At 37.1% G+C, this 109,804-nt stretch overlaps 1 protein-coding gene across 6 annotated transcripts; it reads right to left on the reverse strand.

Annotated features, from left to right (window-relative positions):
- Positions 1–893: 893 nt before the first annotated feature.
- LOC149807480 (prostaglandin E2 receptor EP3 subtype-like) lies at positions 894–74,204 on the reverse strand. Of its 6 annotated transcripts, none has more exons than XM_089967025.1 (4): positions 73,631–74,203; positions 10,407–10,488; positions 6,111–6,986; positions 894–3,023 (listed from the first exon to the last, which is right to left on the reverse strand). In XM_089967025.1, the coding sequence occupies exons 3-4, from the start codon at positions 6,984–6,986 to the stop codon at positions 2,592–2,594; spliced, it is 1,308 nt and encodes a 435-aa protein (XP_089823151.1). In that variant the 5' UTR covers positions 10,407–10,488; positions 73,631–74,203; the 3' UTR covers positions 894–2,591. The 6 variants fall into 6 exon arrangements, with proteins under 6 accessions (XP_089823151.1, XP_089823142.1, XP_089823161.1 ...); XM_089967016.1 differs by having other exon boundaries at positions 73,626–74,203; XM_089967035.1 differs by lacking the exon at positions 73,631–74,203 and adding an exon at positions 19,090–19,333.
- Positions 74,205–109,804: the final 35,600 nt, after the last annotated feature.

Consider the following 109,804-nt stretch of genomic DNA (forward strand, 5'->3'; position numbering starts at 1 on the left):
TTGATTTGTGTGATTACATTCGCAAATAAGTGCTAGCACATCAATAATTTTTTTTACATGAAAGAATAAGAAATAAGTGTATTGTTTTGAAGTCAAACACGTTATATCAATAGAGAATACACGAGTTTTCCTTTTCATTTTATATATATATATATATATATATATATATATATATATATATATATATATATATATCCCAACATTAAACATAGCATGGCATTTAAAGTGTTGTTATAAAGCAATTTGATATACCAGTACTATTGGTATATCAAATTGTGATCCGCCCATGGCGTAATAGTACGCATAAATAAACATTCTAGCGAACGTCTGCAGTTGATTCTAGACCAATGATGAATTTTCACACATTATTCATTAGTGACGTATAAAAATAGCGATAAAAAGTATTAATAATCATCGTTTTCTAAATGAATTTAATATGGTAAACATTTTCATCACAATCCTTTGATTTATGCTCCCCTTCTCCTCTCACGCATAACGGACAAACTACGCAGAAATGAGGAGTGAGAGAGAAAACGAATTCGGGTTGGATTTAAACCTTGAAATAGAAATTAGACCAAGTAACCTACAAGAATATGGTTCGTCGTAAAGATACTTGTGCACTTTCCTTGGTATTTATCTACAGTGTTACCAACGTCACAAAGTTGCAAACCACGTCGCCAGTATACAGTAAATTCATCGGTAACGCGATACACAGACTGTGATGTATTTAATGTTTTGTTTTTGTTGTTGTTTCTAAAACACATGTTCTAAAAATCGAATATTATTAATTAAATATGAAATTGTCCAATGAGAGAGAGAGAGAGAGAGAGAGAGAGAGTGAGTTTGGTTTATGGTCGGTGGTGCTGTTACTAAAGCAGACTAATAAGATAAGATACGATAAAAATTCTTTATTTCAGACTACAAAGTCCATACCTCTAAATTAAAATATAATTATAAAGTAAAAACATTGTAAACATAAAAGAACAGATATATCATGCATACAGACTAAATGACTTAGATCAATTGTAAATATATTAAAATATTTTAATTACCTCCTGTGGGTTCGTCATTTTGCTTAGCTTCTGTTCCACATTAATTTCCACGAGCCGGTTGGTGAATGGATTAGCGTTCATGTGAATGGCGTAGCTAATCAAGTGTTTGTAGAGCTCTTGTTGTTGTTGTTGTTGTGGGGTCTAACGCCATTTTTCAGCACACGATATGATATGCATGGCGGCTAGTATTAATGGTGGAGGAACACAGGAAAACCCCAGGAAGAACCACCTACCCACGAGAAGCTAATGGCGCTCTTTCTCACATACCCACGTTAGCCGAATCTAGACTCGAACCCACGCAGACAGAGGTGAGATGGCAGTGATCCGTAACGGAGAGCGCTTTAGACCACTCGGGGCCCCTTTTGTAGAGCTCTATTTTCATTGCTAAAAAAATCTTTCATGTTTAAATCATAAGTGTGTATTATATTGATTCATTCAATGTGAAGAAAAATAGATACTAAAAAAAGAAAACAATCATCTTATCAATATGCAAAGTTAATTGTAAATAGCCACAAAAGGCATAGAACTACATTTTGTGATTTGGTTCGGATTTGGAATTTTAACGTAGCTTTAACAATTTTTCAGTCATATCGCTACGATGTCCGCAGTGTGGCAGTTTATAGTGATGCTTAGCACTGGGGCATCATGCCGCATACGTGTAGCATGATGTCCCACCCAGTCACATTATCCTGACACCAGGCCGAACAGTCCTAACACTAACATCTTAATGCTGAGCACCAAGCGAGGCAGCTGTTAGTATAATTTTCGGTATAACTTGGCCGGGGATCGAACCCACGACCTCGCGCATCCGAGGCTGAAGCTCTAACCACTAGGCCACCGGAGCGGTCGAACTACATTTTGTAGCGGACACACTCGGGGATGTGAGGAGTTTATTCGCTAGGTCTATACACTGCTGCCTGTAGTAAATCTTATCTCCGCTCAAAGGGCAAGCCTCGTTTCCTTTTAAATGAAAAATGTATACATCTCGTGGTATAGTGGTATATCATCGATACAGCGTGTATATATATATATATATATATATATATATATATATATATATATATATATATATATATATATATATATATATATATGAACTTCGGCAAAAAGAAATACAATGTTTTTGTAAAGCACACACTCAATGAGCAGACGAAAACAGCCGTGAAATCTTCTCCATTCGATAATTAACTTGACTGTGGTATGTCTGATGCAGTAAACAGTCTACATATTGTTGTTTCCCAGGTAAATCTGGTCCGGAATGGAAAAAGAAATGGTTGGTTGGTTGGTTGGTGTACGAGTCCCATGCTCCATGAACACAGTATACAATATGTCACATACCGTTAATGAAAGGTCACTGAACGGGCTGAATATCACTCTTTGAGGCAGGCTGGAAGAAAGGTCTATCTATATTACGTATATATATATATATATATATATATATATATATATATATATATATATATATATATATATATATACTATGCGAATTAAAGACGTCAAAGACAAAGACACGCCTCTGTCTAAATTATAAGCCACCGTCTAAAATGCTCTCTCAGTCGCCTCATTATTTTCCTCCACAGCTGACATTTCAACGTAGTCTAACAGCGTTTCTTCTTGTAACGATGCAAGCGGCCGATTATTTTGATTTTCTACATGTGTATTCTTTTTTGAGAAACAGAAAAGACACATGCTATGAACCATTGACCTCTGTTCGTGGCGGCTGCTATGTCCATCGTATTTTATCGTGGCACATTTAGTGGTCGCGTTTCCTCTGTCAGGTTTAATTGAACATGGACATGTGTAAATAATGTTAGACTTTACAAAATGCAGGAACTTAAAGAATAATTCCTTACGAAAGAGGATGTATACCCAAGGGTCAAGAATCTGGTTGAAAGAGGCGAGTCGGATCATCATGAGATCTGTCTTAACATTCAACTGAGCAAAATACGCTTGGTTGATGATGATTCGGATCTGAAATTTGAAAAGAAAATGTTGGTATGCACTAATGCATCTTCTCACATGAAATGCAGCGGTTTATTGCTATAATGAATTCCCAAATATCACAGCCATTATGGCTCCTAAAAATCTGCATGTACCATGTATTGTTGTAACGAACACCGCGTTGTAGCGAATGATAAGTATGAACCTGGAATCATTTGCTAAAGTAAGGAGACTTTGCCTTTCTTGCAGGGTTCAATGTCACTTGAACTGCAGATACAATTCACAACGAGCGACGACCCTGATCTACCAGAAAGATATTAAGATTTTAATAATATAACGAGCACCACGTTGTAGCGAAAGATAAGTAGGGACCTAGAATAATATGATAAAGTAAGGAAGCTTTGCATTCGTCGTAGAGTTCAATGTCACTTGAACTGAAGATGAATTCAGAAATTGTGACGACCATGACCGACAAGAGGCAGATAAATATCTTCACTTTGTGTTTAATTATGCACACCTAGACTTTTTAACCTATAATTTTGTGGCAGGAACTTCAGACGCACAATCGAGAGGTCGTGGGTCAAGGCCACTCACTCTGTTGTTCTCTCAAACAAGGCGCTTTCTTTGTTTCAGTGGATCGAGTTGTAAATGTATGCCAGCAGATATTATGGGGTTAACCTTTAATGGACTGGCGTGCACGCTACGGGAAAGCAATGGACAATGGATCATTTCACGCAATGTATATAAGGACATTCTTCAATCAAACTAGCTACTGGTACGCAATGAGGCCTTGAATACTGGAAGTGAGAGTATTTGTTGAACTTACACGAGACACATAATCCTAGCTAGCTGTGTTTTTTTGCAAAGTCAAGCAGAGATTTGGGGTAGGGAAGTGGCTAGACAAGTTTCCCCAAAAAAGTATAGAAATGGTGGCTTATATAAATGATTTGCTTGGTTGGGATAGAAAGGTGCGACTTCAACTGCGTCGTATAGGCACGGACAATGATTACATAGTTGCTTATCATTTGTGCAGATAATGTTGTAAAAGACAATCGTATCGTACTTCAATGACCATCTTGCAATACGAGTGTAATAATGTGCATTACTCGTATCGCAGCAAAACGAGCCTTTACAAACATCTGCGCTCACAGTTGCATAATCTGTGGGAAAAAACATTTTGTTAAAACTCTGAAGTGGTTTTCTCGATTCATAGATTGTCTTAGTTGAATTACACGTGTTCTTAGACCTTGTCAAGCTACGATGCACTTTCCTTGTAAGATTACTTTCATAATGGCTGATGTTCGACTGGTTTTACCCGGATATTGACCACATTAATGACTGGTTTTACCTAGACATTGACCACATTAATGACTGGTTTTACCTAGACATTGACCACATGAATGACTGGTTTTACCTAGACATTTACCACATTAATGACTGGTTTTACCTGGACATTGATCACATTAATGACTGGTTTTACCTAGACACTGACCAGATTAATGACTGGTTTTACCTAGACATTGACCACATTAATGACTGGTTTTACCTGGACATTGACCACATTAATGACTGGTTTTATCTAGACACTGACCACATTAATGACTGGTTTTACCTGAACATTTACCACATTAATGACTGGTTTTACCTAGACATTGACCACATTAATGACTGGTTTTATCCAGACATTGATCACATTAATGACTGGTTTTACCTAGACATTTACCACATTAATGACTGGTTTTATCTAGACATTGATCACATTAATGACTGGTTTTACCTAGACATTTACCACATTAATGACTGGTTTTATCTAGACATTGATCACATTAATGACTGGTTTTACCTAGACATTGACCACATTAATGACTGGTTTTACCTGAACATTTACCACATTAATGACTGGTTTTACCTAGACATTGACCACATTAATGACTGGTTTTACCTGAACATTTACCACATTAATGACTGGTTTTACCTAGACATTGACCACATTAATGACTGGTTTTACCTGAACATTTACCACATTAATGACTGGTTTTACCTAGACATTGACCACATTAATAATCAACATGAAAGCATCAGAGTCAGTAAAATATTTTCAGGTTGCAAATGTACAATACGAAATGGTCAGAACTGTTAACTGATTGCTTTTGGGTCTTTTGGGGTTTATGTGTCTGTGCACAATGACAGAAATTAATAACGGATAACTTAAACATAGTTTTCATGGTCAAGTTTAGAGCTGATAACCTATTTGTGTTTTGACTTTATACTATAACAATACAGGGTCCCAAACTGCTTTATCCGATCAGCATTGAGGACAGAAAAATACAGATTACCAAACTGCCTGATCCGATCAGCTTTGAGATAAGAAAATACAGAGCACAAAACTACCTGATCCAGTCAGCTTTGAGATAAGAAAATACAGAGTACAAAACTACCTGATCCGATCAGCTTTGATATAAAAAAATATAGAGTACAAAACTACCTGATCCGATCAGCTTGATAAAAAATACAGAGTACAAAACAAACTGATCCGATCAGCTTTGAGATAAGAAAATACAGAGTATCGAACTGACTGATCAGATCAGATTTTGTGTGGATCAGAATACAAAGTACCTTACCTGATCCAATCGGCTTTAGAATTATTAAAACAGAAACTGAATAGTCTGATTCTAAGTAAAAACGCTCAGTCAAATACCAACAGTACAAAAGTCACAGAGACTTTCCGTTTTTTTTTTGTTGATATATCTTCATTTCATAGAACCAGTTATCGCATTGGAAAGCATTCTTTGTGGAGACATCATTTTTCATCGCATTACGGTTACTTCTAATATTAATACCGATATTAGTATGTTTGATCCCGCGAGCCGAAACGTATTATTCAGAAGAACATAACACATTATGCTCAAGAGATATACCATGCATTCTCTATTTTAAGCATCCTATTTGCAAATTAAAAGTATTCTGAAATCTCTCTAACTGATGTGGGAGTGGTAATATGGAATCAATCAAATTTGCCCCTTGAAACTTGAATTCAAATTTAAGCAAAGAGCAGTTTTGACTGCATTGATCTTGAACCAGAAAAGTAGCTGAGGAAAAATCAGATTGGAGTCTTACCATGAGAGGAGCCCAACACACTGAAAATACGAGGACGATTCCCAGGAGTAGAACCACCATGTGTAGCTCTGAGCTCTGGCTCTTCCTTGACAAGTTCATTGCACTAGCTGCACGCTGCATCTTCAATAACAGGTATATGACGTAGACATTGCAGAGTGCTGTGAAAGCGATGATGGAAAAGTTAAAGATGGCGTAGGTGTACACAAATATTTGATCATCGACATCTCGACTAACGAAGGAAATGAAACACCATGTATCTGGAAAGTGACGAATAACTTTACCGAAACCAAGCAAAGGGAGACACCCATTGAAAGCAGCCAGGAACCATATACATAAAATGATGTAAGGAGTTTTCCGGTATGATATATGCCGTTCGTAGAAAAATGGATAACGTATTGCCAGGAGTCTTTCAACAGCCATTATGCCTACTATGAGAACGGTGGCGTTTCCAGCAAACACCATCATGAAACAAAAATAAGAGCACAAGGCATCTCCACCTACCCACTGCCTCTTATTGGCGTAGACTATCAGTGTAACTGGCGATGTGGCACACGTTCCAAATAGATCTGTTACAGCTAGAGCGCCAACAAGAATGTAGAATACAGTATGACGATGTTCCTTTGAAGAACGAGCCAACACAAACAGAGCCAGGGTATTCCCAATGACACCACTTGCGAACATTAAGGCTGGTACGGTAAATGTAATCAGTGGATCCGGTACATGTTCTAGCTGCAGTTTTTGTTCTGTGTCGTTACCTTCGGTTTCGTTGGAAGGTTTGATGGTCGTTTGCAGGTATGAATAAACATCTGAGAACCTGTTTAATGGCGTACTGGGAATACCCGTATTCATTTGGTTTGACGTCACATCCTCTTCCATCTGAAAATAAATACAAGGTTGTTCCCTATAATATGAAGAAGAATTTTGTTCAGAAGAAATCCCTTTTCAAACTCTTTATGCATCTTATCATAAGGTAAACAATAAGCAAAGCTTTTTTAACTCCAGATCATACCAGTGTGCTTTTACATTGTTCAGTCCATATCTACTTATCCGGTCCGACATCTTCTCTGTATCATTCCGAACATCCGCATTTCTTCATGATGCTCTTAAGTTATAGTCTGGTACAGGTGTCCTGCATTACTCTTCTCTTCATTACAAGATCTTTGTAATGCAGCTAAGCAGGGAGGATACGGTTAAGATATCAGACCAGTCCAATAGATTCGATATTATGAAAGAGACTCGAAAGTAATCATAGTGATACTTCCAGAATTGTTACGTTTCTGGCGGACGAACTATGCCGCATAGATGTTGATTAATAAGTTATCTAAATATGATACGTGTTGAAAATAAAATTCGATGCGACGAAATTTAAATAATCTATTAAATTTCTACACTGTTAATTGTTAATCTTATTCATTAAACTATAATAAAATTATTTCGTCCAGCGACCTGAATAGTCAGGCCCTTTTATTTGTGGGGGTGGGGTGGGGTTAATACCGATATATGCAAGGAAACAGTATAATTTTAGCTTGATGTTGTTACTTGATGGATTACGAATACATGATAATGGCCCATTGTTTATAAATCTGAACCATAGGGATGATACTGGTAATGCTGTTTTTATTCATTATGTAGTTGTAATAGATTTATATTGATTATTATCCAGATAGCAAAAGAAAATTTGTCCGACCAGTTACGCGAGTTACAAGTGACACGCGATGATCTGTCGAGCAATATTTTTGAAAGGAAATGGACAGACATCTTTCAATTGTTATTTTATAGAAGACGGATTATTAGAACATTGATCCATAACAAAGATGATGTCAAGATTAAGCAGTTAATTTTTTTGTATGTTCCATAGGATTGGCTGAAGAGAATATTTTCTGTCAAATATGAATTATCAATTTCCGCGTGACATCAAATACGATTTTCTTTGGTTTAGTTTACAGGAAACGCATTACTCGAGAGTAAAATTATTTCACGTTAAATAAGTTCCCTAGCAACTATTATTAACAAAACAAAAAAAATGTAATAAAACATGTCATATCATTTTGAAAAAAAAAAGAGGCATCTATCCAGCTGATGGTTTGAAAAGGAAAAGAACAGTATGATACAGTTGTACTACCTGATAAGACTTGAATTTGTTGAGCTATAGTAACCTGCATTTTGGTGTTTCACTTCCGGCAAATGTGCAGGAGCCAAGTACCAAACTGGCTTGTTGTTAACTTTAGAAAAATTTGCAGATAATTTTTATGTTTCTCTTGTCTCCTAGAGTAGGCCATCCAGTTTCCAAATAAAGTGCACCGCTTCTAGCATACTAGAATTGCTTCTAGCTGTACTTTTTCAAGCTTTTCAGAATCGGATTCAGTACAGGAATACAATGTTCCGGAACCGGGCGAATGTACGTTTATTCGGGTCATATTTTAATAATATTTAGCTCAACTTTTTCAGTCATCCAATAGACTTAGATGAAGAATGAATTCGATATGGCTACTCCAAGAGACATTTAATGATAAAAATAATTCCCACATGTCGATCTGATGCAACAAATATACATGTCCATATAATGCAACAAATATATCGATATGATGCAACAAAAACAAATCTTTTCATCCGAAAAGTCAAGGCCTAATCTATATTCCAGTTCCTTGTTGGTGAAGAGGACTAATTCCGTTTTGGATGGATTAAAATTAACAAGGCAGGATTTTTCCCAATCTGATAATTTTTGAAGATTTGACATTTTTTGGATGAAAAGTAGACAAGACATTGTAATGAGGAATCATTTGCAAATAATCAGATATCTGAAACTATCAACTATATCATTTATTGTATGCAAGAATAAGTAAAAAGACCTAACTCTTATACTGAATTCTCCAAGGTTTGAGAAGTCATTTCCAACCACAATTTTCTGAGTCCTGTTTGCTAAGGAATTATCTATTCATGCTAAAAGATTTCCACTAATTCCATAACTTTTCAATTTAATTATTCATCCCATCTGCCACACTCACTCAAAGGCATTAGATCTATCACATAATATAAGACACTAAAGATTTCTTCGGTCAACTGCATCAAATCGATGACGTTCTAAGTATTCAATATGTCGACTTAAATTATGTTCACATGCGATAACTTGAAGGTAAAGCTTGTGTGTGAAAGGTTAAAATTGAGAAACGTAGTTGCGACATGCTTATTACCTACGGAGGCAGCGATGATTGTTCATAGATCGATGTGGAAAAAAGTCGATCGCCCAAATTTTGCTGGCACTTACACTTCAGTTCCAAATCAAACACTGAAGCCAAGAAAATTAAGGACAGCATAATCTTGTTTGGAATTAGCGTCACTTTCAGTATGGATGCAGGGCTTATTTCAGTATGAGCGTGATTGTATAAGACCTTTACATCGAGTGTTAAGTCTATAAATATGAATTTCGTGATTGCGCAGTTGCTGCAATGTCTTCGTTTCATAATGGAATGGTGAACAGGGAAAATAGCTGCCACTATGTTACCTTCTCATTAGATGAGTTTTAAATCAATGGAAGGAAAAAGAAAGAGACAAGTGTAGATCCAAATCACCTATTGCAACTAAAATGACGACACTGTTAAATTATGCAAATATGAGTAATAAGGTAACTGAATCAGGAACACTAAAATTCACGAATTTCAGAACTAGGGCGGATCAGTCCAATAACACAATTTACACGAATAACAGTAGTGTCTTAAACACGCACATGTTTTATGAAGTGAAGACAAAAACAAGATCTAATAGCTCCAGTGTCGTCTGGACGGCAAAGTCCACTACCACGGTCCGAGCTGTTGACATAATTTAGCTGTTACTAACAAAAGATGATTTTGCTAACTTGACCTTTACGCCAGCACCTTGCACAATAACATATTATTTACATGATTATCTATATTGGGCACTAGCATGTAAACAATTATTATCTACATACTTCAATTTAACGAATATATAATTAAATGCCGTGAACATGCCTATCATTCAAAGGGAGGAAAGCAGAACTACAATAGTACCCATGTTCTAGATAATGTGAAGGATCTTTTTCGATTCTATCAAATTATTTTCCAGCAAATCAGCTTTTTCTGTAGTAAATATTTAAAACTTAAAAAAAGCCCAACACAATTTATAAGCCAGATTCACACCTTAAGTTATAATCCGTTATTTTTTAATTAGAGATTACGTTGGTATTCTTGAGCAGTCTTTGGAAACCTCGAGTTCAGAATCTTTGAAATGGCTGCTGAAGTGCCACAACGTCTTGAGGAGTCACGATGTCTCGTTACTTACGTTTAGGATTCCGTTCAGAATGAAACAGGTTATCTTGCTCAGTCCGGTACAAGTCGGCCCTCTGCCACGGCACCAAATGACCCTAGACAGAAGTGTACGAATATTAAATAACGACGTCGTAAACTGTTCTCATTTAATTTGTGTTTTTCATGGCTGTAGAATATTTTACACTGTATAAGCACACTGGCAACAGTGAAGTATAAGGTACAATTTTAATGTTTAAAATTAAATTTCATCAAAGCGCAATAAAAGCTGCACTTTTCTGGCCAGAAAGTTACCAGTGATGCAAAGGTAACGATTTATTTTGTTTACAATGTTGTCCTCTTTAGAAACTATTTTCAAAGAGAACAAATCACATAAATTCATAACTCTTGCATCATTTTGTTGGGTAAATATTGTTATATACCTACAAAAGGAAAATAATTCAATCAACCGTTTATCTAATTTCATTCTTTAAACGAGTAGGAGGATATTTCAGATGAAAAAGGAAAGAAAGTAAATGAGAAGTTTACTTCGATTACAGTATTGATGACAGTAATGTCCTCCCCCACCCCGTGTTTCAAAATAGCCTCCCCGACCCCGTTTTTCAAAAATAGATGTTATGATACCCTGAATAAAGACACCATTTGTGAAAAAGAAATTATAGATATTATTAAAACCATTTCTGCCAATAAAGGCACAGTGCCAAATGGTGTAAGTTACAGAATGCTTTAAGGTGTCAGTATAAACTATAGGAATATAACTAACGTTTCTTTGTCATCCACCGTTCACGAAAAACAAATTTACAGATTAAGCTTGCAAGTACTCTCCCCATTCCAAGAAAAATGATTTACACGAGGTTTCCAATTATAAAACAATCGCTCTACATAGATTATTCATTCTCCTTATTGCGCTAACACATAATAAGTCATGAATAATGATTAAGTATGTGGATTCTCATCATCATGTTCGATTATTACTTTCATCGAATAACAAATGTCAAATATATAGCATTTTATAAATAGTATCATCTCGAATTGCCAATCTTCGAACACTAAAATACAAACCGAGCAGCTAATTCTATCATATATATATATATATATATATATATATATATATATATATATATATATATATATATATATATATATATATATGGGCAAACAAAGCTTTATTAAATTATCTTCAAGACTGTTCCGGTGGCCTAAGTGGTTAGAGCGTCGTCCACCTCGGATGCGAGAGGTCGCGGGTTCGAACTCCGGCCGAGTCATACCAAAGATTTATAAAAAAGTACTAATAACTGCCTCGCTATGAGCTAAATATTAGTGTTAAGACTGGTGGGCATGGTGTCGGGATAATGTCACTGGGTGGGACATCATGCTACATGTCTGCGGCATGATGCCCCAGTGCTAGAGATCACTATAAACTGTCACACTGCAGCCATCGTAGCGATATGACTGGAACATTGTTACAGCTATGCTAAATATCCTAATCACACACACACACACACACACACACACACACACACACACACTTGTTTCAAACTTTATCTTCAGTGGTTTACAAGTTTTACTCTAACAAAAATACAAGTCACAAATTATATTTTCCCCAGCAGTGACCTTGCCCTTCATGTGGAAGTCCTGACTATAGAATGCAACACACCGTAAAGTTATGATAAGGCAAAGTTCATTAAACCTGTCTTCACTGGTTTGACAATCCACAAGTCCCAGAATTACATTTAATGTTGCAGTGCCACTGACCTTGACGCAGGTAAGCCTGGACCTAAATATGGTACCTGGCATACTGTCTAGTCATGATATATACTTGGGCAACGTTTCATGAACATATCTCCAACCGTTACAAAGTTCTGGGCGTAACAAGCAAATGCGAACAAATTGACGGACTGACAAATGGACATACAGTGCTATAACATAAAACGCCTGACTTAAGACGGACATATAAAATGCAACAAGGTTTGTATGCTTTAACATGACACCAGAGTTACATGTACATCATGGTCAGTAGAAGAAAGAGTTCACATCGTTTCATCGATGTAAATAATGCTTTATTTAGTTCAAGACACTTTGCATGTGACCTTGACATTGAGGCTAGTGTAAACAATTCGTTAATACTACTTCTAACGACTTAGAGCTGCATCACGATTTCGAGATCACCGTGGTATCATTCCTTTCGAAACAATTTATTGGAGAGTGAATATATTTTCATAAATAGATAACAGTTCTTTAATGTGGATTGTTGAAGTTTTGAGATGAACCAGACATTACTCTGTAAGGAGCTGTTCCAGGTAAAACTTTTGTACTTTCTTACAGTTTCAATTTTAAATGGATTGTCTTTCGCAAGTGTTTTGTCTAGCTTCCAGTGCTACAGTGTATCCTATACGAGTCCTACTCGACTCTTATACGAGTGATCGCAGCATGGTATACACAACATTTGAAAGATATTCCATTGTGCAGCCTAGTTCTAAAGGATTATATTTAAATATTTCAAAGGCATAATGACAAAGTAGTGATCTACAAAAATGAGGATGATAGACATAAACATCGCCATAGAAAAAAGAAATCTATGTTCTTGACAACACATTTGGAGTTAATGCGTATTATGTGTTAAGTAATACAATATTCACTCTGAATCAAGTGTTTAAACACTCTGAATGGATTTTACATATTTCATATCAGTACGTGTAAAATTGCTCTCTCTTGACTCATATACATTATGAGCGTGTGTTGGGCTTTGAGCAACTTTCAAGAAGGTTTCCACTCACGTGTTGAAATCGAAAACGAAGCTCTTCGAAAACTTTTAAATTTTTCATCGTTGATAGTCGTGTTGAGAACTTTTATGCGTTATTAAAATTTTGGAGAACAAAATTAATTTTTGATTTATGGCGAGAGGGATATGTGCAAAGTGCTTTTTGTTATCATCTATTAGGCACGCATACAGAATCGAAACAGGAAAATATTATTTCCGGCACAGTTGATTCTCAGGACTCAGTAAACTATTTTTACTTGCTGATGTGGGCCCTAATATAGGTTTTACGTGTCGTCATGTTTCCTTGAGGCAAATGTTAGAATTGTTTACCGGTTTATCATGGAGCACGCAATCTATGTGTCACATGATAATATAATATCCTATTTGTACTGCACGTGTGATTAGTTTTTGTTTGGATTTTTTAAATACATTTTCCACAATTAACTGAATATACTTGAACACACACAGAGACGCACGCATCCACACACATAAAGACATCTGGAAAAAAATTACCACAAAAATTTCTTTTTAAAAGTTCTTTCCTTTTCGCATCGTATTATTTGACTGCGGGATCTCGTGCATATAAAAATGCAACGATCAATCTAATAAGGTTTTCGAATCTAAAAATAGTTAATGAGTCAATGCTTTTTTCTGAAAGTTTGAATATTACATAATACAGAGTGTTTCGTTGCTTTTATTGAGGCCCCGTTAACTCATTAACCCCAGGGAGCCGTGTTTAAGTGGCAGGAGGTAGTAGCCTACTGCCGAGTTCTGTAGCGTCAAGGTGATGTATAATACACTAAAGTGGGGGTATTATATAAAGGTAGACAGATGTAGCTCTACAATGATACCAAATAATCTGGATGTTCTAGTTGCGTTACAAAATACAGAATGAAAAACCTAATTTTTTGGACCCGTTCGTTTTTTCACCCTAAATTCGCCCGTGGTGGGAATCCGACTTTGTGTCCGGATTTTAGACTTTTTGGCCTCAAATCTAAGACAGACTGGTCTGAACTGCACACAGACAGGTGAATCTTAGCAAAAAGTAGGATAAGGTTGGCATTTGGAATAAAGAGTGGTCTCGATACGATAATGATGTGTCTGTTAAGCAAAAAGAAAAGAAAAGACAACAACAAAAAAAGAACTACAACTTTTACCCTTCCGCTCATGCGCTAGCGAAATAATCGATGAAAAACGATGTTTCTAACACAACTAGGCATTAGGCTAATGGGAAACCTCTAGGAAGTCGATGTATTAGGATGTGTTCGGAAATAGCCCCCAAAATGTGTTTCCTACATGCATTTCAGGCAAAAACGATGATTAATACAACTCTAACATTTTAATCAGATTACTGATTTCGCTCGATGCCCATTACACATAATGCCTGGTGACGATGCCCGTTTCATTCCCATATATATATATATATATATATATATATATATATATATATATATATATATATATATATATATATATATATATAAAGAGTCCAAGGAAATTCAGATTCGACACGAAGCAAAGGAGATGTAATAGCTCTGATCCTGAATTTTGTTTCAATATTCATCCACCATGCATCTACTGCATGCGAATTACATTAAAGATCAAGAAAGTAAAACTGTTTATACTCATATATTTATAAACTGTATAGCCAACAAGAGATGAATTTAACATTTGTGGGTACTAAGAAATTTAATTTATCTATTGATTTTATCACACGATGGTACCAAGTTTATTAATGTTACGAAAATGGTTGTTTGAAGATATTACTATACTGTAAGGAGTGCATATTGATTTTATGATATATATTTTATATTACTCCTTCCCCCTGTTTCTGAACAACTCGTTTAAAGAATGAAATCAGACGAAATGTTGATTGAATTTTCATTTTGCAGGTACAGAACAATATTTATTCAACAAATTATGCCAAATTTATGAATTTGTATGATTTATTGTCGTTGAAAATTGTTTCTAAACAAAAATAAAACATCGTTACCCTTGCATACGACCAGATAAATGCAACTTTTATTGAGATTTGATGAAAGTTTATACCTTAAAAATTTACATTATTCTTCACTGTTGCCAGCGTGTTTCTGCAATGTAAAATAGTCGATAGCCATTAAAAACACGGGTTAAATGAGAACAGTTTACTACGATCTTATCTAATATCAGTACACTTCTGTCTGGCACCATCTGGTCACGTGGCAGAGGGACGACCTGCACCAGACTGAGCATGATAACCAATAAAACTGCACCTTTGTGAACGGAATCCGAAACGCAAGTAACGAGACATCGCGTCTCCTCATGACCTTACGGCACTTCCGTAGCTACTTCAAAGATTCTGATCTTGCCAATTCCCAAGACAACTCAAGATTACTGGGTCAAAAATGCGGATTCCAATGTAAGCAATGGATCTGGCTTACAATTTGTGTTAGGTTCATTTTTTGTTTGTTTTAAACGTTTGCGATAGAAAACGCTGATTTGTCAGATAATAATTTGGTAAAATCGAAACCGAACCTTCACCTTGTCTAGGGCATGGGTACTATTCTGGTTTTGCTTAATCCCTTTGAATGATAATCATGTTCACGGCAATTATTTTTACATCAATTAAACTGAAGTGTGTTGATAGTAATTGTTTACATGCTGTTTCCCAATATAGATAATCATGTAAATAATATGTTATTGTGCAAGGTGCTGGCGTAAAGGTCAAGCTAGCAAACGCATCTTTTGTTTGTAACAACTTAATTATGTCCACTGTCCGGATCTTAGTAGTGGATATTGAAGTTCTGATGACACTAAAGCTACTGGATCTTGATTTTGTCTTCACTACAGAAGGCCGGTTTAAAAAAAAAAAAAACTACTGCTATTGGTGTAAATTGTGTTAGTGGATTGATCTGCCTTATTTCGGAAATTCATGAACTTTAGTATTCCTGAATCCGCGACCTCATTGTACGAAAATATTCAAATCTGCATAATTTAATAGTGCCCATCATTTTAGATGCAATGCGTGATTTGGGTCGACACTGGTCTTTCTTTTTCCTTTCATTGATTTAAAGCTCATAGTATGCCAAGGTAATATAGTGGCAGCTTTATATCCTGGTCACAATTCCATTATGAAACAAAAACACTTTCAGCGACTGCGCAATCACGAAATTCATATTTATACACTTAACGGTCGATATAAAGGTCTTTATACAATCACGCCCATACTAAAAAAAGTCCTGCATCCACACTAAAAGTGATGCTAATTTGAAACAAAAATGTGCCGTAATTGATATTCTTTGTCTTCAATGTTTGATTTGGAACTGAAGTGTAAGTACCAGTCCGCAGATAGGGAGGCATCTTCGCTAGCCAAATGTGGGCTATCCACTTTCTTCCACATCGACCCTGGGGACGATCATCGCTGCCCCCGTAGATAATGAACATGTCGCTACTAGGTTTCTCCATTGTAACCCTTCACACATCGCATACGGACATAACTGAAGTGGGCGTATTGAATACTTATAATATCATCGATCCATGCTGCTGACTAAAGCAAACTCTGTGCGTTATATTCTGGGACAGATCTAAAGCCTTTGAGTGAGTGTGGCAGATGGGACGAATACTTAATGGAAATCTTTTGGAATGGATAGATAATTACTTAGCAAATAGGACCTTTGATACTGCTGGGCCTTTATTGGGTATGATATCACATTTTCATAAAATCGACGAATTGTTTGCAGACAGGTTTGTCTGTAACATATCAGTGCACATTTTGGTCATTTACCGGTATCCTTTTGGCGATATGTACTGAGCTTCTGGGATAAAATCATATGCTTAACTACCTGTAAAACAACCTTAAATAACACAATCCAATGTTCAGTGCGAACATAAATTGTATGGCTATATACGGCTGTTATCAAATTCCGGTAAGTGTCTAAACTGTACGCGGAATTGTTTCGGACAGGTTTGTATACAGCAAAATTGAACATTTTAATGGACATTATATCCACAAATCGTACATCAGTATCAACACAGGATTGGGGCAGGGCTGATTTATCGGACAACCAGCACTTGTATCAGGTAGAAAATATATCAGTCTTTCTCAGCATCTGGTGGCCATCAGACTTATGACGTAGTCAGTGTTCCATGCTTTTGTCACCATTTTTATTTAGCCGTTTCCAGAAGTAGTTTATCGAATGAGGACACCGTGTAAGGAAGGGGTGAATAGAAGGGATACATGTACGTCATATCCGGTTTTGGCACGCGGAAACTACCGATTTTTTATGGAGATTGCCGAATACATTTTTTTCATTTAAAAAAACGGAGTTTTAACACTAAACATTTTTATGGTGTGCATACATAACCAATGCGTTTTGTTTATAACTATAATAATATCACACGTTTGTACACGATAAGTGCCAAGTGACCTTTAACTACAGCGAATACCGCTGGATATTGGCTTATACAACAGCATTAAAGTAATGAGATTATTTATTAAGTATATAATACTAATATGTTTTATTCTCCATTCACGAATTGTAATTATTTAATGCCCTCCTCGTGTAAAGCCATGCTCTTTCTTTTAGAATAAGGACATATTAATTAATTGATTGATTGAAGGTGGGTTGGTGGTTCATCACATGATCCTACTGGGCTCGTTCTCAGCCAAAATATACTGGCCAACATGTGCTCGACTCGAGCTTGAAAAAGAAGAAATATCCTGAAGGAAATAATCATAATGAGTGACAAAGTCATACTTAGTGACAAAATTTCCTCAGATTACCCCCATGACCCGTTCGGACATAGGACCCTGTCTATCATACTATAACAGAGACAATATAAGTAACTTCCAAAAACTTCGTTCCACGCCTGACCCTCGATCTCCTTCAGCTATTTCCGTCTTTTTATTTCATATTACGCTCGTGTCGAGCACCTGTGGTACAGCCTATCGTGTCTTTAAAATGGCTTTAAACTTCCAAACGTTAACAAATCACGAAATACTTAAACTAAAATGATACAGAACCATTGCATACGTGCACATTATGTTGAAACGGCACTAATAACATATCTCATTAAAATAAAAAGTCAATGCTAGCAAGCAGAGATAGTTAGTCGGTAGAGGGCCGGACTGGTGATCTTGCATGTACCACCTCCAGCTAGGCTCATTGTATGATGGGAAAGGCACAGTACACACATCGTGTTTTATGGCTCGCCCAACTCAAGCGGGTGGACGAGAATGGAGGGGAAGGGGTTAAGTGCCCACTATGAGTAATAAAAGTCTATTCAATCTGGCGGATTTTCCACCCCTTCTGGTGGAAATCCACTCAATCTAGTGCAAGTCTGTCACGGATTTTATTGCAGCTGTAGCGGGTTTTATGGAACCCCTCCATCATTCTATCGTATTCTCACCGCGAGTCGACACACTAAACAGAGAGAAACCCCGACAACGTAAGCCCGACCATACAAAATGTCAGTTTCATATCTGTACCTACCTACCCTGTCCATTATGTAGCGAAATTTTCATGCTACAGTTTACGTACTTTTCTGCATCAAGCGGTAACTGCGATGTTCATTCTCAATAAATGATATTTCATAAATGTATTTTGTGTGCTGCTAAAAAAATTTGTCATAGTTTCCCTTTTATTTCCATAATATTTCCAATACCCACTTTTGAAGAATTTAATGAATGCAGCAATACATATAACATTCCATAAGAGATTACAAATGAACTAATTTACTATTTATATCGAGCATGTACGACCTAGAACACTGGAACATTATGACATACGTGTCATAATTCTTTTCAAAGTTAATTTTACAAGAAGAACATGGCATCGTACATTAAAATAAAAGATACACACGAGCTAAACCATGAAAAGGTTTTCTGCACTTTTAACCTTAAACTTTGAAAATAGCACTGACAATGAGAGAGTAAGGCATTTATTTTAAAGGCACATACCTGTACTCACAGTGTTGGCTGCTTCTTTCTATCAGCGGCCATTCATGCCATGAACGACGTGATTTCAGTGAATAATATCAAATTATTTTATCATCACTTTTTCCATGAAATCTACATGCATCACCCGGCACGATATTTTGGAGTGTATTACTCTGATATCAGCCGTTACTTCCGTTAATGTACATTCCTGCATCCAGTCAACACCAGCAGTCATGACAGTTCGCACATGTACAAGCAACTGATCAATGTCGCGCCTCGAAGTTTCAAGATGTACTTGAACCTATCAAAGAAAATATCACAAAACCACACACCTTAAAACTAAACAGATGTTAGCTGGTTAATAAAAAGTGAACCGAGAAACGCATATGATGTTAAGTTCTCATATTGTCGCGTAAAACTATTCTCTAGCGTTAAATGAAAAACTAAATATCTGAGCCTGATCTGGGTGAGGTGGGGGGTCCAGGGGTTTCCGGACACACAGACACAGAGCACGACCAACAAAAAAAAAACAAAAAAACGTACACGCACAAACGTAGTTTTAACTGTACAAACATAGACTTGCAACCTGAAATGTTACCATCGTTTTATTCTTGCGTACGTTTATTGGGTATTATGCACACTTTGAGCAAATAGACAGATAGACTTTTGCTTTGGTGCCATTTCGAGGAAAGTCAGGGTAATTTGAAATTTTTAACAACCCTCCCCCGATATTTGCCCTGATCCGGACTTGAATATAATTACTGTTTTATTTTTTCAAACTGGAGACTGACAGTTGAACGTAAAATAAAAAGGTCTAATGGCCTTGATTACAGCCGAAACATTGCAGCATACAATACCTTTAACAGTCGACTTGAAAATATGGTTGATTATTTGAGATCTTGATAATTTTTTTAATGCACCCAATTCATCTATACAGTATTGAAGTATGCTCTCAGTCAATGGCTGTTCATGCAATAAACTAAGTGATTTTTATGAAAAAATTAACTGTCTTCGTCACTGTTTCATTATTCATCACTTTTTTTTTTTTTGGGCACCAGACAGATGCCCCACCTACCTAGCCAAAGAATAAAAGTGTTTTTATGTTTCACTGAGTCCCCCAGATATGTTGCTTTGTTTTTTAAATTTAAACAGAATTTCGATCAAAAATTTTAAATGAATTTTTGACGGGGTATTTATTTCCTAGTGTATTCTATAGGATTGTTCTTCCGAGTCGGTTTCGATCACCTGACTCGGAGTCCCTCTCCTAGTATCTTTGTTACCTTGGCTAAAGGTTGCCTACGTCCCGTGTTTGCTATGTGTGAATGTGCTATATGTTTGTTCGTGCTATGGTTGTGTTCGTGCTGGGACAGCCGTCTATATCGAATTCTTCCCCAGTTGTCCTGTGATCCTTATAACATGGATCTTCTAAATTTTGTACATATTTATATTTCCAAGCTTTTAGAATAAGAATTTTGAATTTTGGGCGAAGTAACGGTGTAATAATATTTTTAGGGGTGGGGGGTGGGGGAAACTACTATTGTTTTAGTGTGTGCTATGTGTGTGTCGTTCTTCGCAAATCTATATTCTGCTGAGGTCAGCTGTGTTCGAGAGAGCTCCATATTTACTTTATTGTTTTTACTTCACTCTCTCGAACTTGGCTACCTTTATTTATTTATTATGTTTCCGAAAAGGGTTGCCAAAGATTTTATTTCCTATACAGTTGAGTGACAGTATAGGTGTTAGTATAGATTGGTTTCTATTGTGTTGTATGTCTACTTTTCCATGTCGCATGTCTGTTCCTTCCTTCCTAGCTCCATGTGAGTGTAGGTCTCTGTCCTATAATTCTCAAAGATAAAAGAAAGGTATTAGTATTCAATATACATTTGCTTAAGTAGAAATGGAGAGGTATACGTTCTACTATTATCTATCAAGAGTAGGCAGGAGTAATGTCCCATTGGGGTAACTACCGTTGGTAGTTATCATTACATATGCCTCTCACTCTAGTTTATTTTCCTATGACTATTATTTGGCCACAGGCCATCATTGTTGTAACGATATAGTCAGTAATTTTATACAGCGTATTTTTAGTAAAATTCCCATCAAGATATAAAATGCTTTGTTGTTTATATTTATCTGTTTTGTTTATTTCAGCTATTACCTTGTCCCTATTTATTTTTGTTTTTCACATTGTATTATCACATGGAATTTAGAAAACGGGCCTCTTTTACACAGTGGACATTTTGGCGGTACTCTGACCATGCGCCGTCTCACTGCAGCCTCTCCTGTCAACCATGCATTGTGCATGTATTTAAAGCAGAGGCTTTGAATTTTAAGGGAGCCTAGTTTCATCCAGTGCCCCCATGCTCTGTCCCAGTTAACGTATAAATTTTCTTTTTCTGCCGTGCTTTTAATATTTTTTGTTACGTCCTCCCTTATCCAGTTATATGTTAAAGTTTCCTCTTTATTCCATAGATCTTTTTTATCTCTATATTTTATTAGTAAATCTTTAATGTTTTTGAATTTTCTTGGAATTTCTAATTGTTTCATTAACTTATTATTTTTGTAAATATCGTCCCTATGTCTTATGGAGAATCCATAACGGTATATGTAAATACCTTCCCATGGCCTCTTTGGTTCTACTCTTAGCCTCTTAAATCTATTTAAAATATTGCCGGCTTTAAGTAGTATAGGGCTGGGGAGTCCTACCCCTCCCCTTTCTTTAGCTTTATATAGTGTTTCTTTATTAATATAATGAAGTTTAAAATCCCAAATGTAGTCTATTATATTATTATCTATTGTGCTTAATGCTTTGTTACTAATATCTATAGATTTTAAGATATAATTAATATGGGCGTACATGTATGTTTTCGCTACTTGTACTCTCTCCATTAGGCATCGTGGCGTTAGTGCCCAGATTTTCACATTCTGTTAGATTGCTTCTCTTATTTGTCTGCAGTTTTCCTTCTCTTCATTTTCTCCAAAACTGACTCCCAAAACCTTGACCCTTTTCTTGATTAAATGTGGGGGCAAACCTGGGTGGTTACCTTTCCAGTTTCCTATTTTGAGTATTTCCGTTTTGTCGTGATTAATCTGTGATCCTGATGCTTTGCTAAATCTGTCAAATTCTTGGATCAGGTGTTTAAAGGAGTTATGATCCTTTATAAAGTTTGTACAATCATCGGCGTGTTGTAACATTTTCACTTCTTCTTTTATATTCGGTATTTTAATACCTTCAGTATCTTTATTTAGTTTAATGCTCATGCTTAGTATTTCAATCGCTATTACATATAATAGCATAGATAGTGGGCAGCCTTGCCTCACCGATCTTTTAATATCAAATTTACCCGTCTTTGCTCCATTCACCTGCACACTTGAAGTTATTTTTTTGTACAGGATTTTGGTCCATATTTGAAATCTGTTTCCAAAGCCAAATTTGTCTAAGACTTTTTGTATATAGTTGTGTTCTAATCTATCAAAGGCTTTTTCTTGGTCAAAAAGTACCATGGCAGCTTTTTGTCCACTATCATTTATATGTTCAATAATTGTTTTTATACTTAATATATTATTTTGTATATCTCTGCCTTTGGGACCACATGTTTGATTTATATTTATTATTTTCCCCATTTCCTTTTTTATCCTATTCGCTAAAATTTTGCTTAGTATTTTATAGTCCGTATTTAGGAGGGAGATGGGCCTCCAATTTTTAAGATCTTCCCTATCCCCCTTTCCTTTATACAGTAGTGTTATTATCCCTTCCCTCATACTCTCTGTCATGACATCATTTCTAAGTAAAATATTATTATACAACCATTCTAAGATGAGCGACAACTCACCACAGAATTTCGCATAGAAGTCCGTGGTGAGTCCATCTCCACCTGGGGATTTTCCTTTGGTGAGGCTTCGAATACTTTCCACTATTTCTTTTTGCGAGATGAACTCATCACATAAGTCTTTATGTGCTGATGATATCCTCTCGCACTGAATATTTTTTAGATAGTCATCAATTTTGTAGTCTTCAATTTTTTGAGATGTATATATTTGGGTGTAGTATTCCTCAATGTATTTGAGTATTTTATTTTTATCAGTAGTTTTTTTCCCCATTAATTTTCAAGGTCTCCATAATTTTTTCTCTCCCCCTCCCACCTCCTAATCTCTTCTCGCTTATACAGTCCTTCCGCTTTTCTGTATATTTGTGTGAATTTTCCCGCTCTCATTTCTTTACCCCTGATGTTTTCTTCTATTATTTTGTTTAGTCTATCGTTTAGTTTTTTTCCCATATCTGCTGTGTTTTCCCTCTTTAACTGCCGTTCAAATTCCTCTTTCTCCATTTTAAGTTTTTTACTTCTGATATTTGAAGTTTCAATAGCTATACCTTTTATTTTTAATTTAAATTTATCCCATTCTCTAATAATATCCATGTTTCCTCTTTCAATAAACCTTCTTATTTCATTTTTAATTTCGTTTATAAAATTGGGATCCTCCAATAACTTATTGTTAAATTTCCAGCCCCCTTTTCCCCAGTTATTTTTAGCTTTAAAATTTACTGTCATGTATATAAGTTTGTGATCAGAGATCTTAAAATCAATAATTCCAGCCTCTTTGTGTGTTTCTTCGTTAAAGTTTGTACACAAGTTCTGACTTCTTTTATGAGTTTTAGTATCCGATCGGGTTCTTGCATGTTACGATTTAGTGGTGCAGCTGCCACCCTACTTGCGTACCTATCCCTGTTGGTTGTGCCTTGCGCTGTTTGTTCTACGCCTGGGCAATCACGTGGTTCGTGTCCCGTTTGAAAACGTCTGGGGCATCTCCTATCTTGCTCTGCTCCTCTATACCAACTTCTGAGTTTGAACCCCATGACATAGAAAAAAAGGGGTATTTTCTTTGCATCTTCTTTTTGCACATAAATAACTCTGTTTCCGGATTTGATCGGCGCAAAACCCCAAATTGTTGCCATCTTGTGGGTTACGACCTTCGCTCCAAATTTCTTTTCAACTTTTAGAACAAGTTGGTCTGTATCCACTTCGAATGGAAGTCCCACTATATGAATCTCTGTTAACTTTGGCTCGATATTCCTTGTAAAGGGTTTTGTCTCCTTTACCACTGCTCTCATCCCTTTTATTTAAAGATTTCCTAGCCAAAAATGCCGAGACAATTTATTCGTTTCACAAAATATACAAAGTTGAATTTAATGTACTTATAATATAAGATATATTCTGCTTTTAAACAAAAACAGGAAAAAGGAATCACACGTATTAACGAATCTCATTCTGTCAGTCATTTTTACATTGTTTGCTTAACATATTGCCAGACAATTAAATATACACCGCGCTATCCATTATGCAACTACTGCTAGGCTAGCTGTTTGTTTAGTACTTGCGACCCAAATATACATGATTGTTATTAATGTGGCATCTTATTTTTCACGGTTCTCTGCAGGTATCCCTTGTAAAACTGTGTTCGCTCCTTACTGAAGGCTAAAGAAGTTTTGGCTTCAAACGCTGTAAATCCTTACTATTTTCTGTTTATCTTTAATGTTTCCAAATAATTATAAGGTCGTCGCGAATGTTATTCCAGTAATGCTCATCCATCTGACTTTCCATCTAATGAATGCTCGAAGCGTTAAGTTTGTACATATTAATTGTGTCCAGATTTAACAATATATAATAAGAAAGTGAGAAAAGCGCACTGCTAGCAGGTTAATAACTCAGTTTACCATATGAATTCTTGCTAAAATAAAACAACATGAACAGCTGCACAGTATTTTACCTTTGTACTTATTTCGAAAAAAGAACGGAGTCAATTTTATTTCAATATTTTGTCAGTAGACGAATTTCACACTGACGATAAAAAGAACACGTTTTAAAAAATTAATTACTTTCTAATTATCAACCCCTTTTTCCAGGTTGACAAAAGGGTGACGTCGACCAAAAGTTAAGGTGCACAATATCTCTCTCTCTCTGGGTTAACAGATGCATTTATAGTTCGTAAAAGACGAATTTATCTGAATCTTCACCATCACTGTGTATTTTCACTATGCGCTACTGGGATGGGGATGTGATCGGATTTAGCTTTAACAAATTACACTTGATGCGATTTGTAGGAAAAATATATTATAATTTTATATTTAAATCGGGAGCATGACATCTTGTTACATTTAAATGTGTGGTCCCTAATCGGGAAAAATTTTACGCAGGCTCTGCGAAGCACGTGATGCCGTATTACATAACCAACAGCTTAATAAATATACTTAGGATTGCTGGTTTGGTCATCTGACGAGAGAAGTGATGAAAAAGTGTGATCACTAAATATTTTCGGTAAGGGATGGACTTGTGTGTATTATTTTTAGTGTATGCACATTTTATTTGTTTGGTACAGTACACTCTTTCAATCCAAATGACAATTTTTTTTCAAACAGTACCCGAATGTCATACGAATATTGTTTATCAGTTTAATTACAAATTTGTTATATTTTTATATTTTGCACCCAATTAGCCTTCTTCAGAAGTTACCGTGAATAAAGATAAAACATTTGTCGCCGAAGAACGTGGATCCAAGAGCGTATTTATACAGGGTTTAGTAATCAGGCAACCATTGCGAAATAATTAAATTACGCCCATAATCGTCCTAATGGCACTGAATGATTGGAAACCAAAACTAAGCTTCGAATCACATGAACTAACTTTGAATCAGTGAAACTAAAAGCAATAATAAAAGAAAGTAATAGGGTGGAATCAGTATGTGCTTATGTAAGAAAAAGACACTATCCCCCATGTTGCAGCACTTAACTGTTTGCATACATCCATCATATCATTATTGTTTTGCAATTCAGCAGAAATGCCTACTATTATGCAAAGTTAGTTGTGAAATGGCATTTGTGGTAGAAACGGTCGTATCTGATGTACAATTTAAAATAATCCCCACTTTTTTGTATGTCGGTTTCGTTTATCTAAGTGGAATTTCTTTTCCTCCTTTATACTTCTTGCTCGCCCCTCCACTCCGTTGTTGAACTTGTATAAAATTAGGCATAAGCTGAACACGATATATCCATCAATAATGCCCTGTAGATCGCCCAAAATGGCAAAGCCAATTGTTTACCAAGGCTGTAAAATGTATCTCTAATTGGACTGATTGTTGTTAAATTTTGGCTTCTTATTTTTCACGGCTTTAAACAAATATCACCTGGTAAACCTTTGTTAACTACATGATCTCCAAACTGGAGATGGAAGAGGTTTTGGCTTTAAAGTTTATAAATCATTTCCTGTTTATCTTGAAGACATTCATATGTATTCTAAGGCAATCGAGAATATCGTCACTGTGTTCACTTTGATTAGTGTAGTGGTGATGATTCATGGTGCGTGATGAACAGGAAAATGACAAAGAAACTGGAAATGATGATGATTATGAAACAGGACGTGAATACGAGAGTGAGACGGATGAAACGCAAACAAAAGAAATGGAAGACAATACGACAGAGAACAAGCCTGAACAAGCAAGCAAAGGAAATACAAATTCAACAGAAGAAACCCCACCCATCATTTTGACTGGGTGGGGGGGGGGGGGACTCTGAAACCAGTGTCCCCGTTGAATAAAAATCTAAAAAAATATTATGAATAAAAATCAAAATAAAATCAAGTGGCAACCATAAATGCGGCAACCTGGAGGCAACCAGAAATGGAAGGAACGAACTTCCAAGTATACTCAATAACTGTAAATGGAATAAATATAGAAAAACTTGCCAAATTCAATAAAGACCTAAATTATGATATTCTTTTTGTTTTTTACAAGAAACCCATATGATTTTAAAAATGACGTGATATCTTTTTGTGAAAGTCACTTAAATGGAATTCTGTTGAAAAATGAATTTGAGGGGAATGATGTGAAAGGGGGTGTGGCAACAATAATTAAAAATAAACCAGGAATCCAATGGGAGAGAATAGAAGAGGGTAAAGATTTTAAAGGGAGACTACTGCATGTCAAAATTGGGAAAATATATTTTATTAACCTCTATATGCCTTCCAACAAATATCCAAGACAGGAATTTATTAGAAATCTATCAAAATATCTAGAAAGATATACAATGGAAGACGTAATATTAGGAGGGGACTATAACTGGGTAGGGGATAATATAGATAGGAAGGGGGAACTAACAACCAATGATATAAGATTTAAGATAGAAATGGAAAACTTCATAAATAGGCATAATTTAAAGATGTATACCGACAGTTAAATATACTTAGGAAACAATATACATATGAATATAAAATAAACAAAGGGAGTAGAATAGATAAATTCTTGTGTACAAACTTTAACGAAGAAACACACAAAGAGGCTGGAATAATTGATTTTAAGATCTCTGATCACAAACTTATATACATGACAGTAAATTTTAAAGCTAAAAATAACTGGGGAAAATGGGGCTGGAAATTTAACAATAAGTTATTGGAGGATCCCAATTTTATAAACAAAATTAAAAAGGTTTATTGAAAGAGGAAACATGGATATTATTAGAGAATGGGATAAATTTAAATTAAAAATAAAAGGTATAGCTATTGAAAATTCAAATATCAGATGTAAAAAACTTAAAATGGAGAAAGAGGAAATTGAACGGCAGTTAAAGAGGGAAAACACAGCAGATATGGAAAAAACCTAAACGATAGACTAAACAAAATAATAGAAGAAAACATCAGGGGTAAAGAATTGAGAGCAGGAAAATTCACACATATATACAGAAAAGCGGAAGGGCTTGACAGTATAAGCGAGAAGAGATTAGGAGGTGGGAGGGGGAGAGAAAAAATTATGGAGACCTTGAAAATTAATGGGAAAAAACTACTGATAAAAATAAAATGCTCAAATACATTGAGGAATACTACACCCAAATATATACATCTCAAAAAATGGAAGACTACAAAATTGATGACTATCTAAAAAATATTCAGTGCGAGAGGATATCATCAGCACATAAAGACTTATGTGATGAGTTCATCTCGCAAAAAGAAATAGTGGAAAGTATTCGAAGCCTCACCAAAGGAAAATCCCCAGGTGGAGATGGACTCACCACGGACTTCAATGCGAAATTCTGTGGTGAGTTGTCGCTCATCTTAGAATGGTTGTATAATAATATTTTACTTAGAAATGATGTCATGACAGAGAGTATGAGGGAAGGGATAATAACACTACTGTATAAAGGGAAAGGGGATAGGGAAGATCTTAAAAATTGGAGGCCCATCTCCCTCCTAAATACGGACTATAAAATACTAAGCAAAATTTTAGCGAATAGGATAAAAAAGGAAATGGGGAAAATAATAAATATAAATCAAACATGTGGTCCCAAAGGCAGAGACATACAAAATAATATATTAAGTATAAAAACAATTATTGAACATATAAATGATAGTGGACAAAAAGCTGCTATGGTACTTTTTGACCAAGAAAAAGCCTTTGATAGATTAGAACACAACTATATACAAAAAGTCTTAGAAAAATTTGGCTTTGGGAACAGATTTCAAATATGGACCAAAATCCTGTACAAAAAAATAACTTCAAGAGTGCAGGTGAATGGAGCAAAGACGGGTAAATTTGATATTAAAAGATCGGTGAGGCAAGGCTGCCCACTATCTATGCTATTATATGTAATAGCGATTGAAATACTAAGCATGAGCATTAAACTAAATAAAGATATTGAAGGTATTAAAATACCGAATATAAAAGAAGAAGTGAAAATGTTACAACACGCCGATGATTGTACAAACTTTATAAAGGATCATAACTCCTTTAAACACCTGATCCAAGAATTTGACAAATTTAACAAAGCATCAGGATCACAGATTAATCACGACAAAACGGAAATACTCAAAATAGGAAACTGGAAAGGTAACCACCCAGGTTTGCCCCCACATTTAATCAAGAAAAGGATCAAAGTTTTGGGAGTCAATTTTAGAGAAAATGAAGAGAAGGAAAACTGCAGACAAATAAGAGAAGCAATCGAACAGAATGTGAAAATCTGGGCACTAACGCCACGATGCCTAATGGAGAGAGTACAAGTAGCGAAAACATACATGTACGCCCATATTAATTATATCTTAAGATCTATAGATATTAGTAACAAAGCATTAAGCACAATAGATAATAATAACATAGACTACATTTGGGATTTTAAACTTCATTATATTAATAAAGAAACACTATATAAAGCTAAAGAAAGGGGAGGGGTAGGACTCCCCAGCCCTATACTACTTAAAGCCGGCAATATTTTAAATAGATTTAAGAGGCTAAGAGTAGAACCAAAGAGTCCATGGGAAGGTATTTACATATACCGTTATGGATTCTCCATAAGAAATAGGGACGATATTTACAAAAATAATAAATTAATAAAACAATTAGAAATTCCAAGAAAATTCAAAAACATAAAAGAGTTTTAACAAAAAATATTAAAAGCACGGCAGAAAAAGAAAATTTATACGTTAGATGGGACAGAGCATGGGAGCACTGGATGAAACTAGGCTCCCTTAAAATTCGAAGCCTCTGCTTTAAATACATGCTCGATGCATGGTTAACAGGAGAGGCTGCAGTGAGACGGCGCATGGTCAGAGTACCGCCAAAATGTCCACTGTGTAAAAGAGGCCCGTTTTCTAAATTCCATGTGATAATACTATGTGAAAAAACAAAAATTAATAGGGAAAAGGTAAAAGCTGAAATAAACAAAACAGATAAATATAAACAACAAAGCCTTTTATATCTTGATGGGAATTTTACTAAAAATACGCTGTATAAAATTACTGACTATATCGTTACAACAATGATGGCCTGTGGCCAAATAATAGTCATAGGAAAATAAACTAGAGAGGCTTAGGTAATGATAACTACCAACGGTAGTTACCCCAATGGGACATTACTCCTGTTTACTCTTGACAAATAATAGTAGAACGTATACCTCTCCATTTCTACTTAAGCAAATGTATATTGAATGCTAATACCTTTCTTTTGTCTTTAAGAATTATAGGAACGAAACACGAACAGAGACCTACACTCACATGGAGCTAGGAAGGAAGGAACAGACATGCGACATAGTGCGGAAAAGTAGACATACAACACAATAGAAACCAATCTATATTAACACCTATACCGTCACTCAACTGTATAGGAAATACAATTTTTGGCAACCCTTTTCGGAAACATAATAAATAAATAAAGGTAGGCAAGTTCGAGAGAGTGAAGTAAAAAGATGAAGTAAATATGGAGCTCTCTCGAACACAGCTGACCTCAGCAAAATATAGATTTGCGAAGAACGACACACACATAGCACACATTAAAACAATAGTTGTTTATTTTCCCCAAAAATATTATTACACCGTTACTTCGCCCAAAATTCAAAATTCTTATTCTAAAAAATTGGAAATATAAATATGTACAAAATCTAGAAGATCCATGTTATAAGGATCGCAGGACAACTGGGGAAGAATTCGATATAGACGGCTGTCCCAACACGAGCACAACTATAGCACGAACAGACATATAGCACATTCACACATAGCAAACACGGGACGTAGGCGACCTTTAGCCAAGGTAACAAAGATACTAGGAGAGGGACTCCGAGTCAGGTGATCGAAACCGACTCGGAAGAACAATTCTATACAATACACTAGGAAATAAATACCCCGTCAAAAATTCATTTAAAATTTTTGATCGAAATTCTGTTTAAATTAAAAAACAAAGCAACATATCTGGGGGACTCAGTGAAACATAAAAACATTTTTATTCTTTGGCTAGGTGGGGGGGGGGGGGCATCTGTCTGGTGCCCCCCCCCCAAAAAAAAAGAAATCTTTAATCTCTCCCAACACACGTATGTGCTAGTCTTTGAATACTAAACGGCATTGTGTTGAAGTTGACGGACACAACGTGAGAAGAATTAAGGTCCACTGTGGGAACGTGGATTTTCCGGAAAACACAATGCTTGCTCCTGTTTCCTCTGCATGATGAAGTCCAAAAATGTCTCTCATGCCCCTCTAACCAACAAAGACAGATTTATTTGCATGAAAACAGAAAAATACAAATTACAAAAATGACCGTGCTTCCGCTCCGTTTAAAAGTGACAATTACTACTTTCAAAGTTCTCGCGTTGCTAAAAACAAATTACAGAAAACCCTCATGTGAGAGAGAGAGAGAGAGAGAGAGAGAGAGAGAATTGATTGATCATACATACATTAGCTTATACATGAATACATACCGTGCCGACAAGCCGAAGAGTCTTCAGTATTCTGAAAAATCTTTCATCTTATGTTAAGTTTTATCTGAAACAATGACGTCACCCCTATCTTATCTGTAATTTTTGATCTGCAGATTTCTAACTGAAATGAGCAATTGCTGCACCGATATATGTTTCTCGATGCTTGGCTGAAATCAGTTTACGTATGCAATGCACATCTGATACATGCCACCCATGCAAGCCACAGGCAGCAAAGGAGCGAAGATTTAAGTTTTCCCGCCCTTTTCCCACAGGAAAAACAGCTTACACGACAAAGGTAATTCTTGTCTCTCGTCTTTCGCAAACAAAGCGAAACAAAGTAATCAATTCAGTAACTGAATAATTATTAAACCGCTGTAGTTCAGAATTTGTTTATCTCAACAATTCTTTTCAGAGCTATTGCGCCTTTGTCTCGCCAAATCCATAATGGCAACAAATACACCAACACGTGTAAATGGGGAGAAATTTCTCCAAGAATATCTTAGAACAGAGGAGGAGGAAGTGGAACAGGGGAGAATTATTAAAGCTTTTAGGGACCCGTCGGTCCAAACAATTGATCTGTCTGATATCCGGGCCCAGGACAGGCCCAGTGATGTTGCCATTTTAGCTGCCTTGGCAGCTAGAGGAATTCATTCCAACAATTTAGACACCTTTCACGTTATTGGGAGAGGGGTAGTCCTCCTTTATCCCCAAGAAGAAGTTTTTGTTGCCTAAGGACAATATTATGTTGGGGGATAGGGTGGCCAGCGTGACCGCCCCCCCCCCTCCAATGACCAGACTGATAGAGAAAACATTTGCAGAGATTTATGTCTCGCGGTTCCCGAGGGAGATTCCTTTGGATGTTTTCCAGGAGAGTTTCCAAGCGAGAACCGGTGTTAAGACATTGGATATCCGAAGGGACACTTTCAAGACCTTCCCGGGTTGGTATAATGGAAAAATCATTGTTAAAGTTAACTTCAGATATGCCCCTAAAATACCAGAACATTTTAAACTTTATGGGATACCAGTGCAGACCTGATACTACAATTTTCAAATGACAAGGGCATGTGGCAATTGTGGAACCATCGGTCACAAAAATCGGGTCATCAAGCAGCCTAGAAAACAGCATCATTTACACTCAAGCCACCACTACAGAAACTACAGCCACACAACAAAACCACCATCACCATCAACAACAACACCACAAATCACGCCACCGCAAGAACAAACACCATCTGAAAATGAGATGGAAATAGAAGCAGCAACTGACTCATCTGAAATAACACCATCCAAACAAATATTTAAAAAAAAACAGAAGAAAAAGGGATCTAGTAAGAGACTGGAGACTCGACAAAAGAGGGCAAGGTGGTGAAAAAGAGATCTCCAGGAGTGGATACACCAAACACAAAAAAATCAAGGCAATGGTTAAGGAAATGACACAAAAACCTCAACTACTACTACACGCATTAAATGACGAAACAAACTAGACAACATGTACATCATCTACACCACAACCCAGTATATTATCTACACCACAGCCCAGCGATACAGATCACACCTACACAGGAAAACCAAACCGGAATACCAGACCTCACCATCTAGCCCACGCAAATCGATCACACCTAGTGCACAAAAAATAAACCCAATAACCAGAAGAAGAAGAAAAACAGACCTAACCAAAATGACCCCCCCCCCCCGAAAGAAAACAACAAAAGACGTGGCCCCAAGAAACGAAATCAATGAGGAAATTAACCTAAAAACGATGTAATCAATTAACTTTACTCTCAATAGTACAAACCTAAACAACAGAATTATAAAACCAGAAGACATAGTAAATAACACGAACAATGGAAAAGCCAGGAAGACTTAAAATATTTTATTCGGATATAAACGGTTTCAATTCCAAAAAAGCCAAATCCCCAATACAACTAGCCAAACCATATGACATTTTTTGTATCTAAGATCACGTCCGCGTGAGGAAAATTTTCAATCCTTCCCTTGGGAAAAGGGACAAAAATTGTGTGCATTCAACCCCCCACCCATGCTTTCTATCACGTCCGCGAGATGAACAATTTCAATCCTCCTCATGGGAAAAGCCAATATGTGAGCTATCATGAAAAGAACCCATAAGGCGGGAAACTATTAATTAACAATACATAGCCATCCTGGCCACCTCTATCTCAACAATATTACTGAACTACAGCAGATGATTTATTTAGATAAAATCAGAAACAGCAGCTAGTATGCAGAAGTCAGCACTCCGAAAACGAAGATGACGGGTGTCATGGGTTTTAATTAGATATTAAAAGGGTAATAAGACTTGAAAAATAATGTTTTGCCATTGCATGCTGACACCGGAAAAATTATCATGTAACAGCATGCGAATAGATGGGATATCTCCATTTTCAATTGGGGATGAACAAGATCCATTGAGGGAATTGACATGTAATATGCCTAATGAGGCGTATCTTGGATCGCAAACCGTCTACTTAAACGTGTCAGTATCTTTCACGTCTTTTTATGTTCATAAGATAATTATATAGTTTACTGAGTTCTTCATTTTATTTACAATCAAAAGATTTGAACGTTTTTGATTTTTTATATCTTTACATCCATCCACACACACACACACACACACACACACACACACACATACATGGTATACACGTACAAGTTTGCATATATGCTCACATCATACAGAGGGAGAGAGAGAGAGAGTGTAACATTATTCGCAGTGTTATCTTGAACAAAGATTAGTAACTCGCATAATTTCTGATCTATTTTAAATGATGGTATCTGTAATAGTTTTTAAATTCCTTGTTTCCTAACATATCACAACGAATAAACAATATATCCTAAACTGAAATAGATGGAAAGTATTGCCGCTGTTATTCTGCAATTCGATTACCAGTTGATGGCGCGGTCAAAGGATAAAATAAAAATAATATTGTGGGGATTCAGACGTGAAAAGGGTTGTCCGTTCAATGTAAATGCACGAAATACACAGTGAAACGCACTTATACTTGACAAACAATAACTCTAAGAAATAAAGCTTGTACAATCTATAATATACCTGAATTAAAACAAACTATTACATATGAGTTTGACCTCACCATGAAAATAAGGTCGTATAGTATATGATGACGACGTAATTATCGCCAACATTTACAAATGTGGACGAGTATATGTGGATGGCCTAAAGGGTCAGAATACGTAGCCCGAAGGACCGAAGCCGGGGGAGGGTTCTTGAGAGAGGGCTAGTGCCCCCTCCAACCAGTTAGGTGGTTCCGGGGGAGCGCTGTGAGCTTCCCCAGCAGGGCCCAGGGAGTAACCCTGGCTGCCAACGATTTTCTTGCAATTTAATGACATTTAATGGCTTTTCATGGCATCCAAATTCTATCATTCACACAAGAAAGACAATCAAGCACCATTCCATGCATGACTGTCATTTCCACATTTGGCCCAATAATTTCACTTCAAACATATTGCTGTTAAGCATGTACAGAAACTATAAATTTTAACTAAATGGATTTATTTATGGACTGTTTCTTTACAAAAATATAAATATGTCTTCACATCAACCTGTATTAATGAAATCGGCGTTATTTGAAATTCACGTGATCTGCAGGCTTTTACAAACATATAATCCACCCACACCCTTTCTCATAAATCTAGCTTCTAGTGATTGTCTGGCGGATTCGAAGATAGACGTCTATATTAGCTGGTTTGAGCCAGGCGATAGTATTCATCGATGCATGTATCACTCTCACTCGGTGTGATGCGAAAGAAGATTAGCGGGGTCTTGGGGGTGGGGGGCGATGGATAGAGTAGCTGTTCGTTCATGATGCACACGCTGGCAGCAGAAATGAGTTTGCAAATTCTTGTTATACGGGTGCGTTACGTAATTTGCTGAAAGGTAGGGATTCAAGAGTAACAATTTTACAAACACACAATTTTGTTCATTTTCGAAGAAAATATCATCTGCTTTAGCGCCCCAAGACCTCTGGCGCACTCGGCAACCGCCCAGTCCCCCCACCCCTGTTAGTACGCGACTGAATTCGTATGAACAGAGAATCCACAAAATGTAGAAAACCATGCATATAGCCGGGTTGTTCATCCGCCAAATTTGTACAAACCTTAGAAGTATCAGTACGATTACGTCCAAGTCTCTTTCAGCCAGTCAAACTCTACCCCCATCGAAAAGGGACGAGCATGGCCCGAATGCACACTGAGTTAGTGTCACTGTTAGATGATTTACAAAATCATCACTCAGAACCGACGACCGGTATAAGTATTTGACGATATCGGTCAAAAACGTTAAAAAATACGTAATTGTACATTGATGTGATATTTGTTAAGACATTTTTTATGACATTAGCTAACTTGTCAACCAATCATTGACTTTCCAAGCGTTTGGTTAGGCCTCGTTTTGAGTGTTACAACCCTTTGTATTGACCATTACAAGATGCTTCGTACGGCGAATTATTACAAAGTCATGCAAGATGACTGGCTGAACGAGATTACCTTACTATAGGGAGTTACTCGTACATAGTAGTATAAAATATGAAAATTCTGGAGAACTTGTTGTGACTATTGACTGATATTTTATTTTAAATATGGAATTATTTAAATTAAAAAATTATCGGGCAGTGCAGCTTCGCGGCTCGCAGCTCCGTTGCTACGCCCTACTCCATTTTTGTGCTGATGCTACAAAAGTTTTGTAATCCATGATGAAAGAAAATAAAATTGTAGTATTTGTAACACCAGGAGCACCAACGTAGTTTTATATTCTGCATTACATTGCGGAATAAATGGTATAAAAATGAAAATCTGTAAAGGATTCATTGAAATATTGTCTTTAAATACTACTAATCTGATGTAAAACGTTTATCTGTTTAATAGCGATTTTTATTGTTCAATGCATTGCTCTATAATCGTATTCGACTGCTCCGGTGGCCTAGCGGTTAGAGCATCCGCCTTGGATGCGGGGTGGTCGCAGGTTCGAACACCGGCCGAGTCGTACCAAAGACTTATACAAAATGGTACTAGCAGCTGTCTCGCTAGGCGCTCAGAATTAACAGGTTAGTGTTAGGACGGGTGTGCCTATTGTCCGGATAATATGACTGGGTGGGACATGATGCTACATGTCTGCGGCATGATGCTCCAGTGCTAGACATCCATATAAACTGCTACACTGCAGACATCGTAGCGATATGACTGAAAAATTGTTAAAGCTACGTTGAAAATCAAAATCACACACGCTTATAATCGCATTCGGGTTTTGCCTGTCTTTTGTTTGTTGGTTCTTTTAGATTTGCTATTGTACAAAATGGTTTCCTTGTCATTTAAACAATTTACTGTACAAAATGCAGAATACAAGATGCAAGATAAGATACTGGAAATTTTTATTTAACGTCGGTCGTATAAGCAAAATACATACAACATTAGCTCTGTACGAGCCATTTTACCGTCATAACAACATTTTATCGTTCAACAGACAGGTACAATGATAGTACACATTTACAGTGTAACAATATACATGCAGATATTACAGTGCCAGTGGTAATATCAGATTTAAAAGACAACAAAACATTAGATAAATGCAGCACAACAGCAGATCAAACGAAATACAATTCCAAGTGTTATGAATGGACCGAATTCTCCGAAATCTGATTGGACATCAACTCACGTGATACTGATCAAGTATTTGTTATATATCGGTAAAATCTGCGGACCACTTTTGGCTCCAATTTCCAGGTAATTTTATGTGACGTTTCATCTCTACCAACATCTTACATCATAATAAAAATGATAACAAGCCCCACATACCCACCTCCTTAATTTACGACCAATTTTGCAACACCTGATTAAAACTGGCTAATAGAAGTTGAAACAATGTAATTGAATAGTCATTCCTGCACTGCAACACTCACCCCTTTTTCCAAAGAAAGCATATGGCAGGCTTTACAAGTCCAATCTGATTAAAATCAGATCTACGCTGTCCTACGTAAAGATATGACGACGACCGCTTAAGGGTCATGTTCTGGTGACCTTTGAATTAGTAGAAACGTAGCTTTCAAAAATCTGAGAGTGAATCAGATTGTTCGGTACACAGTCCTGCTCTTCATCCACACTGCTGTCTCCAAACCCGAAGATATAAGACTTCATCTGATTGGTTGATAAAATTAGCGATTATGGTTATAACATAGGTTACCAGAGCATGACCCCTAAGCGGTCGCTGTCAGATCTTCATGTATAACAGCGATTTTAATCAGATTGTTAGCAGCAGGGAGGGCAGACAGACCAAGGGTACCGTCGAAAAATAAACCTTCCACAGAAAACTCTCTCGTAGAAAGGTTCTATTTACCGAATAAAGGCTTCATGGGGAAGTTTACTTGTTACTGAACCCTGTTCCATCAATAAAACCGTAGTCTGAAGATTTTAGCTGAAAAAAAAAACGTATTCTACGTGAATTTTAATTTTTTTTGTTTATTGCCATACGACCGACCATGGGTAGGGCCCTCCCTGCTGCTATTATCTAATTGCATAGAATTATATTAAAGTTTACATCAATAATGACATAATCATCGATGTTGGAGAATCATTGAGGACAAGAATATCAAGGGAGCGACAGGAAACTCTGAAGAAATATATACCAATAAAAGAAGCGGTTAAGCAGAAAATACGTGCCGTCGAAGATGCAAAACAAGGATTTAATGAGTCAACCGAATTATTATTTAAACCAATTACCGAGACCACCGAAAAGATTATTTTGGATGATACAAAAGATATTGAGGATAAGAAACATTGTATTCTTCCTATATTGAAAAAAATTGAAGAACAAACACGACCTCGGCCTGTACCTGTCGAAGCAGGACCCAGTGGAATTAGAAAAAAACCTGAACAGGAAATTCCAACCGCAGACAAAGAAGAGGATGTGTATGAGGAGGATGAAACAGAACAAACTTCTACTAGAGTTCCTTTTAATGAAAAGTTTACCGAAGAAAATATCAATAAAATAAGATCAATCAGAAATGACGATGATCTTGCTAGGTTTGCTGTGGAAAATCTTAAAAAACAAAAAACGATATTAAAACCCGATTATAAACCAGCAGCTCGTAAACTTTGGTTTAGATGGGTATTTAATGTGCATCACAATACCAATAAGGCCATGACAACCGATCCAAAGTTTGTTAATTACATGGATGCAGTAAACAAGTATACTGCAAGATTAAAACAATCTCAACCTGTGCAGCAGGTTCTACCTATGCAACAACCAGAACCCGCTGATGTATTCAAAGCGGATGTTTCTAAATTTCTCAAAAATCGTGATAGAATAATTGAGCTTGCTGCACATGATTATGATAAAAGAGATAAATATCTACTGCCAGAGTATATCAATATGGATCCAGAAGATTGGACTGCCGCATTATATTTCAAATATTATAATAAAGATTTTGATAATAATGATCCGGATTATCGACTTTTCATCAACGAGGTCAATAAGGAAAAATTAACGCCGGAGGGAGAAATATATGAAGAAGCTGAAAAATTTGTTGCCCCACCGGAAAAATCTAACTTAGCGGGGGGAAATATTAGTAGGATATTTAATAAAGACACCCTCAAAGAGCTTGAAGATGAAGAAAGAGCTACCGAAATAGCCGCATTTGAGTATAAAAATCGAGCAAAATATGTAATACCAAAATATTCTGAGATTACTGAGGATAATTGGATTCCTGCTATGTATTTTGCTCACAAGAAATCTAATATTGATCTAAATGATCCGGAGTATAAATCTTTCAGAGAATATGTGTATAAGATACGAACGCGAAAGCCTGTAACAGGTAGTGGATACAAAACTATTTGTCCCGATAGCGTTGTTAACGATGCATCTCGGTTAGAGGTTTTAATTGGAGGAATGAGAGCCGGAAATAATTCTCATGAAATAATCAATGAAGCAACCGATATCTGTAGAAGATTATTTCAGGGTGGTATCATCGACGCATCTATTTACCGCGATTTCATCGATGAGATCGTTGATTATTACAGCGATCAAACAAATCAAATAATAAATAAAAATGATTATCCATAAATATAATCAGCGACCAGTACAGATTCACGTGGTCAACTCGCGGTTACCCGTATACAAATACAATTACGGGTCAGGATTGGGTGATCTCTTCACCAGGATAGCTCCTAAGGTTGGATCTATTGCTAAACAATTATCAGCGAAAGCAATAGGCGTCATTCATGATAAGGTCTTTCGTGCTGTTGGTGATGCCGCTAGCAAAGGTTTTGATGCCATCAAGGAAAAATTATCAAATTTGGTGCGAAAAAAACCACCGGCAAAATTACCTATTACCGCTGAGATGCCCGCCGAGGTTAGTAAGGTAGTAAATGATGCAGCTAATAAAAAATTAGCAGAGTTAGCGCAACAAGAGGCTCTGATAGAATCATTAGAACAACCTCAAAATGTAATTAGCACCAGCGCATACGGAGGTAATATTCGTTTTAGACGATGAATATTTTTATTAATAAAATGTTTTCACCGACATCCAATGATGCTTTTAACATGGATGAGCCAGTGAGAAAAGATTTCTCTGTTCAGGATTATCAATTTTACTCATATGACGCGGTGACACCAAATATCAGCAGCAGAATAGAATTCCAAGTACAAGACACAACGCGGTATTTTCTTCCTTGCGAGGCTTATATTGAGGTTGTTGGTGAGATCGTCAAATTAGCTGATGGTACCGCGTATGCCGCGGGTAACAATATTGGATTTGTTAACAACGGTATCATGGCATTATTTAAGAGCGCCGCATATATGATCGATGGAAGGGAAATTGAATCAATCAATGATAACGTTGATGTGGCAACAACAATTATTGGCCTGGCAAGATATTCAGATGATTTTACCAGATCGGCTGGTCCTAGTATGATGTTTACTAAGGATAATTCAAATAGTGCTGAACCAAATATGTTTACTAAGATACAAATGAATCGTGATGCATCGACTGATGCTGTGGATGGAACAGTACCACGACCAGGTGCTGCTTTTACAAATCTTCATAATACCGTTAGCACTTACAACCTCGGATATGCTGCGCGTAAGGCTATGCTGACCAAGGATCGTCGAAGATTTTCATGCGCGATTCCATTATCTCACATTTTTGGTTTTTGCAGATACTTCAGAAAAGTTATTTTTGGAGCTAAACACACAATTGTCTTTTATCGAAAGGGTGACAGTAACGATGCTATCTGGAGGGCAGCCGGCGTTGACGACGGCAAGGTTGTACTAACCAAACTAACCTTGTGGATGCCATCGATGACACCATCAGCGAGCGAAGAAGGAAAATTACTATCATTTATGAATCAGGGTGGTAAGTCAGTAATGTCCTGGTTGACAACATTTACGGATAGCATTCAAAGTAACATCAACGGTAATTTTACCTGGCATATAGCATCACAACAAGGTGTTTCTGCACCAAAACACATCTTTGTGGCTCTTCAAGCGGCTAATCGATTGGGTAGTCAAAAACGAACTCACATGATTTTTGATCATTTTAATGCCAGCGAGATCTGACTGCGAATAAACGGACATCAAGAACCAATCGAGGAAATTTCATTAGATTACACAGGTAATTCTGTGGCGCTTGGTTATCATCGATTATGGAGCTTTATGGGGCGAGATCAAAATATAGATACCGGTCTGCAGATATCTCAATTGGATTTTAAATCATTTTACCCCATCTATTATTTTTCATTAGAGCATATGGATTTGATAAAACAGTCTGTTGTTGATATACATTTTAAAGCAAGAATAACCAACGCAGGTGCTGCTCAATTTAGAGCAATTGCTGTTATACTCAGCGACAGGACCATGATTCTTGAGGGTACTGGTGGTCGCATGAGGATCATGGACGCTCCTGTGGAGAAAATGTAATTTAAATCAACCGGTTTATTTATAAAATGTATGAGCACGTTAGCGTAACTCTGACTTCGGGTCAGATAAAAAAAGTTACAATCGAGTATCACAAAAACCTGCGGGACAAAATTAACGTTGAAACATGATCAAATTCAAGGTGGACCAAATAAGCTATCTCTAACCAAAAAGCAGCTAGCACGTTTCAGTAAAGCTAAATCAGGTAACAAAGGAATTCAGGTTAATTTATCCGCTGGTGCCATTAAAGATATGGTAAAAACAGGTGGATTTTTCCCACTGTTAGCTGCGATACCAGCGCTAATCGCAGCAAAGGCCGCTGCGTTACCCGCGATAGCCGCCGCGGCTGAAGCAGCTGTAGCAAAAGCCGTTGCATTGGGCGCTGTTGGATCATTAGGAGGATTAGCCGTAAATAAGATAGTCGGTGGAAGATACGGCAAAAAAAAGGTCGAGGTTATCGTCTACCGGGAACACCCCCTTCATGGTACGGGAAAGGTCTTCGATTAGTAAAATAACACCGATGTCAAATTAACGCTGCTAAAAAAACAAAAAATTAAATTTTTCAGAGGGGTATTCATGCGAGATCAATTACCAGCTCGTCCCAATAAATATGAAACGGGAATTATAAATCTCGATAAAAACACCGGACCAGATACTCACTGGGTTGCTTACGCGATAAATCCACACGAGATTATCTACGTCGACTCATATGGATTAGCTCCGCCTCGTGAGTTTCTTAATTACATATCTCAATTAAATATACCAGCATGGTATTCTACGCTACCAACACAAGCACTAACTGATCCTCCGATCTGCGGTGATGAGGCGATTAATATACTCGATGCGATATCTAAATCTAACAAACCATACCATAAAACAGTCCATGAGTACACGTCAAATAAATTAGATCAATCAGGTATAAATAATGGTTGATATTTTTGGTAGATCTCTCTCATCGCGATCAATAAAAAAAACACCCGTCGATGTTGATTTATCTAAATATGCAACAAAAGATTACATAAATAATCTTTTGTCGATGGCAGGAGCAGATCCTGACGAGGTTGTTATTTTTCAGGATCAGCATGGAAAATTAAAAACCAGCAACGTTAAGATAGGCGATATAATCAAACGAGATGAATACAGTACTCACGTAGGTGATTTTAATACTGCTAAGGAAGATATTAAAAAAATTGATGACTCCATCAAAAAAGTTAATGAAAATGCTCGCGATATTAATGCAAAATTCGATAATCATGTAAAAATCACAGGCGATACAATGTTAGGAGAACTTAACATGGGCAAAAACAAAATATCTTCACTAGGAGATCCAACAGCAGGTGAGGATGCTGTAACAAAAAAGTACGTCGATGATGTAAATTTAAAATTAGGTATTTTACGTGAAGAGCATGATCAACATTTAAGTGCATTCGCAGCTTTCACAAGTTTTAGAAGAAATACTTTAGACCTAAACAAAATAACTCTCGAAATTTTTGGTAGATCACCTGCAATCAGTATAAAATACTCAGAAATTAAAAAATTATTCGATGAAGTGGTTCGTGTGGTATCATCATCTACATTTGTAACGTGGACAAGAACAGATAATAAAATAAAATATACTCCATCTGTTGCTGGCATATACAGATTAACAGTAATTAGTCCAATGAAATTTAGGGTAATTATAGCTGGACTATCAATTGAATCGCCTCACCCGGTAACAGTTGAATTACAAAAAGATACTGAAGCAGTATTTGAATTACAGTCAATTGATGGTGCTTTATCTAGAACAAATTATTCGTACGTGTTGGAGTTTGTATTTAAAACATCCTAATTAATATAAAATGAGTGCATCAAAATACCGATACGATCAGGCTCGTGCGTGGCAGGAGTCTCTGAAGGGTATAATCGATATTTATCAAACAAAAATAAAAAAATACCAGCACATATTAGTCATAATCGATGTTACTGTTTACTCTGTATCTGCCATTGTTGTCGGTACCGGAATAATATTATCCGCGTTAACAATGATGGCGCCGGCAGCGATAACCGTCGTTGTTTCTGTGACTACCACGCTATCCGGTGTGTTCGGTATAATAGCCAAAAAAATATCTTCAAGTACCAGCGCAAAATTAACCGAATACAAAGATAAATTAAACACAGCGACGGCGGCGTATTCAAGATTATCCTCGATGTTATCAGAAAGCCTCAATGACGGTATTGTATCTGATACAGAGTTCACACTGATGACTAAGATTTACAATCAAACGATTAAAGATGTCAATATAAATAATGACAGAATTACTGACGCAGATAGCGACAAACACAAATCCGCAAAAGACAACGATGATCTCGGCGAGCTCGACTAAGCCCGAGTTCAGTATTATTTTTCCAACACCTATTTCTATTAGTGAAATAGCACTGGCGCATTTGAGAGTTTATTACAGCTGGCCTAATATCAGACCCAAATCATTTGGAAATTTACAAAGTCGAATAATTCATTTGTTTTTGCTAATAAAAATAAACCCGATGGAACACCTGATTGGAACGTAGTTGGATTACCAACAGACAGTTATCAGATTGAGCAAATTAGCGACGAATTAACATGGAGAATAAAAAATATAACCGGAGAGGATCCTGGAATGAAGATATCTGGGCACGAGCCAACACTGGCCTCGGTTATCGAAGTGAGCTCAAATTACAGCGTAGATATCTACGCGAGTTCAATAAGAACCATACTAGGTTGGCCTGAGGTTGCGCCGCCAACACCACCAGCACCACCAGAACCTAAGAGAGAAGATTTTAACACAGATAAACGAGCTTCAACATCAACCATTCTTGATAATGTAATGAATAAAAAGGATACATATCCTGATAAATATTTTACGTACCACACACATCATCCTGAATTTGGTGGTAGAACAATAGAATGGAAACTTTTAAGATCAACACCAGGAGCGGATTTTTCTATGACTATTTATTCTGGTGATGTTACTAGAAAGACTAATCACATTAATGATATTACTAGAGCGTTTAATGAACACAGTGAAGACTATCGTTATGGATTAGATCATTTGAAACGACATTTTAATGAGTGTATTTCTGATGTATCAATTTCATGTAATGAAATTATTAAAAACATTGAAATAATGAATAATTTAACGTCTATCTTAGAAGAATTTCACCGATTTTTAATTCAGATGATAATTGATGATAATTGATGATAAAACAGGTAATAAAGAAAATTTTATGAGAGCATATCGGATAACTGAGGCTGAGTTGCCAAATTATAAATTTCCCGGTTATAACGCAGATGAGTTGAAAAAATCTCTAAAAGATACTATTGATGGAGAAAAAGACTACCATCACCATCTATTCTTAAGCGTGATAATGCACCAGATGGTACCGGACGGCATATTTCGCCTGATGTGGTAAATATAACAAATGTTGTCGCGGTTAATCTTAATTGTGATATAGTCGAGAACAGCTACAGCGCAGATGCATCTGTGTCTGATCAGGCAAAACAGGGGTTTGTTTTATATTCGTTTTCACCAGCATCTCCACCTGGACTTTTACTTGTGCAAGAACCGATCAATCCTGTTTACTTGAGGTGTCACAATAATCTACTGTCGAGAGTGAATTTCTTACTAACTGACCAATCTGGGAATTTGTTAGATATACGTGGCGAGACTCTGAACATAAATCTGCTAATAAAATCTTAATTTTGTCATTATAGCAACAATATTTGTGTTTTTTTTCTGAAGATTTTGAAAAATTCGGCCGTTTTTGATGAAAAATTATCCATTTTGGTGAAAAAAATCGACCATTTTACATGATTTTGTCAAAGAAAAATCCACAATTTTGCTAATTTCGTCAGGTCAAACCTCAAGAGGTTCTCTAATTGATTTATCGATAAATCATCAAAAATCAACAAAATTAGCTCGAAAATCAACAATTACTGATGGTTTTATGATAAATTCCTGGTGGTTTTGGGTTAATTTTGACGTTTTTTTCGCATTTTATCGATAAATCAATTAGAGAACCGGTTGAGGTTTGACCCGACGAAAATCTGTAATTTGATAATTTTTCTTTGATAAAATCATGTAAAATGGTCGATTTTTTCACCAAAATGGTTGATTTTCTTAAAATTATTCAGAAAAAATTTTTATTCAGAAATAAAATAAAATTATTCAGAAATAAAATTATTCAGAAATCAGTTTTCGCAGCTGCCTCGCACGTGTATCAATCATTTTTTTAGATTCATACGCGTCAGACAATGCTGATCGAATTTTCTCAACGGCACGCGCTAACGGGGTAAAATCTATTTGTGTATCATCGGTATTAATCAGCGATTTATACATCGCACACTGAATTTTTTTGATTAATCTGTATTCGGACGACAGCGTGTATCGGCCTTCTTGTTTGTTCTGAATCAATGTTTCAAAATCCATTGTGATTTTGTCGGCGTCGAAATCATCCGATAAGGGAATTTCTTTGATTCGAAGTACCTCAATAGATTTGATTATTTCATTAATATTTTCTTGGTTCATATTTATATTAGCTTAATTCTAAATGTGCGAAAAAACAAATCATTTCAGATATATACAGAATGTAATATCAGAGGTTTTTTTTCATCTGAGTCTAATATCAGAGGATAATAATCGAATTTGACCCAACAACCAAACTTGTATGAGAATGTTGAATTAATTATTTTTTCTGCAACAAAACGTATTGCAGCTCGATTAATGCCAAAATATTTACCAGCTGAATACATTGATTGAAAATGTATCTCTTCACCGGTCTCCATATTAATTGATTTGACTGCCTTGGAGACTCTGTGTCCACCTGTATCACCTTTTTGTAAATTTTTACTTTGAGTAATAACCTGAAGATTTTCTATGGTATTATTGAGTTTATTTCCATCAATATGATCGATTACCAGATCGCGCTTGATTGGTCCGTGAAAACATTCATAAATAAATCGACGATTATAATAATTTTTCTTTTCATTGTTGATGAAAAACATAAGATAACCATTACCATTGACGTTACCAACCGGTTTCTTCATTCTGCAATGCCTGACAACACCATCGCGTGATGCTTCATAGTTATCATAGATTGGATGCTTCATGAATATAGGGTTCATTATACAATATCCATTTGTCTAAATCAAAGTTTGTCCGAAAATCTATTTAGATAATCTTCTTCGCACTTGATAGCGAGATCACTATCTTGTGATTTTTTTATTGTAATATCGTTTTAGTTCTCTATATTTTTCCCACCGCAGTCTGAACAAATACGCGTTTTCCCTCGTATTCCGACGTGACATCTGATACATCTGGTTGGACCAACTCCACCTCGTTTCATATAAGCTAAATGTATTCCACAGCATTCTTTTCTACATGACCTGTTGCAACAATTTAACGAGCCGACCATCAACCATTTGCAATTGTTCATTTTATTTATTAAACATTTGTCTAAAATAAAATAATGAAAATATTCGACCTCGATGATATCGAGTATGTTGTTCCTGAGGTAGATCTCGCCAAGAAAGAATTCTACGATGATGGAGCGGCTCATGTGTGGTCCACATGGAGGACAAACGACATAGACAATACAATGAACGATACAAGAGCTGAAAAATTAATTAATTTACTCGGTGATGGCAAATACATACTCAGAATCAAATTCATTGTGTATAACGAAAATGACGTATGGATTACTCGAGACAAGCGCGATCCTGTAATTAGCGGGAAAAAATCTGTAACGGCGAGTAAAAAATCTAAACCAGGATTATTGACCGGCATAGACAAACCGTATTATGTGCGAGCTTATCCTGTCACAGCGGTTGTTTATGGTGTATATAAACTAAATAAACCCACCGTTGAGAATCTTGCCAAGATGAAGATGTTCACGAGGATAAATTGCGTAGCTGAGCGAATAATAGAGCATTTTACAAACGCGAAACGCGGGAATGGGTTAACCGATCTGCGGCGAGAAAAGATTAATGCTTGGTCAGAATCTGTGGCTGATGGTGCATCAATTGACGATGTTGCTGTGTTATCGGCAAAATTAAAATTTCCCATCACGGTAAAAACAATATCAGGCGAGATTTTATACTCATCCGCGTATAAATCAAGAGGAGAACCCATAGAAATAATTGATCATAATTCACATGCATGGAGCAGCGCGGTAACAATTTTTCCTCGAGAGCACGTTGTTAAATTTTACAGCGGATATATTTTTGATTTTGTTCATGAAATAAGTAAGTCTGACCCGGTATCTATTTGGTTGTTTTCTAGTGATCAGAAATACGATCAATTCGTACGGCCTAACGGAGAATTGTATCGAAGTGAATCTTTACATGATTCAATGACAGCAATGGTAAAAAATACTCTGCGGATGAAAATTTGTTGGTTAATTGTTTCACGATTCCATCTATTGTTGCTCACGCAGCGAAAGAGAAAAATTCATGGAAGCCAACTCGACGTGAGTTTCTTAAAGATATTCAGCGGAGCTGTATCGAATACGGCCATGGTGGATTATGGAATACTGAGTATAATCTTATGAAGATGATTTCATTTGACATGATATCGTGTTATCCTGGTAGTTTTCTCGGATAAGGCGAGTGCAGTAAATATTTTACTCAATTTGGCCATCCCCGCGATGAGATGACCAGAATATCTATTAATGGACCATTGCCAGATTTTCCCCTGACAGGATTCGCTCGTGTTGTATCGTTTAAATTTAATGATGGTTTGCATAAGACATGTTACGTTTGATTTGGTAAGCATTTTTCAGAACAAAAATGGGTTCCAATTGTTTTATTGAGATATATGCTAGATTCTGCGATGTTGACATCGTTGACGGTCAGCGAGGCTATTGTATCATATAAAAAACAAAATGACGTTTGGCTGCCAACTGAACATGACGACGCGAAGGATTTAGGCAGAAAAATAATCGGAAAATTTACTCAGGGTGGTTCGTGCGATCATCAGCGACATCATTGCAGATTGATCATGGACGAAGCTGAATTAGATTTTATAATCGCTGATACCGCTGAGAGAGGTATATTTTGTGACCGAGAAAATGCTTATTTATCAAACGGAACAAAATTAGGTACTGTAGTTAGCTATCTCGAGGGAGAGTCACCGCAGTATACTCATTTAAGATCGTCAATGTTGGCGTACGCTGTTAGGGTAGCTACTGATTCATTCTATGTTAATGAAAAATTTCTACCAGAGTTGGAAAAATTAACCGGCAATGGATCATGGGGTACATGGCGAGTAAAAGACGAACGTATTTTATAGTATTGTAAAAACGCCGATGTACCTGTTGAGGATAATTATTATTCTGATAGTATATCAGAAATTTCGACAGCACCATCAGTATATGATCCTGTATCGAGATACAAGACAGTCTACGTGAATGGACCGGGTGGATCAGGTAAAACCACCAGAATTATAGAATTATTTAAGAATTCTGACGTAATTGTACTGACGACAACACACAGATTAGCACGAGAGATGAGGCAACGCGGCGTCAACTCATGTACGTACCATAGTTTTTTCAAATACAATGGTGGTACATGGACTCCTTCGAGATTGGGAGAGAAATACGTGAACAGAGTAATTATATGGGATGAGATCTGCACTGTGTTCGTTAAAACGTTGAAAATGTTTTTGGATTGGTTGCTAACAAAAAACACAGCGGTAATTATGTGCGGCGATCACAGCCAACCCAATCCTATTGATGGAGAATCACCTCATGAATGGCTAAAGAATTTTGTTGATTATTATGAGGAAATTAACACCGACTACAGATCTCTTGATGGTCGGTTGAGCGAATTCAAAAGATTAATTCGATTACAACCAAATAAAATTCAATGCAGTGTGATGCGAGAAATAATTCCAAAAACATCCATGGAAGATTTCTTATCAACGTGGACTCCAAATGATTTGATTGTGGCTAGCAGAAAAATAATACGTGACGTACTTCAGCAAAGATTATTTAAATTACATCAAGAAAAATTTCCTCTGATGCCAGTACCGTTATGTTACAGACCAGCCGATACCAGATTGCAGAATATTGACGTTGATATACCAGGACAAGGAAAGCAGAATCTTGTATTGAATGATATTGTCACTGTTGATATTGATTTTGTCAATGATGTGTTGAATGCAGAAAAATCTCCGTGGACGTTAGGATATGCCATGACAATTCATTCTTCACAGGGATTAACCATAACCGATATTCAAGTTTGGATTGTTGACGATCACACAGAATGGTCTAATTTGGTGTATTTAGCCGTATCTAGAGTCAGAAAAATAAATCAACTAGGACGGATTGTTTTAGATAGAATAAATTTTAACGATGAAATTGACGAGTATGTGATTTTAAAAAAATTGATCAGCTATAAACAAACCGATAAAAAAAATAATCGTGAATTCGATTTAGATGTCGAATTTATTTTATCGCTGAAAGAGAAACAAAAAAAATCATTGTGTCGGTTGTAATTGCATAATGACGTGGAGTTATCAAAAAAATGATTCCAGACAGTTTACCGTAGACAGAATAAATAATGATTTAGGTCACAATCGCGATAATGTTACGCTGACGTGTTTAGAGTGTAACCGACGCGGAGTTGATTATCTAAGTGACTGAGGCGGTAATTGAGTATCGGCCGGTATTACTTGTAATTGCTCGCGAGTAAAACCTCGTTGAGGCGCTAACGAATCGAGCATGTAAATTGCTGGTCTACCTGATGATTTTGTCACTGATACTATCTTATGTATCGTCGTGCTCCAGATTGGATCTGTTGCTCTTCTTCTGCCACCCTCAGACTCACCTGGTTTGTATAAATATCTGACGATGACACTACCAAGAACAGGTCGAGCTGAAAAATCACATCGTTTTATCGGTATAAAATCTTTCTGTATGGCAATTGCTGGTTTCATTGATATATCTCTCGTTGTTTCGTTATTTATCGCAGAAATAACACTGGGTAACCTGACAACCCAATCATTAGATCGTTTATCCTGAATAAATTCCATCGCATACTGATAACCAAATAACCGCTCAGCTAATGTTTTGTTGAATCTCTCCACAATTGCCTGATCATTGTGAATATTAACTTTATCGCGTCTTATTTTTGTATTTTTTTTGTTTCATTAATGAGGTCACCGCGCCAAGAAATTCCCGTCCGGGATCAACCTGAAGTAAAATTGGCCAGGTTAGTGGTCCTCGCTGATATATTCGCTCAAATGCATCAGCTACCTCAGCGGCTGTTTTCTTGGTTAATGGCTCAGCTTCTTTGTATCTGCTAGCAATATCTACTACGGTTAGGACGTATTTGTAGATTTTACCATCAACAGTATCGTGTGGCAGAAACATTATATCAGCCTGATGAACCTCATTTGGTACACTAACATCAAAGTGCGCGTATTCAATTCGTTTTGGTGGTGGTAGGTAAATTTGCCATATAGCTTGTTTAGATAACCAAGCAGCAGCCGTTGACGGTTTTACTCGAGCAGCCTTTGCAAGCTTCTTGACAGCTGGTTTACCCCGCCAAAATCCTGCTGGAGAATAATAAATCGCTTCCATATTAATTACTGGCACCGAAGATTAATTTACCCTTCATCGCGTTTTTAATTAACCACGAATCTAACCTCTCTTTGATAGATTTATTTTTTATGGAATTTATTGCGTGAATTAAATTTATATCAGCAAGATGTCGTTGTTGAATATCTTTATTTCGATATGCTATATCATGAATCAAACAGGCCCGATCAATCACATTAATTGGCTCCTCACCTGAAGTTGGTTGACCTGATTATTTAATCTGATATCGAGTCTGGTACCTGGTCCGCAGTAGCTGTATCCTGGTAGGTGTTTTTCTCCTGAGTATTTAGCCCAGGGGAATCCTGGTAACGATGATAACTTTGAGGTGATGTCACCTCCGTGGAATATTTTTTTTTAGTTGATGATGTAAATCTAAACTTTTTTGTGCCACATTTTTCACATTTACCGGTAACAGCTGATCTCTTGTTGCGAGTAACAACCGTAGTTAGCTCTACCGTTGGTGTACGTGTTTTACATTTGACACAATATAGATCCATAATATTTATTATATCATGAATGTAATTGATTTTTCAGCTACAAAAAAATCCGTTCCTGTCAAGCATCATGCTGCATTACCTAATTCAATTAGAATGATAATAATAGGTCCATCTGGTAGTGGAAAAAACACAATTATTGTTGAATCTGATAATGAGATGGCTAAAATGGGATAAATTGTATTTGGTTGCACCATCTGTGGATAATCAACGTTGCTATCAGGTATTGAAAGAATTTAATGAAAATGCAGCGTTGCTAAATGACGGTGAAAACATAATTGAATTTATCACCGACATCGAGGAGGCTCCCTCTGTTGATGATTTAGATAGGTTGATCAATAATTTAGTTGTCTACGACGACGTGATGCTGGATAAACAAACTAATCCTGCTAGAATATTCTCCCGTGGTCGACACAAAAACACTGATGTCATTTATGTAACTCAGAGGTATACTCAGATACCTAAAGTGATCAGAGATAATTGTAATATTTTGGTTATTTTTAACGGCGTTGATGCTGATACATTAAGAAATATTCATCAAACCTGGTGGCGACATGGATATAAATAAATTCAAAAATTTCTTCTCACGAGCTCAAGCTACACCTCATGGATTTGTAACGGTAAATTTATGTGATCCCAGGTCAAGATATCGAATAGGTTTGGATAAATCTTTTAACGCCGACTGGCATAATCTTTGTGCAAATGACAATAGCAGCAGGGAGGGCCCGACCTATGGTCGGTCGTATGGCAATAAATAAAAAAAAAATTAAAATTCACGTAGAATACTTTTTTTTCAGCTAAAATCTTCAGACCACGGTTTTATTGATGGAACAGGGTTCAGTAACAAGTAAACTTCCCCAGGAAGCCTTTATTCGGTAAATAGAACCTTTCTACGAGAGAGTTTTCTGTGTAAGGTTTATTTTTCGACGGGACCCTTGATCTGTCTGCCCTCCCTGCTGCTGATTGTTAGAAGTCAGTCTTTAGCATTTATTGCATTTTGCCTCGACAATATATGCCATCAGCTAGTATAAAAGGTCAGGGTTATATGACGAGCAAGGGCTCTCACTATAAATGGACACGAGTTTGCAGTGGCGTCACTAGGTGGGTGCGGTGGGTTGCGGTCCGCACCGGGTGATACCATCAGAGACACCAAAATGACTGTCTATGAAATTTTTTAATTTTTGTGCAGGAAGGAGGTCCATGGGGGTGAAACAATGAGTTACCACAATTACTGTCTATAACTGTTTTGAATTTTTGTGCAGGAAGGGGGTCATGGGGATTACATCATGAGTTACCGCACTGGGTGACACCAACCAACCCTAGTGACGCCACTGCGAGTTTGCTTTTTAAAGATCGAAATGCGTAGAAAGCACGAACATGGAATGCTATAACAACAGGCGCCATACGCAGGCGTAATGTAGAATGGTTTGAAAAGCATCAGCCAATCTTATTTTAAATGAAGAAAAAATCATAACAAGCTCCTTATACCACCAGCATGACCCGCTAGGACATTCGACCAAATATTACTATATTATTAAGAATCAACCGCTCTTGACTGGCGAAGACGGGGCTATGTATTATATCGCAGTGAAGTGGAGTGGCTAATGAACGAAAACTTCGAGCTACCTAAAAGTGAATAGAATGTTGATCCAATCTGCTGATATGATGACAGAAAGGAAGTAAATTTGAATTAATAGGATTAAATGATCATGGTTATCGATGTGTAAATCATTACCTAAACACTCACAAAGTTAACATAAAGTCCTGTGGACTTCATTAAATGTGTGTGTGTGATTTGGATTTTTTACGTAGCTTTAACAATATGTCAGTTATATCGCCACGATGTCTGCGGTGTGGCAGTTTATAGTGATGTCTAGTACTGGGTCATCATGCCACACAAGTCCTTGGTATTACTAGGCTGGGATCTCCGAGTGACCGAATGGTTTAAAGCGGTCACCGTTACGGATCAGTGCCATCTCACTTCTGTCTGCGTGGGTTCGAGTCTCCGGCTCAGCCAATGTGGGTATGTAAGAAAGCTTGCCAGTAACTTCTCGTGGGTCGGTGGTTCTTTCCGGGGTTTTCCCGGGTTCTTCCTAAATCATTTATAATGGCCACCATGTATTGTTTATCTTTTGTCTGTTTGGCGTTAAACCCAAACAGAACAACATCACAGTGAGGGCAGAATTAGTACTAATTTAAATATGGAACATGAATAGCTTAATGTTTCAAAGCATGCACAATTTCAGTGGTTGATGTGGAAAAGAATTTATAAAAATGGGGAAAAGAAGTACAAACATCGAACAAAATAGGATAACAACAGATAACTGAAACAGCTGCATAGGTAACTTGCGGATAGAAGGTCAACTTAATGCAAAGAGCACAATGAATAGACTGCACAAAACAATACATTTCATCCACAGTAAATAATCATGAAAACAATTATAAGGACGCAAAGCTGAAAATTAGTTATATAGACAACTTTTTCTTCCGTTCTCAGATGTTTATTTTGCTCCCGGCTAAATGCGGAGAGATTTACAAAATCTGCTGTAAACATCAAACAGCCTTTAAAGTGTATTTAATCTTAATGACACGTGTCATTGTTTAAACAAGGCAGTTAAGTTTGCTTACAAACCTTTTAAATGTACCAAGTACCCATTATATACCTTTGAAATTTGATCTAATGCAAAAGTGCAGAGAGAACAGATGCATGGGTTTCACGCATTCATTAAATAAAGTTGGATGTGTTTAGGTTGCTGATATATATATATATATATATATATATATATATATATATATATATATATATATATATATATATATATATATACACAGGGGCGTATTAACCATTAAGCAGACTAAGCATGTGCTTAGGGCACCAGGGCCAAAGGGGGCACCACAAAGTTGAGAAAAGGGTGAAAAGAAAGAAAAAACGAATGAAGATTTGTAAAAAATTGATAAAACTAGTGCAAATTGATCATAATGTTCTGTTTCTTGATCATGGTGCACCCTAGGGTTATCTTCCCAGGTGTACGTGGAAAGGAGGGGGGGCACCAAGATTTGTCAATGCTTAGGGCACCAGTGAGCCTTAATCCGCCCATATATATATATATATATATATATATATATATATATATATATATATATATATATATATATATATCACGTTGAAACGAAATGGAGTGCGAGAAACATTACAACTGTCAACACTCGATGTACAGTTCATTCTTCTGATTCGTTTGTCATCCAAAAAGATTGATATAACTCTAACCACTTTCACTTGAGAAAAAAAAACGATGGATTTTGTGATAAATATCAGCTAAATGCAATTCAAACATGCAAAGAAAAAAAACCACAATGATTCATATTAGTATTTCTGACAAAGTGGTTTTGTTCAATAGTGAATTTTTTTCCATTATTTAATACAGTCAGTCCTCATGGGCTATATTAAAAAAAATTTTGAAGGGAAAAAGAAGCCAAATGACTTCGCTAAATCAGAATTAGAATTCTCATTAGAATTTGAATCATAATAATCTAAGAGGACAACAAGACCAGTTCTAGAGTCACATTATTAATGATCTAAGAGGACAACAAGACCAGTTCTAGAGTCACATTATTAATAATCTAAAAGACAACAAGACCAGTTCTAGAGTCACATTATTAATAATCTAAAAGACAACAAGATCAGTTCTAGAGTCACATTATTAATAATCAAAGAGGACAACAAGACCAGTTCTAGAGTCACATTATTAATAATCTAAAAGACAACAAGACCCGTTCTAGAGTCACATTATTAATAATCTAAAAGACAACAAGACCAGTTCTAGAGTTACATTATTAATAATCTAAGAGGACAACAAGACCCGTTCTAGAGTCACATTATTAATAATCTAAAAGACAGCAAGACCAGTTCTAGAGTCACATTATTAATAATCTAAAAGACAGCAAGACCCGTTCTAGAGTCACATTATTAATAATCTAAAAGACAACAAGCCCAGTTCTAGAGTCACATTATTAATAATCTAACAGGAAAACAAGACCCGTTCTAGAGTCACATTATTAATAATCTAAAAGACAACAAGACCAATTCTAGAGTCACATTATTAATAATCTAAGAGGACAACAAGACCCGTTCTCGAGTCACATTATTAATAATCTAAAAGACAGCAAGACCAGTTCTAGAGTCACATTATTAATAATCTAAAAGATAGCAAGACCATTTCTAGAGTCACATTATTAATAATCTAAAAGACAGCAGGACCAGTTCTAGAGTTACATTATTAATAATCTAAAAGATAGCAAGACCAGTTCTAGAGTCACATTATTAGTAATTTAAAAGACAGCAAGACCAGTTCTAGAGTCACATTATTAATAATCTAAGAGGACAACAAGACCCGTTCTAGAGTCACATTATTAATAATCTAAAAGACAGCAAGACCAGTTCTAGAGTCACATTATTAATAGTCTAAAAGACAACAAGACCAGTTCTAGAGTCACATTATTAATAATCTAAGAGGACAACAAGACCCGTTCTAGAGTCACATTATTAATAATCTAAAAGACAACAAGACCAGTTCTAGAGTCACATTATTAATAATCTAAAAGACAACAAGACCAGTTCTAGAGTCACATTATTAATAATCTAAAAGACAACAAGACCAGTTCTAGATCCAGATGTCAATACTACTATAAAGGGACAACCGGACCAGTTATTGATCTATATTACTAATAATCTAAAGGGACAACAAGACCAGTTTTAGATCTATATTACTAATACTCTAAGGAGAAAACAAAACCAGTTCTAGATCTATATTACTAATACTCTAAGGAGAAAACAAAACCAGTTCTAGATCTGTATTACTAATACTCTAAGGAGAAAACAAAACCAGTTCTAGATCTATATTACTAATACTCTAAGGAGAAAACAAAACCAGTTCTAGATCTATATTACTAATACTCTAAGGAGAAAACAAAACCAGTTCTAGATCTATATTACTAGAAATCAAAGGGGACTACAAAACCATTTTTAGATCTATATTACTAATACTCTAAGGAGACAACAAGACCAGTTTTAGATCTATATTACTAATAATTTAAGTGGACATCAAGACCAGTTCTAGATCTATATTACTAGAAATCAAAGGGGACTACAAAACCAGTTCTAAATCTATATTACTAATAATTTAAGGGGACAACAATACCAGTTCTAGATCTGTATTACTAATAATCAAAGGGGACAAAAACACCCAGTTCTAGATATATATTACAAATAATCTAAGGGGATATCAGGACCATTTCTAGAGTCACATTATCAATAACCTAAAATATATCAAGGTCATTTTTAGATCTATATTACTAGTAATCAAAGGGGACAACAAAACCAGTTCTAGATCTATATTGCTTGTAATCTACGGTGACAACAAGACCAGTTCTAGAGTCACATTATCAATAATCTAAGAGACAAGAAGACCAGTTCTAGATCCACATTATCAATAATCTAAGAGACAAGAAGACCAGTTCTAGATCCACATGTTAATAATAATATTAAGGGACAACAAGACCAGTTATATATCTATATTACAAATAATCAAAGGGGACAAAAACCAGTTCTAGATATATATTGCAAATAATCAAAGGGGACAAAAAACAGTTCTAGATATATATTACAAATAATCTAAGGGCACAACAAGACCATTTATAGAGTCACATTATCAATAATCTAAATTATATCAAGACCAGTTCTAGATCGATATTACTAGTAATCTAAGGGAACAACAAGACCCGTTCTAGATCTATATTACTAATGATCTAAAGGGACAACAAGACCAGTTCTAGATCTATATTACTAGTAATCTAAGGGGACAACAATACCCGTTCTAGATCTATATTACTAATAATCTAAGGGGACAACAAGACCAGTTCTAGAGTCACATTATCAATAATCTAAAATATATCAAGACCAGTTCTCGATCGATATTACTAGTAATCTGAGGGAACAACAAGACCAGTTCTAGATCTATATTACTAATGATCTAAAGGGACAACAAGACCAGTTCTAGATCTATATTACTAACTATCTAATGGGACAACAAGAGCAGTTTTAGATCCATAATACTAATAATTAAAGGGGACAACAAGACCCGTTCTAGATCTATATTACTAATAATGTAAGGGGACAACAAGACCAGTTCTAGATCGATATCACTAATGATCTAAAGGGACAACAAGACCCGTTCTAGATCTATATTACTAACTATCTAATGGGACAACAAGAGCAGTTTTCGATCCATAATACTAATAATCAAAGGGGACAACAAGACCAGTTCGAGATCTATATTATTAGAAATCAAAGGGGACAAGAAGACCAGTTCTAGATCTATATTACAAATAATCTAAGGGGACAACAAGACCAGTTATTTATCTATATTACTACTTCTCAAAGGAGACAACAAAACCAATTTTAGATCTATAATACTAGTAATCGAAGGGGACAACAAAACCAGTTCTGGGTCTATATTACTAATAATCTAAGGGGACAACAAGACCAGTTCTGGATCTATATAACTGGTAATCGAAGGGGACAACAAGACCAGTTCTGGATCTATATAACTGGTAATCGAAGGGGACAACAAGACCAGTTCTGGATCTATATAACTGGTAATCGAAGGGGACAGGAAGACTAGTTCTAGAACTATATTAATAGTAATCTAAGGTGAGAACAAGACCAGTTCTAGATCCATATTACTAATAATCTAAGGGGAATACAAGACCAGTTCTGGATCTATATTACTAATAATCTATGGGGACTACAAGATCAGTTCTGGATCTATATTACTAAAAATCTATGGGGACTACAAACCCCGTTCTAGATCTGTATTACTAATAATCTATGGGGACTACAAACCCCGTTCTAGATCTGTATTACTAATAATCTAAGGGGACAACAAGACCAGTTCTATAGTTGTATTACTAATAATTTAAGGGGAAAACAAAACCAGTTCTAGATCTATATTACGAGTAATCTAAAGGGACAACAAGACCAGTTTTAGATCTATATTACTATTAATCTAAGGGGACAACAAGACCAGTTATAGACCTATATTACGAGTAAACTATAGGACATCAAGATCAGTTAAATCTCCATACTTTTAAAAATCTAAGTTGACAACAAGACAAGTTCTTGTTTGTAGAAAATGTTAGTAATGTAGATGTGTTTAACTGAATCAGTCAACTAATTTAAACCCTAAGTAACTAGTTTAACCCAGACAGACATTTTTGCAATAATATTTAAAAAACACTGACAAGCAAGAGAAATAACACACACACACACACACACACACACACACACACAACATATACAAATACCCGTAAGTCCCTAAACCAAAGTATACATTGATGCTTTCTTTGTTATTTCTTTGCAATTGAAAACGTATATATCTATACATGAACATTTCTGAATCACTCATATTTTGTAAAAAGTAAAACACTCACAACATTCTGAAATGATAACTACCTAAGTTTTTGTTTGTCATAAACTGGTGTCTTTATTGATATTTTCTTTCAGTACTGGTTTCATTCACTAACGCGAGATAAAATAAATGTTTTGTGCAAAATCGTTGCGAAATAGCCGGATTAAATCAAACAGTCACTTTTGCACTCACTTAAAAAAAACAATAAAAAAACCAGAATAAAACAAAAACAAACAACAACAACATACCTCAAAGTCCTCTTCATTAGGTGGCACACTTATCACCTTGCCTTTTCCAACCGAATGTGATGTTAGGCGCGAACCTTGCTTTGATGCCTCCTTTTCTCTGGATTTTAATTATTTACCACTATATTTTACATAGTGTTGTGTTTTTTTTAAATTTTATTTTAAAGTTATTTCATTCCACATTATGTTGAAATTCACGCATTCTAAAACCTTACTTTATCTCTACTTTGAAACAAGTGGAGAACGTTTACCCACCCCCCACCCCCCCAAAAAATAAACACCTTCACTTGAAGAAAATCTTCCTGAAATCATTTACCTTGCTCTGGAAAACCACCAGCTAGAGAGGAGTTTGCATCTAATCTTGTACAGCTATTATATCATCATCTTCACACAGAGGATACGAACACGAATAATCAAAATTGACATCTTTGTCAGGCATGGATTTGGGCTAAACTTGTACTGGTTGCTTGCAGAGCAGGTTACACAATGTACTTGAGTTGCATAGCACAAGTAAAGGACACATACGACGAACATATATTCTGTCCGAAACAAGATAACTACAGATGCTGGTTTCGGCCCCATCACTTTATAAATGTGTTGTCTAACAACAATACAGATTTGTTGGTTATTTAATTAGCGAAGAAATGGACAGAGAACATCTTGAAAAGATCTGGGATTTATCGAAGGGCTAAATTAACAATAACTCCACTTCAACAGACACTGAAGTGCACCAACAAAATGTAAATATATACATATTTCAAATGGAACATACTTAGATATATTCTGTAGCATTGTAGTTGTAAAGGAGTTGTAAAAACAGACGAGAAACAAATCAAGAATACATATGTCATTCTTATCAATAAAACTTGCAAAATAAATAAAAATTGTTCTATTCCCTTTCTTGTAGATGCATTTGTGCCTTTGACTAAAATTGTTACAGTTGTTGACATTACTGGAGTACCTACTTACCATGCAATATAGTCACTACGAAAAGTAAATAATTAGACGATACATTTCACCTCAATTGAGAAGTTAACCGTAATAAATTATTCAATGTTTTCTTGTGTTACTCACTCAGTCTCTTCTTCACATATCAATATATACAGTTTTAAAATATGTTTGGGTTTGGTATCATATATCAGGCGTTTTACCAATAAACAAATTTTCTTTCTTTTTCGGAATGAGACAAATGAAATGATGAACAAGGAATAACGTGAGCAATATGAGGGTCATCTTCACTATCAACTCTAAATTTGGTGAAATTTAGTCATCTATGGCAAAAGTCAATGGATGAAACACCGAGTATTTTCAATGTCATATCTGCTTGAATATTTTGTATTAGTGCTTTTAATTATATACTCTTGCTAATTGAGATATCCGGTTGTTTTCATCATTTTTTTTTTCTTCTTTATTATAATCATTTATATGCTCCCGGGTTTTATCTTTTATGTACTCGTTCTTACCTTACCATTTCAGAAACTATCCTTCTCTCCATTTTTGTTATTGTATACTTTATATACGCGCGTATATATTTTAAACTATTAGATTGAGTTATACGGTCTGCCGCGTGGGGTATATTGCGACATCGTACTAGACACTCGGAGATTTATAAAAGGAGAGAACTGAACAATTAATTCACTCCTGATTCGGATTCTTATTCCAATCCGCTTCTTGCGTCATCAGCCTGTAGATGCTTTTAATGTTGTGTTTAGATATTATTTGAGAGGAAACATTTTATTGCTTGGATTATTCATTGGAATGACAAAGAGATCATTGGACTTAAATTTAATTCTGTGACTATTGTGAACATATTTAAAGGAGTAATGGACAATGCCATTGTAATACATCAGGACTGTTGGCAGACTCGTACATTCGAGAATCTGAATTTACTTTTGGAAAATTCGATTTTTTACGGACTTGAGTAAAACATTATTTTTAGGATTATTTGGGATTTAAGTCATAATACTGTAAGTTTCTCTTCAATTTTAATGTTATGAATTTCAAAATACATTTTGTGTTTAAGTTTTACAAAACATTTTTGGTTTTGCTTCTTTCTGTTACATAGTTTATGACGTAATACACATTATTAAAGTCCTTGAAAATGTCTCATAGCATCAACGTATCATTCATGACACAGCATTCCTTTAGATCTCCAAGTGTGTTCAGGCTGAAATGTTCATTGGAATCTATAATGTATAGATAGATAATCATCATTAGACATGCTTGATTCGTTTAGTGATAATTAAATTCGTTTCTGTTGACGATTCACCTATTTTGTTTAAACTCAAAACTCTCCATATATCCACAGGGATAAATGTTTTTTTCTCATGTATTGAAATGCTATGCCTATACAATATTTTAGTGTCTCTGGAAATGTTTAAGGACAATGTTTAACCAGTTGTTGTATAGATTGTCGCATGAATCTAAAGCTATTTATTAACCTACTGATCCTGTATCTATGTTCATTCCTTCATGTATCTAAGAACTATGAAATATTTTATCGTCACTTATTGATATGTATTTCGCGTACTCGTCGTCTGATTAATTTCCTTTAAGAAAAAGTATATTGATGTGCAGATGGTCTTCATAACCGTCAAGTTATGAATGAACACTAGTATGCATGATGAATTTGCATGTTATGTGTTGAACTTCGATATTCTCCAGAACAATAGTATGCATGATGAATTTGCATGTTATGTGTTGAACTTCGATATTCTCCAGAACAATAGTATGCATGATGAATTTATATGTTATGTGTTGAACTTCGATATTCTCCAGAACAATAGTATGTATGATGAACTTCTATATTCTCCAGAACAATAGTATGTATGATAAATTTGTTTGATATGTGTTGAACTTCTATATTCTCCAGAACAGTAGTATGCATGATGAATTTGTATGTTATGTGTTGAACTTCTATATTCTCCAGAACAATAATATGTGTGATGAACTTCTATATTCTCCAGAACAATAGTATGTATGAAGAATTTATGTTATGTGTTGAACTTCTACATTTTCCAGAACAATAGTATGTATGATAAATTTGTATGCTATGTGTTGAACTTCTATATTCTCCAGAACAATAGTATGCATGATGAATTTGTATGTTATGTGTTGAACTTCGATATTCTCCAGAACAACAGTATGTATGATGAACTTCTATATTCTCCAGAACAATAGTATGCATGATGAATTTGCATTTTATGTGTTGAACTTCTACATTCTCCAGAACAATAGTATGTATGATAAATTTGTATGCTATGTGTTGAACTTTTATATTCTCCAGAACAATAGTATGTATGATGCATTTGTATGTTATGTGTTGAACTTCTACATTCTCCAGAACAATAGTATGTATGATGAATTTGTATTCTATGTGTTGAACTTCTATATTCTCCAGAACAATATTATGCATGATGAATTTGTATATGTGTTAAACTTTTACATTCTTCAGAACAATAGTATGTATGATCAATTTGTATGTAATGTATTGAATTTTTATATTCTCCAGAACAATAGTATTTATAATGAATTTGTATGTTATGTGTTGAACTTCCGTATTATCCAGAACAATAGTATGTATGATGAATTTGTATGATATGTGTTGAACTTCTATATTATCCAGAACAATAGTATGCATGATGAATTTGTATTCTATGTGTTGAACGTCTGTATTCTCCAGCTAAGTGGTCAGAGTCGCACTTTCTGCATAATCAGATTTCAATATGTTCTTTTAATTTGTACATTTCAAGAAAAATAGAAATTATATTTAAAGGGATGGTGACCTGAACATGAGACTGTGGAAAATCTTAATATTTGCTTTACTTATATCAGCCCAGTTCTAAAAGATAGATATAATGTGTGATCACCATTTACCATCAGTTCACTACAAAAACCTGGGCGAAGTACAACTTTATACATTATGCCAGTAAATTAGCACTTTAATTTCAAACAGTTTTGCCTACTTTTGCAGACAGAAGGGATCAAAGGATCTCTCTAACTTATAAAGCAATGTACTGAGTGCAAAACGGATTTGCTTCCTCTTTGAACTCAAGTTACACGTAGCTATTATCTATTGTGGAAATCTTGTTCAGCGGCTTCGTTATCGCACTTAGCTGTTTAAAAAAAGTGTTTATCTATACTAAAATCACTTGAAATGACTTTACCCATAAGAAAGAATCCACATATTAAAATTTTGAAATGAGTCGTATTAAAAATATTATTTCATCTCCTTCGTACTTAGCCTGCGGCATTCGGTTAGCTTTTGTTTTGTCAGCTCTACTGAGATATAAACGCAGCACTTCCAAATGCGACCTATTTCTGGCTAGCTTAATGAGAAAAGCAATGCGCTTAGTAAGCAGCTCAGTGCACTATGGTGAACCAGACAGTACATAGTGGTGAACAACTCAGTGCACTATGGTGAACCAGACAGTACATAATGGTGAACAACTCAGTGCACTATGGTGAACTAGGTGGTACACTGTGGTGAACAACTCACTCAATGCACTATGGTGAACTAGGTGGTACATTGTTGTAAACAACTCAATGCACTATGGTGAACTAGGTGGTACACTGTGGTGAACAACTCAATGCACTATAGTGGGCTAGGTGGTACACTGGTGAATAACTCAATGCACTATGGTGAACTAGGTGGTAGGTGGTACACTGGTGAACAACTCAATGCACTATAGTGAACTAGGTGGTACACTGTGGTGAACAACTCAATGCACTATAGTGGACTAGGTGGTACACTGGTGAACAACTCAATGCACTATAGTGAACTAGGTGGTACACTGGTGAACAACTCAATGCACTATGGTGAACTAGGTGGTACACTGTTGAACAACGGGGTTTAATATAATCAACAATGCTATGAGCAATTATCGTAAATGAATGAAGTCGCTACACTTCAGTCATAGGAGTTATGGCAATATTTATGAATCTTATGTTGGACCAATATTATTTTGAACAATACTATGTTTACATATAACATCTGTTTTTATATTCGAGAAATTATTATTTCGGTTACGTCAGTCATAACGATAATACATTTTATTAGTACACAGGGACAGTTCCTGGTTCTTAATATTCAGTCATGCAATAAACTTTGATGAAAGTTAAAAGTCCCTGTGTAGCACTTACTGTTGTTGCTGTTTTGCTTTTGTTAATGGTTTTGTTGTTGTTATAATTATTATTGTTATTATTATTATTTACTACTACAACTACTACTAAACTATTATTATTATTATTATTATTATTATTATTATTATTATTGTTATTTCTGTCTTTCTGTCGTACTTACACATTGTCCAGTAAATAATGGTTATTAAAGGATAGATGCATGGACAGACTGTAAGGTCGACGGAAGTCATCAGACAGTGGTCACATTTACTCAAATGAGCTCATTAAGCGTTAACCTGTCGAGGATTTTGTGTGTGTTTGTGTATGTGTGCGTGTGTGTGATTTGGATTTCAACGTAGCTTTAACAAGTTTTCAGTCATATCGCTGCAATGTCTGCAGTATGACAGTTCAGTGATGTCTAGCACTGGGGAATCATGCCGCAGACATGTAGCATCGTGTCCCATCCAGTCACATTATCCTGACACCAATCCTAACACTAACCTCTGAATGCTACGTGTCAAGCAAGGCATCTGATAGCACCATGTTTATGTCTTTGGTATGAATCGGTCGGGGTTCGAACCCGCAACCTCCCACATCCGAGGCGGACGCCTTGACCATTTAGTCCACCCGAGCGGTCCAGGATTGTAAAAGAAATTGAGAAACTATGGCTCGCATTCCAGTCTGTTGTTTCATAACATTATGGTATCCTCAAGCTCCTGATCAAAGAATACTAGAATATACCGGCAACTGCTAAAAGGTGAATTCTTAAGACCTTGTTCATAGATCGTACTTATGTTAAAAGCAGAATTAAAGAGCTGAGCCATTTTATGTTCGATGTTGCAAAAGGAACTGCAGACATCCCACTTGAATGAAATGGAGAAATGAAGTGTTTACTCCACACACAGAATGGAAATAATAATAATAATAATAATAATAATAATGAGGACTTTGTATAGCGCCTAATCTTTAGAAGCTCTAAGCGCTTAACAACGTTAGACAACACCTATAAGATAAGAAACATGATAATATTATTACAAAAGCAAACAACATGAAATTAGAAAAACATTAAAAAAAATAAAAAAACATGCTGAGAATATTTCAGGTGGGAAACATTATTAGGTCTTTAAGTTTGTTCTTGCAGTCGAAATAAGTGAGTTTTGAGAGCCCTCTTGAATGTGATCACTGTGTCTTTGTGTCTAAGTTCAGTGGGCAATTCATTCCACGTTGCTGGGTCCTGGTATGCAAAAGAACGCTGTCCATATGACTTTGTTTACATAGTGGGAATAATGAGTATACGATTGTCAGTGCCATTTATGCTAGTCAGAAATATGGATTGTTAGCATTCTTAGAAGGTGAGGAAATATATGTCATATATGAAATGGTTACTCCTAGTAAAGGCATCGCGCAACCAAGGATGTTAACGAGCAGTTATAACAATAAAGCCTTAATGCGCTGTGTGATGGATAAAACTCTACTGACTCACAATGTCGTTGCGCTTCATTAAACGAGAAGCTGATTAAAACTGTCGCATATCTGAGAGCTGAAGTGGGAATACTCAGAGAGAAATAAACCAATTTGGAGACATTGCTAGGTAAAACATTGAATGGTGTCAATCGATCGATCATTGAGTTCAGGCTCCAAAGGAAGAAAGTAAAAGCAAAATAAGCAACTGCCAGGTTCAGTTAAGTTCCGTCCAGAATCCAATTCATGTTACAAGTTTGGGAACGAGCGTTTCGGTTGTTGGCTCTGGCCATTGGTCCGGTTCTAATTCTTCTATTGAAAACTGTTTGTTTGAAAGATAGGAAACGCCAAGTAATTCTCCTGTACAGTTCTACAATAACACAGACTACACCGGAAGTTATTGTAAATGATACACCACACATAAAATAGAAAAGGGGGATTTAGGTCAAACAAAAACGACTCCCGTACTTTACGTACATCCTGTAGTGAATTAGTAGGAAATGGCAAGGGTCAATCACCTGTAAATACTGTAATGTCAGTTTGACCGTAAATAACCACAAAATGTCTCTCCATCAAAACATTTTTTCAGGACACGCGACCACTGATGCTTTAAATAGTCATATATTATTACCAGGTGACCGTCGTGTTACTGATAGTACCCCAATAAAATACATTTTGGGCCATTGTGGTGAAACAAATCAAACGAATGCTGATTCTCGTTATGGTGGTCAAACTTTCATTACTTAATGGTGATGATTACAATGATGGACTATTATAATATGTAAAGATTGTTGACCCTAGTGTATTTATTTATGTAGTCGATGAATATGTGCCGTCAAGAATGCATAAAAATGAAAAATGAACACCAAACAAAAAAAGGCTGACTTAAAGCATTAACTTTTTCATAATGAGTTTTGTTTGATTAGTTTTCCACGTGACTCATGCAAATTTTCAGTGGCTGAACTTTACATGACCAGTTGACGTTCGATATTCTTTTTCATCAATTTAATATTGTATACCTGTTATCCTCCACAATGAATGGTACACATTTTTAAGTAAATCTATTAATTACATACAGTAGTAAACTTTATAGCTGTCATCACAATTATAATGATGGCAGAAAACTGTGGAGCAATCAGGCATGGATTAGTATTGATAACAAACCGGAATTAAGTGACAATAAAAACTGATAGGCGCGGATAATGAAATAGAGTGCAAGCCTGTCAACACAAAAGAATCACGTCTGTATGCAAAATCAAACAAACAAGCGCAGCCAAATTCCTTGGAAATAAATATTTAACTGTTAAAGTCTCTTGTTGAATGATCTTACGCTTTGAAGTAAGTCGGAGCTTTCTGTCGTGACGCTGTAGTACCTCAAAGAAGCTATGTTCGCTGTATCAAAGCAAGAAATGTGTAAACGAAAATAAAATTCTCTTCATTAATTTCGCAAAATACACAAACTGAATCATTATATGTAAAGTCTATGTTTGTAAAAGTCGTTGTCCCAAAATTATTGCAAGATTTCTGAATGTCTTATCGATGTAGTGAAATATCACGAAATATTTCTTAATATCTACTCAAAAAAGAACCGTATATATCTACTATCTATTGTGGCAGTATGTTATCTTGTCAAAGCCGATGATGTCAATAAGATTTTGTTTTATATCGCATCGTGCAATGTTACAGGCATAATGTCTAGTGCATTCTACCTAAATGAAATGTAACATTTATGGGAAAATATATATATGTAGTATTTCAGGGCATTGGTTCGTTCCGGGGAAAGTCCAGATTCTGCACAGTATTAACTCTGATTTTTGTATTATATCCTGCAACAGACAAAGATAGTATACAGCCACGTAAGAGAATAGGAGTTGGGTTGAGTGTAGCCCTTGTATGGCAGACAAACTATGAAACCATTCCGCCCCTTTATGTTGATGACAATCGCATTCAGTGGCGTCACACAGGTTGGTGTCACCCAGTGCGGTAGCTCATGGTGTCATCCCCATGGTCCTCCTTCCGTAACAGACCATACAGAATCCTTAGTAATGTCATTTTGGTGTCACTCCCTCTGATGGTGTCACCCGGTGCAGTCCGCACCCCCCGCATCCCCCTAGCGACGCCACTACTGTGCCTGCTAGTCATGTATTTAACTATGATCGGTTATCCGCTTATGAAATCCGACTAGACCGAGCAGTGTGTGCTCTGTAAAATTTGCAATTTTTCATTTTGGTGTCACCCCTCTGAGATGGTGTCACCCGGTGCGGTCCGCACCCCCCCCCCCCCCCCCCAGCGACGCCACTGATCGCATTGTAGCCATTACGTTTAGGCTGGTCTATAATGCGGTAGTATCCATTATTCAAATTTATTTACCATATAATGGATACTAAACTGAACTGTAATTAGAGTATATTGAAATAAAATGGGGATTTTAAAACTAGAATCTATCATGTTCATCGAATATAAAATGAACGTATTCTCTCTCTCTCTCTCTCTCAACACAGTATAGAGTTCCTCAGAATTCGTATGTTCCATACAATGGAGCAAATGTTTTTTTTGATAGATCATATTGTTATTAGTAGATTTAACAAGATCAGTTTATAAAACCAGAATTTATTGATGACACAGCATTATGGTTTTCCATGCACAAATCGTATTTCTGTTGTCCTAATTTATCCGTCATTAAATAACCTTGACCTCAAAATTAGATGTCTGAATGTGAGTTGTGAAAAGCCAGTAGCGAAACAAAAGAAATAAAGGCCCGTGTATTGAATAATAGTCTGGTTTTCCTACAAGATTTTATTCCTGCAGGTAAAGAACCCGCTGACTTTTTTTTAATAATGACATTGTTACAACTTGATCCTGTTGTGCTAACAGGTTTCCTTCCGTCTCTATAATGACATTGTTTAAACTATGGTGGCGCTATACAGTTTCGCATTTTACATAAGGGTTAGGATTTTAAAGAAAAAGAATGTCCCCGTCTTTCCTCTCTGGTTATACTGGCTATTTAAAAAAGACCTTGTATATCTTAGGTATAATGCAAAGAACCTTTAATTCCCTTTATTTTGGTGTATGATTGATGGGTGTACTATGGGTTATAGAGTATACAGCTTGGCCTTACTTCAAATGTGCACCTTTCAAAAAAGTGCTAGCTCTACTTGGTCATTTTCACTTCCTGAACTTGAGGTCAATTGTATAAAAAAGAGCCGATAACTTTTTTTACATTTTATATATTTGGTAATTCATTCATTGCACTTTCAGAAGCTGGTATTGTCTAGTCTGGCAAAATTCATTTTCCCTATTTTAATAGCTGCTATGTATAGTGTACTTTAGACTAATTCAGACTGATTTTTTAACACAAGGGAGCAGTCATTTTAGTTAGCAGTGTGCTTAAATCATGTAAAATTTCCAAAAGAACAATATCCAAAAGAAATATCATCCACATTACATTAATGTAGCATAGAGGTATGCAAACATTCTCTCCACTGTGCATGTTTTAAATGCGAACTACTTCACCTTACATACATCACTCTTTGAAAAGTACATATTATCTGGTGAGCGCCGCCTATATCCTGTTGTTGTAACAAGTATATACACACATCAGGAAGTAATTGTAGAACCTCTGCCCGAACGAATGTACTAAGATATATTTAATCACTACATTCCAAGAGGGAGTGGACTACTTTACTTCTAGGTTCATTGAACGTAATGATAGATTGTTTCCAAAATCTCCCATTTCGGAAAATATGTTATAAATACAATTTAATTTGTCAATATACACTGAGTACAGTCCAGTTTTATATCCATTCCATGGGGGGGGGGGGGCATATTTAACTTAATGAAATGGTAAATGACACAGTTCTTATTCCAACAGTTTTCTTTTCATCATTATTGCAATATTATTTGTTGTATCCATTTGAAAGTATTTTTTTTGGTCATATATGTAAGGTTTCATTCTTACAGTTACAATTATACTTTGGATCGGGCTGTACGGTCCAATATTCTCATAGAGTACCCACTCATTTTAGTCCCGGATGTACAGCTCAGGAGTCACTAAAGGAGTATCAAGTCTTTTTAGACAGGATGTACAGGTCAGGAGTCACAAAAAGAGTACAGCTGTCTAAAATGACTGGGTACTTATTTAGTGTCAACTCAGCTGTACATCCCAGTCTGAGCCTAAGTCATTAAGAGAGCACCAGTCATTTTGGATAGTAACGTACAGCCCATGGTGACTAAACGAGTACCAAGTCACGAACCGCATTATATTTCACTTCATGTACCTGTTATGCACTATTCAGAAAACAACTTTGGTAATGTTAGTACTAAATTTATTGATCCTATTTCTGAAAAAAGAGTCTTATTCAAGAAATATTCAGCCAAAATTCTCCAGCACATAAGAAATGGATCTCATTTATCTTTAAAGTTGGAAATGTTTCAAGAAGATCGTGATTTTGGATGACACTGCGATACTGGACATAGATATTATCATGATACACGAGCAAGGTATAACTTCACCAAATGACATATGTAATATATTGACTGTCCTGTATAGACACGATAGAATCACCTGCAAGTATGATACAAGGTTGCATACACATTGCATTATCAGATAATGAGACAAAATGAGACAAAATGACCACTGCGATAAGTATTGCTTTATCTGTTTAATTTTGCTTAGCTCACAAAAATAAGAAACCTAAATATTAGGGAGTATTTATTTTTATGAATTGCAAATGTATTGTCACAGTTAAAAATATAAAGTAAACACCCCAGCTGGATTCGAACGTGATGCCACTGACATGTTGCCCATTAACTCTATCCAAAGGGGTAAATAACAAATGGCGCAGTCTGGAGAATGTGGAAAAGTTAATACATTTTAAATACAGCATTATGAGTATTTTTCTTATTCGTTTTACATGTAATCTTTGCGATCGGAGCTCAGTCGAAGGCGAACGTTTTGAAAATAAAATTGTTTTATAATAAGATTCTTCTCAGCAAACATGTGTTCTTAAAAATTCAATCTGACCTTAAATTAAAGCAGCAATATTTTAAAAACATATTTCGAAAATTCAGAAAGAATTTATGCATAAAATCTCTATACATTTCATTTTCTCAGCAAACGATATTTAACTGACAAAAATTGCTCTCATATCAACAGATACATGTTAAAACTACATCTTTAAGAACAAATGCATGTTAAATTCGGCCTTGTCCTTTTAAAAAAAATTAAATTCGGCCTCGTCATTTTTAAAATATATTACACCATCTGAATGGAAAGGATCCGAAACCGTCCTGAAGACGTCTTGGAAGACAGATTAACTCTTGGTAGATAGACTAACTCTTGATAGCCAGATTAACTCTTGGTAGACACATTAATTCTTGGTAGATAGATTAACTCTTGGTAGCCAGATTAATTCTTGGTTGCCAGATTAACTCTTGGTAGACAGATTAATTCTTGGTAGCCAGATTAACTCTTGGTAGCCAGATTAACTCTTGGTAGATAGATTGACTCTTGGTAGATAGATTGACTCTTGGTAGCCAGATTAACTCTTGGTAGCCAGATTAATTCTTGGTAGATAGATTAACTCTTGGTAGCCAGATTAACTCTTGGTAGATAGATTGACTCTTGGTAGATAGATTGACTCTTAGTAGCCAGATTAACTCTTGGTAGCCAGATTAACTCTTGGTAGATAGATTAACTCTTGGTAGCCAGCTTAACTCTTGGTAGATAGATTGACTCTTGGTAGCCAGCTTAACTTTGGCTAGATTAATATAGTAATTAAAATGTGAAAACTAACAAAGCCGCAGGATTTATGGTGTTATAAATACATATATTCAATCAACAGCGCATATTTTGATATTTAAGCCATGTGAAAATATTCAACCTTATTTTATATTCAGACCAATGTCCTGAAAATTGAAGATTAAAGCGAACATTCTGGAACAGAATCCAACTGGTCTCCAGAAAGGCTATTCCATCACATATCCATTTGATCCGTATATGCACTTATTATCTTAGGTAAATTAGGAAATAAGAAATTATTATGTGCTTTTATCGATTTTAAGAGAGCATTTGATTATATTTGAAAGAACTGTTTATAAGTGGAATTGGTACAATTCTTATAATAAAGGGCCAGGTCTTGAAAATTTTATGCTTTCCGCATGCCGACATTAGGTAATATATTGTATTATTGCCAATATCTATCCCCATATTTGGAGATGAGTATAATTAAAAATATCCGATGCTAATCAATCAATCAATCTTTATTTTATCCATATCGAGAGTTAATTTATAAATATATAGATCGATATAAAAGAACGATATTTAACAATTTAAGTTAATAATTTCGGAAAATATGCCAGAAAGTCTATGATACATATGAAGCTAAGATAGATGAGGAAGGAACAAATAAAATATCAATAATTAGTAAATACATGCTAACATACACATAATCGTGAAACATTAATCTAAATAAAAGTTTATTATTACAGTACGCGAATACTAATGATAATTTCTTTGCTTTCAAGATGAGGTCGTATAGATTTAACATTTTGGTAGGAACTGATTTGGAACGTTTGCTTTTGACAAATATTTCGTTTTCAGGCTACGATATAAGCTCGTGATAAAGGTTGCAGACACAAAATGCAGTACCGTGAAAGTATAAACGAGAAATTTGACTACAGTTTCTATGTATTATCAATACTATTTTCTGAAAAGGAACAGCTGACTATTCTAATATTTAATCAATCATGACTCACGGTGTGCACCTAACGTACCAAATTACGAAATTATTGAATTACTAGAAGACAGCTGGCGAGATACAAAGACAAAACAAACAAATATTTTACGGAAACGCAGTACCTCATTTGGTAGAGCGTATGAATAGTAATCCAGTTGTTGCGGGTTCGCTGCCTGCCCATGACAGCCCATGGCAGCTGCATCGGTATCTCCTCCGGAAAGACACTCCCGATTTCTCAGTATGATATAGCCAAAATTGTGTTGAATTGAATTGTGTTAAAAAAAATCAACCGACCAATCAACAATAAAGCCTTTACTGGGTCCATATTTATGCACTAACATGTTGGCATGCATACAAAGAGGAAACCAAATTATCGCCTTATTCAGTAAGTTAGATATCATATGTTAGGTAGATATAATATGTTATATTTGTGATCTGAGTGTAGATTCAAATTTGTTCTGTTCTTGTTGGCATACATAACTTGCTTTGGCCGTATGGTGTTAACCATTCTTCTTATTAGCCCAAGTGTTTAATTGGTGTGAGATGCCACTTCGAAGTACTAAACACGAGATTCCCAATTATGGAATTTTTTATATTCTGAAATACCAATGTAATGACCGTTTCATGTGCGTGACAAGACAATTGCCAAGTCTTTACGAATCTATACACCACCTCATCCACCCACCCCCAGTTGTAATTTATAGTGCAAAATATGCACCATCATGTTCAATATCAACGTTTGAAAACAAGTTGTATCAATTTTGTTTAATTCGTTGTACGTGTTTTTTGTCGATGACAATTTCACTCGATACAAATCACACAAACACAACCCCAAAAAATCGTGTAACATCTGTTACTTTTAAATTAATTGAAGCTAGATCGCACGACGTAATTAATTCAGTAAACATAAAAATCAATACAACTTTGAAGAGAATTTATAATTGTATCAAACTGTATGAAGCGGAGATCGAAAATTGTTAATAAACGTATTCAACGATAACGTGGACAACATAAAATTATATGAATTGTTTTGACAAAATCAGGGAAGAAAATCTGTACATTTCTGTAACAATGTTCACTTCCCATTCTTGGAACATACCTTGACTAATGAAGGTTTAACAATAAATTTGAACGAATACAAATTTGTTATAATGGAAAAGTAATTTTGCTATCTCGTCTTCCGTGTGTGTGTGTGTGTGTGTGTGTGTGTGTGTGAGAGAGAGAGAGAGAGAGAGAGAGAGAGAGAGAGACTTGCCTTGCCTCGAATTGTTGTTTACAGCCTCAACTCCTGGCCCTCTATATCACACTTACTGGGCTTACACGGATCTTGCATGCGATAACACACATAACTTTGTTTAAGACCGGAAAGCTTTTTATACGCCAAACAAGTGCTGTTTGCTGAAATCCTATTAACACAATAAATTGACTGTTCTATGAGGCGCCGTGGCGGACGAAAGCTGGTCCAATCAGAACGTTACCGTTGAAATTTTAATGTCGTATGTCCATAATTCCAATTTCACGTGTTGTATTAAAATGCTTGTCCCAAAAGTTCCATTTTCTAGGTGAAGATTTTAGATTGTATTTGTTAAATTAAACAGTAGTGGTTGAAAGTTATATTTTCTATGTCGAGGCTTTAGATTGTGTCGTTTGAATTACACGACTGTGGTTGCAATATCAATGTCATACGTATTGGCTCAAACAGTCTATGCTGAAAGTTCCATTTCATACGTTGAGTATTTAGATTTCATCTGTTGAATTGCACAGCACTGGTTGAAAATTCGATGTCCAGTGTCGAGTTTTTAGATTGTATCTGAATTAAACGGCGTTTGTTGAAATTTTAATGACATATGTCGAGAGTTTCAATATATCATGTTGCATCATATTGACTGTGCTGAAAGTTCTATTTCGTATGTTGAGTTTTTAAATCGTAACTGTTGAATTACACAGCAGTGGTTGGACATTTTATTGTGCTCGTCAGAATTGCTATTTTTATACGATGAAATGTTGTGTTGGTGTTAAAAGTAACATTACACAATGTCCACTTTAACAATTCAAAATAATATCGAGTATTAAGATACATCATTCGTGTATTCAGTTAAGATGCGCCATTACATTTCACTCATTTACGGTTTGAAAGTTACCATTCACAGGTCGAGAATTACTATGAATTTCTTCGCTAGAGGTGGCTCTCGTGAACGAACGGTTTTATTTTTAAACAAGGACCTTGCTTCTCGTTGCTGTGAAATTCAACAGATGACATCTAAATACTCGCCATATGAAATGGAACTTTTATCATAGACAGTTACATACAACGTGTGAATTAGGGATTCTCGACATATGATATTGAAATTAATACACTGCTGTGCAATTCAAAATATGCACTGTAAAACGTCGACATAGGAAATCGAACTTTAAACCACCACTGTATAATTCAACATATAAAATCTAAAATCTCGATCTAGAAAATGGAACTTTAAGGACAGACAATTTGATCCAACACGTGATATTGGATTTCTTGACATACGACATCGAAATTTATACTGCAACGTTCTCATTGAACCAGCTTTTGTCGGCTACGGCGCCTCATACTTTTCGACCAATATTCACAGGAGAGTCATACGCGTCACTGGAGAACTATCTGGTTTAAAAAAGAACAGCACAGATACATTGATATTATATCATTGGTGTGCATCACATTCCCATTCGTAAACCAATACAGTCTACATTAATTCCGTATATCTCCTGTGTATCATTTTAGTCATGGGTTAGCTATGCTGCCTTTAAAAATGAGCTGTTTTGTTATTGGAGTGGAATTCTAAACTCATCCAACTCGTCCATCATATTTACGTCCGGCTCGATTATTTTCTTCCTTTTTAGTGGATAAATAAAATAGACATCTGACCCGTTTGCAGTTCATGACTTACAACCGATCATCAATTTATGTCCTTGAAAATGAAAATGAATTCGCAATATTTTGGCAGCAAGGTCATGGTGTCTATTGCACTAACAATACATGAATATCATTAGGGAGACAAAAAAGTTCTGGCGATTTTCGTATGTAAGGAGTGAGGCATTTCAGATGTGAACTGAACGTAATGAATCCTTCAGAAAACTGTTTTAAGCACTTTTAAATTATTTATTTTCAAATTTAAAACAACAAAAGTATATAAAACACCCTCAAACAAACAAACAAACAAACAAACCAAACAAAAACAAAACAAACAAACAAAAAAAACAAACAAAAAAAAACCAAATTTCCTTAGATTTAGATTTGAAATAGGGAGTTATTTCTGGGTTGGTCATACCAGCACTGCGCGACTCAAGTGGCGTAGCATGGCTTTACGGCATAGCAGTTTTAGTCTCGCGAGACAGACATATCATTGCGTCAGAGGAGACTGTAACGATGGCGATCACTAATTTTAAGATTCTTTGATAGTTTTTTTTTTTTTAAATGTCAGTTTACTTCTAAATAATACATGTAAATCAATTACTGTATTTAACTAAAAGTATGCTAAAGTATAATAGTTAATTATGACTAAAGTGTGTACCCCGATACGCTGGGAATCCTATCTCACCCGAGTAGTGAATAGGGATAGTATAGCGACAATGGGACTTACCATTAAAAACACACCTGGGACAATATAGCGACTATGTAAATTTAACATGGAGAAAAACCCTGGGACAATATAGCGACAATGGGAATTTAACATGGACGAAAAACCCTGGGACAATATAGCGACAATGGGAATTTAACATGCGATTTTTATTTTTTTTATTTTTTTAAAAATAAAAAAATAAAAAAAATGGGGTAGGCAATTGAAAGTCTATCTCTTTTCGAGAGATGTGGGTGGCCCTGAAAAGGGCCTTTGGGTTTATATATGCCCTTAACATAAAGGGCATCTGTGACTTCTTCTTGTCCTTAGGCTTCGTCTAATGGTAGGACCATACACTAACACTCTTTTGAGGCATCCTTGCCTCTCCACGTAAATCCTACGTATCCATAGGCTGCTGGCGGTCCTATGGACAACTGTCCATTCGGATCGGACATACATCGGTATGTCTGTCCTGAACATCATTGTTGACACAAGGGTGGAAGATTCAACGTCGGTCCACATGCTGAGGCGCCGAGAACAGGTGAATCAATGCAGTGAACTGCGCTTATTTATAGGTAGAGGAAGGATTGAAACGGATTGAGTTCATTGACCAATCCAAACACGCGTTACAAAATTCAGTCAGCCCGCATCCAATCCGAAGAGAGCAGTCTGTGACGTCACGTGGTCTATATAGGTTCGCTAGCGCCTGTGCGCAGTCAATTCATGCGACAGTTATTCAACATGACGGAAACTCAGAAAACGATCAATTGGGGTGCACCAGCAGTGGAGACCACCCAAGGGAACCCGGACTTACTTTCAGAAGAGGTAAATTGGGATTTTGTGGATTTTCTTACCTCGCAAGAATTTGTTCCGGAACTTTCGTCACCTTCTTCATTACCGCACGTGGAAAATTTTAGACAGAGATAGAAAGAAGAATTTGAGAAATTTATACGACAGCAAAAGGAAGCGGAACAAGCTTTTCTTCTACAGCAACAACAGCAAGAAGAAAAGGTAAGAAAAAAACAAGAAGAAGAAGAAGAAGCAGCAGCAAAGAAACAAGGGTGTGAAAATTAAACGGTCACGGTACTGTTAGACATTTTAGCGGAGTTAAGAAGTCTGAAACAAATGTATCAGACTTCTTTATTACGACCGAAGAGAATACGACCTTCCCGAGCTAAACACTCCAACCCTGTAACTAAGCCTACCGTACCACCCTTAGTGAATTCAACCAAATCATCATCATCAACAGTACGCAGTCCAGAAGTAGGCCTTGGCCGTGGCAGAGGCTTAAGACAGTTAAAGTTGATTGCTTAAACTCACCCCTACACCAAAAACCAAAGGCCCTTTTCAGGGCCACCCACGTCTCTCGAAAAGAGATAGACTTTCAATTGCCAATAACTCAAAAAAAACCAAAAAACATTTTACCCCTATAGCACGTGTCTGTGTATGAGTGTGTGAGTGTACGTTCTTATTTTAAAATCAAAACCCAGACACTTACCTTTATATCTAATTTATTCTTTTATCAATCTTTACAATCCAATTCACAATTCACAACAAATCACTTTAAAAAGTTCATAGACTTCTTCTGTCTCATTGTTCACTCTCTCTGTTTGTTTTAATTTCTTCACTGTCAAAGTATTTTCCTCCTCTTCCTCCTCACTTTCTTCCCTTCTTTTCTTCTCCTGTTTCTTTTTCTTTGCCTCTTGTAAATAGAATTGTCTTCTTTCTTCCTCTTCTTCCTCTGAAGAATCCCTCTCTTCTTCTGACTCCTTTTGTTTCTTTTTTGGGCAATCTGGAGACCAATGTCCTTTTTCTTGACAATAATAACAGGAATCTTGACTTTTGTCTCTTTTACCCCCTGTTTTTCTTTTTTGACGGTCTGGACACTCTGAAGACCAATGCCCTTTCTTCTGACAGATATAGCAAGTATCTTGACTTTTATCTTGCAAGGAAGGAGAGTAGTCCGTCGGCTGGTCTGAAGAAAATTTTCTAATGACCCCTCGCAACGCTTTGATGAAATGTTCGATTTGGGTAGTCTCTTCCATCGTTGTGCTCGGTTTGAGAGTGAAATGAATAGTGAAAGGACAAGACACACACCCTTTTATATACGCTGGTCTGCCATGACTATAAATTAGTCCATGGTGTTTAAACTGTAGCCATTTGACGTTTTGCTATCAAGATGAAACGATCCAATTCATTTGAGAAGAAAGAAGAAGAAAGTAAGAGGCAGAAACGTGATCTATCGCCTCGTACCAGGGCTGAAGTCTTGGCACAAATTCATGCCAGTGATTTTGAAGAGGACATGAGTGAACCAGAATCCAAACCCTCTAAACAAAGTTCATCGCCCTTAGTCAACCCTGAAAATTACTATTCCATTCGAGTGACGGAAAAGCGTCCCTCTAGAAAATTTAGAACCACGGCTTACAAATACACGGTGAAGTTTAAAGATTTCAAGTCCGACGTACCGTTAGAGAAAGCAGAAGGGTTCATCACAGAGATGTGGGATTCTTTGCTCACCACACTCAAGCGACAATGTCAACCCAAAGAAGACGATCGCTTGAGACTTTCCATAAAACACGACGGTTTGAAATCCCCTGTTTGGATCGAGTTTAGCAGCCCAGCAGAATTGACCGCTTCCAAAGTCATGGACAAAATTCAACACGTACAACAATCCAATGACCAGTTTGACATCACCGATGGAAACTCCACACTGGACATGACCCACGTCTCTCCTCCTCAAGGGACTGGACGCAAAAAGATGTTATTGGTGAACGAGCTTCGCAGCATTAAGCGTAGCCTCGTCCAAATTCACAACCCTCAAGACCAGATGTGTTTAGCCCGGGCTATCGTGGTTTGACGAACCTATGCCAACAAGAACGACACGGTAGAATGGAAAAGAACCTGGAAAACTATTCAACGATCCGACCGAGCCAAACAACAAGCCGGACTGTCCAAAGACACCCCCTGTGGCATTCCTGAGATGCAAAAATTGCAAGATGCCTTAGCTCCACGATACACCTTGAAAGTGCACCCTCAAGAAGTGCGCGGACCTCTGTTGTTTCGAGGGAAAGACTTTAAGGACGGAAAATACATTCATGTCTATCATCACGATGACCATTTCGATACCATTACCAGTATCACCGGATTCCTGGGATACGGTTATTACTGTGAGAAATGTGACTATGGCTATAACAATCGAGAGCAACACAAACATTGTGGATCGAAATGCTCAGGATGTTTGGCCTCTCCACCCTGTCTGAGCGAAGGGCAAGAACCAGTGCATTGTCCTGCTTGTCTGCGCACGTTTGTCAGCCCTGCCTGTTACAAACAACATTTGAAAACACAAGGTTCAAAGAAGAAATGCGCTTGTCAACTGCGGAGACTGTGCCCTACGTGTGGACAAGGCCTATGTACCAATACTGTCAAGGCACACGTATGTCGAGGAAAGAAAAAATGTCACATTTGTCACCACATCGTGGACCTGGAACACGAATGCTACGTGCAAAAATACCAACCCCAACCAGAGAAAGAGGATGAACAGAAGAAGAAAGGCAATTTAATCTTTTTCGATTTCGAATGCATGCAAGAGACTGGCATTCACATTCCTAATTTCTGCGTGGCTCATCGAGCGTGCGAGAAGTGTATACAAAAACCTATCTTGAGTTATTGCCCTCACTGCAGCAAAATTCCTGGAGGACGTGAAAAAATCTTTCGGGGACCGAACACGCTAGACGATTTTGCCCGATGGGTCTTAGACCCCATCGACAAGACATGGAGCCAAGAGGACGTCGAACGTTACGGAGATTGCCATCGTCATGCCACGGTGATGGCTCACAATTTCTCCGGATACGATGGACAGTTTCTTCTCAGATACTATACAGAACATGGCACCGAACGTCCTAAAGTCACTTTGAACGGAGCCAAAATCATTTTCATGCAAGTGGGACAAGTGCAGTTTAAAGATTCGATGAGTTACTTGGCCATGCCTTTGAGTCGAATGCCTAAAGCGTTTGGAATGACAGAAATGGCTAAAGGTTATTTTCCTCACTTTTTCAATAAGGAAGCCAATCAACATGCCGTTCTACCCCATTTGCCTGAGGCTCACTATTACGACCCTGACAACATGCGTACCGAACAACGAAAAGCTTTCTACGCTTGGTACCAGGCTCACGCCTCGGACCCTTTTGACTTTCAGGAAGAAATGCTAAAGTATTGTCGTTCCGACGTGGACATTTTACGGCGTTGCTGTGGAAAATTTCGAGAACTGTTCATGGAACACGGAGGGGTCGATCCTTTGAAAGAAGCTTGCACCATTGCCAAAGCGTGTTCCTCAGTGTACCGCCAACGATTCATGCCTGAAAAGACCGTGGCTGTCATCAGTCCTCAAACGACCAACTTTGTCAAACGTCAATACTCGGTCAAAGCCCTACGTTGGTTACATTACTTGTGCGACAAGGAAGACAAATGGATTCAGCATGCCCGCAACGGAGGGGGTGAAAAGACCATCGGAACGCATTCGGTCGATGGCTGGGACTTAGAAAATCCCAAGATCGTGTACGAGTTTAACGGTTGGTTATTTCACGGATGTCCTGTCTGTTACCCTGATCGTAGCACTAAAAATCAGTTTTTACAACGAACCATGGAAGACCTGTACCAGGACACTTATCAGCGACGCCTAAAGTTAGAACAGGAAGGATACCAAGTGGTGGAAATGTGGGAACACGAATACGATCACCGTTTGAAAATTGATCCCGAGTTTAAACGTGTCGTGGAAAGTTACCAGTTCATGGACCCGCTGCACCCGAGGGATAGTTTGTACGGAGGAAGGACCAATGCCACCTGTTTGCTGTACCAAGCCGACGAAGAGAAAGGAGAAGAAATCAAATACTTGGACGTGTGTTCGCTGTATCCCTACGTGTGCAAATATTGTCGCTTTCCTGTAGGGCACCCACAATTGTTGACGGAACACATCGACCTGAAAAACATTCGACAATACGAAGGTCTGATCAAGTGTAAAGTTTTGCCTCCCACGGACTTGTACCATCCCGTCTTACCTCACCATTGCCAAGGCAAACTGATGTTTCCTTTGTGCCGTACTTGTGCCGAAACGTGCAACCAAGACCAGACTTGTCAGCACACCCAGGAAGAACGGGCCTTGACGGGGACGTGGGTCAGCGTAGAATTGTTCAAAGCTCTGGACATGGGATACCAACTGTTAGAAGTGTACGAAATTTGCCACTTTCCCAAGACACAACAATACCACAAGGGTGACCCCACTCAGAAAGGCATTTTCGCAGACCACATGGATGTCTTTTTGAAACTGAAACAAGAAGCCAGCGGCTGTCCTTCCTGGTGTCACACTCCCGAAGACCAAAAGACATTCAAGAGAAATACCGGGAACAAGAAGGCATCACTTTAGACCACATCGAGAAAAACGAAGGCAGGCGATCGTTTGCCAAAGTGATGTTAAATTGCTTGTGGGGCAAAATGGCACAACGACCGTGTTTACCCAAGACGGAATATTTGACAGAACCTTCCCGCTACTTCCAGATGATTCACGACAAAACCAAATTCATGAAACACGTGGACGTCGTTCGCGAGGATTTGATCTTGGTCAATTACGAAGAAGATCTGGACTTTGTACAAGACGACCCCTTTGGAAATGTCATCATTGCGGCTTACGTGACAGCTCATGCTCGCTTAAAATTGTACGAAGCTTTAGAACTGTTAGGGGAACGCGTCCTGTACTTTGACACGGACAGTTGCATTTACATCCATCACCCGAGTCAACATCACCCTGACATCGAAGGAGACCGTTTTGGAGCCTGGACAGACGAGCATCCCGACGACAAGATTCTAAGTTTCGTCAGTGGTGGTCCCAAAAATTACGGTTACGAATACCGGGACAAACAAGGAGAAGTGCACACGAAGTGTAAAGTGAAAGGATTGACTCTGAATTATCGTACCAGTCGTGTGGTCAACTTTGGGGTATTGAAAGAAGCCTTGCAGTCTAGAGAAGATGAACACTTTAAAGTGATCACCTATCAGCCCAACAAGACTGTACGTTTACCCACTCACCACATCGTCAGTCGACCCTTAGAAAAAGTCTATCAAATTGTGTACCAGAAGCGAGTGCGACTTCGCAATCATTTCACCTTACCCTATGGACACGTCGGTATTGGTCTGTATATAAAAAGGAACCCTAGGCAAGATCGATAGTTCATTGTGACTACCAAGACCAAGCGAACAAGATGAATACTTTCAGAGAAACACAAAACAAGTTCAGACAGGCACAATTCAAGTTTGGGGCTTCTGAAGTGGAATGCGATTGTGAGCCTTGCGATGGGAACGATGCTGTACGCTGTGACCTTAGCGATGCCGTAAAGCATCATGGGAACTTTAGTGTCACTACCCCTATCATGGAAAGTGATGCTGTACGTATCAAACCTGAGGGATGCGAAAGCGATGCCGCTCGTCCTCTTGGACACTTTACTGGGTTTCGTTTTAAAGGTAGATGTCCACCTTCACGTCTACCTCCCTACGGATGTCATCCAGCTCGGAGCAAACTCCTGTCCATGTCACCCAACCCTCATCGAAACGAACCTGTGAAAGACGAATATTCGTTTCCTGTGCGTTTGTCGGAATACTGCAACTTTAAAGATCGTTTTCAATCATTCAAAGGAAAATGGCCTAAGTATCTGGGAGGACCGACCCCCGAAGAATTAGCCAGAGCCGGATTTTTCTACTTGGGCGAAGGGGATAAATTCAAGTGCTTCAGTTGCGGTGTGTCACTTCACCACTGGGAACCGCAAGATTCAGCCTACCTGGAACATGCTCGATGGTCTCCCAGTTGTCATTACTTACCCTTAGTAGGACAACATATTTAAATGGATACTTTACAAGAGAACATTGGTGCTTTGTCTGTGGAGTTGAGAGAACGCATTTACCGAGAGCTGGTCAAAATACAAGTCAAACGTAAAGAACAATTGCATCCGTTACGTCACCAATTTTTAAATCACTGGTACCTGAATGCTATACAAGGACTGATTCAGTTGAAAGTGTTCCATTGGACAGACATTGATCAACGACCCCCTCGTTTTAAAATGGATTGGTTTGCTATTGATGATTCTATCTACTACATTGTAAACTTACTGCATCGAATTCCAGAGGAAGAGTTAAAGACTTACCAACATCTTTTACACAATGTCAGCTTAGTGAAAGAGGAAATTTCTGAACGAATTGTAATGTGTAAATTAGTGACGAAACGATTTAAATTCGACACTGAAGTAAAATCATGTCTGTGCAAACGGTACATTTCTTGTGTTAGAAAGAGGATTTAGTATGACCTATTCATGGATACTTTGCTAGAGAACATTCGTGCTTTGCCTGTGGAGTTGAGAGAACGCATTTACCGAGAACTGATCAAAATACAAGTGAAACGCAAACGCAAAGTTATTCATCCGTTTTTAAATTGTGCTTTGTTCCAAAGCATAAGAAGACTGATTATGAGTGGATATTACATCAGGCACAAAGGTAAACGAGGCTACTGGCCACCACCCAAGGATTCCAAAACAGTGTATATACTTATGGATACTTTACAAGAGAACAGTTTGGGCTTGCCTGTGGAGTTGAGAGAACGCATTTACCGAGAGCTGGTCAAAATACAAGTCAAACGTCACCAGATCTTTAACCACTGGTACCTGAATGGTATAAGAGGACTGATTTGTCAGAAATTGTTTCAGTGGTCAGACCTTGTTGAACACTTTCAGTTAGTGAATGAACTAAATGTTCGTAATTTTGGTTACTTCGAGATTCACCTAGAGCAACGTATGAGGAAGACGAGTTAAAGGATTACCAACATATGTTACGTGGAATCTGCTTAGCGGAAGACGAAACATCTAGACAAACTCTGAAGTGTAGGTTACAGTATGCAAGACTTAGATTCCCTACTGGAGAACGAAGATGTCTAGTTAGAAAGTACCTTTATTGCTTCCGAAATAAAGAGACTATAAAATCAGGAATCCATGCCACGGCTTATGTCACAAGTGATTGAACAGATTCCGTGGAAGGAACTCAATAACCATATTCAAACCGTGGATCATTACCATCAATTATTGCAAGAACTGTATCCATTCAATTTGGGACGACGCATAGTGTGTGTCTTACTGACTTGTTTTCTGGGATTTCGTTTACCAGCCGATTCCTTGTGGACTCTTTATGATCAGTACTTACCACCCCAATGGCCTTAAATGGTCACGAAAGACTCCTTTTGCTCAAAGCCTTGCGTTTTCATCTGGATACTTCTCGACCTCAACAGGAAAAAAAGATTCGTCAACTTTTAGCTACCGAAGACGTGTATGATGATGTGTGTGTAGCTTGTGACTTACACCCCCATTGGACAGATGTTCGTGACTGGAAAAAGGGGGGTTTTGAGGCTTGGACCCAAGAAATGGCCCAGTATGCACAAGAGTTGTTCAAGGAAAAAAGTTACTTTTCAACCTGTGTTAGTGACAGTGCCAGAAGAACCCGTCACCGAGAACAACCACTCGCTTCAGGAGAGGACGTGCATGGACATTCCTGAAAGGTCATTCCGGGAGGACACTTGTGTGAGAATACCTCATGTAGAGACTGTAAGAACATTACACACTGTCCCTAGGACATCTTGGTTATCCAAAACATGTTGTACAGAGACTTGTTTATATTCCACTTTGATCGTTTTGATGTGTTTTTTATTCCTGTACATAACTATTTGGCTTTTATGTATTTTTGTCTTTCGTGTTGTTCATATTTGGAACATTCAATAAACGTGTCCTGAAAAAAGTATATAAACTCTCGTCTTGTTTGTTTTCGTGTCACAGGTGACATTCCTAACACTATGGCTACCTCTGATGTTTCTGCTCCCTCTTCTTCTACTGTCAAAGTCATCGACGAACACTTAGATAGTGCCAGTTGGGAGGCTTTGTATCTTCGCCATCCCTTTAACATGCTCATTGCTGGACCTAGCGGTTCAGGCAAAACCGAATTCGTCAAACGTTTGATTGAACATAAACATCATTTGATCGATCGACCACCTCAACGCATCGTGTGGTGTTACAATGAGTGGCAATCGGCGTACAGCCTCTTGCGAGAACGTCAAGCGATTCCATCGTGTTTGTGGAAGGCATTCCTAAAGAAGACGACGGCATCGTCTCTGACTCCCGTCAAACCCATTTGGTCATTTTCGACGACATGTTAGGAGAAGACGAAGAAGAAATTAAATTGTGGTTCACGCGCGAAGGGCATCACCGTAATGCCAGTGTCGTTTACATCACCCAAAATTTGTTTCAACAAAGTAAAGCCCATCGCATCATCAGTCTCAATGTGCATTACGTGGTCTTGTTTAAACGACCTCGAGATAAATCGCAAGTGCAAGTCTTAGCCAAACAGTTAGGGACGCCTTGGCTGACTCAGGCGTACGACGATGCCACTCAAACGCCACACGCCTATTTACTCGTCGATTTGAAACCTACGATCCCCGATGATTTGCGATTTCGTACCCCCTTGTTTCACCACTGGTGCCAAGACGGAGGGCCTGTCCTGTACACGTCTCCGTCCTCGACTTAACTTCACTCCACAAAAAAAATCTATAAAAACCTCAGACCCTTTTCGTCTGTCTCACACAGTTTGAACATAACGTCCCTTCAGTCGCATCTTCCCGTCAAATTGATTCGTGCCTTGTATGGCATGAGTCGAGAAAAAATTCCACAAATACGAGCTCGTGTCTTAGAAGCTAGTCTCAAAGAAGTCTTACGATGGTTCACGGTGACGGCACGTCAATTACTGCAAGGGATCATTCAGATTCCTCATCAAACCAAACGCTTTTTTGATCGAAACAAAGTCGCTTTGACCCAACTGGCCGATCCTCGCATCGACACTCAAACCAAAAACCAAATCATTTTGAAACCTGGAGGGAGCGGTACTCTAGGAGGGGTCATCATTCGCTCTCTCTTAATATGGGATCCTAATGCTCCCAAACTTCTCCCCAAGAAAAAAGTCAAACGAAGCTCCAAGAAGAAGAAAAAGAGCCACGGTGTCAAGACCAAGTCCCCAAGGAGACCCGTGTCTCCAAGAACTTCTCCAGTGGCGGGACCCTCCTCTTACCAGACACCACCCCGGAAAAAGAAAAGAAGCCCCCAGAAAAAGAAACAGAGAAAAAGTCCCCAGAAAAAGAAAAGCCCACAGAAGAAAACTAGTCGCAAGAGAGGCACTTCGGCGAGGACGCAACCTTACATTCGCAAACCACGATCTGCAAAGGTGGTGACCGCGTCTCCGGTAGCCTCAGGTTCATTCACTTCCCCGTTGATGTCACCAAGAACTGAAGAGTACTTGGAGACGTTGATCACACCAAGAACATCTCCTTTGATAACCCCAAGAACTTCCCCAGTGGCAGGTCCTTCCAATTTAGCGGCAGTGGCCGCTGCTCACAAATTACCTTCTCCCAAAATCAAAGTTCAAGAGAGATCGGGCATGTTACAAAGTTTACTGGATTTGTCCAAGCAAGAACTGCCTCGATTTAGTCCGTTACGTACTCCTGCACGACGTGTCATGCCTGTCCTGAAATTGATACGCCGTAAAGACAACCAGTGGCGACGCGTTCCAGTATAAAAAAGGTCTGTGACTAAGTAGGGGTATCAGTGTTTTTGGTGCTGAAGACTCAAAGATGTCACCCTCCAGAAAACATCCCTCTTCTAAACAACCCCAAGGAAAGAAAAGGAAAGGACTGCCTCCTCGTTTAGTCAAACATGGGGACATGTTATCTGTCCTGTCCAAAGCTTCTCCACCCCTACGAAAAAAACTCATTCAATCAGCCTCCAAAGAGGTCATCGATACCGTGTGCGAATGTTGTTTGAACGTCTTGAAAGGCACGATCCCTTTGTCCAAACACCAGAAACAATGCTTAGGCAAACATCGTCACGTTCTTCGCCAAATGGTTCAAAAGAAAATTCACATTCGTCAAAACAAGAAGATGTTGGTCCAACGTGGAGGCATTTTACCCCTCTTTTTAGGTCCATTGCTGAAAGGAGTCTTGGGAACCATGTTGGGAGGACTGGTGGGAGCAAGATAAAAAGGCCCTCTGAAGTCCCAAGATCTCAGAATCGACCCCTGACAACCCCATGGAAGGACGAAAGCTATCTTTAGTGCCTTACAAACGATGGATGAAATACCATCGTTGGCAAGAACAACGCACCCCGCATTTACCTCCCAATCCCAATTTGAGCGAGATGTCCCAGTTACAACACGAATTGCAATCCTTGATGCATCGCCAAGATTTGTCCCAAACAGAAAAATCGCAAAAGTACGGTCAACTCTTGCAACGACTGCAACTCTTTCACCAGAAAGCTTTAGACGAAACAGCTCTACCCACTCTGAAAGATTTTAAGACCTTGATCAAAAGTCCAGCACCATCATCATCATTACCACCACCACTGCCATCCCCAGCAGGGGTCACCAGAGATGCTACCCCACGAAGACCTGAGGAAGAACAGATACGAGAAGTGTTTCAAACGCCGTCAGCAGCTGACATTTCAAGTAAGATTGCAGCATCCTTGTTGACCCCGTCCCCCACACCCCAACGAGAAGAAATGAAAGCTTGGGTTAAAAAGATGATGTCCATTCCTCCTTCGACAGAAGTGAAAAAGAAAGAAGGGAAACCAGAAGTGAAAAAAGAAAAGAAGACCAAAGCCATTCCATTGCCGCTTCCACTACCACCATTACCTTCGTCTTCTAATCCCGTAGCTCATCGGACACGTAAATCCGTTTCCAAACCAGCCTTTCGTCCCACCCAAAGTAGCATCCTCGAAGAATGGGTGCCTTATTAAGAAACAAAAAATAAAAAAAGTGTTAGCCAGCATTTACTACGATCCCTCACATCCTGCAGGTTACGCAGGAGTTCAAAAATTGTATCGTGCTGCCAAAACTCGACTGAAAAGTCTCCGTTTACCTCAAGTGCAACGATGGTTACAAGAACAAGCTACCTACACTTTACACAAACCCATTCGAAGCAAGTTTTCCAGAAGTCGCACCCAAGTATAAGGTATCGATCATCAATGGCAAGCCGATTTAGCCAATGTCTCTCATTTGGCCAGCTACAATCGTGGCTACAAATATTTATTTTGTGTCATCGACGTCTTTTCCAAATTTGCCTGGGTCGTGCCCTTGACTTCCAAATCGAGCAGCGAGTTAGTGCGAGCCCTGCAACGAGTGTTGAAACAAAGCGGTTGTCACCCTCTTCGATGGCAAACGGACAAAGGTACCGAATGTCTGAACCAAGCTTTCCAAAAAGAATTAAAGAAACGTGACATTCATTTTTTTACCACCGAGAATCCCGAAACCAAAGCCAGCATCGTGGAACGTTTCCAGCGCACTTTGAAAGAACGCATGTGGAAATTTTTTACGCATCACCACACTCTGAAGTACATCGACATCCTACCGCACCTGGTGCAAGCGTACAACCAATCTTACCATCGAAGCATTGGACGTGCCCCGCAAGAGGTGACTCCCGAGAACGAAGTGCTGGTGTTTGAGCGCCTGTTTGGTACGTCCCCGAGGAGGGCTGTCCCCAAGAAAAGTGGAGTGTTGGCCGTAGGAGATTGGGTACGCATTGGCAAAACCAAACGCACTTTCGACAAAGGTTACTTACCTAACTGGACGACCGAATTGTTTCGTGTCACTGGACGAGTGCATGGCCGTCATCCTGCCGTCTATAAATTGGAAGACATGAAGTACTCAAAGGAACGTTTTATTTGCCCGAGTTACAACGTGTCACCAAAAAAGAAGACGACGTGTACGACATCGAAAGCATTCTCGAACGCAGAACCCGTAAAGTAGGCAAACGACGTGTCAAAGAAGTCAAAGTACGTTGGAAAGGATATCCACCCAGTTTTGATTCTAGGATCGACGCTTCGCAAGTCATCGACTATAAAAAGAAGTGACCATCATGCCCTGTCACACAGACGCAGCTACGGCGACCATTCCTTCACCCAGTTCTTCTCTGCAAGATTTACAAAAACAACCCTTGTGGGTGTGGTGTGGAGAACGTATGCCTAAAACGCAAATCGTCTTTTTCTGCCAGATCTTCGTAGTGTATTGTGTCATCGGGGCAGCCATTGCCAATTTGAGTTTGCAACAAGGAGACAAACAATTGTGGACCATTTTATTAAGCAGTTGCATCGGTTACCTGCTTCCCAATCCCTCTCTGAAATTCTCTTCCAACGGAAACCACGGGAACCTTGTGTCCAGTGTCAGTGCCAGTTACCACTCCAACAACAACAATCCCATTTTGAGCGGAGACACGCCTCTGACGTCCAGTAACCCCTCTGACAGCCACAGAACTCTGGAATTATGAGTCACAAAAACCAATTTTACTTAACCTTACCCAGTGACAGTTCCATGGAGGTGTTTCCCAACAACACGTTGTGCTGTTACACGGCCAAATTACCTCAGGCCATCCCATTAGATCACGAAGCCCATTGGGAAGTGGCTTTAGTGGAAATGATTCAGCCTACACAAATCCAAAACATCACTGAAGAGCAAAACACTTTCGAGGTCGAAATCCTGAACGAACATTTGCAACAAGCCATGAATGAAATCGGGTTTTCAGGGGACACAAAACCATCCAACAATTCACCCTTCAGTATCTACACCGTGAAAATTCCGTCAGGGTTTTATTTTAGTGGCCAACATTTGGTAGATACCATTGCTTCCAGGTTCGAGTTAGCCTTTGGCAAAGCCCTGAACAGAATAAAAAAAAGTGTCACCCTGGAGTACCATAAAGTGGCTCGTCGCTTACTGATGAAATTTCAGGATACCCAAACGTTGTCCATCAGTTTTAATCGTGACTTGTTTGATATTTTAGGTGGAGACACAAAAATGGCTCCAAATTTTAAACCGAAGATCAACAGCAATACGGAATTTTACAAGTTTTTTCGATTCCCGGTAGAACTGAACCAAGGACTGAATTTGATCTTTGTGTATTCCGATGTGGTGGAGTATAATGTGGTGGGACACACCTCCGTGCCGTTACTGCGTGTCATTCCTTTCAAAGTGGATAGTACCTCAACCAGTGACCAGGAAGGTGGAAACACCTATCACGTACACCGGGAATTTGTACATCCTCATTATTTGCCTGTCAGTAAGTCATATATCCATTCACCAAAGGAAAAGTCACGGTGAAACTCGATTTTCGAAAACGGTTCTCTAGCGACTCGTAAGTCATGTATCCAGTGTACCGAGGGGTTGCTCGACAGCGAGGACACGGTTTAGGAGATATGCTAAAATCGGCCTTTCGTTCGCTGGCCCCAGTCTTGAAACCGATGGTGACACGCGGAATGCACGCCTTGTAAGATGCCGCACTGACGCAAGGCAAAGAATTTCTCCAAAATGTCATCATCGACAAACAAAACTCCAAAGAAGCTTTCATGACGGCAGGCAAAAATGTCTTGCTGCAAACGGGTAAAGACCTTTTGGGCCGACGAGAAACACCTATAAATGCCCTGCACGCTACCGAGTCAGGCATTCCTACTTCCCTGACGCCACAGCAAGGACAAGGCAGAAAGAGACGACGAAGAAAACACCCTTTTACCAGACTTCACACGTCTAAAGCTAGAAAGACTAAGAAAAGAAGAACCGTTCGAGACTTAGACGTTTTTGATTATTAAAGTATTGAGAAAGAGAAAAAATGATGCACCGAGAATCTTGCGCCTGTTCCAAGTCGGAACTGGATCTGTTTGCCATGCCCCCCACCATGATGACCACGCAAGAATCCCAGTGGGTGGAATTTCACCCCGTCTCCTCTTTGACAGCCTCAGCTCCCATCGAATTTGAAATCAAAGGACAGCCCGAAGATTACATCGATCTGAATAGCAGTTACTTGTACTTGAAAGTCAAAGTTGTCGAAGAGGACAATTCGCCCATAGAAGGTGATGATGTAATAGCTCCCGTCAACAATTTCATGCATTCCTTGTTCAGTGGAGTGGACTTGTACTTGAATAACAAACTAGTCAGTAGCAGCATGGATACTTACCCTTATCGAGCGTACCTGGAAAATCTCTTGACGTACGGAATAGACGCCAAGAACACTCATCTCAATGCCTGTGTGGTATGGGAAGCTGACGATGCAGGCCAGTTTGAAGAATTCGAAATTAATACAAAGAATCCACACAATGCGGGATTTGTAGAACGAAGAGACAAAATCAAAGACGGACACAGTTTAGAACTGATGGATCGTTTGCATTTGAACATGTGGTTGCAAGAAAAATATTTGCTGAACGAGGTGAATGTTCGCCTGAGACTGAATCGTAGTAGTGCCGCTTTCCATTTGATAGGTACTACTGCTTGCAAAACTGTCATCGAGGAAGCCAGGCTGTACGTACGACGCGTGGAAGTGTTACCTAAAGTGGGAAACGACATCAGTCAGACGTTGAGCAGAACGACCGCCAAGTATCCGATACGACGCGTGGAAGTGAAAACCTTCACCATTCCCAAGGGGCAACGATCCATGATCGAAGATCATCTGTTCCAAGGACAGTTACCCAAACGTTTGATCTTTGGTATCGTGAGCAATGAAGCCTTCAACGGAGCTGTCAATAAAAATCCTTTCTACTTTCAACCCTTTGGTGTGTCCAAGATCGAAGTCAGTCGCGATGGCAAGACCTTGTGTACTCGACCCTTCGAACCTAACTTTGACAAGAAGAATTACTTGAGGTCGTACTTGTCCTTGTACGAAGCAACTGGTCAGTTAGGAACCAATACCAGTCACGGCATTACGTACGAAGATTACGCAGGAGGCTATTCTTTGTGGGCTTTCGATTTCACTCCAGACCAAGACGAGGGACATTTCCACCCTATAAAATCTGGCCAGATTCGTGTGGAAATTCAGTTTACTACAAATCTAACAGAGACGGTGAACGTCCTCCTGTATGCAGAATTTGATAATAACATAGAAATCAACAGTTTGAGAGAAGTCATTCTAGATTATTAGAAGCTATGGAAGACTGTTATCCCTCTTTACCTAGTGGAGAAACTTTGGACATGGAATGTGAGGAGACCGTGGAAGAATCCCAAGACAAAGACGAAGAAGTTGTCATGATGAAGTCGAGATGGCAAGAACAAGAAGCCCATTTAGTCTCCTATTTTGCCAAACACTTGGTCGAAAAAATGACGGAATTGATCAAGAAAGATTGCTGTGGATGTCAAAACGATCATCCCAGTCAAATTCAACACGATAAATGCCTGATGCTGAGTTAAGAAGAAAAATTGGACGAGTATCTGGACGAAGCTTGGAGTCTCATCTCGGACGAAGTCGTGTTGCATCAGTGGTATAAAGACTTGCGTGAACATTCTTGTCCACCATTAACCACTCAAGAGATCCATCGTATCGAAGCTCTCCTGAATCAGAGTGGGGAGACGAAACGAAGAAACGGTTATTTGTCAGACATTTTCAAGCAAAAGGTCAGGATCGAACTGATGACTTATTATTACCTGTGAAGAAGAAGAAGAAGAAGAAGAAGAAGAAGAAGAAGAAGAAGAAGAGGAAGAAGAAGAAGAAGAAGAAGAAGAAGAAGAAGAAACCACACAAAACATGGATACCTGGGAACTTTATTACCTTTTGAACCACAGTTCGTACACTGCTTCTTGGAATCCTGTCGTCTGTGCTAAAGATGAACTCCCTCATCGCAAACCTCAAGACCATCAAGCTTATGTGATCAACTCGGACGACAGACATCTCCCAGAATCCCACTGGGTAGCCGTCTACTTTCCTCAAGAAGGATGTGTGGAATATTGCGTTTCGTATGGATTGCCCCCTTTGGAAGACGATATCATTGACTTTATGAGAAGAAATGCTCAGACCACCCGATTCAATAATGTGAAATTACAAGGCACAGATTCCTTGGTGTGTGGACAATATTGCGTGTATTTTCTGCATCATCGCAGCCTGGACTATTCCTTAGAACATTTAGTGACTCATTTTGATCATCGTTCTTCTTCTAGAAACGATGTGAAAGTAGATCAATGGTTTTGTGACCATTATGCTTATCTTTTGTCTCAAGCTAGGAAACGTAGTGTCCATCAATGGCCTAATGACTTCCAACAGTGGAAATCACAATTTCATTCACAACGTTGTCAGCCCTGTCCAAAATAATGTGTTAGTTGAAAAAAATGTTTGATGTTATATTGTTGGATTATTGTTAAAAATGTTAGAGTTGTTTGTTAGTGTTAAGTGATTTTTGAATAAAAAATGTTGTGTTTTGAAGAAAAAAATGCCTTTGTGGTTTGTTTTGCTATAGGAATCTTGATTCATGCTCTTTGACTTCTTACTATCCCTCTCATGACACTCACTGAACGTTGCGGCTCGAAAACCGTGGAGGGATGTTTTCCTTCACGTCCGCGCTTTGACTTTAAAGCCGGGGTAGCCTCCAGTCTAACCATCCATTGTCGACTCATCCTCCTACGAAGATGTGCTCCAAACTAGCTAAGCTAAACGAAGCCTACGTGAATTTGCATAGGCTCAGACACAGTCTGATACCGAAGCCAGAAGAGATAGAAAATGTGAGAATCTTAAAACTCACTGAAGACCTGATAGAAGAGCTCTTCAGAGAAGAAGTGAACAGGGAGAAAGAAGAATGGACAGAGAAGTACAGACTTCAGAAACAGCAGAGAGAGCAGCAACAGCAACAACAGCAGCAGCAAACTGAACCTGACAGAGGCTTTGTCGATTGTCGTATCAACACCAAAGAGTTCTTCTCTTTCCGAAGAAGCAGACCTATCGTCAGAAAGTCTATCATCAGAGGACATCGCATTCTTAGAAACTAAAAGATCGCCCTAGCTTCAACTTCGCACACAAAAAACAGCCCTTTTCAGGGCTACCCCAATCTCTAGAAAAGAAATAACAATCAATTTGTCAATGTATGTATGTAGAGTAGTGTGAATATAGACACTGACTCTTTTGTGGTGTGAGTGTATGTGTTGGTGTGGATAGTAGATAATGATCATTTTTTTTTGCTGTTTGACGTGAGTGGAGAGTAGATTTGGGGTTTGATTGGATTGCTTTGCGTATGTGGATAGTATATTATTTGTTTTATGAAATTTTTAGAATAGTAATGGGTAGTATAAAAAAGTAAGTGTGTGTTTCTTTTAGGTCCGCGCGTTGTTTGGTCATAATCTAGGTAATATAAATTTTGTTTTAAGGGGATGTTTTCCTTCACGTCCGCGCTTTCACTATAAATTGATTATCGCTTGACAGTCTAGCTACCCTGTTCATTCGTTGACAAGACAACGAATACCAGAATTGTGAAACTGCTAGAACTCCAGATGCATCTGGAATATGCCAGGTGCATAGTAAATGAACTGGCCGCCGAGGCCATAGTAGAAGAGGCAAGGATAAAGAAAGAAGAGGAGGAGAGAAGACAAAAGGAAGAGGAGGAGGAAAAGAAAATAGGAGAGAGGATGGCTTACAAGATACCAGAGACAGAGGATTGGGGTGATGAAGCCAATCATCCTCCCTCTGCGCTCCCAGTCAAACGAGTCAACTGGAAAGATTGGAGTAGAAGACGTATGTGTGGTACCAGACCTGGAAGGTGCCATCATTAACCAGGTGTCCTGGAGTTCTTGAAAAAAACAGCCCTTTTCAGGGCTACCCAAACCTTTAGAAAAGAAATAGTAATCCATTTGCCAGTGTGTGTATGTAGAGTAGTGTGAATATAAAAACTGACTCTTTTTTTTCCTAGTGAGAGTGTATGTGTTTGTGTTTCTAAGCGCTCAAGTAAGTTTGTGTGGATAGTAGATTTGGGTTTTGTAAGAGCTTAAGTTGGTTTGTGTGGATAGTAGATTTGGGTTTCATTTTAATGCTTTGCGTGTGTGAATAGTAGATTTGGAGTTTGTTTATTGATGGTTAACGTATGTGGATAGTAGATAATATGAAATGAGAAAAGTAGGGGATGTTTTCCTTCACGTACGCGCGTTGTTTGGTCATGTTCTAGGTAATATAAATTTTGTGTCTTGGGGATGTTTTCCTTCACGTCCGCGCTTTTCGTATAAGAACCCACAACGTTCGTCATTCACACCATTCTGCAAAAAATAAAAAAGAAGATGGCTTCGAACCAGCTTGATAAAATGAAAATATTGCAAGACGTCCTGGACAATTTGGGTATGATGGAGCAAATGTTAGTTTTTAACTTAAACGAGGATCACTATTCTTATAGCCCCCATCGAGTGAAGATGGAGATTAACAACTTAAGAGAAGTAAATGAAATGATAAGTGATCTGTTGAAAGAAATAAAGGAGGAGAAGGAGGATGAAGAGGAAAGGATAAGGATGAGAGCATGGAACGAAAAAAATGAAAAAGAAGAAGAAAATGAGAAGAGGAAGAAAGAAGAGGAGGAGAAGAAGAAAGAAGAAAAAAAAAGAAGGAAGAAAAGAAAGAAAAGAAGAGAAAAAGTGTAGGAGAGAAAATAAGAAGCTGGTGGAGAAATAAAAGAAATTAGAAGAAGAAAACCAAAGGCCCTTTTCAGGGCCACCCACATCTCTCGAAAAGAGATAGACTTTCAATTGCCTACCCCATTTTTTTTATTTTTTTATTTTTAAAAAAATGAAAAAAATAAAAATCCCATGTTAAATTCCCATTGTCGCTATATTGTCCCAGGGTTTTTCGTCCATGTTAAATTCCCATTGTCGCTACATTGTCCCAGGGTTTTTCTCCATGTTAAATTTACATAGTCGCTATATTGTCCCAGGTGTGTTTTTAATGGTAAGTCCCATTGTCGCTATACTATCCCTATTCACTACTCACCCGTTTTAGTAGAAAGCCACATTTAAATAAACCATGCGTAGGCCAGACAATTTGGCTAATTTATTTTGTTTTATCTCAAAACATAATCTCTGTGTTATACGGCTTACATTTTAGCAATCGTTTTTAGTTATATCGGATTTCAGAAGAAAATGTTGGGAGTGTTACTGTAATTGCTTAAATATTTGTAATCATATCTATTATTATTCATATTTTACACAAATTAGTAAGTCATTAATTTGAGCATTATCGAATAGCACGGAGATGTAAACTGTCTTGCGTAGCTTGGCTTAATTGTTTTATTTTAAAGATTAGATTTTGTACGCATCAAATACTGCAACGTGTGAGAATAGAATGGTCATAAGTATGTCGCGTGCCGGTTTTGCGGATGAGTGACGGAGATTTCGAGGAGGAGGAATGCTTGAAATGACAAGTACGGTCTATACAGCCGGTCTATGTATATGGTAATATAAACAGATTATGACGGCACTGACTGCGGGTCATAACCGTGACCTACGATAAGCATATTTAATTTTATTCAATTGAAATTTGTACAAATCTAAATCACGCTACAAAATATCCATGTAGGTAATTAACATGTTGTTTCTGCGTAAATAGCTTTGATAAATATAAATAAAGTTTATTGTGACGATCATTTATTTTCAGCATAAAACCAAACCATGTTCTAATTTCAACTTAAAACCACTTTTCCTGGTTTTACCCCAAAAAAACTAATGAGAAATTCAGGATGCCGAAAACTTTAAAATTCTTTGTTTCGAAAGCAGAACGCTGTTGTTTTTTTTTTCTTCTTCTTTCTTTCTGACGTTCTGCTGCTTTCTGCATAGGCGTTGATGTTGTTAGAAAGTATAAATGTAGTTTTGAATTCCAGGAAGACCCGTAAATCAAGCGCTAACGAGTGGCAAAGATTTAGACTTGTTGTCTTGGGCGTGTAATGAGACGACAAAATTTACAGCAAATAATCTCGAAGGTAGGAGATAAAGATAACGACTGACGTCAGCGTAGAAAATTTATTGAGTCCGAGTGCTTATGATTTGCCCACAATCCTACCAATTACATTTTGGAATCTAGGCGATGAATAGGTGATACAGATCAAAAGTAATAACAAGTCATAGCAAGCACTTTGTGGTCATCAGTTCCAAATTAGTGTTCCAGATTATGACGCCTTATGCAGAAGGCGTTGGCCATAATGATTATAAGTACTGTGTTATTTTCTTCTGCCGAAAAACGTTCACAAGTTGAGTTCCCACTTAATACAAATTTTCTATATTTATTCAGTGTTCAGTTCTGTAGTTTATTTATAAGATAGAAAAATATACTGAATTATATATATCAACGGACATAGTCTGCTTTTGGTGTCGACTGAATGCTCTTGAATGAAATTATATGTTTTGTAAATTTAATTTTTACTTTCATAAGTCTAAAGAAAGGTGACTTTGTAATGGAATGTTAATGATTCTGCGTTCATAAAGGGTATATTTGTATACCGATCATACCGTCTGCTGTTTTTGTAACTTTACTATTTCGTAGGCAGCTTGCTGTTCGAACCAAACCGATTTCAGTTTTAATATCTCATTGAATTGCACAGACCTTTAATTACACTCATTGAATTACACAGACCTTTAATTACACTCATTGAATTACACAGACCGTTAATCAGTTATTCAGTTTAATCAGTTAGAATTGTTTCTCACACTTCTATCGAAGTTGTAACCTATTCTTCGTATAACACAGTTTTCCTTTCAGGGTGTCCATAATAAAACTGATAACTGCATGACACAAAAGTTAGTCTCGTTCAACCAGACCTCTTGCGTTGCTCTGCGATATCTTCGCATACGAATATCTGCCAAAGCGCTATGCAAATGATTGTAATGTTCAAAACGAGGCCTACGAACATTCCAATAACTTTCTGACTGGCTGACGGGCTAGTCAACGTTCGTAATGAAAACTATGATCAGACAAAAGCCCAATTTGTATGATTTTGTTTGGACCAACCACATAAAATGTGGAAGATGGTACTGGTTTTCGTTTCGGCGCCAAAATTTGTCAAATCGTCAGATTGTGACAGAAACTTACTGAGGGAAAACAAGAGAGATAGAAGAAACGAAAGTCTGGCTGAAAGGGGCTCAAATAAATGTCTGATCATCATTAGTTTGTATACGGACAAAGAGACTGAACCAGTTGGTCCGTTATATAATTATCAGTAGTCTGGTTCCCTGAGTCTTTTACTTCTTTACATGATAGTGAAAAAGGCAGAGTACCTGACTAAAAGTTTATAATTAAATATGGCGGATGTTCTGTCTCGTTCATTCGGAGAGAACAATATATAGAAAGTCTGGGCCATCACATCTGGGCGGCGAGTGCATCATTTGTGCCTAGCAAACTTTCCATCTGGCGGAGAAGATACTTCTTGTTTATCACCTTTGTATACTTCCAAGAGCTTTTAAACGTTCTTTTGTGGAACTGCAAAATGTACGCTAAAAGATCCGTTACAGTTAGCTTTATAATCTGGGTTGAACGCATTAAAGTAATTTGTTGCGTTTTGAATCCAGTTACAGTTTGAAGCAGGTTGTTTTAATTTTGTATCAGTACATGCGATAAACTTTGGCATAAAATATAAAACTAAAATGAATATTTTGCGTTATAGGATAAGCAGCACTACAAAACCAATATTCACTACAATGACTTACAACTAAAGCAGCTATAGAATTGTTTTTAAGTGTCACATTTCTCATCACTATTATTCGACGTATAATGCAGTGGATTCAAATATGGAGTAAATTATTAGACAAACATACACCTTAAACGTTTGGCAGATCTGCAGTTTTCTTTGTCTTCTGTGACGCATGATCCCTATATTGAACGATTCTATTTTCCTGGAACCACAATACATTGTATCAGTTATGAAATCAATTTGGATACTATTCCCACCCAGAGGAATATATTTCTGTATCAGATATATAACAACACTGAGTATCAAATGAAACTCATCGAAACATGATAAATATTTCATTTGCTTTACTTTAGATCATTTTATGGTTAGTTGCTTTGTTTTTTTCTGTGTGATGTATGGAATGGCAAAAACTATAAAATACGAGGAGCGGAGGGAGAACAGAAGAAATTACAACTGTATTTCCCTTGTGGTTGATCAATTAGCAGATAAAAAAAATATCACGTGTTGTAGTTCCGCAGTCTGCTTTCCAAATGCTGATGTAAAGTAAGTTAAAAGTTCCTCATTTTATTCGATTTTTCTGTCCCTTATTTATTTTTTGCTATTTATATTTCTATTTGTACTGTACAGCTTAATTGTTAGACATGTACAAAAAAATTGAGATGAAAACGTTATTTATGAAACCTGTGAGGTATGCTTTTGGGAGATGAAAAGGGCAACATGAAAAGTCGTGGATTCTAAAATCTTATAATGTGTTTGCTATGTTTCAATTTCTGATCATTTGAATATAATTAAGGTAATCAGCCTTTTAATATATTTAGATAATAAGGATTAAAGGTTATGTGACGTTTAGGATGTAATGTTTCGTTGTGTTTCATAGTAGTTGCAAATATGTCCTCGCATCTTCAAACGTTGATTCTGAATGCGAGCTTCCATGAAAAGATCTCAGGAATCACTAGACTACGTGTTCTTTATATGGTGTCTACGTCAAGCCGTTGCTGTCTTGTCAAGAATAAGCATTTACAGAGAATCTCTATCAACCAAGTGAAAACAGTGTAAATTCGGATACTTCTGACGATTCCCCTCGATAGCTGAATCTTTATGTTACTATTTGCGGAGTTTCACTCCACAACTAAAATACTAAACTTCATTTCCTTCTCCTGTGTATGCAAATCCTGATGTGGTTAAACGTTTGGGAATGGGTCATTCTGTATATTTCAGTCGTTTTCTTTGAACCTAATCAGTTGACTTGAAACATCATGAAGATAGCTAGCCAGAGTCAATGAAAGCTCTTGTGTTTTGGTAATGAATAAAAGGCGATGAATTTTGGAACGATCGGTTTTCCATTAGCTTGTAATGTGAGGTGTGGGTTGTTGTAGAAGAGATGCTAATGTTAAGTGTGACTTACAGAGCTTATTACAGCGGCGAACATAATCAATTTATATGGATGTGCAAGATTGTGCATAGACGTTGTTGAGGAATACACCATCAGGTTCATCATTTTCTGTAAAGAAGTTATATTCAAAAGGAAAGTGGTTGCTCTATTTAGGTCAAACTCTCTGGTTAACACCCCCCGCCCCCCCCCCAAAAAAAAAAATCCCTGTCTTTATTTTAATACTCGATGATAGTCTTTAGATACGGCGTTGTTATCGGGAAACGTACTCGTTTCAAAGCGACAATTTTATATACTTTCTCCAAGGGGTACTAACGACTTGGTGATCATTCAAAAGTGTAATTTTGTGTGGATTATAGGTGTTGACGAGAAAGTGTTTACCCTCTCCTTACTTCAGTGTTCATTTTAGCACGTCAACGTGTACGACTTGACTTGAATAATAGCTGAGTGTGAGTCCTTTCTGTCATTATTTCGTGTGGAATTGTTCTTCCTTGTCTCGATACTGGTATCCATTATTTCTTAGATACAACACTGACAAAAGTAAAAATGACATCTTCCAGATGTGCATCGGTCCATGCTCATAAACATTAGTCTTTGATTTTGGGGTGGATTCAGATCGATCGATGAACATAAACTGTCTGTGCCAAAGTAAAGTACGAAGTCCCCAGAATATCCCAAAAACTAGTACAACTTCATTTGTTCGTTGGCTATGGATTAAGCAACAATAACCACGTTCGAAAATTGATTGTGTTGGACAAAATAGTGTCTTCTTGTAATTGGTCATAATTAAATTATCTCCTATGGCTGTGACATGCTTAACGAGTTATTCTTAATGGTCTATTATCTGAAAGTATTGATTTGGATCTGTCAAATATTTCTTCTAGGCATCATCTAATTTTTGTTTAGTTTTCCCACCAGCAACTCAGCATGACTTTAGCAAAGCCCTTCCTCCTTCGTTGATCCATACATCTTCTGGTACTATTCCCTCAATGGATTGAAACCATAGAACATTTGGTAAATGTGGAATTGTTCCGTTTTCTCGGTCGTGAATATCAGTTGTTAAAAATGTATGAAATCTGCCATTTCTCTATCACAGAATAATACCAAAAGAATGGATCCAGTGCAGGCACATTTTTTGGAAATTGAAACAAAAATATAGCTGTTATCTGAAGTAGCGACACACAGTCGAAGAAAAAGAAAGATTTCAAGCCTTCGGAGCCTCACAATAGTTCATTTGAAGAACTGATCAATTATACACGTCTGTGGTACGATGCAGACGAATCCCAAATAGATCTAATTAAGAATATCAACTTTTGAAAGAACAGACTAATGTGAAACACATACGTGAATACGAGGGTCTAATTAAATGCAAAGTTACTTTATCTACAAACTTGTACCATCCCGTGTTATCTCATCATTGCAATGGAAAAGACGTGTTTTGTTTATGTCGCACATGTGATAAAACTTGAAAACAACACTAACCCTGCCGTCATGACGACGAAGAACACACAGTTTGGCGCGCATACATTCTGGGCCAGTTTTCAGAAGTGGGTTGTATTCCTGTTCCCAATTTCCACCCGGCAATATCCTAAGATTTCTAAGTAATGGCGTGGTTGGCGGGTTCTTTCGTACAGGTCTTTAATGAAAAATCCAGTATACGGATTTGTTAGTTTTCAATTAGAATAACACGTATCACAGCTGTACCATAGACATCCACGAAATTTCGTACATGATATGTGGGTTTTCAAAATATTAAGCGTCCTCGGAGTAAGAAACAACCTTTTTTCTTCACCGTTTTGTATCCTTTTGAATTTCGCACAGTAATGTAACCAATGCAAAGCCTTTGATGAGTATACAGGCTCACCGACATATACGTTTGGGTTGGTACAATAGCTAGTGTGTTCTCAGGCGTGATATTCATAAACTTGGACAATAGTAGTTGTTTTCTTCAAGGATCGAGACCACTGCGCTTGAGAAAGAACTTTCGAAAGTTTCCACAACAAGGTAGTACAAGATTCACATAAGGCGAATAGTAGAGGAGCGTTCCTTATTGAAAATCAAAAGGGGGAGAATATTGAATCTGCTACCATGTGTAACAAGTCTTGTGCTGCTTGGTTAGCACATCGTCGAAATCGTAGGATTGTGCATCGGATAAATGGGGTAGCACTTCTTGTTGATATTCCTCGCTCTTGAAAAATGAGGAAAATTTATCCTTTATCCATTTCAGTCATTCCAACCGTTTTAAGCATCTTTCTCATGGACATAACCAGCAGCAACGAGGGTGAACAGACCACTTGCTGGAAGGTCCATTTTTTGAAAAATAAAAGCTTCCTACGAAAATGAAAAATATAAGGTCAATAACGTCAAACCGAAGCCTCTAACTGACTGAGAGTTTCTCAAATTGGGTTAGTTTATTTTGTTACTCTATCTTGTCGTTTGTGTTTTTCAAAATTTGTATATGTTTTGTTTATCCACCGTGACATTTATTTGTGGTCGCACCCTCTCTGCTGCTGTATTGCGTGAGTAATTAAATCATTATTATATCAATAATAGAATCTTATACTTCTAGGTTAGCTCGAGAAAGATTAGAAGCAATTAAAAAATATCTTCCTGTTCGTGATTCTGTCAAACGAAAACTGCAAGAACGTCAGGAATCTCAGGTTGAATATACAGAAGGTACAGAACACTTATTTAAGCCTGTTACAAATGCTACAGAAAAAGTTGCAGAGGCTACTTAAGGTCTTCTTCCAACGTTAAACCAAGCTGCTGAGCAAATTAAAAAGATAGCAAAAAGAACTAAACAAACAAAACATTTTTTAAGAGATCTTCCAGGCTCAACCACCTGGCAAAGAAAAAGAAATACTGGAAGGTATTGGCGAAATCAAAAAAGATCGTGCACCAAAACCTTAAGTAAGAAATGAAAATACTGAATGGATTAAAATATTTAATGAAGGTGTTATTGAAGAAGTTAAAAATTTTAAAGAGGAAGTTTTACCTCGTGTTGCAATGTTAGGTTTTCTTCAAAAGTCTGAACTTTTAAAGCCTGAGTATGCTGGAGTAAATGTTAATAATTATTTAATGGGTCTATCGTATGTATTACAACAAAAACAGGTCAGAGATATTGATCTAAAATATCAAAAATATGTTACAAAAATAAATCAATTGTATGAGGAGTCACAACAACAACCTCCACCTTAACCTCAACCACAACTACCTCCACCACAAAAAACATCCTCCTAAAACAAACATTGAAGCTGATCTTAGAAAGAAATTTACGAATATGTGTTTAAACACTATCGTGACTGCAAGATCAGATAAAATTTATGACATTGCTGGAAAATATGATAAAATGGAAAATATGTAACAAGTAAATATGCTAAATCTTGTACAAAAGATGATTGGATTAAAAATGTATATCTCCTCAATTCTGGTCAAAGTTTTCTCAAGGAGAACAAGAATTACAACAACCTCCTAAAACAGAAACTAAAGCTGAAGCTGAACTTAGAGGTCAATTTACACCTTAGGGTTATAATTTTATTAAAAATGAGGCGAGATATGGTGATAAGAAAATAATAGATATTGCTGCAAAATATGATGAAATAGAAATATATGTAAAACCTGAATATGCTAGATCTTGGACAAAAGATGATTGTATTAAAAAAGTATTTTTCATCTATATTGGCCATAGTTTTGATTATGGCGATGATATTAAAGTGTATTTTGAAGTATTTAAAGATAAATTATTAGAACAAGAAGAAAAATTGCAAAAACAGTCTACTGGAAGTGGTTTTGTTACTCAAGGAAGTGGCCTTATTATTCGTCCTAACAGTATTCTTTCTGATGTTGAACGATTAGAAATTCTGATTGGAGGAAAACGTGCTGGAAATAATTCTCCAGAAATTATTAATGAAATATCTGATATTTGCCGAAGATTATTTACAGGCGGTATTATGGATAGTAATGTTTATCAGTCTCTCATTAATGAAATTGCCGATGATTACTACAGCGACTAAAACTTGTAATTTAATCAGTAGGTTGATTATTAATAAAAATGATTGTACATAATGCTCAACGTGGACCTGTAATGGTCAGAATAATAAATTCGCGATTACCAACGTAGAAAGCGATCTACGGAGATGGACTCTGTGATGTTACTCAAGGTTTATTTAAGAGAATAGCTCCCAAAAGCCATTCCTATTGCAAAACAAATAGGAATGAAAGCTGGTGAGCTATTCACGATAAAGGTATCAGTGCTGTTAGTAATATCGATGGTAAAGCATTTTCAACAATCAAAGAAAGATTAGCTCGATTAGTACGAAGAAAACCACAGCCAGTAAAATTACCTAGCTCTGAAGTTATGCCTGCAACTATCAGTAACAAAAATACATCAAGCTGCAAATAAAAAACTATCAGAGATGGTTGATATACCTCAGTCAGAAATAAATGCAAGTTTAATCTCAGGAAGTGGTCTTCGTGTTAGACGATAATAATTACAATAAAATGTTTAAGCGTATATCCGATCCAGTGTTTGATATGGACGCACCAATTCTTTAAGATGAATCTGTTCGTAATTATCAGTATTATTCTTATGAAGCACGACAACCAAATCAGAGTGGATATGTCCTCGTCTAATTTTGACATTATGTTTTTTTTTATCAGAGATAATACTGTAGCAAGAAATTCTTTGCCAGGATCAACCTGTAGTAACTGTGACCATCGGAAGGGTCCCCGTTGATAAATTCGTTCAAAAGCAGATACAACTTCAGTTACTGTTTTAGTTGATAGTGGTTCTGCTTCTTTATATCTACTTGCAACGTCAACGACAGCCAACGCGTATTTGTATGTACGTGATTGACGTCTACCAATTTTAATAGTATCGCGTGGTAAAAGTAAAATATCTGCTTGGTGAATTTCATTAGGAGTGCTGAAATCAAAATGTGCGTACTTAAGGTGGTGGTAGATACATTTGCCATATTGCCTGTCGTGCTAACCAATTTGCAGCAACAGAACGTGTAACATTTGCTGCATCAGCTGCTCTACCCCTCCAATATCCTCTCTGGCTATGATAAATCGATTCCATTATTTTAATAATCGGCTGATTAATTGCCAGCCATTAGCACTAGTTTACCTTTTGTCGCAGATCTTACCAACCAATAGCTAATTATTCTCTGAAAGATTTATTTTTTTATGGAATTTAACGAGTGCATCAACTTAACATCTGCAATATGAAATTGTTGTAAATCCTTATTTTTGTACGCTACATCATGAACGTGACATGCTTGATCAGTTGCATTTATTGGATACTCTTCATGTCTTGGTTGATCTCGTTCGTCAAGTCGGATATCAAGTCGAGTTCCAGGACCACAAATAATTATATCCAGGAAGATGTTTTTCTCCTGGCCATTTAGCCCATGGAGCTCTTGTTAATTATCCTAATGAAACAGCGATATCACCACCTGTCTTCATACGAGACGAAATAAATATATATTTCTGTACCATATTTCACACACTTGCCTATAAGTGCACGCTTGTTATTTTTTGTTATTATTGCTGTTAATCCACTTGTGGGGGTGGATGCTCTGCATAGAACACAATATAGATCAATATTATTTATTAGATTTATACAACATGGATGTCATTGATTTCTCAGCGACACGAAAGCAAGAGCCTGTAAAACATCATCCAACGCTACCAAATGCTATCAGAGCAATTATCATTGGTCCATCTGGGTCTGATAAACACAATTATTACTTAATCTGATAATGAGATGGATATATGGGATAAGTTGTATTTAGTAGCTCCGTCAGTTGATGATCAGAGATGCCAGAGGTGCTTGAAGATTTTAATGAAAATGCAAAAATGTTGGACGAAGACGGCAATGATATTACTGATTTTATCACCGATATTGATGAAGCCCTATCTATAGATGACCTCGATGGATTTATTAATAATCTCGTAGTATGCGATGATGTAATGCTGGACAAACAATCAAATCCAGCTAGAACATTTTCTGGAGGCAGGCATAAAAACACAGACTTGATTTATGTTACTCAGCGATATACACAAATACCTAAAGTGATCAGAGATAACTGTAATATTTTAGTTGTGTTTAATGGAGTCGGTACACATACTCTGCGAAATATTCATCAGACTTGATGTAGTGGGGATATGGACATGATTAAGTTCAAAAACTTCTTTTCAAAAGCATAATCTACCCCACACGGATTTATCACGATAAATTTACTTGATCCTCGGTCGCGATATCGTATAGGTCTTGATAAAATCTTTGAATGCGAGACTGCTATAATAATGATTTAATTACTCAAACATTACAGCAGCAGAGAGGGTGCGACCGCAAATAAGTGTCACGGTGCGTAAACAAAACATATACAAATTTTTGATAAACACGAACGACAAATATAGAGTAACAAAATGAGATAACCCAATTAGACAACTCTCGGTTTTGGTTAGAGGCTTCGGTTTTGTGTTATTGACCTTATATTTTTCATTTTTTTCGTATGAAGTTTTATTTTTCAAAAATGGACCTTCCAGCAAGTGGTCTGTTCACCCTCTCTGCTGCTTAACTAAGTAACTCATGGGATATTTGAACTATACTGTTTTACTAGTTTTGGGCCGTTTGAAAATGACCATCCAAAAAGAGCATGAAGTGTAGCGAACTGTTCAAATGATATTTTACACATGAAGTTAATCACATGACGCACTATTATGTATTGTAATGGGATGAATAAGTCGCGCGCTGCTTTGTTGAACCAGAACAAAATGCATAGTTCCTGGCAATGTGCCAAAAACTCATTCTCAATCCGTTGACTGGACATATCAAGGTCGGACTTTTACTGGTCTTGTCTTCCGATTTTAAGGACTCAAGGTTATCGTAGTGTCGTCTATAGTTATATTTAGTACGTTGTTTAATCCTGATTACCCAGTTTTTGTACAGTCAAAGTGGGCCATAACACGTCTCACAGTCACAGTGTTGATACTCTAAAGAATTCGTTCGGTACTAGGGTGCACCAAACAAATTTTTATGTATGATGCTTTGATGAGGCGACGTTTCAAGCAGAGAAGAGTTAATATGTGCAGCATTTGTTAACTACGTTTGTTAACAGTCAAAGGCTCATTTCAGGCCACTCCAGTATTCTAGAAAAGGTAATCAGTCACTGGCTTACAATATCTCTATGCCTGTATATTTTTGCATGTGTGTGTTGTGTTCAAGTATGCATGGAAGAAAAACATTTGTGTATGTTTATATAAAAGTATGTTTGCATGAAAAACATATTAGACTAATGACGTGTTTGTTTGATAAGCTTTCTCATCCTTGTATGCATACTGTAATCCGCCTTACACATACTTGTTTGTGTATGTGTAAATATGTATCAGTAAGGGTAGATATTGGTGAAGAGAAACTATATATTAGTAACTATTGTATCCGTTTAGTTTGCTTGTAGGTGTGTTCCTCTTGAAGAACGTGTTCCGTTCCGTTAAGTTCCATAGCGAAAGAATAATGTTAAAAGTTAATTTCCCTTAAGTCCTATAGTAGCCCCAATGTTAAATTCTCATAACCCCCTAAGTCTCATAGTGGCCCCAATATTAAATCAGCATAAGTCCTATAGTGGCCCCAATATTAAAGCCTTATAACCCAATAAGGCTCATATTAATCATAATGTTAAATTCTCGTGTTAGCCAGTGATATGATACTAAAGTTAATTTCCGTATGGACCATAGTGTAGCTCCTTTCAGCCCATACGGCCCCCGGCATACTACACGGGTATTTTGACCTGTATGAACAGCCACACGGCTTTGAGCGATCGTTAGATAAGTCGATGAGTCGATGAGGACAAGCTGTATGTGCATTGCTGTCTTTATGTGTGTGTGATACAGATTTTTAAGATAGCGTTAACAATTTTATTCATATCACTACGATGTCTACAGTTTGTCAGTTTATAGTGATGTCTAGCACCGGGACATCATGCTGCAGACACGTAGCATCATGTCCCACCCAGTCAAGTCTTTGGCATGACTCGGGCGGGGTTCGAACCCGTGACCTTCTGCATCCGAGGCGGACACTCTTACCACTTAGACTACAGTTCTGTGTAGAAACACAAGAAATAATCCTCCGGTTTTGGAAATCAAAATAAAAAATGTAAGAAATGTCTTTGTTCAGGAATTCTGTATAAGCACAAAAATATTTCCAGAGAAACGAATTAATCTTTTAGCATCCAAATAATCTCAAGAAAAATTAACATAGAACTCGAAGACTGACACAACAAAAGAACAACTTGACATCAGGTGTTTTTAAGCTCAGACTGAGATTATTTCTCTAAAACAATGGTTATACAGTAATTTTTAGACGCAGAATGCGTACACGTATGAGGGTCACGAAATCATGTTACATCATGTGCTCCCAACATGGCCCTGACAAAAACCAATAATTTTACTCTAAGAATAAAAGTTGTTTACTTCACTAAAAACTATTTACAAGTCGAGGGTCACGTATCCAATACATCCTCGATTTCATGATTATCATTCACACATTAAAAATGAATTTAAAAAAGTTGTTGTTTACTTGACACCCCCCCCCCCCATCAAGGCCAAGAATTAAGTCAAATCTAGAAACAGTGTTTATATTATTAGGTATTGATGAGAAGATTCAGATCAAACTAAATTTTCTGGAAAATATCAAATTCATAGTCAACAAAACTACATTATTTTGACATTTAATGAAATTTAAAAAATAAAAAAAAAGATTTTAAAACTTACAAACAATTAAATCAGATATACATAACACTGATCATACGTATGTAACGCTGAATAAATTTTCAAGGCTTTCATGGATTGAAACCAAATTTGATCCTGGGTTTAATATAGAGAAAACGTAAGTGAAGTTGAAATTTCACTTTCTTCTCCTTTCCTGTTTGATCAAAGTTATCTCCCTATTTGACGCTGAAGGTTGCTTAATAATAACAAATATTGTATCATCTCTTTAACTCAATATTCAATATAAAATACAACCTAAGTCAGACTGGGTAAATCTGGCCGAGATTTGGCCCACAATCTAGATCAGGTGGGGTAAATGTGATTGGGATTTGGCCCACAAACAAGGTCGGATTAGTTAAATCTGACTGGGATTCGGCCCGTTTTTGACTTAAAAAATCTGCCCTTACATATAGAAACAAAGTTTCTGAAAGCTGTGCTATATTGGGGGTGAGGGGAATTCCTGTCGTTCTCACTCATATTAAATTTAATTTACCCTTTTATTCTGAAAGAATGTAACGTAACACATCGTAGCATTTGCGTTCGGTCCATACATTTAGAATTCACGACTCTAGTTTTGGTATAAAGATGTTCGCCTCATGCCATTTAGGTTTTATTCTACCAAGTGACATTATAACGATCTATGAAAAAAGAAACAAAAACATCCATCTCGCCATACTTCCATCCATCCATCCCACGCTGTGCCTGACACAGCATTTTGTACAATACACGAGCTCATTCTTACATTTGCGGAAACAAGGTGTGTTTTTTCATCGCTTTGAGTGGAAACACTACGCTGTATGCTACTTAATGTATTATTATTATTATTATTATTATTATTATTGTTGTTGTTGTTGTTGTTTTTGTTGTAAGTATTATTATTATTATTATTATTATTATTATTATTATTATTGTTGTTGTTGTTATTAGAGTTTTATAAAATATTAACAGAACCATTTAGATACGTTCAAAGCGACTTATTATTCAGAACTGACTATGCAACAATTCCTGAAAATATCGATTTGTAACTTCTTGCTACCATTTTGAAAGAAATTTATTTAAATGCACAGGTGTGTATAATTTGATATTCGATCCAATGTTGAAATTTGCATTTTCTGCAAATTTACACTAGAACAAATTTTGATTTACCGTTAATGACGGAGATAAT

This window comes from Sinohyriopsis cumingii, chromosome 1, assembly GCF_028554795.1.
Source record: "Sinohyriopsis cumingii isolate HCF-2022 chromosome 1, ASM2855479v2, whole genome shotgun sequence".
Taxonomy (NCBI): Eukaryota; Metazoa; Mollusca; class Bivalvia; order Unionida; family Unionidae; genus Sinohyriopsis; species Sinohyriopsis cumingii.

Coding starts and splice junctions, on each gene's coding strand:
- LOC149807480 (XM_089967061.1), bottom strand. CDS start 6,986: ATGGAAGAGGATGTGACGTCAAACCAAATGAATACGGGTATTCCCAGT. Junction 3,024..6,110: donor TGTGTTGGGCTCCTCTCATG/GTAAGACTCCAA, acceptor TTCAAATTTCAG/ATCCGAATCATCATCAACCA.